General features: G+C 30.7%; 9 protein-coding genes and 1 long non-coding RNA gene across 11 annotated transcripts; 5 read left to right on the top strand and 5 right to left on the bottom strand.

The window, feature by feature from the left end:
• Positions 1-8,984: 8,984 nt before the first annotated feature.
• Positions 8,985-12,367, bottom strand: LOC118064897 (synaptotagmin-1-like). The gene is made up of 9 exons (XM_035079815.1): positions 12,062-12,367; positions 11,527-11,971; positions 10,693-10,895; positions 10,360-10,497; positions 10,043-10,240; positions 9,823-9,975; positions 9,625-9,745; positions 9,368-9,540; positions 8,985-9,302 (listed from the first exon to the last, which is right to left on the bottom strand). The coding sequence occupies exons 2-9, from the start codon at positions 11,666-11,668 to the stop codon at positions 9,105-9,107; spliced, it is 1,326 nt and encodes a 441-aa protein (XP_034935706.1). The 5' UTR covers positions 11,669-11,971; positions 12,062-12,367; the 3' UTR covers positions 8,985-9,104.
• A 1,262-nt stretch (positions 12,368-13,629) lies between these two features.
• snsl (snustorr snarlik) lies at positions 13,630-15,084 on the top strand. The gene is made up of 4 exons (XM_035079769.1): positions 13,630-13,909; positions 14,082-14,162; positions 14,424-14,698; positions 14,774-15,084. Exons 1-4 carry the CDS (start codon positions 13,864-13,866, stop codon positions 14,897-14,899), a joined length of 528 nt encoding a protein of 175 aa, XP_034935660.1. The 5' UTR covers positions 13,630-13,863; the 3' UTR covers positions 14,900-15,084.
• A 70-nt stretch (positions 15,085-15,154) lies between these two features.
• Dbx lies at positions 15,155-25,887 on the bottom strand. Its single transcript, XM_035079760.1, has 4 exons — positions 25,263-25,887; positions 21,867-22,124; positions 20,640-20,923; positions 15,155-15,702 (listed from the first exon to the last, which is right to left on the bottom strand). The coding sequence occupies exons 1-4, from the start codon at positions 25,885-25,887 to the stop codon at positions 15,460-15,462; spliced, it is 1,410 nt and encodes a 469-aa protein (XP_034935651.1). The 3' UTR covers positions 15,155-15,459.
• A 2,738-nt stretch (positions 25,888-28,625) lies between these two features.
• Positions 28,626-42,927, bottom strand: LOC118064878 (uncharacterized). The gene is made up of 7 exons (XR_004690112.1): positions 42,726-42,927; positions 41,659-41,783; positions 40,448-40,527; positions 38,907-39,010; positions 33,297-34,120; positions 32,793-33,118; positions 28,626-28,889 (listed from the first exon to the last, which is right to left on the bottom strand). It is a non-coding gene; the product is annotated as an uncharacterized lncRNA (long non-coding RNA).
• Positions 42,928-44,393: 1,466 nt separating this feature from the next.
• Positions 44,394-46,651, top strand: LOC118064880 (transmembrane protein 115). The gene is made up of 4 exons (XM_035079792.1): positions 44,394-44,984; positions 45,134-45,389; positions 45,805-45,981; positions 46,105-46,651. Exons 1-4 carry the CDS (start codon positions 44,534-44,536, stop codon positions 46,307-46,309), a joined length of 1,089 nt encoding a protein of 362 aa, XP_034935683.1. The 5' UTR covers positions 44,394-44,533; the 3' UTR covers positions 46,310-46,651.
• Positions 46,652-48,172: 1,521 nt separating this feature from the next.
• On the bottom strand, positions 48,173-50,158 carry Hakai (E3 ubiquitin-protein ligase Hakai). Its single transcript, XM_035079791.1, has 4 exons — positions 49,743-50,158; positions 49,317-49,634; positions 49,042-49,230; positions 48,173-48,961 (listed from the first exon to the last, which is right to left on the bottom strand). The coding sequence occupies exons 1-4, from the start codon at positions 49,842-49,844 to the stop codon at positions 48,296-48,298; spliced, it is 1,275 nt and encodes a 424-aa protein (XP_034935682.1). The 5' UTR covers positions 49,845-50,158; the 3' UTR covers positions 48,173-48,295.
• Positions 50,159-50,502: 344 nt separating this feature from the next.
• Positions 50,503-54,204, top strand: Ctl1 (choline transporter-like protein 1). 2 transcript variants are annotated; one of them, XM_035079806.1, is made up of 10 exons: positions 50,503-50,758; positions 50,844-50,992; positions 51,072-51,460; positions 51,544-51,633; positions 51,731-52,057; positions 52,132-52,254; positions 52,329-52,461; positions 52,546-52,686; positions 52,767-52,926; positions 52,999-54,204. In XM_035079806.1, exons 1-10 carry the CDS (start codon positions 50,645-50,647, stop codon positions 53,374-53,376), a joined length of 2,004 nt encoding a protein of 667 aa, XP_034935697.1. In that variant the 5' UTR covers positions 50,503-50,644; the 3' UTR covers positions 53,377-54,204. The 2 variants fall into 2 exon arrangements, with proteins under 2 accessions (XP_034935697.1, XP_034935696.1); XM_035079805.1 differs by having other exon boundaries at positions 52,320-52,461.
• A 64-nt stretch (positions 54,205-54,268) lies between these two features.
• LOC118064888 (ribosome biogenesis protein BRX1 homolog) lies at positions 54,269-55,489 on the top strand. The gene is made up of 3 exons (XM_035079807.1): positions 54,269-54,500; positions 54,626-54,902; positions 54,968-55,489. Exons 1-3 carry the CDS (start codon positions 54,378-54,380, stop codon positions 55,390-55,392), a joined length of 825 nt encoding a protein of 274 aa, XP_034935698.1. The 5' UTR covers positions 54,269-54,377; the 3' UTR covers positions 55,393-55,489.
• Positions 55,490-56,631: 1,142 nt separating this feature from the next.
• Positions 56,632-88,605, top strand: LOC118064816 (uncharacterized). The gene is made up of 8 exons (XM_035079689.1): positions 56,632-57,168; positions 57,251-57,369; positions 57,454-57,600; positions 57,670-57,926; positions 58,020-58,361; positions 84,437-84,668; positions 87,036-87,382; positions 88,168-88,605. The coding sequence occupies exons 1-8, from the start codon at positions 56,632-56,634 to the stop codon at positions 88,581-88,583; spliced, it is 2,397 nt and encodes a 798-aa protein (XP_034935580.1). The 3' UTR covers positions 88,584-88,605.
• A 15,653-nt stretch (positions 88,606-104,258) lies between these two features.
• On the bottom strand, positions 104,259-105,750 carry LOC118064865 (uncharacterized). The gene is made up of 7 exons (XM_035079768.1): positions 105,501-105,750; positions 105,316-105,429; positions 105,116-105,130; positions 104,729-104,755; positions 104,622-104,669; positions 104,501-104,542; positions 104,259-104,411 (listed from the first exon to the last, which is right to left on the bottom strand). The coding sequence occupies exons 1-7, from the start codon at positions 105,697-105,699 to the stop codon at positions 104,362-104,364; spliced, it is 495 nt and encodes a 164-aa protein (XP_034935659.1). The 5' UTR covers positions 105,700-105,750; the 3' UTR covers positions 104,259-104,361.
• Positions 105,751-114,343: the final 8,593 nt, after the last annotated feature.

Genomic DNA, 114,343 nt, shown 5'->3' with positions numbered 1-114,343 from the left:
TCTCTCATTTAATTACAATAATTATTCATATGTTTACTGGTGTCAATAAGTATGTATTAAAAACCTGTATTTACTATAAATGAAAGTAATAATTAATATTAATTTAGGTGATATACAGTTGCTAATTCGTTAATTTTGGCACCTCGATATACCATATAAATCGTTGAAATATCTGATATGTATTCTATAAATTTATATATAAACATATCGGTAAAAATTGAAAGAAATATTATTGATTATTATTTTTATTTAACTATGATTTTTAAATTGTAATCTATACAGATTTCAGATTTGTTTGAATTATTGCTTCTTACATACATTGCAAGTGAATAATTTTTTTCTTTCATCCTCATGATTGTAGAAAAATGGTCCCATACGATCATAAAAAGGAGTCTCATTAAGCGCAAATATTTTCAACGATGCAGATTTTTTACTCACAAACAGATAATTTTCGTAAAATCCAATGCCAGAAAGGGGAACTCTTAAAGGTACATTGACGGGTCGTGGATCTATATGAGTTAATATTTTATCTGATTCAGCTATTCTAAATCCTGCGTATCCAATATTTACATATTGTTTATCTCTATCTGTGCCGTGTTTAAATTGTTGAAACCGTCTAAAGAAAAAATTTACAATTAATATTTGCTAATAGAGAACTCTTCATGAACATAATTTTGATAAAAATATAATAAATTAAATATAATAATTGTATACCGTTCTAATTCTGATTTTTCTTCATCGAATGTTTCACTAAACTTCACATTAGAAGAGTAAATTTGCCCTGTGGTATAATTAATTTCAGCATACTTCAGTCGAAGATGAATAATCGTTTTATTTAAATAATCCCCTGGATAAATATAATGAACTTCAAATTTTGCACCTGCAGATAATAAAATATATTAATCCATTGAAGTTGTATTTGCAGTTAACAATTATTTACCAATTACAACATAATTTTTAGGAGCTTTAAATGTTGAGTATTGAAGATAATCCCATAGACCAATGTGATGTATTTCAATATCATCACGTAAAGATATTTGACTATTGCTTTGATTAAATGTGCCCAAGTCATAGTCCATATCATCCACTGGAATCCATCGTTCACTTCCAGGATCTATGTGACTACCAGGCATCAACTTACCTTCTTCGATTTGAAGATGGAGTATTTTGTTCTTTACGACAAATTTTACTCCTGTAACTACCCTAATAATATCGAAAAATATTTATTTATGATTGGCAAATGATATTAAAACAACAAGTCAGTAAGAAATGCCATTTTTTTGAGTTAAAATATTTCACACTTACCAATTATTTTGATAATTACTTTCCTTTAATAATAAATTCACAGCAAAAACTTGATCTGGAGTATAATCAGAATCGTAAATTGGATAACAGTGAAAAAATTCATGAGATTCTCGTGATAATGCTTTCTGCATTTCTGTTATATAATTTTGTCTCCTTTTTAGATGTTCAGTTTTCATTTGCTCCAGATCTTCAACACAGTTTCCTGTAGGTTGAAAAAAAATTAATTTTTTAGTATTGATAATAAATTCAATTAAATTTTTTTTAATAAAGACAGTAGTGTTTATCGATTTACCATTCGTTAAAATAGATTGTAACTTATAAGCGAACGTGCTCATCACAAACATTCTCAGTTCCATTGTGACAATACTTTGATACAGTTCAACCATATAATGTCTTGGATTCATAAAGAAACAAAATGGAAAGAGATTCGTCTAATAAGTTAAGAATTTTCATGAATTTTTTTTTTATTGTAAAATTATTAAAATTAAAAATAGATCTGCTTACGTTCATATATTCAATCAGTTTGCTAAAAAATCCGTCAATATTTCTCATTTCAGGATGAATATTTTGATGGATTCTTTGCACACTCTCTCGGGGACTATTAGGATCTACATCTATAGCTTTTACCATGATAGCTTTTAATGAAATCATAGAAATATTTTGATCTAAATATTGATACAAGAATGGTCGGAATAACCGATCTACTCGTTCTATTGCCATATCAATTTCGTTTAAATTATTTTTAATATCATCAGGAGCATGGAAATTCGATGGTAAACTTATGCTTTTTTCAGTCTCTTTTATCTGAGTGATTGAATCGGCGGAGTCATAGAGTAAGTTAATTATTTCAATTGACATTCGGTTCAAAATTTGAATAACATCTAAATTATCTCGGTTTTCATAATTATATATTCTTAAGAGTTTATAGGCAAAGATAGCTGCATTTGTCATGTCAAAAGTAGGGTTTGGTGTCAAAACCGAATTTACTTCAGAATGAAGAATATTTAAAATCAAAAAACTAACGAAAATATGTGATATCATGGTCCTGAAAAAATAAATTTTAATTAATATAATATACAATCTTAAACACAATTATGAATGCTTAATTATTTGCACAATTGCTTCACTATAATTATTTTGTACATTGTAATCTTTTCTTAATAATTAGAGCTTGGAAATTAAATCTTCACGAATTTTATGTGTAGTAATTTTAATAATGTTAATAACAATTAAAACAACATAGTTAAAAAGAAATTTTCTATTAATATACCTCAAGTATTGAAATTTTAACTACAACAGAATTTTTTCAGCCTACTTTCTTATTTTTATATATTTCTTCTCTGAATATACAGTTGTATCAACATTTAAAAAAAAGTAAAAACATTTATCTACACAGTTTTTACTAATCATAATTGATAAATTACCATAAAATTGATCCTTACAACTTATTTATTGCCATAAAATTATTGTGTTTTTATTTTTAGCATTTCATAAATATACATAAAAGATTTTTTTTCCGATAGATAATCAGTAGTTAATTTCTTATGATAAAAAACTGATGAAGCTAACAATAATAAAAAATATCTGTAATATGGTTCCTTTCATAGATAACATAATGTTGATACAACTGAGCAAGTGTTTTTCTAAAATATCATAAATGAATAAGTAATATAAATAGTTATAACTCAAGTATTATGTTAGTTTTTTTCAATACGTATTGCAAAACAGGTGAGTATAAATATATTTCTTTTATCAAACTACTTATGATCACTTAGTTGACTTATACTTTATCTATACTTAATGAAAATTATTTTTCAGAGCTATGAAACAAACTGGGTTACTAATTTTGCTCATTTCAAATCTACTTTATGTTGAAGTAACATCAGATGATTCATTTCTTCGAATAGAAAATTTGGAAATTTACATGAATAATCTTCTAAATGTATATGATACTATAAGTATAAATCCTGAACTGAATACGTCGACAACAATACAAAATTTTTTTGCTAAAGTGAATAATTTCATAAATGACTTAGCGAAAAATCATGTAGATCTTCGGTTCAACTTGGAAAGCATCAGTTTTTCTTCATACTGGGAAATACCTAGACAAATCCACGATGATCTGAATGAAATTCTCATAGAAGCCAGAAATATAAATGAATTTTTCGAATCATACTTCATTGATTTTCTAGATGGTTATTTTACAAATCGTCTAATTAAACATTTTATTTCCATAACTGTTTACCCAGCTTCAGATGGTCTTTACAATAGTACTACTAAAATTAATGATATTATTTATTCTCAACAACCTTTGCAAGCAGATGAAAAGAATTTTTTTGACAGAATTACTGATAAATTGAACGTAAGTAAATATCTTTAATCAATTTGTCTGCAAATGATAAAAATCATACGAAAATATTTTAATAATAGAAGGTATTTTTTTTTATTAGAAAAATTTTGATCACCTTTGTGAAAGCCATTCTACACGACAGCAGTTTCTGATTTCATTGTATTCATTTATTATTAAAACCCAGTTCAGAGCATTTGTCATGTTTACCTCAGCTTATAAGTTAAATTCTATCTTATCAAATGTTTCTTCATCGAACATAATAAACTTGAATCAATTGAGATCGCATTATTTGTCGACATGGAATTATTATTATTTAATAAAAATGAAATCAGCTTTAGCATCAACATCTACTAAATATTATGATTGCCGACCAACTCATGAATATGGATCTAGCATAAAAAATGTATATGCTATTGACCTATCACCCACAATACACGGAGAAAAAATTCCAATAAAAATTACCGTGCTCAGCACAACAATCCACGCGCAAATGTCAATTCCCTAAAAAATTAAGACAACCTTCAAAGAAAAATTAGTAATCCTTTTAAAATTTTTATTATAGATTCAATATTTATTAAGAAGAGTAAAAGTAAAAATTCTTATGCAGCACGGTAATATTCGATAAATATTAATTTTTATTCAAACTTTAAACAAAAATTAGTAAGTGACTAGAAAAAAATGAGAATCTGTATATAATTTATTATGATCCGTGTGGTAGGAAAAATTCGGGTGCTCTCCTATAATTTTTTCTATTCTCGAGAGTTTCCGTGCTGGGTCGGGAATCTTCGAATTATCGGTCCAACACAATCTTTCTTTGTATTGTAAGACCGTTCACACAATCAAAAACATAAGCCGTAAAACGTACAATTTAAGACGTACGCGTGCATACTAACATCATAATAAGTTAAAAATTGGTTTGTACGCATGCGTACATCTTACGGCTTTTGTTTTTGATTGTGTGAACACCCTCAGTGCTATAGTTACTTTTTCCATATTGTAAACAAAGATGACATTCATATTTTTCGTTACGATTCAATATTGGCGGCAACACGTTATATCTTAACAATTTATGATAAGCTTAAACGGATTGACGCGGTGGACTCATGGGTAAGCGTCAGCTTGACACACGATGGGTCGCGGGTTCGAGTCCCGGCCGAGACAAAAGTCATTTATATGATTTTTCTCGGGCCACCGTGAGCGGGAGAGGAAGATCTCTTCGGAGAGCCGGGTGGTTGTATCGACGACACAGGTTTTCTGCGTAAGATCCCGATCGTAGGGATAGGGGGGGGGCAGTATTGTAAAACGTGTGCCGTATTTCATTCCAACGAATTAATTAGTTAAGAAAGTTAATTATCAATGAACCTAATTTATTTATTTATTTGTTTATATAACCAAAAAAATTATCACTAAACTTAAATAAAATTGTTTGTCGGTTACGTAGTTATCACAGCTAACGTTACTAAATTTTCAGGTGCTGTGGAACACTAAATTTTCTGGTGCTGCCAAAGTAATTTTCAAAAAACTGAATGATACATTTTCTTATGTAACTTATAATTTTTGTATGTTGATCATTACTTTTTACTTTTCAGTAAGTTTGAACTCACATTCTTGAGCAGCACGGTAATTTTTGTATGGATTTTTAAATAAAAATTAACGGAATTTTTTCTCCGTGTACTAGACTACCAATGGAACAAGTTACGTACATATATATCTAAACTCTCATAAATATAATATAGTCATTATAAATTATAAAAAATTGGTTTCTTTTCTAATAGTCTAATGGTTGAATCTTTTTTTGTTATATAGAGTTGTAACGGGAGCACAATTAGAATTGAGAGGTGGATTCCTCAATTTGATTCTTTATAGTGGAACACTTATGAAAAATGGAAAGATATCGACTTGGAATAGGGGTTTTGGAAAAAAATTTCCATCACAATGGCGCCCTGTTGGATATAGTTTTCCTAAAAATAGAAAATTCGATTATAAATTGTCTAATGTTGAATATGTTGAGAAAAACTTTTGGAAAAATATCAGCTTTCTATACACAGAAGTTCCTGAAAACCATCTTATAATTGGTGAGTAATTTAATTGTCTTCCATCTTCAAGACGCTAAAAGATATTGTTTATCTCAAAACATAATGCACATATTTATCTAATTAAATTTTGGTAGGTGCAAATTTCGAAGTACTGAGGTTGGATCCAAACCATCCTTATGGTAAAAAATTAATTTATTTCCGACTTCACTGTGCAAAAGTAAATATTACAACAGGTAAAATTGACACTTCTAATATAACATATACCAAAGTATGGACAAAAGATGATCCAGAACTACAACAGCATTCGGAAATCAACCAAACTTACTCATTCAAAGCTAACCGGTATTCGATTTATAATAGAATACTAGTAAACGTTAGCAATTCAAGTTCAACAGAAAGATGGCGAAGAAGACCATCGTTAAATTCTTACATTGATTCAAATATTATAAAAGTATATCCATCTTTGCCTGTAACGGGTATTGGTCTTTGGAAAAATAATTATGAAAAAAATTCTCATCATTTATCACTGCAAATTTCCACAATAAATATTTCTTCTCGTATAAAAGATGGTTCGAAAAGAAATGATTAGAAATATTAGATATAGAATACTAAATACAGGATTAGTTATTAAATATGGAAATTATGTCACTTGAAATGTAAATAATATATTTTATAACTATTAATTGTATATTATAGAAGAAGACTTTATTTCGAGTTCTTCATGTGGAAATAATTTTCTTTATCAATTCAGACTTTTTTTATTGCCGTAAACTTTTTTAATTAATTCATTATCGTAATTTATTTATCCAAAATAGAATTGTTATAATATAAAAGTTTTGTTAAAATTGATTTTAGATAAAATGTTATAAATTTATTTAAAAATGAATATTGCATTAATAATTTGACTATTAACCAAAATTATTTAATATGCACAGTTATCACTAGATTAATATTGTTAATTTGCTGTTCTGTTCACAATATCCTTGGAATTATAATTATCCAAAATATTCATAGTATTAATAACTTATGAAAATATATATACAGATGTTTTTTTATCTCTGATAAGCCTATAAGTACTGTATATAAGTTCAACATTTCTAGCTTAAACTAGATGAATTTTAATTTTTGAGCTTAATTCAAGAAAAAAAATAGGTGAGAATTTTTTCTTGTTAAATTTATTTCGAAATAATTATCACAATAAAAAATTTAAAATATTTGAAATATTATTTCTAGGATCATGAAGTGGAAATTTGGCATAATTATTTTTATACTTGGAGTACTTCATTTTAAAGCAATAAAATCAGTTGAATTCGCCCTTTTTTCATTTGAAAATTTAAGCAATTTCACTAAGGGTTTTTCAAATTTAAATGAGAATTTTCCAAATTCAAATTCTACTATTAACGTTGTGCATGAAGTATTGATTCAGATAAAAAATATTTTACGTGATGCTGCTAAAAAAAACATCATTCTCCACGATACAAATACTATTGTTCAAAGAAACTTTTTCTTACAGTCTTTAGAAATTGGCCCAGCTCTCCAATCCGTCTTCAATAATTTTCAAAGTATAAGTAAATTTTTCAATTTTGTATTTTTACCTATTTTAGATCATCGTGAGTCTTTTCCTAATGAATATCAGAGTTATAACATAAGTGAAGATCCAGACAAAAATGTTTTTCTCCAAAATCCGTTACATCATTTATTACAAATTCGTCACATTCTTTTAAAAAATAATTCAACTTTTCTTGAAAAATTAGTCAACGAACTGAATGTAAGTTTAATACAAGTTTTTTTTATTATTAATGTTGAAATTTAATATACATTGTTCAATTAGGCAGCTCATACCAACTGTTCAAGTGAGATAAATCATCAATTATTTTTGAGCCAATTTTATGAGAATATTATGAAAACTGAATTACAAGTAATGACAATAACCGTTTCGACATATGAACTATTAAGAGCTCGAACAAAAAGTAAATATTGTTTTCGATTATCACTCTACTGAATAAATATGCATTATTTAATTAATGAAATATCTATTTTTAGATGATTTTAAGAAAATTGTGTACTCAATAATAACTGATTTCATAGAGATATGGAATACGTATTTGCAGATAATGAAAAAAAATTTCAAAAACTTATCTACTAAGTTTCACAACTGCTTCCAGATAACTTCTGAAGCTTTTTTATCTGAGGTGCATATCATTGATCTATTACCAATACATGTTAATTATTCAAGTAACAAGCTGAGTATAAATTTATTTACATTTGCATGTATTTTTCTTTTTCTCAAAATATGAATATAGAATTAAATACTTTTAAACTAAAAAATGACTACCAGTATCATTTTAGTTTATTTTTAACATTTATCAAAACTATTTTTTTTTCTTACAGGGTGGTAACAAAAATAGGACTTAAGGTAACCGATACGATCCTTACCCTTTATGGTTCAGAAGCTACGATTCTTCCTTATGGCCAAATCGCAGAAGATACTGACCAAGATCGATTAATTTTTTCGAATAATATCAATTACTGGAATCCATATATTGAAGATTTGGAATCAGAATACGATGAAAATTGTAATATCGTTGAAGATGTCACAAAAGATTTTTGGAATAAAGTTAAATTTTTACCTACATCAGTTCCTAAAGATTGTGTAGTGGTTGGTAAGTTAAAATATTAATATCTACAGATCAAAATGATTATTCTTTACATTTTTCTAGGTGCTAAGATTGAAGTCTTACACTTACGTTCAAAGGAAACATTAATTTATTTACGACTGCAATATGCAAAATTCGATCGAATTGCTGGTACGATTGACCCAAACAGTGTAGCATTCACCAATTTATGGTCGTTAGATGATCCTGAATTAGCGAAGTATATTTCAATCAAATTCATTTCTTCATATATATTGATGCATAAATAACAATATTACTTTTTTCCGTCAGGATCTTAGAGAATGAATCCACTGATGGTTCATTTCAAAAAAATATAGAAATACCAGATACAGATGCACGAGGAAATGAAAAAATCAACAGATTACCTAAAGATTTTAGAATACGAATGCGTCAAGAACAATACATTAATTATCGTATAGATTGTGACCTTTTGAGCCCAACACCTCTTCGGCCTTTAACTGCTTTGAGTTTTTGGAAATCGAATCGTCAAAATAAAAATATTTACTATTTATCTTTAAAAGCATCTATGTATGATTGGTCGGAAAATATTGATATTCCATAAAAAATAAAAATAAACTTATTTCACTCATAATGTTATTATTACTGAATCTTCTTCTATTAAAGTTGTTATAAATAAAATATATTCATATTTTAATTTTACATGAGGTAATTAATATTTAATGATATTATGTAAGTACCGTACATTATATTATGTGAAAGGTCTATTACACGACCAACTCATTTAAGTGTGTGCCAAACAGTAACTAGCTTCCGGGGATTTTGAAGAACAGAAAACCAGTGAAGTCTCTCAGTGTTACCTCTAACACCTTTACCAAATGCTACCTTTCCGATAAATATATCTTTAGATTTCTTATTGGAGTTGACTGAATCTTCACTATCACTTGGATGATCATTAGCCGGTATGTCAAACACAGTCTGCCGTAAATAATAATATTAATTATACAATTATTTAGGAAAATAATATTAGTTATTTTCTTTACCTTATTACATAGTACCACGAGAAATTGCACTGTATCAAGTTGATTATAAGATAATTCGAATGTTAATGTTTCGTTAAATTCCAGATTAGTTGCTGATTTAAGAACCATTGTTTTCTTCTTTTTTATTTTTCGTCCAGTTTTGCCATTGAGCATGAAAATTCTTATATATGGATCTGTAATTATTATTTATTTAAAACAGTGATTTTTTTTTGAATTTTAATTTAAATAACAAAATGATAGACTTTGAAGCTACGTACTGAACTCAGTCGGTGAATTGATAGCTGGTGGATATTTCAAATCTCGCAGCTTCATTACGGTGATCGTCAGTCGTTGAGCAGTTGGTAGATAACTTATCCCGAGTAGAATACTTCCATACTCCTGAAACAATTAAAATTATTTACATTACACTTGTACTTAGTTAATTAATTCATAGTGAATTGATACTTATAGATTACCTTATGGGATGGTTTCATTTTATAATTAAATAAATGTATCTCTGGACTTGAAAATACTTTTCGAACATCTTTTAGATGAATTTTTAAGTGACATAATTCAGTATGATTTGCATATCTATCATGATCATGTGCGCGAATATCTAAAAGCCATTCCTACAAAAAAAAAGAAGTATTTAAATAATAAAAGTAGTCATGTTGGAATTATGAAATAGTTATTTACTTTTGTTTCGTATGAATTAACATCTGCGATTATAAAAGTTTCACGATAAATTGGGCTAGCAGTATGTCTGATGCCACGTGTTCTAAAACTATGCAGCACTTCTCGTTTTCGTTGTGTCCAAGATTGCTTAACAATTTCAACTACTACATAAGGTTCTATTGTACAATTATACTGCTTTGGTGGAAGACCCGATAAGGCCTATAACAATTAAATTGTTTAATTATGTACAAGATATTTTATGTAATTAAAACCATAATTAATGACGTCGTAAATAATTAATAACTGTTTGAAACGATAATATTAAACAAGTAAATTACTTCAATGCCAATGACAAGTTTTCCTTGAACACTTCGTGGTTCGTCAACATTCGGTAAAAATTGAAGACTTAGTGTTAATTCTGTTGGAAATTCCTTTGTTTTTTTTCCATTCTTTGGTTTCTCAATATTCACCAAATTCTGAAAATCATTATTAACATTTCAATTTATACTCAATGTAATTTTATTATAACTAACTAATAAATCAATTAGCTGGTTCATTAAGTATTCAAACAGATTTTCTATTAAACTTTATTTGAATAAAGGCAAAAAGACTGAGAATAAACATGAAATTTCAATTGAAAGTTTTCTTTGATTACTCATTTAATTACTCACCAGAGTTGATGATGTTCTTCGAGGATCAAACTCTGTATAATGAGAACCATATGGATCTCTCGGCGACTCTCCATTTTCACAAATACTACCATTATCATAAAGACTCCCTAATCGCCAGGATCGGTAGCTGACATCACCCAACTTGATATTTCCATTATGTTGGTCTGTTGAGTGTTCAGTAACTGCTTTATCTCTTCGGTTTTCTAATCAAAATTGAATAGAAATTATAGAATAAGTATATTCTAATGTTTCATATCTTATTTTATCTATAATTGAATACTTAAAATAACTTTTCATCATGATTTACAACTAATTTATGTAACTTAAATCAATAATCAATTTAACATAAAATTATTGTGAAAAAGATTTTCCTTCTATTTATACTGATTAAAATACTATTATTTTGTTTTAATTATAAAAGGAAAAAACTTCATAAGCATCCTTCTTCTTCTTGTATGTCTATTAAAAATTATTTATAGGAGAGTTGTTGTATTAAAAAAAATTAATCATCAATCCAAGCCTTTAACATCTTAAACTACGTATCTAATAATTCAAGTTTTTATTCCACAAATTTTTTTCAGTCTATAATTCCGACCTTTTTTAATAGACTCCATGAGCGATAAAAAGTGAACCGCAATCACATGACTGTTCATAATAAGTTGTATATAACTTATAAGCCAACGGAAATGTTTATAGGCAGACTGAATACGTCAGCAGGGGGACACATTCAACATACCACAGGTGGTATGTTGAATAGCATTATATTAATAGTCTAATACATCAATCAACTCTTTCAATCTGCAGGATAATGTATAATAATATCAGTCATCTTACTTTGTCGTTGTAGACACTTGTATCCTAAGCATCCTGGCACGAGGAAGCACACAGTCACAAACAGAATTAGAAGGATAATTCCGATACCAATTCCCACCAGTATGATCCGACTCCACGGTCCAAATATCTCCTCGAGAATCATTCACTAATTAATTCACTGACGCATTTATGTTATAGAAAATGAAGAATCACCAGGATGATGATGATGTACTGTGTTTACATTGTCATTCTGAAGGACTGTACACGTGTCACGAACCGTCATCGCATGTTTTATGATGATAAAAATATGCACGAGTCAAGGAAAACACTTGCGATCTCTTTTTACTATTAATATAAATATTTCAAAACCACGGTTATCACAATCTACAGCTGTCTTTCTTCATTCGTTATCATTTCCTCCTCTGACCCTTCTTTCCACGAGCAAAACTGTATGGAATTTCAATACCTGAAATCAAGAAACAGGTTGAACAAAACGAAAATATTTATTTTTCAACACAAAAAATTGGAGTAGCAGGTATTTTAAATCTCTACTTACGTGAATGCTGTTATGTCACTTAATTAAATCATTTGGAATTGGTTCAATATTGTTTCTTGATGGCCAAGGAATTCCGGTCTAATAAACTTAACGAACAATTGGCTGTCAAAGGACAATGGTTAATCGGACAAGGCTTGTGATGAAAAAGAATGAAGTACTTCAACTACTGATGCGTTGTAATGCGCAAAACGATGCAGGTAAGTAAGAAAAATCCTTGAAGAGCCTGCGATGAGTGTCTTGGAGTAACGATGTATTCACGAGACATTCAAGCTCTGCGTACGACTATTCGTGTCGCCACAGGCAATCCCGCGAACGCGTTTTGTATTACGTGTGAATGTATATATTGACGATTGCACAGTTGTGCGGGCGAGCCCACACCGTTACACCTTCTTATCATTGATAATTCACTGCCAAGCGGACACCAAGTGTGCTAGGCTTTTGTTTGCTTGAGTATTCAACTATGCTACATGAAGTCATATATCATAACAACAGAAGACAAGAATATAAAATAAAACATAAATTTTAGAAAAGGAGGATATATAAAAATCAAACAACTATGGTTATCAATTACTACTCAATGATAAAAATCAGAATTAATTATTCAGAGTATGATTAATAGTAAGGATGAATTAATGGATAGATTGGTGATTTGAACATAAATAGTCAGATCTATACTTCCAAGCTTTCAAGGAGGTTTTGACTTGATTGTTTACCAATAATTTATTAATAAAAAATCACAGAAACATTGAAATTTTTTTTTAATTTACTAGGTGTTTTGTTAATTATTAGTTTTTTTTCATTGAATTGTTTTTATAAAATGTGGTTATATTAATTATCAAGGACTTATTTGTAATTTAGAAAAGTATTTATGATTCCCCTCCAATGAAAGAAAATTGTTTTTGGAAGTAAATTAAAAGAATAATAGTAGTTTTAATGAGACATCTTTAGAAAAAAAACTGATTGTCTTGTACGTGCATGCCATGTCAAAGACATTTATTGCTGCTGTTGAAAAGCCAAAATATCTATTAATGTGACATTTTTTTCTCTTTGGCCTGTATTGAAAAATTTACCATACCAACGTGACAATTTAAATATATCACCTATTTAAAAGTAAGAATAAAAATTAGGTATTGCTAAATTTTACATAATTATTAAATAAATTATTTTTAAAATAATTATGCATAGCAATACTTTTTTAAATCTTAGTAAAAAACAAATTCAAAACTGTCATGCATGAATGTACTCATGGCTTACTTATTTCTTTTCTAACAAATAATTTTCAATTATTATCATGCATAGTTGTGTCCTTTTTTTTGAAAAATTCTTGAAGCATAGCCAGCAGTTAACATCAGAAATGCTGTAGTTGAAGTAAGTATTCAACTCACTCTGTTCTAGTAGAATTCTTCCACCTGTTCAGGTAGTCGACACTGACCAACGCATCAATACAAACATCAAATCATCAATCTATCGCGTGCGGGAAACTGGAGAGAGTCTTATAGTGATTATACTATAGCCTACTCGGACAAACTGACCTCGATCCCCGATTCATAAGTCCTTTCACTTGAAAAACTTCTTCCCGCCACGCGTATTTAGACATTGGAGACAGAATACCTGGTGGCTAACTTTAGTCGATCGGTTGTCGTGAGCGAAGTAACCCAGATTTCCATTTCTTCCATCTTCATTTAATCGTTTACTCATTTACTCTTCACTTTTTCGTTGACGAAACAACATTTGGACATTTCATAACTCCAAGAATATGCTTGAAGAAAAAAAGTTTTAAGTTAAAAATCATCAGAGCCAAGATGAGAGCATGGTTTTGTTTTTTGAGCATTTTGCTCAGTAGTTACTGTGAGTATTGTGATTTCGGCCTTCACCTGATTGTTCTATCAAGCGTATGTTCATGATGTTATTACGCCATTCAAACTGTTTAGAGTCCTTCATATATATCATATTCAGCCTAAGAACTCTATTCATTATAATGTGCATTACAAATTTCGCAATGATTTTATGATGCTTCTAGATGTGACCGGGTTAATTATTCCTGAAGAATTAACATCTATTCTCTCACTTGTCTGGGCTAACATTCCACCTATAAGAAAAGGTAAGTGGACTCAGTTCTTTGCGTAATTTTACGTCAGAGAAAACGAACAAACTTTCACTACATCGTTGTCTTGCTGTTGATCAGTGGAACGCATCGTTTTTCCTATATAATTTTAGACACGACAATTTTATACTTCTGTAGTGTTTATACACGCAGCTATTGACACGCGACGACTTCCTTGGCTAACTTAGGTCATTCAACTATGCCCGCATATACTCTTTCATGTTAATTCAAAGAATAAATCTATATCTTTTTATGCAGGAACCGACTCGAGAGTTGGTGTTGGCTTTAGACTTGGTGAGCATGCAGATTTCCAAGTAATGATGGAACTTGGACCTCAAAAAGAAACAGATCCGATCGGAACTGAAGAATCAAAGAGACGGAGAGCTATAATGTTAGAGTCTGCTATGAGGGGTGACTATGGTCCTTGGGCTAAATCTGTTGCTCAATTTAATATTGCGAAGATGAAGCAAAGGCAAAAAATTAATGAAGAACAAGTTAACAAACAAATAAAGGCTGTGGACAATCAAGATAAGGTTCATATATTAGTTACAAATAAAAATGAAATAATAATTTTAAAACTAAGTAATATTTTAATTTACCTTTTTTAGAATAACAATGACAGCAATTGGTTGTTGAAGTGGAGTAAAGACATGCCAAAAACTAATAGTGATGAAGTGCCATTAGGAAATACGATGATTCAAAGAATAAGAATGAGTGCTTCTGATCCAAAGTAATTAAATAAGAAAGCTCAAAAAATCTTAATGTGAGATAATCGCTGATGGTCGATATTCAAAACATGTAGATATTATTTTTTACAGCTTAGAAGAGGGAAACTAAAATATTATAAAACAATAAAAGATTAAATAAGAATTGTAAAATATTATTAATAATAATAAAGATTGTTATTATTTTTTGTTCATTTTTGTTGTTATTTATTGCATTATATTACATGGATTATATCACGATGAATATTTAAATTTGGTATCATTTCTCCCTCGAATAATCACATTCATCATAATAATCTTAAGAATTAGATTTAGTTGAAATTGGACATTTGCGTCAAAAGTACAAGGATTGCCCTTTTTTAAAATTTTAATTTGTTTTAAAGATAAATTAAGAGATTTTTAGAATTAAATACATTAAATACTATATAATAATTACAATATATTACACATTATTTATCGACTTCACTTTTTTCCACTGTTCAAAAATTTTATTTTATCTCGTAAATTTTATTCACGATTTATAAAAATTACTTGAAATGGTCTCCCTATAAAATAAAATTTTTTTTCTATCACGTGACGTTTATTTCTTCATTCTCTTCATTGTCAGTAAATTCTTCAGCTCGTCGTGGGCTCGATAAAGGACTGGCATTATTGAGATCAATTCGTGTTCGATCATTATTAGTATCACTTAAATCTGGATTTGGATTGTTTTTGTTTGGAAGTGTTTGTTCACGAGAACCACCTGATGCCATCAGTTCCCTCTCTTTGTTATTCCTCCATTTCATCCGACGGTTTTGGAACCAGATCTTCACCTATAAATGATAGCAAGAATTGAATAAAAATAAAAACGACTGCAATGAAAATTTCATAGTAATGCGATAATGATTATAATAGAATGATAAGCATCTTATTGGTACGATTACAAGTATGAGATAACGATTATCTGAAACCAGAGAAAAATAAAGAAAGAAATCACAAATTCAATTGAATCTAGAAAGTACACCCTTAGGGCAATTGCTTTCACCCTCTGCACCTATCTAATCTCAACCCTCTAGTTTACTTGGAGACAGCGCCCTTATTTCCGGGATTAAAGAGCATGCATTATCAAACAACCAAACGTCAAATGCACGACGTGCTTTTTTCAGTGCCCTTTCCCTTCTTGTATACAATTTCATATGCGTTTAAAATTAAATATTTTTTTAGCTCATGTATTATTCGTTTACAATGGATGAATGGAATTTGGGTGGATTATTATTTTGTATTTATGACAGATTGGATACATCTGTACTAAATAAATCGTTTTTATTCATTTAAATTTTACAATATAAAGAATGAAGATGCTAAAATATAGTCAGGTAGAACCAAATAATGATATTACTGGTGAATAATTATAATGAAACATCAATTGATAATTTAGTAAAAAATAAAATTTAATTTCTTTAGTAATAGACTCTCTCTTTTTCTTATTAGACACATAACTGAGAGTTTTGAATCCTAGAAAATGATCAGAGTTGAGTTTATAAAATATCACAGAATATTTTGTTAATAATAAGAACAATTTATTTCATAATAAAAAATTATTTATGACAATTTATTTAAAAATTTTCACTCGTCAAATAATTTAATTTTTTTTTGTTTTAAATATGATGTCATTATAATGTAATCATGTCAAATAAGTTCATTCAATTTGTATAATTTTTCATTTACATCAATTATATCAAATATAACTTATATGAATTGACAATTTTGGTAGCTTTCAGCTTGATCACCAACCCCGGGGGTTAAGCAAATTGATTTTACTAAATTACTTAACGAATTTTCATTTCGAGGGGTGAGAGTGTAGAGTGCAGATGACACCTCGATGCGCGAGCAATACATTCGTACTCTCGGACGTCCACGTCGTTCGTACGTTATATTTGTATGCTTCCAGCTAAAACTACACAAATAACATAAAATTTTTTTTAAAATAAAAATGTTTAAAAAACTTTATATAGTTAAATAATTTGAATAACAGTGAAATAATTTTATCTAAAAGAAAAAGAAAGTTATGAAAATAAACGTAATAACGATCAAAACAAGAATTAAGGTCGACCGGACGGGAGCTGAGAGAATTATCTCGAGGGTAAATTAGGTGTCGCAAATCGGTGCGAAAGCTGACATTATTTCCGGCAGCACCTCATCCTTCCTTTTCTATACTAAACGTTTGGAAGTGCCGAAGGCTGTGATTGATTGTCCCGTCAGTGGCATGCCCAAGGCAACGAGGAGTAACAAAAGTAACGAAGAGTCAGCGTGTCGGAAGATTTTTATTCAGGGGGAGAGAAATGATACTGAGTTCAGTTAGAAACTTCAAATTCACTTCTCCAGACAATTAAATTCTTTCATAATAGGATCATTCTTTCCAAGAAAAAAATTAAATACTCATTTAAATAGAGTAATTTATGTTTCACAATTGCTTCTTGAAATATTAATTATTATGAACTAATGAAAAAATTATTTTTAAATGATTCTTTGTGAAATATAGAAGAGAAAGAGTATGAAATATTAAGATAAAAATAAAAGACGACCGAATAAAATCGATATTAGTTTTTTTTCGTGATATTAAAAAGTTGTTGAATATGATAATGACCTTTTCATATCAATTTCATGGTACAAAATAACTGTATAATGAATTTATTTTGAAGATAAAATTTGGATTAATTTTTTTATCATCTAGCCCAGTAAAAAAATCGTGTTTTTATGATATCCATTAATTATTGGACTTGCAAAATTTTGCAAATACGGTTAATCATATGCTGACCTTGATGCAATGTGTTATTATTAATTAGCTAACTTCTGATGATTGATTGAAGAACTCATTTAGCTACATAAAATTTTAAACTTTGAAATTAATCGAAAAAAACTAAATAAAACTTTATAATTATACATTTCTAAATTTTCTTTTCAACTAGGTTTCATTTTGGTATCACTAGTCACGAGAGTACGGATTCAATCTAAATTACGAGTATTTATCCAGTGATTATCCTATCATAATTGAATTAATTAGATGCCAAATATCATGATTCTATGAATAGCAATGCATGAATTGAAACAATGGATGAATATAAACTCAAGCGAAATACACTTTAGGATAGTTAATCATGAGAGGAGCTTTCGTGGATTAGGCATAATGATATCTGAAACGCGTTATGAAGTAAGCGAGTGGGTAATCGTTAAACGATTGGCTGTAACCCCAGCACCCTTGGCCCATCCAGACCCCACTGTTACCGTCGCCTACAGAACCTCGCGCTCGTTCATCGTTTAATCCCTCCCAACAACCTGGAGAAACCAGAAGCTAAATTCTCTTCCTCTTACACCCCCGCTTTTCCAGAGAGGAGAATGGGATAACGTGTTCTGTGACGCCGCTCTCGGGCCGTGGCCCGTGGCGGCAACGCGCCATCTGGCGCTGTTTAATAAAAGACGATCGATTATGACGTCGGCCTCAGAACTACCCTCGATGGGTTGAGGGAAATGGAGAAACTGAGGAGGAAAAAGGCATCCGACCCACAGAGTGTTGAGAATAAGAGGAATTACGAGAGGATCAAACATAAAAATTCCCTATCGTTGCTCTAACCCTTCACCAGCTTTGATGTATTCTGAAAAAGAGGGACTTGTGGGATTCCCATGTTAATATGCCAACTGGTAGATTCCATATTTATTGTGCTTATACCAAACGAGTGTGCCAACTTGAAGAGTTTACTTTCAATGTATGAGGGATTTTAACGTGACATTTCTTTGGCAAATGTTGAGTTTAAACGTGACATTTCCTTGACTCTAAGCAAATATCGATATAGAGATTGGTTTTTTTCAAGATATATTTTCAACAATGGCTCAAGCTGAAGAGTAATATATACTCATGCATGTCAAAATTTTGTAGTTGGTAAAAATTAATTTCTTATGATTATTGATTTAATTTTTTTGAGGTTGATTATTCTTAATATTGTATTTTTTTAAACAGAGAGAATAAATAGAAGCAATATTGTCAAGATGCATTAAAGTTTATCTACTTCAATGAAAATGTTTTATATATGCATTTAGATCGGAGTATTGTATATTCATGGTTTCTTAGCTACCACCTTTGAAAGCATGCGGCGTCTCAAAGTTAAATCCATAATGCATGAGAGAAGGCCCACGGCTATGCGCGAACGGTGCTTTGGAAGCTGCAAGATATTGCGGCGACGCTAAATTCATATTATGCTCGTCGACAAGGAATACTGCTTTGTTTTTATTTAATAATATTAGACTCCAACAAAACACTTTGCCTTTCAAGTAATTCGAGCTTTGGGTTTATAAAATTTATAGAACTTTTTATGTGTTTTATATGCTGTTTAAATAATCTTCATATTGACTGTATGTATCATTGAAAAGTAGTGAGAAAAAATAAGGAGATATTTGAGAGATGTGGAAAATGAAGAGTTCTTTGCTAAAGTGATCTTTTTGAAAGAAGATAGGGGAACTGTGAAAGGAAATATCAGGAAGACTAATGGCTGCAAATTGATTTGACCTATGGAATTCAGGAAACTCTATACTATTCCAACCCCAACAAAACACAAACCCTAATGGTCGATCTGTCTAACGTGTGTCAGCATCAGCCTCTCGTGGGAACATGCAAGCGGCTGCATTTAACTCGAAATTGACCGAATGAGCAGTACATTTAGCTTTATGTACCAACCGCAAGAGTATTCCTAGCTAATTGAGATTTTGACCCAGAATATAACATTAATTTCCTTTTGTTGATGTAATTATTGTTATCAAGTATTCATTAATCGTTTATTTTATATATATGTTCATGAACTGCTGATACTTATCATTAATGACAAAAAATAGCACTGTAAGCATTTATGTATTTAATAATTTTTTAATTTACTTCTTGAATTGAGGCTGCCAAGTGACGCTGACAAGTTGGCATCCGGGCTCTCGACAAAATCAGGAAGGAAGGAAGGAAGGAAAAAGCTGGCATAAAGTCTGTTCTGATTATTAAAAAGATAACGAACCACCCCATGGTTTTGTTCATTCTTCTTTCATTTTTCCCGTTCTTTTCCAACATTTTTACTTTATGACTGGTAACTATTTATGATTTTTAATCTGTAGCTTTCTCAAAAGAGCAGCTTTAACTAGTTGCAACAGATAGAATTTATGTTTCCTCATGAACATTTTTATAGAGAATAAATTTTGAGTTTTATGAAAAAGTATTTGTAAAAGTTGAATATGAGTATTCTTTTTTGCATTGACATTCATATAAATAGTGATAAATAAGATGGAAATGTTGATGCGGTAATTCGTAGGCCAAGTTTGGTTTGAACATTCGCCATAGACGCGATATGTGCGACAGCTTAGTATCTCGTAAAACAGTGATGAGAAAAGGACAAGGGGAAAAACAGAAGGAGTACGAAGAAATAGCGAGGATGAGGCAAAGTAAAGCTCGACCAATGGTAGTCGAGTCATGGCGCTCGAGGTGTAAATTATACATGAGGGAATTCTCTCTCTTTGTCTTCATTCTCTCCTGGATATCTTCTCTTACTAACCCATTATACCCCAACTGTAATCCCTGCTATATGATTTATTTGATCTCTTTCACTAGATAACACAACTCAACCCTTAGCTCTAGTGGTATTCTATATTTACATCTAAGTGTAAAAGTTGACAAGAAGATTTAAGAAAAGTATGAAATAAATACTGATGATACATCTAAAAAATTTTTAAGCAAACAAACCTGGGAGTCTTTGAGTCCTAGTCTTTCTGCTAGCTTTTTTCGGTCAGGTTTGCTGATGTACTTTTGAAGCTGGAATCGTTTTTCTAGACCTTGTCTCTGGGTGTCGGAGAAAACAGCTCTCCTCATCATACCTTTTCGAGGTCTTCCACGAGCACTTGTAGCCCATGGAAAACACATTGCACTCATTCCGGCGAGATCACCGATTCCTGGTTGCATTCCACTTGCAAATGATCCTCCAACTACTGTAGTTGTTCCTGATAAATGACCACTAGCTGGGTTGTTTGCTAAAAATAACAAACACAAAAGTTATGTAATAAATGAATGAAAAAATATTTCATTTCTTATTCTATTAAATTATAAAATTTGATTTGATATAAAAATATTTTTTGTTCGAAATGAACTTCAAAGTTGTTTCTTCAAAAATTTCAATTCATTCTTGACAAATTTTTTAATATGAAATAGCAGGAATGTTTAATCCAATTAATCATAATTTTCAAAAATTTTTATTGGATTATTGCAAAATTATTCTAAATAAATCCAACTGTATTTTCCTTTTGGATTTTATTATAAAAATAAATATATAGATTTAACTTTATGATAGAAATGAAAATAAAAGTTGACGTATGTTCAACTCATTTTTTCCAAATCTAATTAAAAAACCGCATAAAAAAAATTAACGATCTATCGTTATGGAGAAAGAAATATACACCTCTAACGGTGAATAATATTTCTACATGATCTAGTCTCCTTTACGAAATTAATAAGCTCATATTGCAGCACAACAGATGAAAATTGAGCAATGGAATTCCTGTTCATGTTCTCGCGGTTATATTGCCAAGTTGAGCATGAGAACATTATTTCGACCAATGATATTTGCACGCATGCACTTGTTGCATGCGTATACACATCGGCTCGTGCAGCCACATATCCAGTGAGCCAGCAGCTACGGCCAGTAGCTATGGCCTGTGCAGCACACGCCTATACATAATGTACGCACAACGCAAAACGGGTGCTTTCACTGCACTTGATATGCACTCCATGTCCCGGGCCGTGAGTCTACACCTCTATTCTACACGCCATTCAACAAGATTGCTGATAACCAAGTGGTATGTACATTATACACACATGCATCTGCGTATAAACAACCCTATTATCTACATAACATCACTTTTATCAACATCAAACATGATTATCTGATGAATATTCTTTGTTTTAGCAGGTACTTACTGGTTAAATAAGGTCCTCGACAAGCTAGTAGCTGAAGAGTATGATGTGCATGGGCTGTGAAGTGGTGCTGTGTTGGTCCTGATGGATGGCTGGGGTGTGGTGGGTGATGAGGATGATATGCCGTTGGTCGTGCAATAGGTTTAGCTATTCCAGCTGCATAAGCTGCTTGAATTGGTGGCGAACTTTGGAGACTGTGTGAAAATCCTGGTGTGCTCGCTGTTGGCAAACCACTTGCTTGTTGCAATGCTTGTAAATTATCTGAAAAAGTGAAATACAATTAATTAATACTGATGTTGAAAATTATTCACTTAAAATAAAATTAAAATCTTTAATTTTGGTTTATAAAAAAAAACGTCATTAAACTTTTAATTCCAATAAAACCGATAATATTGTATAATATTAATTACTGAGCCAATTTTACCGTCGAATGAATGCCACAAATGTTTCTGTAATGTCAAAAAAATGAAACTATATTAGGAATTTTTATGAAATGTTTAATGTTATTTGATTGACTTATATTAAGGTAAAATAAAATTTTTTTTATTCTGACGAAAGTTTTAATTAAATCAATTAAAACGTAGACATTTTCGATATAAATAAAAAATTATTATATCCAAGTTATAAAAAATATTTTTAAGTCTGGTTTTGTCAATGCTTTAATTTCAAGTAATGTCATGCTATCGAATGACATATTTCGAAATATTAGGAAAAAGTTTTAAAATCAACTCTTCTACTAATAAATGTTGTTTTTGATTAATTATACTTTAAAAGTACCTCAAAAACTGTCCATTGAACAAAACAGTAAAAACATTATTCTTTAAAACTGAAAACATAAATCAATCTAGTGTTTTTTTTTTCAATTAAAATTATTCTCTATTTGTATCATGTAGTACAGAATTTTTTTTAGATTTTATAATAGGAGAGAAATAAATTTAGTGCGAAGTGCAATAGATCACAGGACATAACAGCAGTAATCTCAAGATAAAATGACGAATAAAAGAGCATTTATTTGTGACACTTTGCTGTTCACGCCCATTTGCCTGTGCATAAAAGACTGAAGCATAAAAAAATCCAAGGAAAACATTGCCCGCGTTTGAAAATAATGAAATAATGGTGGTGAACAGGCGTGCCTAGAGTTTATCCCAAAGATCCAGGGCGGTAACAATGGCATCCCATTGTATTCGTGAACCCTATAAAATACTCATCGGGTTTTATCGTTGTTTTGCCAACCGACCAATGAGCAAACTTAGAACCTCGGGCTCAAGCCTTAACGGAAACATTGAATAGAAAATATAAAATACTTTTTTACTCATCACCCAAATGCTCTTCATGCAATATGTTGTTACAGTTGTTACCCATGTTAAGTTTAATTCTCTTCTATCAAGAGCTCGCTCGGTATTTCATTGTTTTCAGCATGCATGGGCCTTTTTTAACTCATAGTCTGACCATATCATACAGTTATTGCAAGGGATTTTGAGCTTTAAGACATCATCAAAATTGAAGACTACTTTAATACATGATGCTTATTATCGAACTAAGATTACGCGGATATTTTTTTAGAGGATCATCTTGGGTGGATTTATTTTTTAGACGAAAGAAGCTTGATCTCTCGAGAGGAAAGAAAATATAAATTAATCTTCTGGAAATACAGTTTGTAAGGGGAAACAATTTAATTGATTGCCAAGTTCAGTGTTATTTTTTTAGCATGAATGAGTGATTATAACATCTATATTTTTCCCAGTTGCAATCATGTTTTTTTTTAAAATATTCTTCAACTTAATCATAATATTTTCAAAGGAAAGATAGATGAAATTTTCTTTATTAAATAAAGAATAAATTTTTGAAAAATTTTTGTAAGTAGAAAAATTCATTTTTGATCTGACATTTGAAAAATGTAATAAAATGAAATTAATTCAAGTAATAATAAATATTATTAGTTAATAGTAATTGGACTCAATTATAATCACTTTTTGATATTTTTATGTAAATGGTCCAAAAAAAAAATGTATTCTCATAATATTTTGAATTATCTATTTATAATTAACCCTCCAAGATATCTTTCCGTTCATTAAAGACTATAATTCATGTTCAACTTTAAATAAAATTTTCCAAGAAAAGAAAAGTTCTTAAAACTGATCATAAAAGAGAAATTTTTCAACAATTTAGATATAAAATGTTTCAAGATATTTATTTTTCCCGGATCTTTTCTGCAGCAAAATAACCATTAGAGTTAGTTGCCAATCAGTTTTTTCGCACGCAATTATTTCGGAGCGGTTTTTCGACATGACGGCTTCAGAGTAAGCGAGAAGCCAGTAAAAAAAGAAATAAAATAACATGAGGATTGTTTGCTGAATGTATGAGCTGGAAGGGTAGTTATACATGTATCGCAATAGCATATTGAAATGGTGGTTGTATACTCGCTGACGAGAGGAAGTAGATGTTGAGGAGGTGGAGGCATCGGACGAATCGCGGGAGGGACATGTAACACATGCACGTGGCACGGTCAATGCATCCGCTAGCCGACAAATGCATGAGAAGTTAGCATCTATGTATACACATACACGCCCTCCAGAATTGCAGCAGTGCATAGAGCTCTCCTCCCATCATACTCCCCACTCATCCTCCCCCTTTCGTCAGTATATTGCTACCACTGTACGCAAGCAATTCCGTCAATGTTAAATGCAACATTTGCACGATCCGCGTGCACCAAACATTTCATCGCACGCGTTTATCGTCCAACTGTATAGAATCTATCGACTGATGTCAATCAACAAGCGAAGAGAAATGGCAAGGAGAGTAGGAGGGATTGAAAACAAGGAAAACAAAACAATGGATTTTCATTGGAGGGCAAAAAAAAAATGGAAATAAACTGTTGAAATAAAATTGGAAATAAAAATAACCGATATGGTAACATTGATGAATAAAATAAATTGTCTTGGTTAAATTGTTATTCAACAGAAATAATTGGCGGCAAGAGAGAAATATATGGTTGTCGAGTGGGGTTTTGATACGTCATTGGATTCTGACGCTTGTCTAATATTATAGGCACCAATCGTAAGAGTTTAATATTAGGGTGAAGCTAAGTGGCGGAACAGCTGACGCCACGGACTCCACCCCAGGATGGTAAAATCCTACAGGGATGAGTGCGAGGCGAGAGACTGAATGAGTAAGTGAGAGAGTTGTCTAACCCGCACGCACGCTGTGACTCGTCTTGAGGGTGTGCGGATGAGATTTAGGGAGCGTCGGCTGCAAGTCTGCCCTCGACACTGATTTGTAGCGAGCTTTGTTTCCAGCGTGAAAGCAGCCGCCGGCTCGAGCAAAGGGCTCTAAAGACTTTTATAATGTAATATTACCTACCACTAGTTTACCTAAAACATATTACTGTATTTTACCAACCCGTGTTTCTACGCGGCATGTAATTATCCGCTAGAATCGCCTTCACACCGAACTTGAGCTCCAGCCTCTCTTTCGCTTGGATACCTCGTGATTCTGTGCTTGAAGATGTAAAAGGATGCACTGGACTTGGTCGACTACACTGATCATCATTGTTGCAATTCTCTTCAGCACCTATCCTATCATCTGTTCTTGTTGTCATTCTGTTTGAATCATTCAAGTGATCGAAACCTATCCAGTCTCTGTCAACTTCCATATCTCTAGTCCTCTCATCTTCATGAAAACGATCTTCTTCAATTTTAATCCTCCTCAAGTTATCTCGAATCGGTGTCACTCTGTCTTCACCATCAGTCTCTGGTTCTGTTTCAGTTCCTAAATCAACATCTATTCTGACAGAATTATCTTCCTCCACATCATCAATATCTCTTCCCAATTTTTTATTCAGCCCAAGGTTACTTGTGGCTTCTTTCTCTCTCTGTCTGGCCATCAAACTTGCAGCCCAGTTCAAGGTCAGGCTAAATTCAGGACTAGGTGTACCTTTGCTCTGAAGAAGATTTTCCATAAGAAAATTAGAAGCTGTTCTTTGCTCCAGATTCTTTAACATCGCTGCTGCAGAAGAAGGTATCATAACTATGTATAATACTCACTTCACTCACTAATTTCTAAAGATTATTATGACTATTAATCCTCTATGTCAGACTATAACAACAGTTAAATGATAAATTTAGAAACAGTTATGGTAGTTAATCAGCAGGAGACTATTACATGTCTCCTGGAGCAAACACTTATCCACAATTTCATCACCTAACATACAATAATAATATAATAAATATAGTACACTTATGATGAGATAGTAAGTCGACAGAAAGCACAAACTGTGAACACCACTGATCGGTATATGAATCGGTATGACAGGAGTAGTGTGACGTGAATGTGCAGGCTGCAAATGAATAGGGTGGTCAGGACGTTTCTCTCTGTCACTCCAGTGATATCCCTACCCTAGATTCAGCTCGCGAGCCGGTAGAAATGAAGGGATGATGGAGAAGGGGGAAATGTTGGAAGCTTTATACCAAAGCTCGACTTCTTACTCTTTTCGTCTCTCTCTAGACCTTCCCCCTCTTGAGAAGTAGAGATAATGCAGACTATAAGCCGAGCAATTCGAGGTTTGGCTCACTCGGTAATGCCGTAATAAAATCATACTCCCATCAAACGATACTGCACACCCCTTAAAACGGAGAAACGGCGAGCGCGCGCACGCCAGGGTGGCTGTGAGAGCAAAGGGATGCACGTGGAGGGGCTACTCAACGATAGCTACGAGGGAAAAGAGAACGTAAACGAGTGAGATATTAAGTGAGAAAGAGATAACGAAAAAAGCCCAGAATTCGCATTCCTTTAGTCAACGATTGGATTTTATTTGACGATACCTCGCGCTCTACCGACCAATCCTCGAGCTACGGGGGTGAAGTCGACCACGCCCAACTCTACCACCCTCCTGCAACTTAGAGGGTAGGGTTTGTAGCACAGCTTCTACACCCTTATCAACTTTATTATCTTTGCCACCTATAGTCATCTCTATGTAATGCTTAGCCGTTTAGCGCGACGTCATTTTCTCCCTGAATGAAAAAGCTATCTATGTATATGCTTTCAAACACCCCATACTTATACCCCATTCCTGTACAATTTATATCTTCATACATTTTTTATTCGAAAAGATATTCATTTTGCGGGACTTTAGATCGTTTATATACACAATATTCCAACGCATTTACACATCACTAAGCAATTATATTAAAGTCAATGAGCTATTAACGCGTCATAGGATATTGTTTACTCGCACATGATTAAACTCCGCAACTCTATATATCCCATATTTGTGATAATTAGGATGATTCAAGTAATTAATGAGTTAATCATTTAATAAGTTATCCAAATGATTGTGAAAAATTTTCTATTCAGTCCTTTGCATTGTCATTGAAGGCCCACAAAATTGACAATCAGTGGTAGAGACGTCGTACGTCGCCTCCAGACAAATCGACTTCTCTTCTTCTTAATTCTTATTCTTCTGGATTTTTTTTTCCACGCTTTTTCTACTTTTTTAGTATATAGATATACTTATATCTCTTAAGTTTTTCTTTGACTCTTCGTAGGTGGTGGTCCACGAATAAGGCCGTGGCAAACACGGAACCAACGAGAACCAACAGCGTTATCGTAGAGGGAGAGGGACCACGCCCCCGCGTTGGAATCGCTTTGGTGAACAAGAAGAGAGTGAGAGGGTTGCTGGCCGGCTGGTGCTACGGCGTCGCTACTTATCACCCTCTCGCCCGATATGCGGATGTTGGGACTCGAGAAATTTAATGTGAGTGTGAGGGAGATAAATAGAAAGGAAAAAAGACAGTGAGTGTATGGTTGAAAGCGGCGTATAAAGGGAAAAAAACCGATGAAAGCAAGGAAAAATAATGAAATGAACATCGGGAGTCGAGCGAGTAGTCGAGAATTATTATAAGAGCCGGCAGCGGGTTATCGCTTATATAAATTGAAAGCGAGCGAATATATACTCAAGCGCCCTTTCTCTTTTCATCTCTCTGACTCTCTTCTTCTCTTTTACTCGTTTGCCTCTCGCTTCTGAAATTGGCCTTTGTCATCTGCAATCTTTATTATCAGTTCTACTCATCCGCACCAATTCTGATCTGCAAATCCTTCTTTAATGAAGAGATTTCTGGTGAAAATTATATGCAACTACCGGGATGACTTTATTGGTGAAAATGCATCTTCTCTTGAAATTGATAGTTTTTTTTTTAAGTGGATTAACTTTTTGCTATTATTTATTGGAGAAAAATTGAGTTTTAATTGGAAATATGCTTTCTTTGGCTCACAGCCAACTGAGAGTTTTTTTCATTTTTAAATCAAGAATTCTAATAATTTATCGTACAGTTTTTGTGATAGTACATTTTGTAAAAATATTGACAAATTTATTGGTTAAAAGCTAAACAGAAAATTCGATAAATAATTTTTTTTGCTAAATAAATTTCTTAATTATTTTGGATTTTTTCAAAAAAAATAATCTGTTAACTTTCAATCATATTTTAAATTATTCTCAATGAATTTTTATTATAAAATAATAAATTCATAATTTTTTTATCGCCCAATGAAGAGTTAATAATTATTTCAGTGCAGATGAGCAGATTTATCTTTAATGGAGAGGATTGAAATAAAAAATGTTCGATCGAGAATTGGAAATATTCATAAAAAATGATAGCAAAAAATTCGCGGAGATATAGATGCAATGATGTGGCAGAGGGTGAAGACGAGAGTAGTGAGATGGCCAATAATATTATTATATCAATAGGGAGCAGTTATGAACACGTGACGCTCGTCTTATATCGTTTCTCTTATATCATATGATACAGCTCAGTTACCATATATGTAACCGTGTCAAATAGGCTACACAACAGATCTGAATTTTTTCCGGCAAATCAATTGTTAGGATGCTTTGTGATAGTCGTCAAATCCATCTCATTGCCACGTGTTCCCATCTAATTTATTAAATCCTCTTTAGTTTCCTAGCTCAACTAGACTTTTGGAAATTCCATGCTTAATGTATTAAATAATTCATTAGAAGTGATGATCAATCTGAAAAATAAAATTTGTCTAATTAGTATTATTATAGGAATAAAATAGTAATTATGTTTAATTACTATAAAGTTAATCTCTAGGTTCTTTGTTTAGATTTCAATAGAAAAAAGTTGAAGCTTTAATGAATTTTTTTATCAATTAGAATTTAAAATGATCATAGAATCATAGAACTAAATAATTGATCTATTAACATAATAATAGATAATTAATTCTAGCTATTATCTGTTTTAGAGAGTTTCTGTTCATGATTACCTTACTATAAATTTATTATAAGTTGATATAAAAAATAACTAATAATTTATTAAATAATTAAACAGTATCAATATAACATATTTTTCCTCAGTTTGATTTTATTTCAATTAAATGTTATTTTTCTTTAATTGGAATGATGATTATTTATATTGTTGAAGAGTATACTTCATTACCTCATTACAATTTCATTTTTTGTATAAAAGTGCTTCTCATGTCAATAAAATGTTAAATAATAATTGAAAAATTATTCAAATAATAAAAATAAATTATAAAATAAAATCACTTTATAATTTATCATTTAATCGTGTCTATTATTTATTGTACGTCCAAAATAAATTGCAACCATCAAAATGACATGAAATAATTTTCAATTAAATTAAAAATAACGAAGTCTACAAATTTCCAATCGCAATGATCAAACACTATGATAATAAAAATGTCATAATAGCACGTCTACAAAATAGCAAAGGATTGAAAAATCACAGTAATTGAATCAACAATCTTTTCACCCTAGGAAATTGAAAAGCTTGTAAAAATAAGTTATATTTTTTGCTCGTTGATAGGTCCAATAACAAGGTTCAGTGTGTAGATTATATGTAATTAGTATCAGATACAGGAAAAAGTGAGAAAAATATAGAAAGAGACAAAGAGAGGTAGATAGAAGATATTAAAGGCTGTTATCGCAGCGTATTGCTCCTAATCGTTTGCCACGGAAGGGAGCCGCAAGTGCCGGGGCAAAGGGAGATGAGGACTGTATATATGAAGCGAGACAGAGGAACGAGAAAACGAGGGTGGAATATAGCGCGAAGCTTCTGCTGGTTTGCTCGTGCGGGGGAGAAAAAGGGCGAAGAAGAGAGAAAGGGATAGCGGAAAATAAAGGAGGGAGAGAAGAGAACGAACAGCGAGGAAAGCCGGCGTGCACTGGTGTTTTTGACAGGCCGATGAATTGAATAATCGCAAGTCGAGTCGAGCTTGGGGCGGGGGAGCCAAATCTCGGCGGCCGATATATGTGCGTGTGTAACCCTCACGTTGATCCAGTCGACGATAGATTTACTACTTCTTCGTGATACTACTCATGCTGTCACGAGTACTTACGTACTTAAGGGTGTATTCGGCTTCACATATTAAAAAAGGGTTTGTTTAGGATTGAAATAAAACGGTAAAATGGCAACTGAAAAATGGTCTGAATTATTTCTGCGAGCAAGAAGTGAAAGAAATATGCAATATGTTACTTTATCAATTTATTAAATACTTGGATATGATATTAAATACTAGAAAACCAATAAACAGATACATTTTTCATTTAACTTGTTAATTAAGATTATTAAATAAATCCAGTTTAATTTTCATTCTAATTTTTAATCATGAGAGAATGATGCATAAACAAATATTGTTGAAAAAAAATTAATTTTTAATTATTTTTTATAAAATGACATTTTAATTTATAGTTTGTATATTATTTATTTATTTTTGTTTTTGATAGAAGAAATATTGATTAAAAATATCCATAATATTTTTAAAATTAATATAAAATAAAAAATAAATTTTACTTTTATGTTTCTATAGCAGAAATCAATTTTACAAGGATAATGAAGAACATTTTATAATGCCTGTAACAGAGCTTGAGATAAATCGACCACCTTTTGATATTATCCTTGATAATACTACGTAATAAAGGGCTCGTTTTAACATCAAATACAACACAAAGGGATTTTAATACTAAAAATTAAACTATTAATTAAAATAATTTTTTTAATACCTCAAAGTTTTTAAATTAAAATTCATATTTCAGTAGAAGATACTGAACAAAAAATTCTACAAAAATAAGATTTTATTCCATTAAATTCAACTGAATCTCATCAAATAAATGATAATCATGAAAAATATATCTCAAGTACATTGTTGACAGATAATTATACCAGGAATGTCAACAGAATAAATTTCTTTAGATTTGAATTTAAAATGCTAATCTAAAAGAAAACTCATCAATACAGAGATCATGAAATAGGAGCTGGGATCAATTAATTTGCCTGAGCGCATGTTTGCTAACGAAATTACGCGCTCCAACAGTTGATAATCCTCGAGGGATATTTGGTCACGTGCCAAGAATCTCAATTCCCCTGAACTCGATGGCCCCGGGAATTCTCGAGCCAATATCAGTGAGATCTACCGAATGACATGAAATAGTAAAAGCATAAAAAGCTCTTGAAGGCATATTTGAAGGGGTGTATGTTCTATCGACTTGTATACGATTGCTCAGGGTATTTATATAGACTTGAACACATGTATATGCTATTGTATAAAACAGTATATACACGTATACATGATCTAGATATATCTGCACTCTAGAAGTACTTAAGTCAGATACACTACGAGCTTTGGATACCTAATACATGTTGCAACGTACGGCGAGATGGTTAGATCCGCGGTTGGCTTCTGGCTTCTCTGGGTTGGCTGCGCTTCAGGGATGAGAATGGGTGGTAACCCGAGAGTCGGAGAGCAAGCGATACGAACGTTGGCGGTGGTAGCAGCGGCTGGTGCGTTTGACGTTGATACCACGATAAGATGAAAGAGCCTCGAAGCTCTTATATCCAAGCTATAGACCTGCTTTGGTATTGTTGGATACGTCCGAGCACAACGTAATGCGATAATAACGATCTTGAATAAGGGTGGAGAACTTTCTGAGCCGCGTATCATCATTTCAATTGTGTTCTTTAACGTTAAATACTCCTACAACTTGCTTGAGAAATTATGAATAATTACTAATATCATATTTATAATGGTTCAACTATTATTTTATGACGGTATTACATAAAAATCATCATTTGTCATTCTACTTTTTGTTAGTCGAAAAAAAATAATATTAAAAAATATTTCTACACTGCAAATTCAAGCTGTAGATACTTTTAACACGCTAAACTTCTTCGATGTTAAATGCCGTAAAGAAACTATCTACTTTTCACACACTACGAAACGTGTAAAAAGTGTCTACAAATCATGCATAGTTTGGTTATGGGAATTTTACATTGAACACACTTAACGCGTGTTATTTTAACATGTTTGTGGAATCTTGGGATTTGCAGTGTAGAGAACATAGCTATAGGACTAATTGTTAAATGATTTGATTTTTTTAAATAAGAAATACAGCTTTTTTTTGTTTAGTACATTTGGTTTCGATTAATAAAAATATTTTAGGACTGGAGAATTCTTTTTATTGTTAATTGACAAGCAGTCTGAATGTTTTGATAAATGAATAAAACTTTAGTTATGCTTTTAGCCTATGCTAAATCATTGATGTGTGTTATTGATTACGATTTTCTACTTATCATAATTCACCACTTACAGAATACATGCACAAATCAATCTATAAGTTTATCTATTTTTCCAATGACTTAAATAAAAAATTATTTCAAACCTTGACAGCAAGACTCTTTAAGTTTTAAAGTGTGCTTTATAAGTTTATAGCATAAACACATTCCCGCGTGGATAACAAATGTTTCTTAGTAATTGTTGATTGAATTAATGATCCTTTGTACGGAATTTGACTTGCGATATTAATGAAGACATGTTAAGGAATTTATGCAAGCAGATATCAACAAGAGAATTGATTAAAACCACAGAGAATATAATTTGTTACAACGGATATACCTCAATCTATCTTGCATCCTGCCAGCTCTCAGTTTTATATGGCGCCGTGAATACCGAGATTGAGTGTGAGGGTGAGCAAAGTCAGCGTTTAGTATACAGAAACTCAGCGTATCTGTCTTTGAGTATGGCACGTCGCACGACAATCAGAAACACTCGTCTCACGTGTCACTACCATACGATTTGTATCGCCCATGTAGGTTGTATCCTGAAGGGAATCGTTCGTTTGTCGCGTGCCATGGAACAACCATTGGTTGCTAAGAATCCCATCGTTTGTCTTGTACTTTCAATGGATTACACATCATAAATCGTAAGAATAAATAGTGCATCTGAAAACAATCATAATAATTTGTCAATATTCATTAAAGATTTACAAATAAAAATTACTTATCATAAAATAATCAAGCTAAAATAGCAGAGTTCTTTGAATGTTTTACATTTATCGTCAAATAAATTAATTTCAACTATCAACTATTAATATCATTGGAATAAAATTAAAAAACTTACCTTATTGAAGCTAATGAATTTATTTAAAAGATGAATCTAATTTCCTTTTCAGATACAGCCATTCTATGTGTCCTAGGAGAATTAGTCGACCTATTAGGGGCATTGAAGTTGGCGATGGTAATTCAGACTCGACCAATATTTCAACTGGTTGTTTCAAGACGGCTTTTTGAACAGGAATTATGGTGATGAAATGAAATTATTCCAGAGTAGGGAGGAGTGTACGAGTTACATATGAATTGAATTGATATAAATTCATACTAAAGCACACATTATATTCAGCCATTTAAGACTTAATTGTTCAATCGAGTGAATCCGACGGAAGGATTATTCCATGGCAAATACAAAGGTCTGACTTTTCTCACTGGATAATTAATGTTGAGTACCCAAGTATAATTGCTCATTAATACTCGTTAGAGGAATGAGGGGAGTTCACATCTGGTGCTGAAGACGAGTTCAATTTGTGTGGCGTTCCATGGGAGAGAGTAGCTCCGCGAATTGATTTCAAGGGTTAAGAGCAAGAGACACATTCTATATGGCTGTGTGCCAATAACATAATCATCTTAAATGATCTCACTAAGCCATGAGCATGTACTTATACTAGTTACATTACGTATAACTAACAATGTATAAAGCTATATAATCTATACGTCACCACGATCTCTACACCAGTCCTTTCATTTGAGTCAGAGTATCGAGGTGTCAATAGCAGCTGCTGCACAACAAAAGCCCTCCATTCCTTGTTCCTCGCCCTTTCTACGTCCTTATCTCATTCCCAGTTTCGAGTTCTGCCCTTTTCTTTTTCTTTCTTCTCCATCAAGATGATCCTGCAATTCCAAACAAATTCTTAAATATAAATCATTGTAGATTGCTTCGAATGATGGAAAACAATAGAAAACATCTTTAACTCTTAATTGATGAGCGATTGTATTATATGTAATTTGAAATAAATTTTAGTCTAGAAAAGTATAGCAAACAAGTATAACTACAAAGTAAATCAAGATAATTGTAGTAAAAAATTTTTTAGAAGTAAAATAGATTGTTGTTATGTCATTTATGCTAAAAAGAAAATAGTATGAATTCTATAGAAGCGAAAAAATAATTTAAATTCGTTTCAATTTATCTTCAAACTATTATTGTTGTGTAATGGAGTGTAAAAATGAATTCATTTCTACCAAGAAAAAATTATTACCTATAAATACTTGAAGTATACTAGAGTCATTATAATAATTCTTACAAATATTATTGAGTATCACCATTTATCTCAACGAATGAACAAAATTTCTTATGATAAAAAAATTCTGTCATTATAGAAAAACTTGGATCAAGATTCTACATGGTGCTATGCCTTTTATTAATTCTTAATAGGTTAAATTAATAAAAAAAAGTCTAATAAATCTCTGATAAAAATAAAAAATTAAGCAATAAGTATCTCAGAGTGTTCACGCATGTTATAAAGAAGAAAATAAACGATGAAATGATAGTAGTATGAGGCCGGGCGGGCAAGCGAGCACCCTGCTGTTTTTAAGCGTCGCTGACTAATTGGTCATGTCGTGGCCAGGCGTTGAGACACACCTCTCGACCTCGCGGGGGTTGGTAAGAGAGAACGGGTGCTTGCAAACTCTCCTCTTTCGTAATAGCGGCTGTAGAAATAACGTGCTAGCAGTACGACACGCGCGATCCTACTTTTACCCTTAAGCTCTTCCTTCTCTTCGTCCTCTTCCATTTCTCTCATCTCTGCTTCGCTAAGCTCACACAGTAACTTTACTCAACACTGTTACATATAGCGTCTGGGATATAGGATCCATACTAAGAGAACTACCCACTTGTCACTCTCTCACTTAACCAACGCGTCCGAGTGCAACAGAATCAAGAGAGAGAAACTACAGAATTTCCCTCCTTTGCTTCGTTAAAGGCGTCGGTTAACACTAGGCTATAATAACGCAATACCACACAGATAGAAAGTGACAAAGTGAGAAAAGGACGGCCTTCAGGATATTCATAATTATTTGGTTTTTTTTTTTTTTGATAATTTAAAGTGTCAGTTTAATTTATTATATGTTCACATTTTAAAACAACTTTGTTAGCTGATTTGAATGCAATTTATTTAGAATTTTTTTTTTTAATGAAAAAATTGAACTCATTATGATAAATAAGTAATTTAATATTTTTCGTGATTTATTCGAGATAATGGTGAAATGTTAAAATAAAATTTGAGGTTTTTCATGAAAACAATTATTCGTAAATTGACTCCAAGTACTTTTAAGATGAAATAACAATTTTGAACGTTAACTGTATTGATACCTGTTTTTTTCCCTATTAAAATAAATCCTACGCGTGTCTCGCGTTTACTCGATCAATAAATCATTAATCGAACTGTTATAATGGGCGTGATTGACTCCATCTAACAATAAAAATGAGCGAAACGATAGGTAATTTTTTGGTAAAAAAGTGTATAAAAAAGAAATAAAATAGGGTATGAAAGTTAGACTTATTTTTGGCTCCCTAAATTTCAGCAACTCATGGGACTTTTCGATTTTCTGTAAACGGCTGTATTATTCCGCCCACTTGGCACGATTCTTTAGAAATAGTTTTCATCGACGCAATGTGCGTCATTGCCAGGTCGAATCGTTCAAGTCATCAGTCATTTCTCAATAGAATAACAGTAGTTTTTGTATTAAACTGGCAATTTTCGACATCAGTATATACAATTTGTACACAATAATGATGGAAAAATAGATGTCTTCCCATACTTGTGACGTTTTATTCAATTTAACGTCGACAAAATGACAAGGTAGTATTGAATTTACATGATATGCATATGTCATGTTAAATATAATCTCATTCAAACGATGTATAACAGTGGTATCACTAAATTTTTCACCCGAGGCGTCGTGTGCTGCAGCTTGGAGCCCGCAAAAGGCACACTCCAATATTTGACCAAGCTGTGCAAATATGAACTGAGCATGTTGTATCGATATACACACAGTGATGGGATGAGATGCATTACGAGATCTAATACGCTCCAGCACTACATATACATATACTAGAGTCCCATAGCGAGGCAGCCGGGCAGGCACCCTGTTGGCAAACATTTTAACGGGATTAAAAGACACTTACGGGAACTAATCTGACCAAACATTGTGGCCACGGGAAAAGTTTAATGTACACTCTTGAAGAGCTGTCATAGACTTGTTTCTTTACTGAGATTTATATAGCTTTGTCTATTTTTCAGCTTCACAATATTTTTTTACTCTTTTGTACTTTTCATATTTCATAATCCACTTTATTGGATTAAAATGATATTTTAAATGTTCTCTATTCAATCTGTCCGTCTGTTTAGTGAAAAATAAGCACCAGAAAATTGATGATTTTGTATATTTATTAATGTTAAAGGTGAAACGGTTTATAGAAACATTTATTGCAGATATAATTTTATGCTGAAAAAGAAAATGAATTTTTATTCATTATTATTAAAAAAGGCCACTTGTTTAATGATTGCTAAGTTAGATATCTATATCATAAATAGTTAGAAATATCAATAAGAATGAAAAGCTTTAATAATGAACTAATTTTACATGTACACCAAAAAATTATCTAAAAACGTATAGAACTTTTTTGCTGGTATAATATTTTCTGTCAAGAGAAAGCTATCTCGCTATCTAAACCTCAAGCACGAGATTTTCAAAGTTAAATTTACCTAGATCAGGCACTATTTTCACACACCTATATCCAGATAAATATATGTTACAAAGCATTTCATCAAGTGCGATTGCCTCAGCCTACTGAAAACCATTAATCACTAGCATGTAAGCAGGCGACTAATTGTCGGGTTTGAGAGCGAAAGTAGCTCGTATGTATCTGCTGGAGGGACGTGTACCCTTATATTGTCACACTTGAAAGCAAAAGGGAATCAAGTCAACCTGGCCGGACGTGACTAGTCGATTCAATCAATTCATATACGTAACGATTGCGCCTTTCGATCGTCAATCAGTCTTCACGGTAAATAATAAATGCCTATCATTTATTCTCCGATAATCTATTTTACTATTTTACAACAGCATTATTTCTACGATGAAAAAATATAGATATATTTCTCGAAGTCATCAATGATATTGGCTAACGATCCGCAGACGATTCCCGTAAAATTGGCGAATTATTCCATCGTAGGGATGACAATACGAGGACAATGGAGCCGTTTCTCTTCTAGTGCAATACGACATATAAAGGTGGCGGTGGCGGCCCAACCGTTTGCACGAAATTCAGAATCAACACATGGACCGTACTCTATAATCCATCATCACACGCTTACTTCCGTTTTCGAAGTGTCTCGTATAACGGTACGATCTGTCATCGAATTTCGTTGCGAGCGTTTAAATTGGACCTTTTCTTCATAGACATCACGAAAATCATATCTTACGTATTGTTATGCGGAACTCAAAAATCATTAATGTCGATGAATAGCTTTTCTATGTTGATTACATTTATATATTCATTTATAAATAGATTAAATGATTATTTGTTTTACTTGATTGATAGTAACAACAATAGAGAATTAAATATAACATTTGAAACAAAAAAAAAGCTATAAATGTTGAAAAAGCTTTTATATCAATTGCTTTGTGTCAAATGTAAAAAAAGCAACGAAATTTTAACGTGTACGATGTAAAAAAAGTGGATTCAATTAACTAGCAAACAAATGGAGACTTTGTACAGAGCATAAATTGAATGCCATTTTTATAAAAAAAAATGAAAAAAATATTCGATCAAACTTGATCGAATTTACAGAGAAAAGTTATACATCAAGGAAAAAGGAGTAGGCTGGTTTTAACTACGAAAAAATTTACCCATTACAAACTACTCTTCGTGAAAATATAATGACAAATATATTTTAGCCGTTGTGTGATAGGTTGGAGTAGTAACCCCTGAATTACGTCAATCCAGTTTTTTCTGTCTCTCTTGACTTAAACGATCTATACACCACCCCCCTACCCCCCGCCACAAAAGTTCTCGCTTAATATTATTAAATTAAAGGACAATAGTAAGCTGTGGCACGCGGCATTTAGCCGATTTTCATTTCATTTCACGGAGATTTTTCAATAATATGATAATAGAGCGCAAAGCCTCGAGGGATTATGATTCGGTCACGCAGACTGACTTTTGCATATAACCATTCCCTCATTTCAGCTTCATTTCCTCTTTTCCCTTCATTTCTTTTTATTCTCTCACCCGTTTAATCACTTCGATTTTTAATTTCATTTTAAACTTATTATTATAAAAAACTATCTAGTGATCCTTTAATATAATGTATTACCTTTATTGTTATGATTATTATGAATATTATTAATGTTACATAAGACTTAATGAGCACTCCCAAATACGAGCTCATATCTCATACTTAAAAAGAAGAGGTGTCACTTTCCGTCCGGGCGTTTCACGGCCTGTTAAAGAATAGAAGTGTTTCACGCTTCGCAAAGCATGCTAGCTTAGCACAATGACAATAGCCATAGGCGCAGAAAAGTGTACATGCAGACAAATATAACAGCCAGACAAACTAATATAATATAAAGAGCGTCAACCAGTTCTTTCTGTCTTTTTTTTCTTCTTACTCACCCCTTTTGCTCCACATTATTATTTTTCTCTGCATTTTATAATTTATTTCCTCAACGAGGCGTTACATTGTCGTCCTTCTGATTATTTTTATTGACTCTTTGTACCTGGAATAAATTTCAAATTACATTCAAATACAAGTTGTAGTAATAATGAATAAAATATAACAATATTCTTTAGAATATTGTAAGATATTTTCTTAATAAAAGTCTTAATAAAATAACTTATTAGTAAATTTATTTTTGTGTAGTAAAAACAATTGGAAAAAAACTTCGAAAAATTCAATTTCAATATTTCCTGTATTTTATTGCAAAAATATTTTGAAAAGTGATAGAATACAAATTCAAATTGATATTTGGATTTTTCGAGAAGATATTTTTAATCATTGTAAAATAGAAAATATTTATTCAATTCACTGATTGGAACTTTTTAAATTGGACTTCTGATGATAATAAACATTAATTCAACTATGAAACTGGAACGAATAATATGCATCAATAACTTGCAGTAGTTGAGAAGCTAAGTATATTTTATTCATGCTGTCACTACCCTAGTGTTTTATGTTTCATGATGCTTTATATTTTAAGATGATTATCCCATGCCAAACAGATATACTGTTGTTCTATTTCACGCTTCATTTTTCGAGCTTAATAATAAATTATTGGAATGATTTTTATTGAATAAAGGGGTTTTTAATTACATTTATATTGTCAGTAAATATTTGAAAATAAAGTGTATACTATGAAGTACCCATAGAGTATTTACTGAATAAAGAATAAAGCTTAATGATAGAGTTTATTGTGAAGATGCAACCCAACGGGCAGAAAAAACGATTAGTGTCATCAACGCCTCTTTGTAAAAAAAGTTGCTCGCGCTTCGATATTGCATGAAGCTATGAACGAAATCAAAAAAGAAGAGACGAAAGTAAGCGGGGTCATACATCGAAAATATCAATGTCTTGTCGGGTGTTAGGGATATATATTTTTCAAAATTTTAAACCCGTCATTCTATAATGCTCCAATAGTTAATGTGGGACCATTAGTCAAACGTCCGGGCTCGTGCACACGAAAGAGAAATTTCGATTTTAAATCGCTACATTTATCATGCAAGCAGGCGCATATGACACCATTCTGATTTTATTTTACCTCGGTCGCCTCTTGCTCCTTCTCACACATATTTCTGTATACCTCACTATACATAATCCTTTCTTTCTCTGTATATACCGCGGTTATACTCGCACTTCACATTTCAACCCCTTTCTCACACTATTATATCATACCTGTGTACATAGGTTTACGCTACATGTCACATATTTACAAAATACATATTGAAATCATTTATTTCTGTTTTTATACTGAAACTATTCACACATGAGAATTATTGTGCGCATTCATTTCTAGCAATTTATCAATCCTTTTTTTCTTTTAGATAAATCATTATTCATTGACCTTTTATCAAATATGATGAATTTACATTTTTTATTAATTTAATTTATCAGGCATTTTTTCTTATAAATTAAAAAAATTTTTATAGAAAATTTTTACCAAGTTGTTGAGGTATTTTATGGTATCATCCATGTTCATGTTTCTGAATGTTTCTATTCCATAAACTGCTGCAACTGCATCTATAAAAACATTCAGTTAGTATCACAATTCCAAAAATCAAATCAATAATTATTTTGTTCGATAAAATAAGTCAATTGTACATAATAAATTAATGAGTTAATAATAATTTAAGCATCAAATCATTATAATAACCCACTTGGTAACTTAATTACCAATTTATACGTCATTGCAGGTATCAAGAGCCATCAATCTTCATAATTAATATCATGCTTATTATAAACCTACGCATGAGTAAATTAGTTATACTAAATGTACGTACATATACAAATATTCTTGATATGAATTCTCTTGGCTCAATGCTCGTATTATGACAATAACTCTTGCGTTTAGAATAGAATGCAAACTGTATTATACAGATAGGTAGAAATGTTTATATATCGAATCATAAATTAGTAAAGCGACGAGAGTGGTCGAGCATAGCAGGCGTTTACCGAGCCGCGAGAAGCATGGAGGGATTGCCAAAACGTACACGTGTTTGTCTTGCGTGCTCAACCGGAAATACAAGTTATACGATGCAAATTAAATGTGTACGAACCGCTCTGTGGCAAGCTTCTGTTAAATATTCACATTTCTTTCTTTTTCATCTGGTCATTTACTTCTCGACTTTGGAGTTAGAACTCAGTTAATTGTCCAGTTTAGTACCGCTTATTACTACTTTCTATAAGACTTCTTGCTCATGAAAATGAGTAATAAAAAAGCTATCAAAATTGTAGTCCTTTTTTCAATTATTACTATGACAAAATTTTTTTCTTTTATTCGTATTTATAAATTAAAGTGATTAATATTAAATGATTCTTATTAAATTGTTCATTCTTGTATAACTGTGAATTATATAAGACCCTACTGTCAAGACCTACAAAAGCATATTTATCACTACAAGGTAATTTTTCACTATTTAAAAAATATCGAACGACATTGAACTTCCTAAATAGGGCTAATAGGATACAATATTGGCATAATTGTCAACGGAATGCTTCTGGCAAGAAGGATGGCCTACCTGTCGTGTTACAAATCACTAATCCATAAACATGCTATTAATATAGGTCGTCAATGAATCTCCCCTGTTACATCTGGGCGTGTTGTGACAGTATTCAGGGGTGTTTGGGGTCTGGATTTGTATTCTGACTTACCACGTGTTGTCTCTGTTGAATCCCTTGCCAATTTAGTTCTCTCATTCTTGAGTTACTAAGGCTTTTGATGGGAAACATATCGGGCAACATCGGATATGGATACTCTTAACATCATCGACTTTTATCTGTTGAAAAATACAATAACATCAGTCTTACATTTCCTAAATAAATTTTGAAATTTTTTCAGAGATTTATTAATAAAGTTCACCTTTCAATATGAAGATAAATTGTTTTTTGAAAGAATAAAAGTTAATTAATAAAAAATTAGTTTTTAAAGTACACGGATGTTTTTGATATATAAAATGTATTAATGTATTTGAATAAATTTGATGTTCAAGTAGTTTAGGGGAACTTTTAGTAGGAAACGATTTCTTATAGGTCGATAAATGACAGCAAATGTATATAACAATTTTATTTATGTACTTTTTGATGGATAAAAGTTAGCTACGTCATGTCAAAAGCTGTCCAGAAAGCTTTAAGAGAAAGAACGAATAAAAGAGACGGGGAGAATGGCAGAGGATTTATACGGAATTAGATTAAGCTTCTGTACTTGAAGGCTGTATAAATGACCCGCCGCTGTTGTGAGATTTCTATGTACGTACACTATACGCTCTGTGATTCTGTCGTAAAATTTATTTGTACGCTTGGTTGAATTATTCCATAAATTCTATTAAATAAATTCGATGAAAATTACATCGATATTGAGAAGCACTGGAATAATCAAAACTTGAGGCTTTCAAACTTCAATTTGTGTAATATCCTTACAATAACTAATTAATAGCCATATGTATACTACTTAATTTATTATGTATTTAACCATTTTTTATCCAATATTGTAGCAAATTACAATTCAAATAACTTTTTTAATGAACAAAAAAAATATCTATCTTCATTTTGATAAAATCAATTTAGTTTACAAAAGTTTCTGTCATATTGATTGAATGCTATGATTGATTAAAAGTTAATTAAAAACAGTACTGAATAAAAAATCAATTATAGCTGCGAACAATATTATACACAAATTTTGTTAATATTAATATTATATTAAATAATAAAATTATACTCACAGTTCAAAAAATGATTAATTCCGACGGATCACGTTGAAGTATCAACGGCTATCAACTAACATCTTGTGGCAACATTCATACCAAGACTTCTAGTTAGAACGAATTTTGATGTTCTAGCAAAAGATGAAGTTGGTTAAGTTGAACAAAGTTTGGCAAGTTAATTATTGTGATTCGGTTGCGGACCTTCCTCGACATCAGCCACTTTTACAATACACTCTGTGCATAACTAATATCTGAAATACATATCCAAACATTGATTTTCTGTCTAATGATGATTTTATCAATTATCATTTTATGTGTATTTGGCTATTTCCAATTCTCATGATTGATTGAAAAAATATTGTTTCTAGTTTTGTTTCATTTAATCCAAATTATTATTTTATATTTTCATCCAAATATCTTTGTCAAGAATTCTGATAAACTTTATTATAAAAAGATGAGTTGATTAACTAATTAAGTAAATAATTGATAGTTTGATTTAAAGTAAAGAACGAAAGTAATGAAATAAATAATAATGACAATCAAATATTAAAAGTAATGTTGATTGAACATATTTTAAACGAAAAACAAGGTAAATGAATGATATATGCATCAATGTAACTGGATTTAAAGTTAAATTAAATTGAAATTTGTAAAGTTTAACCTCGAGGGCAAAGTTTGCAGTTGGTGTTATGCTTTATTTTACCTTCATTATATAATTTCTCGTTGAATTTTTACCATGTATTCTCATCACTTGCCTGTCTGGCCTCAGTTAGTAATATAATTATAATAGGAATACTGCTAAATTGTAGGAAACAGTAAATACTTGAACAAATTCCATTTTAATTGTTGATCGTAGAATAGCAGAAAAGCAAAAAGCTTTAGTAAGAGTAAATTATAAAAATATAAATTAGAGACAAAAACACTGTTATGATTTTCATATTTTTGTAAATAACAATACTATTTATTGTAATTTATGACAATAAAGTTTTTCCGAATCATAATTATACTTATAACTTGATGAACTTCTTTTTTACTTTTTTTAGCTATTGGTTGTTGTCCATTAAAAATACTACATACATTTCAAGACTTGGTTCTTATTTTTTCTTTACAAAAATTAATGTTAAATATATTTTAATTTCATTCTTTATTTTTTTGCAAATCTAGTACAGGGAACACGACGAATTCATTTACTCATCATTTAGATGTTTTGTAAAGCAACTAAATACATTATATGTATATTGAATACTTCTTCATTTAATTTATATAAAATATATAATAAATATATTTTGAATAATTAAATTTTTCGTTATTACCTAAATTATTGTGATAATATTTTTTTTTTTTAAATAAATAACTGATGTTAAAGAAAAAATACAACAAAAATTTAATATACCTTCTTTCTGTCCATTCCTTCATCCATTGTATCTCAAAAAAAGAATGCACAATAAAAAAAGCTTCTCAAAACATCAGCTCGACTTTCTGTTATCGACTAATGATATGTAAACAAAGTTTTTTTATGATTGATTGGTTGACGGTAAAAAAAAATCAAAAAATTTCTGTATTATCAAATGTAAGATAATGATACCGACAAATTATTATGATGCCGTTATTTTAGTGCTATTATCAAACTTCCAGGTCGTTTGGCGCTCCTCCACTTACATTTATCCCCCAAGACATAGGTTCTCTCTCAGTTTTTTCTCTGATTTGGTGAAATTAGAGTGAGAACACGTATTCAGCGACAGAGGGTAGCTTCAGTTTAATCAAACGAGGTTAGGATACGAAATTGTGCATCTGCAGCAGTTGCAGAGTGTGTCGAAGGTGTTGAAATGGCAGCAATGAAGGGTCTGGGAAAAGACATCCCTTACCTGCAACAACAATTTGCCGCCTTACTTGGCAACACAAGTACCAGTGTCAAGTTCATATGCATTGTTGTGTTATTAACGTATTGCCTCTCTTTTATGGAGCAGGCAATTATTACACTAAGTGTCACTCCAGGTTATCTGTTATCACCATCTTTCTGGATTTGGACAGCATTTACATTTTGTTTTCTTGAAATTCACTTCTGGGAAGTGTATGTTGATATAATAACAGTGGGGTTGTGTGGTAAACTTATTGAACCACTATGGGGTGCTATGGAAATGATGACTTTTTTTGCAATTGTTAATATTGGTGTTGCAGTTTTTTCTGCATTATTTTATCTATTTCTTTACATGTGCACTGGTGATACAGATCTCTTGTTTCATGTTCATATTCATGGATTAACGGGCTATATTGCTGGTAACTATCATGTATCTATATTCAATAGTTTTTTGCACTAAGATGAAACTTTATTTATATAAGTTTTATTACTATTCACAGAGCAACAAAACATAGGGTTCTGTGGGGTATTTTAAAAGCTAAAAATAATAACATGTAAATTCTTGCAGGTGTCAGTGTTGCTGTTAAACAAATAATGCCAGATCATATTTTATTAAAAACCCCAATTGGAAAAATTACTAACAGAAATATTCCACTGATGGTGTGGATAGTCAGTTTATTGTTATGGGTTGTTGGACTGGTAGAAGGAACTCATCCTACGATGTTTTTAAACGGTCTACTTGTATCTTGGGTTTATTTAAGATTTTACCAAAGACACACAAATGGAACCAGGGGAGATATGGCTGATAATTTCACATTTGCTAGGTAATATTGAATTGATTTGCACCTAGTCATTTTCTCGTTATTTTGTTTTTAATCTTTTATTATCACACATTGGTTTATAAGTTGACATTAAAGTAGATCATTAGTTTTCATAGTCCATTAACACTCAATTAATTTAGATGAAAAATGATCAATGTAAAGGTTTGTGTGATTATTTTTAACTACGTTTATTTTTTTAAATTTATCGCGCTATTTTCATTGAATTATATATTTATAGATAATCAGTGCTTTTAATGAACTTTTTATCTTTATTCATCAAACCCATCTCATTTGCATTCATTCATTACAATAACTCCAGTCACGACTCTCATAATTAGTTCCAATATTCATCATACCCTTTATATGGCAATAATGATAATGAATAATTAATAAATCATAAAAAAATATTTTTTTGAAGCTTCTTCCCAAATGTTTTACAACCACCAATTGCAGTAGTGAGTAACACAATACATGGATTCTTCGTTCGTATTGGGCTTTGTAAAAAAGTGGTTCGGCGATTTGATATGTCAAATGCTCCACCTGGTCTAGTCATCAATTTACCCGGAATTGATCCTCAAGACAGTGAAAGGAGAAGGTTTGCATTTTTTATATTACTAGAACATTTAAAAAGATATTTTTATGCTTTTAAATTATTAAGTTTTTAAATTTCTTCTTATTCAATAAATCCTATTAATTAATTGAATTAATTTATTTATAGACAAATTGCATTGAAAGCCCTGACCGAACGCTTAAATAAAGATCATGCAAGACCATGGCAACAAGACAGAAGCAAAAAACATTCTCCTACTCCAGCGGCAGTGTCAATATCAATACCCGAGTCAGCAACACCTAAGCCACTAGTATCTCCTCTTATTCCTCAAATTAATGCAAATATTCATAATCAACCGTCAACAAGTACGTGATCGAAGGATGTATCATAGAATTACCATTAATAACTTAAAAATACGTTATGGTAATTCATTAATAATAAGAAAAGGGAAGTGATTTCATACGGAATCGAATTTATATCGAAAATGAAACGTTCGATGCAACAACTTGATATCAAGACTGTCTGCTTTCATATTAAATGATTTAAGTGCGTAATCTCCTTTTATTATGAGCATGAATGTTACTATAAAAGTTATCGTAATAGTGATTATGTGATTAAAGCAGTTTATTCTTAATGAGAAATAAAAATTTATCAATGAAATTTAAAAAACAATAAAAAAAAAACCATTCGAACTTTGACAAAATTTTTTTATTCATATATTTTCATTAAAATATTATCTATTATTAATTAAAAGCATTTTAAAGTATATATAATTTAGAAAATGCATTTTTTACGAAATTCGACCATTATTTTAATAATAAGCAAATTTATTGATGTATACTTGTTACAAATCATATTTTGAAAGCTTTCTCAATGTAAAAAAAATTACTCAATACTTTTGTTTTCTATGGATAGCTTTTTGACATATTTGTATTACTTAGAAGTTATCTTATGGAAGCATATAATATTTTATTTAGAAAATTACGAACAATTGTATGCATTATTCTATATTTTGATAAATGCTAAATACTTAAAATATTTAATTATTAAAAAAAAAATAATAAAAAACTGAAAAATAAAGAAAAATTATCATCAATGAAATATGATTGTGTATGGATATTAAGAATGAAATGTAAATAGTAATTTACATAAGTGATTTTATCATGTAAGATAAGAATAAATGTCTAAATATGTAGGGATTTATCTCATATATGTATAAAATCTTAAATGAATGACTCTTTGTCTTCCGACATCTGACATATTTTCACTCATGTGAGATAATGATCGTAGTTTATAGTCTATGAAAAAGTTAATAAATTGGAAAGTTACAGTAGACTGATGGGAGAATAATAAATGATTTAAAAAAAGAGCGATGGGGAACAATAATTTAAGTATATTTAAAAAAAGAAACTATTCTATTATCAATTACAGAAGTGGAGAGAAAGATAAATATTTTTATGTTATAAAATAAAGAAATCTATATATAAATAAAAATTAAGATGTTAAATAAATTTTTGATTTCGATGCCTAAGAATTAAAAATTTCAATAAGAATAAAAACTCGATTTCAAAAATTTATTTTCATATACAATACGAGTTAATGAATCTATGTAATCGATTAATTGTATATACGTTATTAGTTGTCACTTCCATCATTTATTTGCACGTTGTGGTGAACTCGAAAAGTTAAATAAAGAGACTTGGTAACATGTTTAAAAAAGATATTTATTGTTATACAATAATAAAAAGTCACATTTAATATTTTAGTCCATCAATTTATCAATCAAACTGGTCGATTAAATCCTAGCGTAAATGATTGTCCATTCAGTGAACACAATTTTGAAAATGCTCTATTAATTATATTCAATAAAAATGTTAAATAAAAATATTTGAAATAAAAAAGTAATAGAAATTAAAGTATATTATTATTTATTATTATCATATTCTATCAACTCAATTTACTTTCACTTCTCGAAATTTTTATTATTTTTACATCAAAATATATACAATAAAATTACAAATTTTTTGTGTTTATTATCTTTTATGGTTTATAAATAAGTATGTTTAGCAATAATCCAATATCCGTATATGTATCATAAAAAAACTATTGGCAATTAACAGGGCATTACTATTCATCGTTAATTTATAGGAGTGGTGTAGGAAATCGATTAAATTTAATAGAGAAATAAAAGTTATTGGTATCAAGAGGAATTTTTAATTAGATTCTTATCAAATAATTAATGTTTGTGTGATTTTATTACCTGTTATCACAAATAATTTATATAAAAATGAATATATATTTTCTAATTTTGTTTACAACTTAATTATCAAATAATAATAATTGTATTGATTGGAAGAATTCATCTATAAAACTGTTGGTGTGACCATTGTGACTGCGGTGCAGGAACTTGTTGTTGAGGATATTGCGTGTCCTGAATGTAGCCATTCGGTGATGGACGTATGGACGGTGGACCTGAGGCTACGTATTGTTGTTGTTGAGGTGCTGTTGCGGGATAGGACACTTGAGTAGAATGCTGAGGAGTGGCATAATAATTTTGAGTTTGAGATACTGGGGGTGGAACATTATAACCTCCATAATTGACTTGTGTTGGAGGTGGAGGATAATAATGGTGACTTTGCTGAGGATGTATTTCATGAGAAGCCATTGTGGTATCTTGAATAGGTACGGTGATAAGGTTTGTCCTCATCTGAGGGTTAGTTGGAGGAGGAGGAGCTGCGCTTTGAGAATAATTTTGTATAGATATTAGTTGTTGAGATCTATGCTGCTGACGGTGTTCCACAGGTGACTGGTTCACCATCGAGTTGACTCGAGGATCATTTCCTATGATGGGTTGTACTAAGTGAGAAGACATTTGCTTCATACGAACACCTGACATTGATGTGGAAGAGGTTTTACTAATTTGAGGATCAATTTCTGTCTTAGCGTGGATATATTGAGGAGGATCTACTTGCATTCCTTGCACCGGTTGAGGGGGGCCAGAGATATGTCGATGATTAATGTGTGCCTGAAAAGTAAAGTTATAGTTACAGAATGTAATTATTAATTAAATGAAAATGTATAAGATTATTAATATCATTTAGTTACTTGTAAATCTCGTTGGCTTAGATATGTTCTTCGACATCCTGCATTGCCATACCTAGTACCACCATGGGTACACATAAAAACAGTACCAAGACCAGTTTGTTCAACCCTTGATACTTTTTCCATACATCGAGGACAGACTTTGTCTTCTCGTTTTCCACAAGATAAACAAAATACATGTTTACATGGTATCTAGAATAAAATTATTATAAATATATTGAAAAATGATTTTTTTCTAAATCAGACGATATCATAGTAAAAGTAATTTAGTTAATTACCATTCGACCGTAAATAAGAATAGGTTTAAGACATTTATCACAACAGTGAATCATTGGGTTGAGAACTTTTTCTCCTATAAGATTGACCCGATGATCCCACCTTAGTCGTAGCATAGGTTCTGGTGGCCCACGATTTATAGTAGTAAATGTGGGAGCTTCTAATTGTGATATATCAGCCTCTAAATCGAATTGATGTTCTGTAGTCGGTTGTTGTTGCTGAAGTTCCTCAGTTACGGGTTGCTCAGTACTTGTCTCTGTTGGCTCTTTTGAAATTTCTTCTGGAGGTTGGGGAGTATCTTCCTCATCACTTTCGATAATCTTAAACAAAATAACAATCATTGATAATATATCTTAATAAGTAATATAATTTATCAATTAAAATTTCAAAAACATTATTTATCTTTCAATCAAACTTAAAGATAATACCTTCACAGCCTTCTTTGTACGACCTCTGACTCGTCCACGAGCTCTACCTCGAGCTCTTCCACGTGTTCTACCTCTCATTCTTTTTCCACTTTCTTCATCCATAGTATTCTTAAATAATTTGTGTATAAAGTACGCTTTTCACTTGGTGAAAAACGTATTGTTACAATTAAACTTCGTTGAACTATTGATACTTTGAGGTTACATCATTAAACTTAAGTAGTAATGTAGAATGTAGAAATAAAGTTATTCAGATGAAGCGTGTATGTTTTAATCAACCTAACATTGATTAGTATATAAATCTATTGCCTTAAGTTATTATTTACAATTGTATTTACACAAATATTCAGCATTTACTCAAAATGCATTGTCAACAATCATAATTATTGAACACACTCACTACATACCATCCACCAAGCTTTTAGTAATCTATACTTTGTTTCGCGGAGAAATAGTTTCATTTTTTCTGCAATTTAAATGTGGAATGTTTTGTCTTAAATTATAAATAATACTTATTTTTATTATATAATAAATAGTGCAAAAAATTAAAATTTTTATTAAATTAGTAAAAATCTTTTTAAAAGTTAAAATAAGCAATTTAAAAAAAATTAATTAACAATTGGGTAATTTGAAAATTTGAATTTCCCGCAAATTTTTGGAGGCGCACTATGTTTGTTTTAAGATGTAAGAGACATCTACCTATTTAATGATTTCTGTAACTAATAATAATAATGAAAATAATAATAATAATTTGGCGTTAAAAAGCCGCTGTCAGTTTCATACTCAACATACAGTAACTCTGTTTGTTTAACGTTAATAATTGAACTAAAAAATTGATCCTATTAGTAATCGTTACTGAGTTAGCAACTATTTAAATTTTCTAGAAGTAGAAAAACGGTTTAAAAATGTCTTGCTGCGATGGTGAAGATGAAGAAGAACAACAACCAGAACCTACCAGAGTTCGAGGATGCACAGATATTTTTTGGTTGTGTCTTTTCATAGGATTCTGGTTTTTATTGGTAAAAAAATATCATTTCACATTGATATGAATAATCAGTATTAATACCTCACTATGTTATTGATTTTCTTTTTCTGATAACACAGATTATGATTGCTGCCTTCGCTTTAGTTTATGGTAGTCCTATGAGACTCATTTATGGCTATGACAGCTTTGGAAATACTTGTGGGATGAAAACTAATCATCCTGAGATTCATGAAGTGGATTTATATGGTTTAGACAATACTGATAAACCGTAAGAATTATTTTATATTTTTAACAAGACCCTAGAATTCGTTAATCATTTAAAGTGGATTTCTTTTGTCTTTGTACAGATTTTTATTTTTCTTCGATCTCAAAGATATTAAACGAACGTTGAAAATATGTGTGAAGAAATGTCCTGATCGCACTATGAATACAATAAGTGAGTTATGTAAGTTTTATAAAGACACTGGCTCGCAATTATGCTATGAAGATCCAAAGCTTGGATTCAGTGCGTGCAGTGAAAATAAGAAAAATACTACTGGGCACTGTCCTCAGCTTCCTGTTTATGACAGTATACCGATTTTGAATCGATGTGTGCCACGAGCCGTTAAAGATGTTACGTCTGGTTTAATTTATAATTTGTATGGAATTCTTAACTCATGGGACGTTCTTGAACAAATCCTTGGAGACTTATATAACACTTGGAAGGAAATATTGGCATTATCATTTCTTGCCTTTGGTATATTATTATATACGTTATTCATTTAATATTTTCTAAACAATTAAAGTACATTTTAATTATTATATCCCTTTATTTTACAGTGTTATCATTGTTCATGATTGCAATTTTCCATTTACTCGCAAGTCTGGTCACATGGATTGTCATGATTCTTGTCAGTGTTGCATGTATTAGTACGTATTACTAATATTAATTTAATTAATTTTATTTATCGTCATTTAGAGAGTTATATTGAGAGCATAATAATTCTAATTCATTTATAAATTACAGCTGGCAGTGGTTTATTGTGGTGGACATATATAGACATTAAAAAAACCCTAGATGCCACCGATTCTAGTGAACTTTTAGAAAAATCTGTGAGAAATGAAAGAGCTTTTTTTGTATTTGCAATAATTGCTACAATTATTACCATAATTTTACTCTTCTTGGTGTGCTTCTTGCGACGAAGAATAAGTTTTATGACTGAACTCTTTAGAGAAAGTGCTAAATGCCTGGCTCAGTTACCAGGATTATTTTTCCAACCATTATTAACCTTCATTGCCTTATTATTCTTTTACTCTTTTTGGGTCATCGTTATTTTAAGTCTTGTCACAACAAGTAAGTATTAATAAGTTTCATTTATAATTAATGAAATGAAAATATTTTATGCTAATAAAAATAACAAATTGCAGATCATCCAAACAACAATTCAATGTTTATGTTTAATTCCACTGGAAATATTCATTTTCCTAATTCTACTGCAGTAACTTCAGTAAATCAAGCAAAAAAGAACTTAACCAATAGTGAACTTCCTCGTAAGTATTCCCAATCTGAGTTTTTAATTAATTTAAAATTTGTGACAGACTTAATATACTTTCAGGATTTTTAGTAGAGTATATTGATCCAGTTTTAATCAAATATATGTGGTGGGTTTACGTAATTGCGTTAATCTGGGTCTCAGAATTCATCACTGCTTGTCAATGTCTCGTTATTGCTGGTTCTGTAGCTCATTGGTACTTCAGGTAGTTATTCATTAATATTTGTTATGATATTTAGTAGTGAAATTTATTCAAGGTATCATTATTAGTGTCTTTGATTATTTACAGAGGCAAAGATGCGAGTGTTTCACCAGTATGTTCATCAATGGGAAAGTTGGTTGCTTATCATTTAGGTTCGGTAGCATGTGGCTCGTTCTTGATTACGCTATTCAAACTGCCTCGTCTAATTCTAACTTATTTACATCAAAAGTAAGTATTCCATTAAAAATTAAATTCAATTATATAAAAATATGGATCAAATTATACTTCTTTCATAAATTTTATTTAAGATTCGAAAGGACTAAAGAAACATCACCATGTTCTCAATGTGGTTTGAAAAGCTGCATTTGTTGCTTCTGGTGCCTTGAAAGATTTATTCGATTCATGAATCATAATGCTTATACAGTTGTTGCTATTGAAGGCACCAACTTTTGCCGCGCTGCTAGAATTGTAAGTTTTAGTGTTGACTGTTGATGACTAACTATCAAAGATAATAATCATTGAATAATTGATTTATTGTAGGCGTTTACAACGATTGTCAGCAATGCTGTACAATTAGCAGTTATTAATGGAATAGGAGACTTCATTCTATTTTTAGGAAAAGTCTTTGTCACTGCAGCTACAGGAAGTATTGCTTTATTGTTTATGAAGCAAGATCCTCGACTACATTTTTACGCAGCTCCAATCTTTGTGATATGCGTATTCGCTTTCTTTATCGCTCATTGTGTAATATCTCTTTATGAGACAGTGATCGACACATTATTTTTATGTATTTGTGAAGATAAAAATCTCAATGGTGAAAATGGTAAATGGAAACAATCAGGTCTCGCTCATATAGGATCGAATAATTCGAACAGTAATGGGCAACATGAATTGTCTCCCATGAATCAATCTGGTTAGTTTTATACATTAAAAATACAAAATATTTTTAAAATATTCACAGTTATCGATCAAAAGTGTCTTCAAGTTTTAAAAGGCCTAACAAATTTTATTGTATTTTATATACCAAGTTCTAGCGATTATTTTTATGAACTTGGCCAAATAATTAATATTAATGAATTTAATGCATGAATTATATATTTGTAAATTTTTCGGAATCATGCAAACTAATATTCATGAAAAAAATCACTTAGGTTAATTTAATAGCGTGCAATAATTCATGCCTATATTTTAATCAATTTTACATTATGTATACTCTACTTATACTTATTAATTATGTTAATATTAATATTAATTTTTGTATTTAAACAACGCACAATTTTAAGTACAACGCCTACTATTGTATTTAATTAATTGAATGATCATGTTAATTTTTCATTCCATTTAATCATCTAAGGTACAAAATAGTGTGCAATTTTTAAAATCGTGAATACGAAAAAGCTTAAATCTGTGCCTTGCAGTATTTTATATATTGGGTTGATACAAATAGTTTTGCATTTTATGTAAAATATCTGTGCCTGAACTTGTGACACAAGAAAATTTTTCTAACCACATTCGTGGTTGAAAGTTTTTTTTTAGCAGAGATATTTGTATCAATCTGATTTTCAATTTTTCGAAAAAGTATTTTTTACCAAGCCATGTAAATTAAAGACTATGATTAATTTACTTTTTTGTATATGATAGCAGTTAAATTACGGTTATAAGTGAAAACAGGCCTTATATAATTCAATCAAATTATAAACAAGTACATTGTTTCTTTAATAAAAATTTGATATTTTAAATTTTAAATCTCCCAGTGTTTGTAATATTTTAATTGAAAAGAGAAAAAATTGCTCACTTCAACAGAAGATGGCGTTACTATTGTCAATACAAACGTGTGAGTGGGGGAACCGAGTGTTGTGTATTGTGGTATGTTAGCACGTGTTTATTGAAACGATTATTATACTGAAAAACTACTGAAAATGCCAAAAAAAGATTTAAAAAGAAAAAAAGAGAATGAAACAGCAAATGGGACTATGGAAGATCAAGAAAAACAAGTAATCTTACCTGCTAAAAGGACATCAAGCGAGCCTCCAGCTAAGAAGGTAACCTAAAAAATGACAATCAATAGATAAATATTATAGAATATTTATTTTCTTAACTTTTACAATAATCAAAACAAACAAATTTCCATACTCCGTAGTTATTAATTATTTTTCTTTATAACCAGGTAAAATGGATCAACCGCCAACGAGTTTTAGTATTCGCTTCAAGAGGAATCAATCATCGAGATCGTCATCTCATGGAAGATTTAAAAAAATTAATGCCTCACCATCGATCTGAAGCTAAAATGGAACGACAAAAGAATCTCCAAATAGTTAATGAAATTTGTGAATCAAAAAATTGTAACAAAGCAATTCTTTTTGAAGGAAGACGCAAAAGAGATCTCTATATGTGGTTTGCTAATGTGCCTTCAGGTCCCTCTGCAAAATTTCTTGTCGAAAATAGTAAGTATTATAATATTTCTATATCAATCGATGAATGTAATTAACAATTAATTGTTTGTTTTTAGTTCATACCATGGGTGAACTGAAATTAACTGGAAATTGTTTGAGAGGTTCACGACCTTTACTTTCTTTTGACGAAAACTTTTCCACAAATCCACATTATAGTCTTCTGAAAGAATTATTCACCCAAATTTTTGGAGTTCCAAATCATCATCCTAAAAGTCAACCTTTTTTTGATCACATTTATACATTTAATGTGTTAGACAATAGAATCTGGTTCAGGAATTACCAAATCTTAACAGAAGATGGTGGATTAGCTGAGATTGGGCCACGATTTGTTCTTAATCCTGTCAATATTTTTGCTGGTAGCTTTAGCGGTCAAATTATTTGGAAAAATCCATTCTATATGTCTCCTGCAAAATATAGACAATCAATACGTAAAAAAGCTAGTGGAAAATATCTAAATCGAATCACACAGAAATTAGGATAAAACGTCCAGTGAATGACCATTGATTGGTTCATTAAAATATTTGAATTAATTGTTATCTTTTCTTTTGACTGAAAAAATAAATATTTGTATACATAAAGAGAACACATATTTTATTATATAAATAACATTTCACTTTTTTCATATTGTATATTCGCCTCATCACAGTGTTAATTAATAAAATTAAGTATCATAATTACTTCGGATTTATAAAAAAATTCTTGAGCCAAATGAGATAAATGAATTACTTTAAACATAAATTTTTTTGATTATTAGTGTTTTACTAAAGAAAAAAGATGGAAGAATCTATCTTCTGTCGGCCGTTAGTCATTATTAATGAGTAATTGATAATTTTAATGAGTGATTAATCATTTTTGTTGCTAACAATGACTATCCACTATTTAGTTTTCTGCAAATAAATAACTTTTCATTTTGTTATACAAATTTTGAAAACTATTGCATTTGTATTGATTCACAATCTCATGATCCTGGAGACATTGAATGTAATTAATACATATTAAAATTATATTGATAATTCAAAAATACATACCAGACTCTTCATGCAATAACATGACTAACAACTTTTTTCTGTTTCAAGTTTTTTAAAATTAATCATTAGAATTAGAGAATATAATTTTATTGTAGAAGTATCAATAACGTTTTAACTAATTTATGTCAAGTAAAATTTTAATAACATACGTCAAGTGTTATCATCTTATTTTTGTAACAAAAATAAAGTTTCATGTAACACCGTAATAATTTTTATGAAATTAATTTCTTATGACTGTATGTTTTTCTCATAATATACAATTGTATCAATATATAAAGATATTATATCATTATAAATCCTATCTGTATATGTTCTGAATACTGATTTTATTGATTAAATTCATAAATTATTATGAAAGTTTTACTTTTTTTAAAAAAATTTTATAAACTCATAGAAAAGGTCATATCATTAGACAAATTTTGAACAGATGTTTTTTTTGTATTAAAACTATCATTATTAAAATAATATCGGTCGTGTGGTTCTTTTAAAAGTAAATTCAATGTTAGTACAACTGAGTAAGTACTTTGTATAACATATTATAAATAGTAATGAATTCAATGTATTATTTTAGTTGTGTTCAATACGTATTAGAAAACTGGTGAGTTTAGAAATGTTTTTTTAATCAAACTACTTATTTTAACGTAATTGACTTATACTTGATCTATGCTAAATAAAAATTATTTTTTAGAACAATGAAACAAATGACGTTGCTAATTTTACTAATTTCAAGTCTACTTTATTCTGAAGTAGCGTCAATAGACTCATTTCTTCAAATGGAAGATTTAGAAATGTATACAGTTAAGTTCATGAAGATATATGATACTGGAAATCCAAATCCTAGACTCAATACGTCAGTATTAATAGAGAATTTGTTTGCTGAAATAAATAATTTGACAAATGATTTAGCAAAAAACAATATAGATCTTAAGTTTAGCTCGCAAAGTATCAGTTTTTCTCCATACTGGGAAATACCTAAACAAATCTATGATGATCTGGATGAGATTCTCATAGCAACTCGTAATATAAATGAATTCTTTAAATCATATTACACAGATTTTCTGGATGGTTTTTATACAAACAGTACAATTAAAACTTTTATTACTCAAGCTATTTACCCAGGTTCAGATGGTCTTTACAAAATGACTGCTCTAATTAAAGATAATATTTTTTCTCATCCTCTGCACAAAGATAAGAATAATTTTTTCGACAGAATCAGCGATAAATTAAACGTAAGTAAATATCAATAATCAATGTGCCTGTACATAGAATTATAGAAAAATGTTTTAATGATAAAAAAAATTTTTTTAACAGAGAAATTTTGATCAACTTTGTAAAAGTCATTCTACACGACAACAATTTCTGATTTCATTTTATTCTTTTATTATGAAAACTCAGTTTAGAGCATTTCTTATGTTATCTTCAGCTTACAAGTTGAATTCTATTTTATCAAATGATACATCACATTACTTATTGGCTGTAAAACAATTAAAAATTTATTTTTTATCAAAATGTAGCTCTTATTTAGAAAAAATGCAACCATCTATTGCAAAAACTTCTACTGAATACTTTAATTGCCAGCCAACTTATGAACATGACTATGACATACAATATGTTCAAGCTATTGACTTATCACCAGTAATAGTAGACTACCGATGGAACAAGTTGAGTATCATAAATAATTGATAATTCTTACTTAATAATTTGATGGATACATTCTTTTTGCTATACAGAGTTGTGACAAAAGTTCAATTACAATTGAAAAACGGAATTTTAAGCTTAATTCTTTACGATGGAACGCTTTTAGAGAATAGAAAAATATCGACTGAAGATTGGGATTCTAGAAAACATTCTTCAGAAAATCGAAATTCAGACGGATATATTATACTGAAAAATGGTACATTTTCCAATATTAAGAATATTGATGAATTTTTTTGGAAAAATATTAGCTTTTTACACACAAAAGTTCCTCATAATCATGTTATTATTGGTGAGTATTTCAATTGTCTTTTATTTTCGAAACAACTAAAAATATTGTTTATTCAAAGAAATTGAATGTACATATTGATCTAAATTTTTCTAGGAGCAAATCTTGAAACACTGATATTTGATCCACAACAGCCATTATCTAAAAAATTACTTTATTTTCGCCTTCACTGTGCAAAAGTAAATACAACAACAGGCAAAATTGACGCTTCCAATATTACATACACCAAAGTATGGACAAAAGATGATCCAGAGCTACAACAATATCCGGAATTCAAAGAAAGTTACTCATTCAGAAACAGTAGTCGAGCGATTTATGATAGAATACTAGTAAATACTAACAATTCAAGTTCAACAATCAGATGGCGAAGAAGACCATCATTAATTACTTACATCGATTCAAATATTATCAACGTAGATCCACTGTTGCCTATAACTGGTATTAGCTTTTGGAATAATAAGTATCAAACAGATTTCAATGCTTTGTCATTGAAAGTTTCTACGATGGATATTTCTTCTTATATAAATTTGCGTGGAAAAATGTATGTATCAAAAACTTACATTAAAAATTTTTAAAAATATATTTTTACGCATATTTAATAGATTCAGATTTTATTGTTGAATTGTTGTTATTATTTGTTGAAGAAATAAATAATTTATAATTTTTATTTTGTCGATTGGTTGTTTCTACTACCTTTTTTGTATCTCCAACATTTTTGTTTTCTATCAAAGAATATTTTTCGTCGATTACTGTCTGATTTGATACATTTTAACTATTGTCGATAATAAAGCTTTGGCGAGTATGCATTTCTGCAATCGGTAACATTACAGATGGTATTTTACCATAAAAATTCAATTGGGAATTTTCTGTTTTACCCTCTAAGTATTACTTGAATTGCGGCAATTTTTAAACGTCAATCAATGTTTTATTATTCTCTAAAGTTTACTAGAAACATTTCTTAATTTATTATATAAACGACGTGTTTGGGTTTTGATTAATATCTATTATAATTCATATTATTTTTTTTATTACAAAACATCTCGAAATAAATTTAATATCGATCGTCTTCTTCTTTTATATGGTGTCGATTGAATAACTGTAATATTTTTTTTTATAATTAAATTTTGTTTTTAGATTATTATTTGATTGAGATAACTTTTAAAGACCAAGGACCATTCCTTTGATATTCTTCCATTTCTAAAACAAAATAAAAATTATCTAAACGTTTTATTTATTACATTATCCAATTCTTTATCGATTTCAATCTATACTTATTACTTTAATAAAACTTCTAATCGAAGGGAATTTAATTTTCAATGCGCAAGACGGTACAGTTTTAAGTATTCAGCAAGAAGAAAGTTGACGTTTCAAGTGAAATTGAAACAATTTTAATCCAAAGAAGGCTCAGGGGAATAGAAAATGGGAAAGTTCATGAGGGTTCCTGTTTCGTAACCAGGAGAGACCGGAACACGGAAAATTGGTGTGATATTGGTGTCTCTGTTTCGTTGGCTTAGTTTTACAGTTTCTCTTTACGACCACTCACGGATGTCATGCGTTCTATTTTACATTCGTGCTTTACGTGCTCCTGAAATCTTTCGTAGACCTTTTACTATTATTCTTTCATTCCTTTAAATGGAAAATGTCCCCTTGTCAATCGTGAGATTCTCTCTTTTTTTTTTTTGAATGACTTGTTTTCTATAGAATCATGTTATTATATACTTCCTCTATAAACGAGAGTTGCAACACACAATCTTGAGATTTACTTTAGACATTTTTTATATATCCAATCGTCATAATATAACTCGTTCTCATGCAGGCTTGACAGAACACCAACGACGATACAAGAGATTGAATCCAGTATCTCAATTTATTCCTATACACAGACAAAAAATTGTTGACGAGTTCGAAGCACTCGGATGACAGGACACTCGAAGAATATATGAATTGTATTGACTATCCAATCGATAAAATTTCCATAGATATCCGCTATAGACCAGTGTATTTTACGAATATGATTTATTACACTGGACGAGACACGATTTTTATTGATCAGTATGACACGATGTTGTGATGACGGGTGTCTGAATCACTGTGTAGATATGGTGCGATTTGAAAAAAAAGACAATAAAATAATTATGATGTTTTAATGTGCCTAATAAAGTGGCAACTTAGTCAAAATGAAATCTATTCTTTTTATTTATTTTTTTATTTTAAATTATGATTGATTTTATGAAAGAATTTTTTTTTGTAAAAAAACCGACCTTTATTTCATCAAAAAATAACTCATTAAATATTTTATTCAATACCACAATTCTAAATTTAATCTTTGAAAGATGAGTTGTATTTGAAATGAACAGTAATAAATGAAATAAATTAGTTATTGATCATTTTTTTATCAGTGAATTATCTATTGTAAAACAAAATACCTCTATTTGATTAATTTTAGACACTTTCAAATTGCTTATAAAATTAATATCATCGAATCTAACATTACCAGTCTTAGTTTCATATTTGAATCTAATTTACATTAATGAATATTATGTCAACGAATGAAACAAAAAATACTTTAGAAATTATTATTATAATTTTGTAGAATGTTTTTATTAAAAACATGCTACTCATTTATGTTCTTTCACTGATCAGCTTTTATAAAAAAATTTTCCATCAATATTGGGATCATTATATAAAAGTTTAAAATTATTTACATGTATTTAAATTTTTTCTTATTGAATATTAAATTAAATTTATTATAGTCACTAATTCCAACAAAATAATTCACACCTGAAATATTTCACCAAATTACATGTAATTTAGAGTATTTTTGAGCAGTTGAAAAAAAAATAAATAGTGAGTGTAAAATAAGTCAGGGCTTATTACATGCTTTTGAAGATGTCCGAAAGACCATTGACCACGGTTATATATTATACATAGCCTTTTATTAAGTGTGTACATATTCAAAAACAGCTCGAAGGCATGCAGGAAGAGATTAGCTTATTGTGGTCGCTAGGTTTTGCGAAAATAGTAATTTCCGTTGAAAGGTCAGCCACGGTATGGAGTAAAAGGTCTTGTGTAGGCTACAAGTCATGAGTATTTTGGCTATTTTCTAAGAAGATGCCGTGTAAATCACATTTTTATTACGGATAATTTTACGAGGCCAAGGCGCGGCTTCGAATCGCTGATGGCGGCTACCTTAAACTTGTAATCGCTTGCTGTGTAAAGCTACTTCCACTACTTATTCAGTTTAAGATTTTTACTTTCTTTCTCTCTCTCTCCTCTGTGGTTTGTCTTGTTCATATTCTTAGTATATAGACTACGATGTATCCAGTTATATAGTCTTCGGTCGTTAGTATATTAGCGAAACATCGGCAAACATCGAAAAGGAAATGCTCAAGGTAAATTGAACCAAGTGATTCAAAAACGAAGAGGTCAGACAAGCGACACAGAGTGAAATCATGTTAGGTCAAGTTTATGATGCAAATTCTTCCGGAATCTTGATGTACTTTGTAATTATATTTAATTAGAGAATCCCCATCGTCATTTTTCTTTTTATTGGCTTTTATAATTAACTAATTACATCAAAAATTAACTAAACAAACATAATGAGATTTTCATACATATATTTGAGTAGAAGTATGATTCAAATAAAAATCAAAGAGTATAAATTCGAGATAGATAAAATGTGCAACTTTTTTTGATGGGATATATATCATATAAATATTTATAATTTTTTGGAGTAACTAGGGTGGGTTTTGAAAGCATGGTTTTAAAGTAGATCTAAATTTTTATTTTGTGAATAATTTTACATATCGACCTTTTTTAAAATATGCTATTAAAGTAATTCATATAATATCCTAAAATGTGAAGAATCTTGAATTGGAGATATTTCCTGATTTTATGAAGCAAAAAGAAATTTCTGAAATTTTTAGTTTTATTTTGGTTGAGAATTTTTATAATGATTGTTAATCGGAAATATGATAAATAGATTGAGTAAAATAAAAAGGTTATAAAGTATGGACAGAAAGATAAACAATAATATCAATAAAAAGTAGCGCAGAAGAAATAAATAGGAAGGATGATTTTATGAAGTTGTAAAAATATTTAAAATACGTGATTTATAGTAGATCTTTGAAACTAGGATAGTTTGAGTGATGCTCGCATGTGAGAATCAGTATGAGATCATCATACTGTATGGAAAAAATATTCACGAGGTCGTCGACCACTCCCGCACACGAAATTTCAAGGGTCTAAAAGAAACCGACGACTTTGAAGCTCTCATCCGCGAGTCAATTAAGTTTCACTGCCTCAAGTTCGTAGAAGAATCATTATAAAAACGCAAAGAGTCTGTTGGCGTGTTGATTTTCGTTCATCCAATGGCACGTCTTCTAAACCTATCCTTTCACGAACAAGATACTATGCACGAGCAAGTGTCGATGTTCTGACTTTTACGATCGCAATGTCCAACTTGTCATTATGAAAAGTCAGTGGAATCTTTTTAGATTAAAAATCATAAAAATCGAAATGCTTAGTTTGGAATGAAAACACAGGAAATAAAGTAAAATTACGTAGAAGTTAATGAAGAAGAGGAGAAGATGAAGAGGATGAGGGAACCAACATCTAGTTGATACTTTGTAACACCTGCGGTTCTTTTTACCAAGAACGTAACTCGCGAAGCGTAAATGCAATATTTTTTTATTCTTTTCATCCATTATTGATAAAGAATTTTTCCTTTCTTTTTATTCTCGATGAATAATTGAATATTCAAGATAATTAAAACTTCAAAATTAACTACTTCTTTTTAGTTGTGAAATTTATGTTTTTTTTTTTCAAACAATAAGTAAAATCGTTTTGCATAACTAAAAAGAGATAATTGTTATAAAAAATACATAATATTATAATAATAAGTTTATGATTTAATTAAATAGTTTTATTATTTTTTCTGAAAGATGAATATTATTGAAGAAACTTTTTTAAATTAATTCAAGTACTAAAAAACTTTTATTAAAAAAAATTCGTTTTATTTCAGAATAAAAACTCGGGTGACACACGACTTTAATTAAATATTTATTTTCACTAGAAATTTTTCCGTTTTTTCAAAATTATTTTTCCTGAGAGAATATCAACAATATCTTTAATTAAAAAGTTTGCGTTCATAAGGAAATAAAAATTGTGTCCACAAAAATAATATGGTTGATTTCAATAATTTATAATTAGAAAACAAGTTCTTTTTCCAGATACAAATTTTAGTGTATATAAAAAAACAATTATTATATAATTTTTTCGGTGAATAATCAGTAGATATTTATTTACAAGAATTTGTCAACTGAATCAGTTTATCAGCACTAAAGAAATCTTGTTCTTGGTATAGATATTGCAATACATATATTACTTGTAAGTAGGATTTAATAAGCTGATTTATGAATAATAATAATCTGCATATATCAGCTTAACATGTTTATATCCATCAAACCGTCTCTTGATCAAGGCCTAAAGGATTGAATTCCACTCAAAACTCTCTTGGGAACAGGTCTACACTAATTTCACGCAGCAGGAGATAATTTGCTCATGGGATTCAATATAAAACAAACACTTTTCCTACCCGGCGCCTCTTGATACCATTTCTTTTTTAAGATATTATTATTTTTCTCTCTCTTCATCATTATCATCATTTTTTATAGATCTTTTCTATCTATACTACACGAATTTCATTTGTCTTTGTCCCAAACATCTACCATTACAATCTTTTACTTTGATGATGTGCTTTTATCTCTCGCGTGGAACAATTAAGTCCTCACTTTTTCTGGTCTCCTAGTATTCTTTTTGACCACAGAAATGTCATTCAATGTGTAAGCTCCTTTTGATCTGCTATGTTATGTCATAGAGTGCAGCTGAACTTTGACATTAATTAATCTCTGGCGATTGTTCTTGTTTCTGTTGTTGAAATTTATCCGTGGTTGCACTTGAACTTCATTTAAATCGTAAGTCTTTACATTTGTAAACACGAAAAGTTTATTATTTATTTATTTATTAAAGCATTTTTTAAAATTTAAATTAATCAAGTAGATTTTTAGAAGAAAAAATGCTTATTGAAAAGAAATAATTAATTTAATATTATTAATATAAATAATTAATTAAAATTGTTTTGATCATCGTTTTTAGAGTTACTGAATTTTTATTCGTAGGAATAAATTAATGAAATAACTTTTAAGCATATAATTCATTAGATGATTATGAATAATACAATAGCAATTTAATTGGTAAGAATAAACGACTCAATTTACTGAAAATATTTCCAAAATAACATTTTTCTTAGAATGAATTAACATTTATTTTTTTCAATTTTGTATGTTTTTTAATAACAAGGAAATGTTTCCTTTGTTGGTAATTTATTGCCATGATCATGAGAATTTGTGGTGTTGAGAAAATACTTATGGCGATAAATTAAATTTTTTCTTCTCTGGAATAAATGTAATGACAGCAAATTATAAATTTATTTAAAAAATAATCAGTATCAATAATCTAATAGGGAAAAAAAGAAATTTTAAGACATATAATGATTTAAAAATGTTCTCACATGTAAGAGAAGACCGGAAATTCCATCAATTATTTTCCGATAATCTCTTCTCAGCTTCTAAAATCCAGCTCTACTTCTGACAGGCGTGAAAATTAGAGCTGGAACGGGTGTCTAAAAAATATCGGGGTTATTAAGGCAAAGTGTATAAACTCTAGGACTGAGAATAAAGACGATTAGATTCAAGTGGCGCCTCCTGTCCTCCGGAAATTTCTCTCAATCTTAAAATTTCCAGGCGATGATTCGTGAATAGATATAAATTTTATTTATATAAAGTATCCTCGAGTCTCCAGCCACGGCGGTGACTATAAATTTAAGAACGAAAGAAGTATGAATTTAATAAGTCTTTTTAAAAATTGAAGAGGAGGAGATCCTTTACGTATAGTTCTCACGCTGCAAGCGGCTTACTTTGTTGTTTCTCGACAGGCTTATGCTAATTTAATTTATGCGGCTTACGCGCGACCAATCATCGATATCCAAACCACACGCGAATCAGTCCCAACACACTCATGAATTTTCTCGGTAGAGAGACAAACCTTATGGCCAAACCGACTCACAGTAGAATCACCTCTTGCATAATTGGGAAAGTATCTCTCTGTATTGGTATAAATGCTTGTTTAGTCGTTGTGTTAGTCTCCAAATGCCAAACTAATTAGGCGATTTTCGCAGGACCACCCAACGACCTTCGTGGTTTTGAGGGTGAGAAGGACCATCACGCACTCCTATTTTATTTCCTAGGGAGCAAAGGGATATAGAGAATTCGGTCGAGTGTAACACGAGGTTGTTATAGAGACATTTAGGGTAAATACGTAACTTTGACTTTTGTCTTTAATTATTACGATTAAGTTGGAAAAGTTTGTGTGAAAAATTAGAACTAAATCCTTTAGACAAAAGTCTGCTTTTAATTTAAATTTCATTTATTTCTTTCTGCTCCAAAACTCTTAATTGTCAATTTTTAATCATTCAAAAATTTTAATGTAATTGTGGTTTTTTTTATTTTCAATTGATCATCATTAAATGTGCAATTTTCACGTAATTTATTTTTTATGAGATCATCTATTATTTATTGTCAGTTACGTCGGTTATTTCTTCTTCCACTCATTGAAGTCCAATATCATAATAATCATCAGCATCATCCATATTTTTCTTCATATGCAGGGAAATAAACATTGGAGAGCATATTTACCCCGAACGAGTCTATATATTTCTTTCGGAATTGGTTAGTTGTAGAGAGTGAAAGCGGAAGTGGGTGAAGGAAAGAGAGAAATGGAAAAGAGGGTGGTGATTCTCAGGGTCGACGACTACATCTCTCGGTCCTTTTCCATTCTCCTTAGAAAGTAAACCCTGTGGCCTTGGAAAGGGAAAATACGCGACTTCAGCTTCATCCTCCCACTTCACCTCCTCGTCCTCCTCCTTCTGTTAAGGCGGAACGTCTTAAAGCGGATGTATAGGATTAAGATAATAGTCTCGAGAGGGCTGCGAAGGAACGTGGATGAAGGTAAAGCAAAAACGAGCGATATGATGTGGGTCAAAGTCTCGGGGACTGGGGCGCCGCGCTGGCTCCTTCCTTGTCGCTGATCCACTCGTGAGTATATCCCGTTTTGGTCTACCTTTTGCTCTCTAAAGGGTCTAAACACGTACTTTTCATCATTGAAGCCGTTTATCTCAGTTTATTGACTCTTGAACTAGTTTATTTCTCTACTTATTTTAACTCTAGAAACTTTTTCATTTTTCTGCAGGTTTTTTTTTCTTCTCTTCTGTCGAAGATGAAACGTTCATTGATATTTGGGATACTTAATTTTATTCACCTTATTTGTTTTCATAAAAAATTTTGTTTACTGATTTATAATGAAAAATATCTTTTAGCTTGAATGGTTGTTTCTCTTGTCATAAGAACGTTTAAATATTTATTTGCATGTTTAATAGATTTATTATGAAATAATTTCAAAGGGAAAATATTTTTATTGATTAAGGGAGAGATTTTATTTGGCTTGGAATAAATCCGAATTATTTCGACATGTTTCCATAAATTTCTTCAATCAACATGGGAATATTAGTTGACTCTATATGACGATATAGTGTGTTAGTCATGTGTGTAGGGTGGATGTTTAACGTTCATTTTTTTTTTCACCCCTTGAACAATAGCTTCAGTGACACCCCTAATAAGATAACGTTATATAGGCGATAAAAAGTGTCACCAGAATTTTATCTCTATTCCTTGATCTTAATCTACACTTTGTTCATAGTCTTTCTAGTAGAAAATCCGACTGGCTAGGGTTACAACCACGGCTACACTTTGGCAAACTTTTGGTCTTCCGTAAAATTGGAAAGTCAACTTTCTGTTTTATCAACTTTTTTTTGATTATTATACTGTCTGACAGTAGACTAACGGCTGTTAAAAAAGTTTAAAATTTTAAATTGAGTAATCAGCATCAAATTAAATTTTTTCCCGTATTCTCTGTATATTTTGCTCAAGTTTTCAGTAGTTAAGAGACAACAAACTCAATCAAGTTTCCCTGCAGTTCAGTTGGATGATTATTCAAACTTGAACAATGTTGTTGTTACTTTATTTAAATAAAGCAAGTTATTTTAAATAAATGTTAATTAGTTTTAGAATAAATTCTAAAGAAAATTTGGAGAATAATTGGTGCCGAAAATTGACAACCACTGGTGAGTATCTAAGAGACGCTGGTGGAGATGTAGAAGAGAGGGTCGAGCGAGAGTGAACGTGCGTAGCTCTAGGGCAACTCAGAGAAAGCCGGACTTTGGTCACCCCTCTTTCACTCCTTGCCGTCGAGGCTCACCCTCGGCCATATTCCGCGAAAACGTGTAGGGGTTGTTTCACGACGTGGCAGTGGAGAAGCTGAGGCAAAGAAGGTCGTTCTGGAGAGGGAAACTCTCCAGATCAATACTCGTATCTCCGACGACCGGACCAAGCTGGACATTACGTTCCTAAACTCACCTTCTCACTGATCACAACCCTCCCTGACCAAGTTAAGCCCCTCACATCGTCTCCGCAACCCTATTCACCTCCTCGCCTTCGTATATCCACCCTTCTATGCAATTTACATACCACCGGAAAATCCTTTTAATTATCTCTCCCTTATACTATCGTAAAAATTTATCGAGACTCCTCGACGTTGTTGGTCAAACTCTCAGCTCTTTTTTTATTGCCCTTTTCGCGTTGATCTCTAAGGTAGGCGTGTCTCGATAATATATTCTCTTGTATATGTTAAACAGTTTATATTAGTGGAAAATTATTTAAAACGTGTTTGTTAAATATATCTTTTTTTTATTATGAATGAGAAAGTGTAAGAGAAAAAAAATTCTCTTGGATGATTTTTTATTAAAATCAGATAATAGCTTTTATTATGAAAATGAAAAATAATAGTCTTATCCATGGTAGATAAATTTATTTATATTGAAAATTTATTTATGAAGAACTATTTAATTAATTAATTTTTATAAATTCTAGATCTAGAATAAATCTTAGATTTACTTGTAGAAAGAATCTTGATGAAATATTTTTTGACAATTGTCGTATAATGAATATCGTAATAATAACTTATATAAATGATAGTTGTTAAAATCACTTCAACAGTAATAATACTGATAATAAAAGAATGGAAATGACTTGAAATACAAAGAAAGAGAAGAGGTAAAAGAGAAAAATATGACCATTTTTACTCAGCTATAGCCACAAATGGTACATTTTCTTCCTTTATTCTATTCTATTACCTCTCAATAATTTTAAGAGTACTTTAAAATTATTTTTTAATTAATTAAATTTAGCATTACAATAAAAAAATACGCAGATTATTGTCCTTTGAATATTTTTTCTTTGATTTTTATACCATGTTGCCATCATTACCTTTGTTATTTCACCCTACATCACTAAAAGTAATTAAAAGCGTGTTACCGAAATAACTTTTTTTCCATAATAATATTTAGAATTGATTGCTACAGTTATCCCCCCTTAAAACACAATCATTTTCATAAATTCCTGTGATATTTCATTTTAATATATTCACGCTCTTATTCTTAGTTTTAAAGTATAATTATAAGCCAAGTTTAAATTAGTTATTTAACTGAAGAAAAAATTTTAATTTTCTGACAGGAAAAGATTAAAGGGGTAGACTTCACCGACGCGTGATCGTGGACAAAATATCCGCGCGGAAAAGAGTAATGATTATGACTTCCGTGTAGAGAGGACCGAGTAAACGGTACGAAAACAATTCAATCCGTTATCTTTCTCTCTGTGTAGTATAGCACACAAAGACTTGAAACACAACCCCTTTCTCTTCACACTACATAACATTTTCATGTTTTCTTTCATATCTTATCGCTGTATTCTCTTTCAGAAATATTTTTTTCGAATAATAGTCATTTAAATTAGAAAACGAGAATAATACAAAACGTTTTATTGGATCTTTTCTCATGAAAAATGGACTCAATCTAGCAATAAAAACTTTTCTTAATTAGCATTGATGACAAATTTATTTTACAAACAAAAGAACAGAATTAGGACAATAAGTTTAAATAATGTCAGTTTCTTTAGGAGTGATGAATACAATGATTGCCATTTTAAAGAAATTATTCAAAATTGTTAAAATTTATGTGGAGAATGATTTCATGTTGGAAGAGATTTTATGATCTAGAGTTCATGCTAAAGAGATTGGTTGAAATATGGTGTTATAAAAAATACAAGAAATTTAGACCAAGCGCGATTCTCTTAATAAATTTACATGGACATATGAAGAAATTTAATGATCGAAATAGATATATTTTAGTATTTCCACATTTTTTTTAATTGAATGCAATCTTTTTTGGTAAGTAAATTAATTAAGAATTATTTAAAAGTGAAGTTCAGAAATTTCTTTAAAATATATTTGTTATAATAATGCAATAAAATAATTTGGTGATTTTTAGATTTGAGTCCAAATAAAAAATTAGGATGATATTTATTATCACCTACAAATTGATACACACTGAAATTAGGGTCGAGGTCTTTGGGATATAACAACAAATTTATTCTATATTTTTGTTAATAAAAAAATTTGTAATGATGCAAAAGTGAAAAGGAAGAATTTAATTAATTTTACTAGATTCTTTATAAGCTGAGTACTTTGCTGACTCACATGCAATAAAATTTTTTACTGGAGTAGATAGTAAATTTAACAGCAACACTAGTAATAGTGTCTCTCAAAGTAGTAAAAAAAATTTATTTCTATTTAAAAACGTGAAAACTGTTACTACAAAGTTTTTCTATCGATTAGAAAGGTAGTCATGTTGGTATATTTATCTCTTTTAAAATTTTAACTCCCATACCAACCCCTTCTCATTAGTCGAATACAAATATTGAAGTTCAGTAGAATAATAAATCAAAAATAAGATCGATTTCATATGCTTGCAGAATTGGCAACTAACTCTAGTATAACTGATGATTTATCAAGTTTAATTTAACAACATAAATTGGCACACTTATTGAGATGTATCTGTAGAGAGAAGTGAAGGAATATTCGAGAACCTTTGTTCACTGGTCAATTTCCCCTTGGCTTTACTTCTCGCGAGGGTGGCAGAGGGAGTGTAGAAGCAGAGAAGTAAGAGGTGAAACGGGTGTAAGGGTGGACGCCTCTTTCTCTCTTTGCCGAATACACTTCTCTCTGCGTCCATATAACCAGTAAGCGAACGACCGAGCTACGTGCCTACACAAATATACTCAACACATATGTAAGACTACCACTGTCGTTCTAACATCTACATGGACACACTTTCCAGAAGCTCGTACATAAATTTATGTGTACATGGACCATGTACATGCGCGAAAATACGCGCTCGGCGTGACGTTTACACGCAACGAACCTAGCATACTAAAGGAACTTGATAACTCCAAGCCAAGAGAGTACCACAAGAGGCTTCACCATTTTCATTTCCGCGCCTCATGCATGCTTTTGTTTTTTATTCTCAAGAATTCGTTATTTTATTTCTTTTTCTTCGAGTTATCTGTGCTCTCACGTGAAATCGAGGGTTTTTCTTGAATTTCAAGGTAACATGAAATCGATTAACTTCTCGGAAAACTCGAGAAAATGTACAACTGAGCATGAGATACTCTTCAAGATCTCAAGGAGATCTCTCGCCGGGTGGCCGGGCTGTGTTTTCTTAAAGAGGATCCTCTGAACTTTTCGTTCTTGATTCATACCGTGTTAAGACGCGAGGGTTTTTTGTTCTTCATTTAATAGGGTCGTACTCTCTATCTCAACCCTGTAATATTTCTTCCTTGTTTTTTTTCCTCCTAAACATGGAGAGATGTAGGACAGTGGTGAAGATGGAACACAATGTTTTGGAAGAAACTAATCGTGTTAAAAAATATTTTGAGTGAAATTGACTCACGCCTATTAAGAGTAGTTTCTCGGAAAAACTTTAGAAAGTTTGGCTTAGAAATTCAATTGATTATTCAATAATTTTTGATTTATTTCTGAGGAGTTGATAAATAGAAAGATATTGAGAAAAGAAAATTATTAAATATTGAAAGACTTGAGATAATTATTCATAATTTTAATTCAAGACTGTACATACATTTTGTTAAATAAATTACAAGTTCTAAAAGTTTAAAAGAAGAGAAAGAAAAATAAATGATATCAAGATACATATATTTTGTCGAAAATTTAAACTCATGAATAAATTGTTATTTTGCGTGATCACGTACAGGAAAAAGTATCTCAGTTTTTACCAGTTAATTAGTGCGAAAATTACGAGCGCGCGTGTCAGAAAAGTTATGACAGCAGCGCAATTGCCTTACTGATATTTGCATGTCTGTCATAAGCAAGATAATTTCACGTCAGCCGGCCATTGCACGTGCATATACTCCACGAGGTTACCACCACTCAGTATTATTGTATATATGTATCTGTGTATATATAGGCTAAAAGTCGCTATCTTTCTTCTTACAATCAATTTTCTAATCTTCCCTCCGATCTCGCTATACTTTCAATCACGAAAAAAATCCCCTTTTACTTAATTAAAATCACTATATTTAATTTAATTCTTATCTATTATCTAGAAACTTATAATACAACTTGAATAAAAATTAAAAGACTATTATTAAAAAAATGGAAAAAAAAACTTTTAAATTATAGTTATAACTTTTTAAAGGTTATTAATTGACTTTTAGAAAAATATTTTCTTAAATACTATTGCGGTTTAAAATTATTCTAAAACATAAAAATCAACTTTTGTTGAGAAATAAATTTTATTTTATTAATATTTAACTGTAATATTTTTTTTTAAAGAAGTAAATAATTGATAATAAAATAATTTGCAATGAAATTAAAATCAATGAAGTTCATTACAGAGTAATTGAAAGTATTTTAATGATGGGGTATGTAAATAAATAAATTCTTGTAAAGAAGGAACAAAAACTGAAAGAAATTTAGGTGACTTTTTTCTTTAAAAAAAAGTTAAGAAAGAGTTGATCACCACTGTTCACTTTCTCTTAGAGAAGAGAACCCTTTGGCATATCACCCCTAGGTGCTCCCAGAAGTATCTCACTCTCACTCTCGTTTCGCTCTCACTCTTTTATCCCTCCTTTGGCTTGGAAATCTACCCCTTAGTGGTCTCACTCAGCTTCGTGTACTTCTTACTCTTAGTCGTATCTCGATCTCTCTTTGGTGTTTTACCCTGGCTAGCCCTTCCCCGTGTCTCTTTCTCTCCCTTCTCGACGATAGCAAAGTGAGAGTGGACCTTGGGTCCAGCGTTGCTGCATCGACCACCTCACCCCTTGCTTCGACACCCCTTCCGCGTGTTTGCTCCCTCTGCTTAGCTTAGCTACTGCCCTCGCGTCCTCTTCACGACGACCCACACCGGTCTACGTCACCGCACCCTAATCCTCCATCTCGAAAATACATCCACCCCTTCAGAACCATTTTCTCCCTTTTCCTCTTCCACCCTCACACGTCGTATCGATTGGCCAACGGCTCGTCAGAGAGCGCCACCATTTTACTGGACCAAACGAGTTCAGTGTCTTGATATTATATTATGTATATCGGCTTTATTGAGTTATTCGATGTATGCATATATTATTTCCTCAGAATATTCCACCGGATCATCTAAAGAATTTCCTATAGGCTGAATAGTTTACAAAACGAAAATGAAATCGTTTTGTAATTAAAATATTTATCATTTCACTATGATATTTTTTTTACATACATATGAATTGATTAGTAAAAAAATTTATCCAACTCTCTTTGTATCTAGTTAATTAAGAGAAATATATATTAAAAATGTTCTATGTATAAATGATCGTGTAATAAAAAAGTGATTAATGAACCGTGTGGACATTATTTGAATAACAAGAATGAATTTCGTAGTCTAGTCTACTGAACATCGACGACCTTGAATAAAAAAAAAGTTCCGGGATAAGTGGGCGGTAAAACTGACAAAAAACGCATGTCACTTCCAAGTAGTAGCGTATGCTATGAGTGGGAATCCTTACAGACACTTTAAACATTTAACTTCGAGATGGGAGGTAAAGAAACAAGAAAATAACTTCTCAGCAAGTGTAGAAAGAAGATAGACAAAGAAGCAGATAAATGTGAACGTTTACAGCTCGTTTTTGGATGCTTTTGAATGAAATCCCACACACCGATTAAAGGGCGCTCGCTAACACGCTTCGCATGACTCTCTCCAATTCACAGCAATTGCCGGAAATACCACATGTAATGAGCGCTCATATACTTTGTATACCCTTCGTGGTATATGTACTCTATAGCTTCTAATTGTGAGTGTGTCAAAACCGCGCAATCTCGAAACCTCAATTCCATTAACCGATCACTCCCATTATCCGCTGATTTTATGCAAGATAAATTGATCGATTTAAAAACATTACTTATAATTCGAGGTATTAATTTCATTATTTATGTTTGCTGGGGGAATTTTTTTTATTTAATTTGTATACTTTCTATTAATTGTTCTTAATAGATGGACGGATTAAATATTATGAAGTTGGTCGTTGTTGGGATAATAATGATTGGATTTTTAATTTTATGATGTGGTATTGAATTTTTTTAATTAAATGAAGAGTATTTAATTTTTAAAAGGCTTTTAAAGAGCAAAGGTGTTCAGTAATATTTTTTAAATTTAATTATTTACTTGATAGTTGAGATTTAAAAGAAACAAGATGTATTATAGAAGAAAAATGACTCAATTAATAATATCCATCGGAGTAAATGTCTTTAAGAATAAGTTTTTTAAATTTTTCATGAGGTCTTATTAATAATTTATGATTGCTAGATTTGAAAAATGTAAGATTTTTTTTCAAATTAATATGAAAATAGTTTAATCTTTTTATTTATCAACAAATATTCATGAGTTTACGAGAAACATGTTGAAAAAAATGAAGTATTAAATTTCCAAAACATGATTGTCAAATGTCAGAGAGAGAGAGAGAGAGAGAGAGAGAGAGAGAGAGAGAGAGAGAGTAGAATAAAAATTAAAACAAAATTCTGGTTCATTAAAATTTTATAGATTTTTTGCAAACGTTAATTATTTGAAATGATCTACTTCAAAATTTTTTACTCAACTCTTAATATTTTTTGCTAACTAATAATAATTAGATAAATTCGTTCATTTTAACGAAATCTTTCTTGTGATGTATCAAAAATAACTGTACAAGTAATATTTTCAATTAAAAACCGTTCTCCCAATTTCGTTCGGATGTATAATATGTATTACTTTTCATTGCAAAACAAGTTTAAAACGGCTTGTAAAGTAAAAAGTGAATGGGCTTTTAATTTTTCAATTACAGAACATCGACCACTTGTAGCTGCAGAATCAGGTAATTGAACACTTGTATAGAATAAGAATAGCCTATACAGTTTGGATATCTTATCCTGTTTCGATGGGAATTCTTTAACTGAATGAATAAAGTTTCAGATAGTGAAAAACAAAAATAAGACAAAAAAAAAACATAATAAAAAGGCAATTAGTGTTGGAGATACTTAATTGCATCATAAAATTCAATGTTATCCTTTTATACATTAACTCGTTCTCGCCTTTACCACTTGCCTGTCAACTCTAGCCAATGATCAATCCTAACACCATACTAATTTAGCAGGCAATAAAACTTGACCCCTCATACAAATGACAGCAGATAAGAAGCAGGGTGTGCATGATGTTGAATGGGGAAAAAAGAAGACTGGTCAGGATTTGGACGCCAAGAAATGATATTGGTATGAGACAAAAACGATGTTATGACGAATTAAGACCACCCTCACTTCTATTCGTCAGACCAACAACTTATGGGTGAAACCTACCCCAACAATAAATATGTTTAGGGGTCGTTAACCTATATCCGAATAGCAACCCTTCGAGCTTAACTCACTGTATCGTTCGATACACTTCCCTCCGCACTTTCTCTCTTTTGTATGAACCTTCATCTTTTCCCATGACTCCCATAGTAAGGAATTTTCAGAGCGGAAATCTTTCCACAAGGAATGCAAAAGGGATTAGAGCTGGGGATCAATCAGATCAGACGGTAGAAATTATTTGTTCTGGAAGAATGATTGATTGAGAGATAAAATAAATATTGAGATTAATAAGTTGATTTCTGTCTTTATACTTATGGGTGTCTTAATTGCCTGATTGGCACTTTTTTCATCATTTTTGGCGCCTGGTTTCAGGAGTAAAAGATTATTTTTTTCTAAAGATGTGAATCGCTACTTTAGAAACGTTTATAGTGAATTTTGATAAGATCAGTGAGCTAGTGGAGCTATGAAATTTAGATCACGCGATCAAGGAGATGAGATCGTTTTGACCAAAGAGGATGAGTGAGGTCGTGGGATTATTCGGGTTGTGTTGCTATAAAGATATTTCGCCGCTTTGCATATATGTGGACAGTGTCATGGTTGATGTATTCTTTAAGTAAATAGGACTGAATAATCTAGAATCTTTCGATTTTCTTGGGAAAAAAATTTTTGACTATTTATTAATGTTATTTATGAGTGAAGGAATTTTTTATCCAGAAAAAAAATCATTCATTTCTGTAGAACTTTTTTATTTTTGTCGGACATTTAATAAATATAATCAAAATAAATCGTGTATGCATTCTCACATTTTCTTAAAGTTTACTTCTAAGTGAGCTATAAATGCAGTTGACTGAAAAAAGTAAAAACTTTTAAAATTTTTAGTAAAAAAAAAAAACAATCGTAACAAAAAAGTACTCTTAAGAAAAAAAATGATATATTTATTACACGATTATTATTATGTTGGCATTATTGTGATAGATAATTATTTTTATTTTTTTTCGGTAATTTTCTAAGACATATTGTCTCATCTCGTCATGAATATTTTTTGATTGGTAAATGCTTCGAATCATTAATTAATTGAGCACATAATTCAAGTGAGCATTCTACCTAATGTTCAATCATCATGATCAACCCTCAATCTTGTGGGTCGTACGATAAACATGTCCAACCCTCAGTACAGCATAATATAAACAAATCAATATCTGTTCGTGTTATGACATTCTGCTTAATTACGATATTCTTGTATTCCACTTCACATAATTATTCCTTACAATTTATCCGCAATTAGTTCTAACAATCTATGGTATAGAGAAAGTATTGGTCAAATAAGATATTTAAAAGTACGATTTCGTTCTGATGTATTTGTAAAAAGAATGAAGAGTATGAGTATACCGGAAAAAAGGGAGTGCGTGAGCTGAAGAAGAATTTTTGAGGGTTTGATTCTGAACGATAACAAGGCCACTCACTTTCACGTGATTCCAATACTGACATGCGAGAAAAATCAAGAAGAGTAAAAAGCATATAGAAAAAGTCTTAAGCGAGGGATGAATTAAATTGCGTTGATACGTACAGCATCAACTTTTCAATTATTGATAAAATACTTGATGAGAATTTCAATTGGTTTTTTTCTTTTTTATTTTCAATAAATTACAGTTAAATATTTTAAAATCATTTTCCAAATATATTTATTTTATTTAAACTCAACTTATAAAGTGAAAAAATCATTAATCTCAAACGAACACGATATTCGTGTCAATTTTATTTTTTTTGCTAAGGAGATAATAAAACGCTATAACTTGGAGATAAAATGTGATCTATTGTGTTCTTTCAATGGTTTTCATATGGAAATACTTGAATCGCACGCGAAAATAAATTTATGAAATTTATCTTCTGGAAAAAAATTTTTAATTCTTTTTTCAAATACAAGGAAATGAATAATGATGGAAAACTCTTTTTTCATCAATAAATAATGAAAACTCATTTTATTCAAATAAATTTTTGGTTTAAATTAACGATTTCTTTTAAGGCTGTTGTGAGATAATACGACTTCAAATTTTCCTCTACAGAATATCATTTATTTATTAGTATTTTCATGGAAAAATGTTTATAAAAAATTCAAAACATGGTATACGGGGATGTATACAAAGTTTTGAGACAAAAACGAAGTGATAAATTTATAATAATGACTTTATGAAAATCGAATGATGACAACTAAGTCTGCCAACATACTTAGTGAAAAATGACTTTTTCATGTTTTTTTATAGATTTTAATTATTACAAATGGAATTAAAAATATAAAGACGAGTATACACCCTTACAAAAGCGTTTTATCTTTTGATTCAAACATAGCATTGAAAACCCAAGTGTTTAGAAATTACACTGTAAATCTTAGAGCAATTTTCTTATACGTTTAAACGTGCTGAATATAACGTCACTCATTGTAGTCACTTTGTATACACTGAGAAACGCATTAAAAGTGACTACAATGTTAATCAAATGGATGATGTCATATTTAACACGCTTAAATGTGCAAAAAGAATGTACTTTGATTTGCAGCATAATCGCTTAAAGTGTTTACAATGTTGAACACCGTAAATAAACTATAGCAGTTTCGTAACCGAGATTTAAACGTTTCTTGCCGTTTACCAAAATGCTATAGTTTATTTACGATGTTCAACATTGTGAACTCATAAGTGTTGTATTGTTAAACACTTTAAACGTTTTATCATGAGGAACTAGAATTTTCACGGATCTGCTGTGAGATCGTCGGAAAATTGTTCCTTTTTCTCGGTCAAAATTTAAGTGCAGCTCAATTGAATTGAAATATTTAGAAATTACTTAGTGTCTTCAACAAAAATACTTTTATTCCTCAAAGCTCACGTAATTTACAAATTTTTTTATTTCATTTTTTACCACAATAATTCAATTTTTCCATCATGAATAAAAGGTAACGTTCAGTTAAGAAACTTGGAGCATAATTATTATCAACAAGTTTTTTTATCATCAAAAATACACTTATAATAATAAATTACTAAATGTGAGCTGGTTTATCTTGAATCATTGATACAGAAACATGTCGTAATTATAAGAGTTGATAAAGTTTAATTTAATGTTACTCGAAGAAGTGAGTGTCCGGTAATGCAAAAAAAAATCGATTACATATTATATTTAAATGCTGAGTAATCATATCGTTAAGTTTTTGAGGTCATTTTATATTCACCTCTCGTTATCTCAGGAACGCGTCGTGTAAGGACGTGCTGGCTCCGAAACCTTTTCGTGCCAGGCTCCGCGCCTGATTCGTCAGAGAATGAACAGCCGTCGCGAATGAAAGAGCATGAGTGATGGACGAGAAAGCAAGTTATAACTTGCGCACGTGGGCAATTATCGCGCGAAACCCACTACTTTGCCTGCCAACTCGTTACTAATCTCCGTTGCATATCGATTCTCTGCATGTTCTCTTCGTGAGTAGGTTAAACATCAAATAAATATACTTGTAAATTAGATATAATTATAATGAATTACTTTACTCATAAGTTGTTAATATTATTTTTCTTCGGGAAACAGAAAAAAAAAATTCTGATGTTTATGAAATATTAAAGAAATTATCTTTCGTTGTGTAAATATTACAAATTATTTTAAACTGTCATCATCAGCCATCATGAACATTATTTCTTCTTTACGTTAAAAGCTTATCGTAAATTATGGCTCTAAGTTACAGTGGTGTTTCGTGACGTACATTTTCTCTCAGTCCACTGTCATCAGCGACAAGGATAATTATGATCATTTTAACATTTCTGGAGGGGGTATAAAGAAGTTATATGTCTTGTCTGACTTGAATTACTGTCTTTGACTTTTTTTTAAAAAATTCTAATTATTAGTAAATAGTTGAATTCGAAGAATTTATATTATTATTCGCTTTAATGATATATGTGATGTATTCTAATGAATGGAATTGACGTTGATTACAATTAACGTTGGAGGTATTAAATTGAGTAGGGGTTTTGGTCATTATGAAGCTTCATTTTTTTTCTTTAAATTATTAAAATTTGGAAATAATTTAATATTTTTGTAGATGAAATTAATTTTATAATTTTTTAAAGGATCCCAGAAAAATAGTTTACTCATAGCAAAAATTTTAATGACATTTTTTAATGGTAGTAAATAATTGTAAAATAAATAATGATGTATAATGTTAATAAATAATAAAAGAGAAATTTAAAAATCGATAAAAATTAATGATTTCAAAATTTTTTCTATATGCTATAAAAAAATGCACGGAGTAAGAATCTTAAATCATACTAACTTTAAAATTAGAATTTTAAAATTGGAATTTGCATTGTAATCTTTCGAAATTGGTTGCAAAACTACTTTTCTTTCAAGGAAATTTGCGTTATAATTTTTTTCCTGTCGTAATTTTTTTCATCTCTATTCTATTTGACTCTAATTACTTCAAATGTACTTTCAACATAGTATAACATTGCTCCATTTCCTGAAGAATAAATGGAAATCATAAATAATACAGTATAGAAAAGTATTTAATAGTTACATACAAAAGTAGAAGGAAGTTATTTTTAAGATTTACGATGTTGTAGGTGCAATATTCATATTGGGTCGTAAAGCTAACATACCAAAGTTGGTATACAAGATTCGATAATGCGGTAGACTCGCGAGGGTGGTTAGAAACTATGATATGAAAGGCCTGAGGGTGCCTCGCACGCCAGTCCATGTTTCGACGTGACTCGTGCCACAACTCGTTGTTGATTCTAAAAAATTCATATTTACTACACAGTACTGTCTATTTGATATACATCCCAAAAATGTGATCGACATAAATATTTATTTTAATCAACAAAACTTTGTTTATTCAACGTAAGAAGATGGATTAATTATTTATTTAATCGACGTTAATGAAAAATAAAGCCGTAAACAGTAATTACTAATTAATTAGGATGAAAAATGAAATTTTAATGACGGAATTAAACACATGATAAAAGTTGTTGTCGGTCGAACACAGTTGGAGATGAGATTAAATAAATTAAAGTCGATTAAGTCTCTTGCGTGGAACGAAACAAAAGTTTCAGGAATCAAGATTCGAGACAAATCGATTGCGTAAGCGGATTTTCAGAAGAACTAGCGCAGTGGATAGAGAATTACGTGAAAAGAAAAAGAGGGAAAAAAAGTGCGAAAAAAGCGACTGAAGAGAAGAAAAAAAAAATGAACAAATAGGTGAACATAAGGATCAAGAACGACCCTGCGTGTCTAACTCGGTCCTCTTCTCTTACTTTATTTTTTATTTCCCGGAAATCATTTCGTTAATTTATTCTACCATCGTCGTTGTCTATATATTCTTCTCTATTTTTTCGAAAACACACCGCGTATATTCGGTATGTGATGACGGGAAAAAATGACAAAAATGTGGCTTTTATTTAAGCAATAAGACTTGTTGTTTCATTGTGATTTGGGTTAATATTAAAAAGTCCTTGGTTTTTAACGATTGATTGGCAGGATTGCCAATTTGGCCAATTATCGTTAGCTATAGGGTTCACGGAATACTGAATCAAATTATAGGTACCACCTAGAAGACTTGAAGAGGACGTAACGAATCGGTTGTTTTTGGTTCTAGCCGACGGCGAGTCGACGATCGAATTCTGATTTACGAATTTTCGGCGAAACTCGAGGTCGAAACTCTCGCGCGTACCTTTTTTAGTTCTTTTATCCTCCGGCAATTTCAGTACAAAGGAACTATTTTCAGAAGATCTATCTCGAAGATTATTAGCTAGATAAGAACTAGGCTTCTTTCGAAAACCAATGTATTTACATTTTCCTTATCTCTTACATATCGTCCATTGACGTCTTTCACGTTGGCACATGTATTCGATTTTCGATTTATTTCCAACAAAATCAGAGAAAAATTTTGTCTTTTTTTCCTAAACATTTTGGAGCAAAAGTAATTCTTCTTTGATTGTTGTCGTAATGTGTCAGACACTCAACACTTATTTTCATCATCAGGTGATATTGGATTATCAATAAAAATCGACAATAAATTTCTAGAGGGTTATATTTGTATCGAAAACATTTATAAATTTATTTTTACACATTTTTCTATTTTTCCTTATTTCTTAAAATTGTTTTGTTTCATAGTCTACACCTTCATGTCGTCAGTCACGCAGAGAGATCGATGCGTCATCAGGCGCAAGGTAACACAAGGTCTGAGCATTTTTATTCCCTTGTTGAAACATCAAATAATATATTTTTTCTCAACTTATTTTCCTCTAAAAACCTCATTCAATTTTCTCAGCTTGATCGTAAAACAAGAAATCTCATTTCATTCTTTCATTTTATTTATTTACTTATTTTAGTATTATGATTTTTTTTAATAATTCAAGACGTGGAATTTTGACAAGTGAATTAAATAAAAGAAAGATGAGTATACGAAGAAGAAACCACTGTGACGCCTACTGGTAATGGCAGACGACTCACGAAAACTAACTCTCGTGGTTGGTAATCTAGACAGATGGGACTCGTTAATGGTACACGCTCGAGTAATTTGCGAGAAATTCAATAATCAACGACGGGGTAGTGCATCCCTCAACGTGACTTTCTTCCTGTGGCGAATAACATCGTCGTGGAATGCTTAAAGTCGCGCACGAAAGCTAGAGAAATTAAAAACTTGTCGGTGAAGGATAAATGATCGTAAGACATGCGGATTATTCGACGTTTATGATCTCGAGAGTTCATGAATCCGTCGAGGGTACATTATCGTTATCGTCGTCTTGTTGAGACCTATGAACCCGCAGGCATGAACTGCAGCTCGGTCACGCATAGAAAAAAAAATCAACAAATCGTCTGAGAACTCGTTAAGCAGATTGCGGTCTTCTCATACCTTTTTTACCGCCCCGTTAATGTAAACATATTCCGCGAAGAAATTCTTCCACCTCCGCAACTCTTTATTTTCTCTCTCACTTACTCTTGTTTAATTTCTGTATTCGACAAGGTTCGTTCACTATAAACCTCACAATGCAGTCATTTCTCCCGCGAATAACGTCTAATCAAAGTCGAAAAAATTATTCTTTTATTCATTCGAGATAGGAATGTACAATTTTTCTTCACTTTCAATTCAATTTTGTTTTTTATGTACACCTAAACAAGATTTCCGAACATAAATAAGAGAATTTTATTCTGAAATATTTACTTTGAATTGTTTTATATTAAAAATAAAATTATCTCAAGTTAGAGAACTGTTTATTTTTATAGAGGAATACATTTTTTGTTCTTATTTTGTAGGAAAGAAGAGTATTGAGTAAGATTAATCGATTTTGAAGTGAAATAGTAAAAATAATTAAAAACCACAGCAACATTAATAAATATTTATTGATTCTGAAGTTATAATAATAGAATTATTTCCAACAATTATATATTTTTTTTTTATTGAAAATAATTATATTATGCTCACTATTTTTAATTACTTTCTCTGTTTTGTTTTCGGAAAAATGAGTCATAATGTCATTAGAAAAAATATTGTTCAATGTACACGGCCATTTTTAGATTTATTCACAAACATGTTAAGATTTTTTTGTTGTAATTAGAAAAGATCTAAATGGGTAAATAAATATAAAAGATGAAATGCAAAATAAATTTCTGTTGACAGATGTTATTTGCTCTTTCAAAGCAAAATGTAAACATGTCTGCATAATGCAAATCCGCATAGAGTCATTTATTTTACTCTATTTTATATAAAAGAAAAAGTTTTTGAATTATGTCTGTTTTAATATTACATCCGAGTATTTAAAATATGTTTTTATTAACAAAAAATAATTAACTTAAACATAAATTATCATATGAGCATATTTAATATTTATGAAGATAAAAAAAAATTAGTAAAAACTCTTTAGGGGAGGGGAGAATAAAGTGGAACGCGGGTGCAAAATGAAACGCTCGAGAAAATCTACTAATTTATTAAAATAAGTTCAACAACTATTATTATCATTATTATAAATAATATTATTAATGTTTCAATTTATTAATGATTGACAATTATTAACATTTGTTAATCTATTACATTAATTAATTTGTAGATTTACATTTTTTCTTGGTGTTCCACTTTACCCTACCTTCTCCTATTTAAAATAAATACATTAATAAACGATTTTTCTGTTTCACATTACAATTAGCGGAATGAAAATTAATGTAAATAACTTGTATACATAAAATCAAATTTATAAGGAAGAGAATCGAGTTGAGTTAAACATAAAAGTGCTATAAAATTTTTTTCATAAATAAATGATAAACTATAGAGCTAATTATAAAAATGGATAATTTTTATTTTCGAATATCCGTGAAAATATATTCTAGTCACGTACAGTGTTTTATTACTCTTTAATTGAATGTCTTAGGTAGAGTGTAATGATTCAATAAATTAATATTCAACATTGCACACTAATTACCACCACGACAAGACGTTAAAGCACCTTCTTGGCGTCGCGGCTCGCCGCGGTGGGTCCTCGTAATCCGCGTCATATAATACGCAGACGTAAGAGTGTGAGAGTGGCGTGTGAGGACGGGAATAGTGTAGGAGAATCAGCCCTCGCGGCAAGTAGCTGACAGGCATATGAGCGAAAACTAATCTATGCCACACCTTGACGCCGACTCCAACAAGGGAATAAAAATTCAAAGCAGACCATTAAACAACATTTTAACTTACTCTCAAAATTTGAATCGAGATTTCATGACCCTTTCTCCACATCATTACTGGTCATTTTATATGGTCACTTCTATCGTTAATTAATTCAAAACAAAATGAATTTTTATTTTTCTAAATAAAAATTTATTGTTTAATTTATTGATATAATTTAAAATTTGATAATTGCTTGCAAATTATAATTCATCTGGAAGTCTTTAAAAATCTTGGGTTATTTTTTGTCATCTAAGTTGTAACAATATAATTATAAAAAACTTTTATAAAAGTTTAAAATTCGATTTATACAGAAATAATAAAAGATGATATTTAATTTCTAAAAAAGGAATAAGTGAATATTCATTTTTTGGAATGAGAATGAAAGCACTAATTCAAACAGTGATGATTTTATGGCTGCCAATAAGTTAACATGGACTATTTCGTAGTAATTCATTTTTAGAAAGGATGTGTTTAGAAGATGAAAATTAATATGTAGATTGAATTGAAAAATTTTGTCCACTTGAAATGAAAATACTCATTGTGGAAAAAGCAGACAACCCTGCAAATCCAAGATTTAAAAATGTTATAAGTATTTACGAGAATAACACGCTTAGATTCGCAGTCGTATCAGAGTTGTGACAAACATTTTTTAACTCATGCTTAAAACAATTCTAGATTAATTGAATTCTATTTTTTTAACAATACTTTTCAATCAAGTTGTAATAGCTATTATTCTTTTAGAAGCTATTTTTATTCTAAGTTAAGCAATTTTTTATTACAATAAAGACTTATCTCAGTTTGACCATAATATTAAGGTAATTTTCAAATCATGGAAAATTTTTATATTTCCCGACAATGTGTAATGAGAATTTATTTTTCATTCGATAGTTTTCTTTATTTAGTTGCTCTTATTAGCAATAAAAATCGAAACACTAAAAATTGATTAATAGGATGGTGGAGTTGGAGTAAGAACTTGAAGAAGTACAATCGAAAAGAGGAAACGACTCCACCACTGTGGCTGGTTACACGAGGAGACATCTCCTGGTGGAGGAGGTGCCAGGCCTCTACATTAGGCGCCTGACGCTCGAGGATCCAAAAATCGCACGAGAGAAAGACCGCCTGGACTCAAGGTCACCGTCCCCAGTACGTCATATCTGTCATCGGCGCAGTGGCCAAGTTCGCCCTGGGCGAGGATCATCGAGGTAACCTGTCCAACACCAAAATGAAATTTAAAAATTTTAAAAGAAAATAAAGAAACAAAAAGAAACTAAAATATCCTACTAATATACAATTATTCAAGTAACGCCCACGACGCGGATTGCAAATCATAAATTACGACGCACGAATCTAGGTTCAAACGAATGCCGTTTCCCACGCCAAATGGATGTACCGTGAAATCCAATTTACTTTTTGATACTGATTATTACTAAGTTGTATATTATTCCTCAAATTCAAACTCAGTGACACCTTCTTATTGTCGGTCGTAAAAGAATTTCTCACTTTCCAAAAACATTACGAAAGTTATTTAAATTACGATTTTATATATTTTATTTTATTATACATTAAATTAGGTTTTATTTTAATGTGATTGTTTTTTTATCACACTGCCTACTTATATACTACTTCTGTATCTGATAAATCCGTTAACAAGTTAGACACATTTCCAATTACATGATGAAGGTTTTATGATTATAGAAATGGAGGATTTTAGATATGCAAAACTTTATTCAATATCTTTATTAGATTGTTTTCAATTTTAAATTAATAATCAATAATCGTTTTATGATGAGAATAAAGCTGGATGGGTTCCAAAGCAGATACAGAACTGGGTTTTTTTTTTACATATTTTCAGACATCTCTGGAGTGTTCTCCTTGAACTTGGGCTCGGTCTACAATTTGAAACTTCTTCTAATTAATTGATTGTAATTATTGAATTTTAATGATTTTTGTAAGAGTTGTTTTGTGTTCGAATGATGTAGTGGGTGGGTTCTGTTTTTATTCTAACGATATTACCATTTTTTTGAACGATCATAACTTTAGATACATGGATACTATTAGTTATCTGTTTTACTATAATGCTTACTCCATTAAGATTGTAGATTATCGTTTGTTAGGATGACCTATCGTTTATTTTACTACTCATCATTTTTATTTTTGTATTGTTGTGGGATACGTTAAAGTAAAATAGTTTCGCTTGCTAAATACTAAAGAAAAAGACACGAATAATTTTTTAAATATAAACGATAAAAAATTATTTAATTAAATTTTCTTTTTTTTTATTAATTAAATATTTATTTTTATTCGAAATAGGCTTGTTCTTCATGTGCGGCCCGTTAAAAATTTCAAAGAATTTTAAAACATAAAAATTTATATTTGCAATATTTTTATATAATCAGGTTCATCAATGAAATATTTTTTTTTACCTTATTGTATTGGTATGTTGATCACACCTTTTAGCTTTTAACAAGCGTCAGAACAATGGTGAAGTATATTTCCGAGACAAAGAACTTTGTACACAAATCAGAAGCCTCACTCCAGAAAAATACAGTAAATAAAGAGAGAAAAAAAGAAAACATAATAAGAAATTCAATAAATAATTCAACTTTAAAGGCTGCAATTAAATGTACTAAAGCTTGAGTGTCCGACAGGACAAATGATTGCTGCACGACTTAATAAAGACTCAGCATTGATCTATCACTTGCGCGGCAAATATTATCACGTTTATTAAAGCCTTGCATTAAAATATGAGCTTATTTATACGATAACTCGTGCATTGCACAGTATTATCTTAAACATTCCATCTCCATTGCTTATAAATACTTACCCTTATTTTATTCTCATTTTTTTCTTCCTCAAGTCTTCTTATGTTCCTTTGTTTTTTCTTAAAATACTTTGGCTTCACTATCATCCTTTTACCCCCAACTGGTATTGTATTTCAAAGCTGACCCTATCGAGAAAACGTGCAAGGTTACCAACTTTATTGCAATTCCACGACAACACGCGAAGATCGCTCTGGTTTCCCAAGAAACAAATCGATCGATATTACTTTTCCTTTACCATTTGTCTAAGCTTCTTTTTGTTTCTACTTACAACTCGTTTACTCTTTACATTGTCTGTGTATGTCGAGCAATAGCAGACAGATGTTTTTGAAATAATAGAAATCATTTTTATACAGTTGTTTTCTATTGATTACGATCAAGAATCCATCATAGACAAACTATTACGTAGGATTTCAATCTTCGATCTGGAATATTAAATAAGATTTTTTTTATTAAAAACATTGATCTATTTATTTATTTCAAATATTAAAAAAGTATAAATAGAATATTAATACCAATGTGCATTAAAAAATAGTGAATGAATTTTTTTTAATTTAAAAATTTCTTAAATTAAAAATATCGTTTTTTTTATACATTCTTTTTAATTATTTAGTTAATTGTTAAAAAACTATGAGAGATAAAGAAAAATAAAAATGAAAGCGATAATTAAGACATTGATCTTATCATTTTTCTCAATCTAATTTAAAAGAAAAAGTTGATTTTAAAACATGCTTGAGACATAAAAAATAGTTACAGATACTGGTTGGATCGTACGAACAAAGAAAAACCAGCCTACTTAACAATAACATCTTTGGAACTTCCCGAATCGCCAATTCCCCTCATTAATTCTCAAGCAAGTGCGAGGTTTCGTGCGACCGAGCCATCAAACATCAGCTTTGAGAAGAATGAAATATTGGACGAGTTGATCGAGAATATAGCTAATGTAGGAACAAATGTAGGAAGAAGAAAAGGTATCCGCAGTGCAGGTGCTAATGTCACGAAAACAATCGATCGATCAAGAAAGCAAAACACAGATAGAAAAGAATGCAATAGGGTATTCACATCTCTTCCAAATCAGTCAAGAACCACTGCTGAAGGTATCAATAATTTATTTTAATCTTGAATCTAATCATAATTAACTTCTATTATGAGATTAAATGAACATCACGAATTGCAAATTACACGTAGTCAAGTGCAGCTGCATGTCGTGTCGTACACAGAAATCTAACGTGCACGATGGATGTTTGATGCAGATGGTTTGAAACACAATTATCCAATCCTTCCCCCTATATCTGATTATCTTGTTTTCAAACAATAATTATTAGTAATCAAGTTAGAAATTCTAAACTAGTGTTTACCATGTTGTTTCATCAGTGGTTAATTTTTTAATATTTCTTCAGTGAAATAAATAATTGTATATTTGTGAAACTAAACTCTTCCCACGTTTTGAAATTCCAATTTTATGCTCAGAATTCCATTGCTTACAATTACAATAAATACAAAAACACTAAACAATCATTATTCTTAATATTTAAAAGTCTGAATTGTCGTTAATAAATTTTATTCAACAAATGTTAGAAAAAAACGAGCATGTAATTTTAGCTACAATTAAATTTAATATTGTATTTTTTTCTCTACTACCTCTGCTTTATTACAAACATCTCGAAACAGTTTTAATTATTTTTTTCTCAAACATACTTCACAAATTCATAGCTTGTATTAAATACGTACTCTCCTCTTGAACGAAAATTCATTGTTGAACAATTCCTTTCACCATAAATCTTTTTTTTCTGCTTTTCCCTAGCTGATATTTTTTGTAAATTTAAATATCATTCCACTGAAAAAGTAGTGGACTTTTTCAAGGCTGTGTATCGAATTACAGGATCTCCTCAGAGAATATTCACAAACCAAAGAAATGTAAAGGATTGTATCTGCTCGGAAATAGCAGAGAACTTACGCATCAACATTCAGGAGCAGACTGAGGTAAACCGATCGTCTCGAAGCCCTAGTCCGGAAGTGACTCATACGATAAGGATTGCAATGAAGTACTTGGGTCAGCCAGTAAATCGTAATAATGATGTCGAGAGTGCAAATAATAATGTTGATTTAGATAAAATGCAATCGAATATTCTAGAGAATAGACAGTTGACAGAGAAGGACCACGAATTCAAGGAGACTGGTTGCTGTTCTGGTGTTAATGTTGCCTTGGACTTTACTCTCAACTGCAACAGTTCTCAATTAACCTCTCGAGATATCAGTCTAAAACCAGTTACAAAAAATAGCGAAAGCATAGATTAATTCTGGTTGATTTAGTTTAAGGTTTAATGTTATGATGGTTATATTCATGTTGGATTGAACAATCTCTAGATGTTAAAATTGTTTTAAATATGTTGATCTTAAGTGTTATATGTAAATCAGAATTTTAATAATTTTTTTTTTAAATTAATCCTTATTCAAAATGCAGAATTAAATTAAATAAAAATCAATTCGTTCTGCTGCTAGCTCGTTCAAATTAAACTGTCATTACAATGTTTCAAAAGAAAATTAATTAGATAGACTGAATAGTAATATTTATTGATTAAATAATATTTAATGTTTAGTTTTATGAAAAGAATTTGTTGACAAGTAGATTTGTTATAATTAATGTTATTAATTTAAATTTCAAAAAATACTTGTTAAATGATAATGAGAAAAAAAAGTAAGTTTGATTGTTTTTAATGATAAAAAAATTTTTTTTACAAAAAACTTTCTTTAATTAAAATATGCAAAGTATTAAGATTATTCAAAAATAAAACTTTAGTGACAGGGAATAGTCTACGGCCACGTTAAACTCGAAAAGAAGCAGGCAGTAATTTCGTTATACTCAGCGGTCTATTAATTAGCTCAACTAATAAATCGCAAGAGAGTAGGATAGCTGAAGAAGAAATAAAATAAAATAGCCGTTTGGCTTTCGGAATAAAGAGAAATATTGGTCTACTTTTGTCATGGCAATAAAGTAGGATAGTCAGGCGTAGACTCATCGAGTCTCTACTTGACGAAAAAGATTTTTAGCCGGTTCTTCAACTATATTCAGCTCTCTTCTAGATCTTCTTCACTCCCTCACTCTCTGGTAGTGCTCTCCCGTTTGTTCAGCTCGTCCGAATTTTATTTTATTTCTTTTAGTCTGGTGTACACTGCTCTTGTGTCTTGTTGCTCGTTCCTCTAAGGGCGAAAATGGTTCATGGCCATTCCAACTGGCTATATTTTGATGTAGCTGCATCGCGAAATTTTTTCTGTTATCTATTCTTCGCTTCCCTTTTCTATTTTATTGTCAAGAAAAAAAAATTACTAAATTATTAGCTTCTAACTCTCTACGAATGAATTCAAAAACTTTATTTAAGTAACCTTTACATAAATATTTTTAAAATATTATTCAACAATCAAATTAAGTTAGTGCAGTCTGTATGAGTGAAACTTCACCTCAACATCTAGACAATGACATAAAAACCTTTCACTTTGTTTATTTACATGATATTGAACTTTTGAAATGTATATTAAACCTTATCCCCGACCTTGCTCACCAGACTACCATATATTTTTCAATTTTTTTTAATCTCACTTATCGTTTTTTCATGTCTCGATCGATTAACGCGTTTATACGATGACGGTGTGAAAAATGCGATAATGAAGTGTCCCGCGGACTGTTGAGATAATACCCAGGAACAAAGGAAGACTTGTATCAAAACGAAAGAGAGCGGTGCCGCCTAGCTTTGTAGGTATAAGATATGAGAGCTGGTCTACTCTCTTAGTCGTTTCAAAAATCGCGGCAAGACAAAAAATAAATGAGAAAAATCATGAGACTGATAAATCATTTCTGAAGGACACTCGACAGTTTTTTTTTCCTCCTCTTGATCGATTAAACGAAGCTGAAATGATTGATTATTGCACTCTTTATTCTCTCAAGATGATGAGAATGTTTTATGTATACACATAACTACATCATGAAGAAAGGAGACTTGTCGGCGACTGTACTTGAGGGTGGATGACATCATCTGATTCTCGCGCACATGTTTCTTTTAGTGGCGACGTGAATTTCTGGGAATAATTTGATTATGCGGTGGGAGCCACGCGCGGAATTTACAGGACTCGCTTGTTAGACGCTCCCTGATTCTTCTCTCTACAGCAAGGCCAAGACTATGCTCTCGTAGTGTTTAGTATTCTTTTTTCGACCACTCGAACCAGATATATCGGACCGGATTTAACCACTGAAAATAGATATTGAACAAATGAATGGGTCCCAACGCGAATATTTGCCCAATAAAGATGGAATAAAACAATGGAGCCAAAGACTCCCAGAGAACTTGAAGAATTTCAGGGGCGTAGTTGATAAAAAACTAGACGAGATTAAAGAAGCTGAACCAATTAGCTATTTTGACGTTTCGCCAAGACTGCAATTGAATGCCAATGATGATTGGACTTTTTTAATTTCAATCTTTTTCATAAAATATGTATAATTCATAACCTTATATCCACGATATTAAATCTCGCTGAACTTTTTTTTTAATTAATCATAATAAATTAACCAGTTAAATTAATTGGAATTGCATTCGAAAATTTGCCTGGCAAAAAAAGTAAACAAATTTCATATAGAGAACGTGCCAAATCCCTTATAGTATCCTTGACTCGTCGAGGTATAATTTCTTGGCGATTAATTTCTCCAGGATATCGTCCACTTGATGAGAATATAATCTTGCTTGTGCGTGGTCTCACTCATTCAACCTAACTAATGCCTTGCTGAGCACCTTTTGCTCGTTCATTTCTCATCATCCCCCATAACTTTGTTTCCCCCCCTAGGATGTTCTCCCTTCCAATTACACTCGTCCTGACATTATAAGATTATTAGAAATCGATTTAGATATAGAAGTGTTCACATTCATTGAGTCCTAGCCAGTTATAATAACTTATCTCCTTTTTTCTTGTCTACTCTACTAGACCATCTTGTTGACTTGAAAGAACTTCATTTTGCTTTTCATTCATGACAGATGTTAAAAATGAGTCTTTCTTTCATCAGAAACCGCATTCCCATTCCGGAAGCCTTTTGCCATTCTTCAAATTTAAATGAACACTTGCCGATCATTTTTTTTATATTCATAATTAATTATCTATTTTGCCAATTGAAAGGATGAATGTTCATTTTTTTAAATATTTTTCGATTTATTTGCATATGAAGGCGGTGTATCCTTTTCATTGATAATATAAATTACATCAATTGACATACAATTATAATCGACGACGATGATCAAACTGACAATAGGACGGGCCACACAGGAAGGCTTCTATCACAGTTGATTTAGCCTCATTAGAATTGTTATTAATAATTTGACTAATTGCCGTTTGGGGAATTATAATTGTGTGCGTCTGGGAATGATGAATGTCTGGGGCACTCATAATCTTCTTACATTAATAATTACGTTCTTTGTAATATTTTTTTTTACATTTCCGGGTATTTAAAGGTCAAAGTGAAGGTCTTAGTATCTTTGACGACCTTCATAATAATTTAAGTATGAAAATCACTGTCATTTCTTTGATAAAAAACTTTAATTGATAATTTTAATCAAACATATTAGGGTAACATAACATAATCAAGAAATTTTTTTTTATTTTTGAAAAATAATTTTGATTTCTATAAATGTTACTTAATTTTTTATCAATAATGATTTTATAAAAAAAAAAAACAAAATATTTTTAAGGATTAACGAGTTTTTTGACATTGTTTTTAATTATTTATTAAAAATAATCTCTTTAATTATAGAATGATTTTTATTGCGTTCTATGAGTTGTATTCTTCCTAATTCTCCAGCCTTTATTTTTCAAAACTCACCGAGAAGAAAAGTCTACAAGCACATCTTGCTCATTTATGCATTAAAAGCATCCAGCAAAGTGGCAATAAATTAACGAAAAATAATAGTGAAACATGGTCAATAAAAAAGTGCTTCGATAACTCGTTTGTAGTTAGTTAACACGAGACTTAACTGACGCCTACGATTGACCATCACTAGACGATCCGTTGGAATGCAGTTTTCGGTGTTGCATTGGATGGGAACGTGTGGCGAGAGCCGGATGGGCTGGACTCGCTTGCGATTCTACACTGATAAGCTTCGAACGTTGTTTCTTCTGTTCCAGCTCAACACTTTTAACTCCCTAGAATTAAATCCAAACTTGAGAATCGACCAAGTTCTTGTAAACAAAGAAAAAAAGGTCAAAGAGTAAATTAATGTTGAATAAAATTCTCACTAAGAAGGCATTAAATAGCAATTTTACGTACAAAAGAATTTTATTCTTGCTATTTACAGATAAGAGGAAAGAAAATGGAGAAAAAAAGAAGTCGAATTGATGATAAAATTAAATTCGTCCCCCAGTTAACTATTTAAAGATTGCAATCACATTATTGTAATGAGTTTTCGCGTGTGTGAAATTGACTGTAAGTTAAGTTGATGATTATTACGACATATGTGGTTGTATATAGCGGCTGATTATATCTACATCGGAAACAAGTAAGGACAATTTTGTGATGCTCATTAAATTACTTACTGTTAATGAGTGAATCATACGTTCTTTACTTCTCATTTAAGTCGGAAAGCTCATTCTATTTCATCAGTATTTACTAGTTTACTTACTCTAGTTAAATAACAATAACACAAATTAATTATCTTTTCTCCTTATCACGTATTTGCCTTAGAAACACCAAAAAAGAGATATTTATCTCAAATTTAAATATCAATTTAATGAATACTTGTGTGGAATACAAATGAACTATTGGCATTTTGAAGATAAATCATTTTAATTCAAATAATATTTTACCAGAAGAAATAATCATTTCATTTTTGGAATTCAAAGTAAAGTTTATTTTTTAATCTCCAATGTTTCCTAATGTAATAAAATAAGCTGGTATACTCGAGTTATGAAAATAGTTCTCTTCTTTGCTCTCTAATAGAACAACAGAATTTAGAATGCATATTCAACAGATATTAATATTCTATACACACTAATAAAAAAATGTAATGAACAAAGCTAATGAAATTTAAAGTGCATTTAATTTTACTCTTTATAGTGGATAAAAGTTAAATTAAAATCTATTCAGTTTTTAATTAACTTTTTCTGCATATGATACAAATTAAAAGAGTAAGTTGGTTTTTTTCTTGCCAATTAAAGTTTTAATGTAAAAGCTGATTGTTTTAGTGAAAAAAAAGTGTAATAATAATTTGTCATTCTTGTGAATGAATTATGATTAGAAAATTTGGTAAAACAATATTTACCCGATCAAATTTGACCTGATCACCCAAACAGTAGCTGATCAGTGTCAGGCAAGAGTGGATAAATTCGGAAGGGTTTTACGGAAGCGCCGGAACAAAATATAACAAGGCAAGGTTGGAGGCAAAAGGGTCTTATAGTGTTCTTGCTTTTTTCCCAAGAAGGTGGAGGAACGAGAAACTTGGAGAAGTAGTATGGTTATACCCTCTCAAAACATGAATGAATTACGGTGAGCTGTGTTCATTCATTCACTCTTTAACGGTCTACAAACCCACAAAAAGTGTATCTTTTTCTGACACTTCTGGTAGGGAAGGGTTCAATATAGTAAAATGTGAGAAACTTACAGACAGTATGTAATTAAAATGATCGTAAAAAAATGATAAGGCTTAATAGTGCTAATAAGACTTTGTCGAACAGATAAAGTTTCTTAGTATTACGTTAGAAAAAAATGTAAAAAATAATTTATTTGCTATTTTTACTAAGTACACTAGGCTGTTTTCTTCTTCTTCCCATTGGTCTCTCTTGGTCTATTTTTTTCAATCTCTATTGGATATTGTAAAGAAAGATTATTATTCTCACACATAGTCAATTATGAGTTAAAAAATTTATGAATAAAGATTATGCCAATGACAAATGCTAGCATGTGCACAATAAATTTAATGATAATTTATTTTATTAAAAGATGGAGGATAATTAATATGAGCAATACAAAAAAATTATTATTACTGCATAGTAAATAAGTAGAGAAAGTTGGGGTAAAGTGGAACACCAAGAAAAAACGTAAATCAACTAATTAACCATTATATTAACAAATGTTGATAATTTTTAATATACTAAATTTATGTCAACTTTTAATAAAGCATGGAATGAACAAACAATATATGCGAAAATTTCTTGCAAGAAAATTATTTCAGAATTTTTATTAATTTCCTCAAAGACTACAAATTCTGGAACAAATTGAAAACAAGAAATCACTATACATAATTATTTCAAAAAAGCATAAAAATTCCTTTAGCTTTGAGCAATGATGCATATCGATTTCTTCTGATTAAATAAAATCTCACCCTGTTCCAATGATTACCAAAAAGTTTAATTAAAATTAAATTGGTATTTTTTGTTGATAAAATATTGCAACGTCAATAGGATGAAACATAAATTGCAGTTGATCGAAAATTGTCAACTTCACGGTTTTTGAAGGTTAAATAAATCAAGGTCTTGATCAAAATCAAGGTTTCTTGCTAGTCGATATAATCTTCAAAGTATTTTTTGTTTAGATTGATTTTTATTTTAATATTTAGAACGAGACAAGGTAACACAGTGACGATGCATCAGACGAATTGCATCGCTTGATTTAGATAGATACAACTGACATCTGAGAAAGATGATGAATAATGGTATTTCGGAGTTGTGTCATTGACCCAGGTCGGTTTTCATCTCAAAAGATCTCTATGTTCTCAAATTGACATTGAGGTTCTCTGTCTTCTTTTCATACATTTTTGCTCTCTCTTATCTTTCACGTTGGCAAACCCTCGACATCCTTCGATTCGATTAGGTGCGGATTTGTCAGTGGAGAACGAAAAAATGAATTGGTATTAAGTGCTTTCGCTTGTATTCGATCTCCCCTTTAAGAAAAATCCCAACGCGATGACACCAGAAATCAAGCAGCAACATCACTTCATCCAGAGTAAATTTACTTGTGTGGAAGTTTCTTTCAAAATTGGATTATTACTGGAAAAAAAAAATATTTTCAATATTTTATCATCTGCCAAAGTACTTAATTTCTTTTGCAATAATTTAAATTTATATCTCATATACCTTTTCGAATGTAAATATTGATATTTATATCTTTGAAAGTATAATTTGTTGTTGGAAATTTCAAATGATATCACAAAAATATGGTAATATTTACATAAATAAAAGGCTGGAATTTTTTGCTAGTGCACTTTTTTTGAATTTTTAAGGATGAAAGGAAAAGACATTAAGAGGTTCTCATGTACAAGATTTAAGGAAAAAGCAAGTCTAGATAAAAAGTAATTTTCACGTGAGTTATTTTAATATAATTTTTTTTTATAATCTAATTTAAAAAATTGATGAAGAAAATAGTTTCTAAATTGCAAGCTATTCTCAAGATATGATTATAACTCAACTAATGACACAAAAAAAAAATAAATATAAAATAAATGACAAGATCGTAGCTGAGATGATGATAATTAGTGTCGTATAGTGCACGCAGATCGAGCGGGTAATCGTTCGATTATTATTTCTTAGTGATTTTCTGAATTGCGCACCGGCACCACTTTCAACCACGATGTCTTCGTGACGTAAACAAGATAATAGGCTTCCCTCGTGTATTCTCGATGTAGACATAATGACGACGACTATCGGATTATAGTGCGACCAGTGGCTCTTTCTCTTCATTCCAGCTGAATCTTCATTATTTTCATTGGGTCGTTAAATAGATTGTACATTCCATAGTGCCATATATATTTTATATATATATCTCGTTAAAAAATAATGTGAACTACTCATTTTTCTTATACTGCTAATTTTTGTAAAATCAAAGGAATTGCAGTAAAAAAATAGTCGTAAATTTTTTTTCTTTCAAAATATTATGAAGAAGTATTGCTATGATTTTATGAAATACTTTTTTTTTGAAATAATGTTTTAAAGTAATCAAATTATTTCTTCAAGTTATTTTTTTTTATAAATGGCTGTTCATGAAGTACAGTTACTACTATACACACTGATCACATTGGCTTTGGAATTTTTGCAATGTTTTTAGACTTCCATTGCTTTATCTGCAACATACTAATTTTTGGTTTATTTTTCGATTTTGCCTCAGGTCTTTTCCATTCAATAGCTGTAGAGTAATTCATCATTTTTCATATTTAAAGGATAATTATTTTAAGTGGAAATAGTACATAGCTCTCCCGTCTCTATACATTAGGATAATTATTATAATTATTTAAACATTGCATACCTTTTAGATGTTCAACTCTAGAATGCAACAATATGTGTTGAAGAAATAATCCTCTTAGAATATCGATAGAAAATTATTTTTCTCTTTAAAGTATTTATCAAATTTAATAGCAAAGTTTTCTAAATATCACACAAATAATAGTATATAAAGAAAAAAAATGTTGTTTATTGAAAGAACTTTTTTTAAATGGAAATAAAGGAGATTTAATAATTAAAGTGTAATAAAAAATGAGGATAAATAAAAGTGCTAAATTGAGGATGGTAAAGTAATGATGACTTAGAGAAGTGATGTGATAATTAAAATTTCACTGACTTATAGCTTGAAGCAGTGTAAATTATAAATTCGTTCCGAAAACTTTTCAAGCTTTCTTGTAGAAAGTTCTTCACGTTTTGGCGACACTTTAAAACTCTAGCAATCATTCAAATACTCCCTGTTCATTTTCAATTTCTCGGTGAATTATTACTCTGACAGTGGACCAATCACAAAAGTTGTTCTTGCTCCAGTACAATTAGCGGTCTCGAGGGTTGAGTCGAAAAATCATTTGTTCAATGAATAAACTGAACTGCAGCAAAGGAAAAGATAAGTACCTGTCGGACGTCTCGGCTTTCCACTTTTGGCGGCCATTAGAGCAATTTTAACGTCTTCTCAAGCGGCAAAAAATGTGAGAGTCGTTGCGCTAGACTGAAGAATGATCGCAGAGGCGCCGACATATTTCTTTCTCACTTTAATACACCTGTAATGTTACATATTCCCTCTTTCTCTCATCCCTCTTGAAAATAGACTTCCTTACCTGCCACTTCTACTATTTCTCCTTTCATCCATTCACCTCTTCGACTCCCGCGCCCTCCAGAGGGCTCTTGACTCACTCTGAGATTGCGTTTCATGCCATTATATAGCTTCTCAAACTATATACACCTTTTTAGTCTTCGTCTTCATCTTCGTCTTTATTCTTCTTGCCAAGCCATCTAAACTCAAACGTCGATCGATAAAATCACTGGACGTCTCTAGCGACATAATGATCGATTGATTCTAAGCTATATCCAATCATGAAAAACTGCATTCGATACAAACAAAAAGAAATTTTGATTTAAACAAAATAATTTACCTTCTGCATCTTTGGTGGAGGAATAAAAATTTCTTTTGGAGAAAAAAAAATAAATAAAGACAAGGAATGTTTTTTAATGCCCTAGCAAATTTGATGTCATGATAATATCGATTCCAAAAAATTATTTTTCTTTAATTATGAACTAATTAGTTGGTGTTATTTATTTGGTACATTTTTTTTTTATTTCTACAGATAAAATTGTAAAATAAACATGAATTATTAGATTTAGGCTTGTAATTTTAGAGTTTCTTCTAATTTCCGGTTGTTAAAGTCCACCATACATAGAAAATGAATTTTTTACAGTTCACTGGTCCATAATCTCACCGAAAAAAAAATTAGACAAAATAATTTAGTTACTGGTTTGCAGAATAAAAAAATCAGAAGAATAAATAATACCGAGAAAAAAAGTAAGAGAAGAACTACTGAGTATTATCATTATTTTTTTTTTCTTCAAATAATCTCTGGTCATGGTAGATAGATACAAATGACGGCGCTACAGGGGTTTGTCGGAACCATGGCGTTTCGGAATCGATTAGTGCAAGCATTTTTGGCTCGATGAAAAATCTACAGCAATCCTCCCTGTGCTGCAGGGCGTGTACTAAGCTATTTCATTATTGTTATTTTTATTATTTGTTTTTTTCTGTCTTTTTTCACCGTGACAAAATATGAACCTGCGGCCAGGAGAGAAGAAAAGAATTAAAGAAAGACGATTGAAAAGAAAAAAAAACTGATGGAAAAAAAGAAAAAATCAGGAACCAACTCGTGTATTGTCTCGCCTCTACATCGCGAAATCTTGCAGAAATAAATTATGATAGCAAGAAGACGAGGGGTAGAAACACTTGTTTGATTCAATTCTGAGAATGAAACCCAACCGATTGGTTCACTCAATTTTTCTCCCTTCTATTTCGCCAGTCGCGCCGCCGCGTCGACCTTTACCTATATATTTGTATGACGCGGGTGGGTTTAGAAATCGCGCCTTCGTTCTTTTATGATACCAATCGCAAGTCATTACCAGATCGTGACTGGCAACAGTAAAAATATTTCTCTGAGCGCCTCTTCATCTTCCAGCTCAATGTAAGACAGACATTCTAACATTTATATATTTTAAATAAATCATTAGCCAAATCAATTTTTTTATCTTGATTAAAAATAACGTTCTATCGCTGATAGACAATAAAAAACTATTAATATTCTGATTTATTGAATATTGTAGATGAAAATTTAAATTTTGCCACTATCCATTTGGCAATTATTGTGATGTTGATGTACGTTAAATCTTTAATTTATTTGCATAATCCTCGAATGTAACCTATATGCCTCATTTATGTGCCATAAATTTCGAACTATTCTATAGATTTTATTTTAAAATAACTGTTTGAGGAGGTGTTGTGACCTTTTGCTTTTGTATTTATTTAGAAAAGACATAAACATATCGATAAAAATGTTATAACTTTTTTATTAGTAGTAAAAAATCAGTTTAAATTATATATCCTGTTGGAGTTATTCTTAAAAGGATTCCGTGGTTTTAAAAAATTTAGCAGCTGCAAATATTTAATTTTTTTTCACGCTTAATTAGGTGAAAAAAATGCTTATTGTTCAATTTTACCTTCAGAAGATTACGTTCTCAATAAGTTGGAGCGATGTTATAGAAATCAACTTAAAATTTTATGGGTTATTTTGAAATATTTTATATTAGAGAAAAAGGAGATGCTGCTGTGAGAAGGTTGATGACTTAGATAATTTAAGAAAAGAAAAAAAAAACATTTTTAATTTGATTAAAAAAACTTTAATAGATTAAAAAAGGTATATTTTTTATCAAGGCTATTAATAAAATGGTCAAAACAAATTATTGTAGTAAAAATAAATTTAAAAAAAAACATCATCGATAAAATATCTGTCGATTTATTTAAATGATTATCACCTAAAGTAGGTGTGATTTTAATTTATAACAGCAGATCATTGAGATGAAAACATTATTGAAAGGTTTTGTGGTAACTGACCTGCTCAAGGTAGTAGCCTGTCATCGGTTGGATTCACCACCTCGAGGGTGGTATACCAACAGGTCGTTGACAGGTGTCTTTTTGACAGTGTAGAGAAAGGCAAAGGTCGATACACTATGGCATAGTGACTGTGGAGATGCAACCTGTCGCAATAAAAATTCTTTAAGCTACCTGGATCCAGGTTCTTCCATCTTCGCGTATAGTAGTATAATCGTAGCCGAAAGAACTGAGTAGAGTGGTGAAGAGGACAACTGTTATATACCTGAAGGAGAATGGATCAAACGGGATAGGGTCTCTCTACTCACTACTGTAAGAACGCGAGAAGGTGTCGCGAAGAGTCGACCTGCCACAAGTCTACTCTTCTCTGCTCCAAGCACGCGTCCACACTCGATTGTGTCCCAAGACCAGATACGCCACCGTGAAAGAGGAGAAGAAAGAAGAAAAAGAAAGAAAAACGCCTGCTCAGGCCACCTTTAATTCCTACTATTATTGAAATACGCGAGCCACGTGCCAAGATACCTTGGACCTTCTGTAAGGATACTTCTTGGTATATTTAAGTTGCTTCAATGAAAATAAAATTGGTCATTTTATGCTTGGAATAAAGAATACAGGGTTTGAAATATTATTTTTGCTCTGAGCTCGCTATAAAAATAAATTTTACAGTTATGCGTTGAGTAATAAAACATACTGGAATAGAAGTAATACCGAGAAGTATTTATAAATCACTAATTAATGTTTAAGGTGAAGAATGAATGGAGATTGAAATTGGTAGGAATGGTCATGCTTCAATGAGCAAGAGGAATTAAACGATTATTACTACAGCAAGACATCAATTTGTTTTTATGGAAATCATTATTTTTCGATTAGTATTTTACTGAACACTGTCACTAAAATAAAAATATTGTATTATTTAAAAACTAACTGTAAGATGCAGTTGACGTGAAAATGGTTTTTTTTAAAAAGAGATAATGTGAGCTAAAGTTCAAAATGAATAATTGTGGAAATTAAAGGTTCATGGAGATCATAGATTCATTAAATTTACATCTATATATTTTTTTGTGAGATGAACGAGCGAATGGATTATTTTAGATCAGTAGGTTAAGTAGAAATTCAAGTTAAAATTATCAGCACCAAGTTTATGTACTTACATCATTGACTCTTGGCTTCTGATCGCACTTGGAGATACCTTAATGCCTATAATTTCGTCCTCTTGCAAATGTTGAGCACCAGTTAAAGGTGAGAAATTAACGATAAAGTACCTAATGACGCGATAAGTACTCAGGCCATTATGGGAGGTATATTCTACAGGTAATTTAACTTATTTCAAATACACTTGGCGCTTTTTATTCACAAATTATCCAGGTAAATGTAATTGAAAGAATATTTCTTCAACATGCAGCACATCTTGAGATGAGATACTCCTACACGTAATGGTAGAAATAACATTCAATAAAAGATGAAGATAAATATGAATGAGTATGAACAGCAAATTTTTTGCTCCATCTGATAATTCATATCCACAGCTTTTATTATTGTTAATCATGTTACTGTGGGTATTTTCGTACGATTGCCACCGTGCGCTTCTTGCGGCTCGTCATTATAGACGGTGACTCAGACGTGGAACCAGTTTGGCGGTCGTGCACTTTTTGCAGCACACTGTATATACGATGTTATACAGCAAGCGGCAGTGAATGAGAAATAAAAAAACCGATGGACCTAGAATGAAAAAGAAAAAAGACTTCCGATCGCTGTTGCCGCAGTCGAGTATGGACCCCGTCGTCGTGGAATTCGGCGTATCCCCGGTCTGGGTGTGAGAACCATGGCGCGAACGATGCATGACCAGAAATTTCAGTGTCTTTAAGCAGCACCAGAGACAATACACATGATGACGTTGATAGAGATGATGCTAAAAATGTTTCTTATATTCAGTAGTTAAGTTCGGTTGCAAACTGGTCACTCTTGGTTGATAGTAGATCAAGTTTCAAAGTCTCTTCCTTAGATTACTTATTGTTATCTTTCTTTTTTTAACAAACAGAAGATTGGTAAAAAGCTCATTATTATCCAACTATTATCTTTAACACGAACTTTGCAAAATTAACCTTTATAATATCTTCAATCTTGCCTTATTTTCATCATAAAATTTTTTTTAATATTTTATGTTTTATATCGAAATTTGAATTAATATTTGAAGTTACTAAACAAGTACATTTAAAATTAATAAGAACCCTAAAAGATCTTATAAAGCTTTAAGCCCGAATAAATGATTTAACATACAAGAAATAATTAAGTGATACAACTCAATAATTACCGTGCTTAGCTTGTGTAAAATAAAACAAATTATTAGAATTTTTTTTAAGCACAACTGGTAAATGTTGATGAATAAATTGGATCAATGTTTACCGAAAATTAAAACTTAAAAATTCAGATAAATTTAAAGTGACAATTAATTAATTTCAATCGATTGAATACATACCGATCAAGGTTCATTTGATAGATTTTTTCATTTCATTCCTACATTTAATAAAAGTCAGTTGCAGTGGCTATAAAATTTCAAGATTTTTTGTACGTCAACGTGTTCATTTGTCGTACAAAAGGTTGCAACGCAGGTGGTCACACATATTATACGATTGCCACTTGTAGCACGACTTGGAGCTGCTCGTGAGCAATTTTAGAATCCACATGTGTGACAGAGTTAGATTTAATGTTAAAACACTCATCTCGCGGCGTAAGTGCGTATTGGACCGCCCACTGGTCAGGAACAACGCGTAACTCGATATAGTACCTCGTGATATTCACATCATAGTGTGCGGCATATCGATGTCTTTATTAATGGACTGGACCTTGTTGGACCTTGCACACTTAGAGGAAAAGCACGTTCTAAAAGTATGAGAGAATTAAAGAGAAAGAAAGAAGCTGTGGTGAACCAGTCTGGAAATTTGAATCGACGCTGATTGGAGAATTCGCGGTGTTTGCTTTGGAGAAAGAATTTTAAGGTGATGAATAGGTGTTCGTGGAACGCCATCATGCTTCATTACCTCTCCTTTTCTTTCTTTCTGTACATCCCTCCTCTTCCTCCTTATGACGGATCATCAAACTTCTGTGCTTGGGCGTTGAAATGCTGAAAATAAATATAACGTAAGAAATGAGAAAAAAGTAAATCAAACGTATCAAACGTATGATGGTTGAATAGTAAATCTGTTCGGTGACATTTTGATATTATTCTTGGTTGCTATGGATTCCAGTAAGCTTTGATGAATAGAGGAATTACAGTCTTGGAGGTGAAATAGCTTTGTTATATGTTGCACTTTCTTTCTGAAGCCTTCACGTCACATTTTCTATCATTTTTCAAGGTATAACACCGCTTTTGTCATTTTATATATGCATATGTAGAAAAGATTTTATTGCTGAATTTCTATAAATATAGGCTTTGGTAACAATTCGATTTGGTCGGATACATTAATTTGATGGATCCATCCTTGGATCCTTGGACATTGTAATGCATGTGAAAATTTGTATTTAATAATATAAATCTGAATCTATCAGAAAATAAGGAGAATTTTTGAAAATAGATGTAGAAAAACATTTTTCAACCTTTAGATTATTAACTCTAGAATGATGGGATAAATTGGTTGATAAATTTTTTAAAAACTATGTAATATTCTTTACTAATTTGTAAATTTATTCTAATATAATTTAGATGCTAAAACAAGAATAAACAGTGACCAATGGATAAGTTAAAAAATTATCTCCAAATCTTAGTGCACATCAAGTTCCACGTAGCCTAAGGTGGTGCGTGTACACGCTTCTTTACGTTTTAAGAATAGAAGTCGATGCAAGGATGCAATTTGATCCTCTTGGTAACCTGGTCCCAATGAAGTTGGTAGTCGTTTCGAACCGCTTGACGTGAATGAGGTGACAGCTATTGTCCTACTATGTTCACGTGCGTTATGCCGCTAGCTCTCTCACAACGTTTTTAGCCGCATACATAATACAAGCATATCGAGATTTAGACATGTATGCATGAACGTGCGCCACCATTTTCGGAATCTTTCATCTTGAAGTTTGCTTATGATGTTAGGTTGTGTTTGATTCTAAGATGAAATTGCATCAACTCACTTGGGGGCAGATGATGAGCAGTAGAGATTTTACTGGTTAAACATGAGTTTAAACTTGGTGAATCAGATCTCAGATGTTCGATTGGTATCTCTCGCGAGTTTATTTCAAACAGAATCTAGTCAACATAAAAAAAGTGATTCACTGCTGCAAGATATTGGAGGTCTGCTTCTGGAATGGTCTCCATTTCTTAAGCTGATTGAAAACTTTAAACAATTTTCATGTTGCAGTCACGACTTGTTTTTTTTTTGAACAAACTTCTAATCTGTTGCATCAACTGAGCCTTTTTTCAAAGTGATTAATAAACAGCACTAAAATGATTAACTGTCTTGAATGAGTAAATTGATAAAATTATTTTCTTAACAATGGTAAACAAATTGTCTTTATATTCTTTTCATTGTCAATAATTCGTAATTCGTGGATTTTTTGGTGCTTTAAAAATTATGTTGATAACATTGATTAATCATATTTCTATTTATTGTTTTGAATCAATTGTTACATTATTATTACTTAATATCTTTCTTTAATTAATTAATGTATGTGTTGAGTAATTATACGCCAATATATTAAAATGTTCTCTATAATCATTTAAATAATACTCCAAAACGAACCACCCAAACTTCTTCCAGATTCTGAACCTATTAAATACAACAAAGATAAATTAATATAATTTTTAATTTTTTCTGAGGAAACATTTCAATCATAGATGAAGTAATTGTGTTATTACCATATCCACTAGAGAAAAGGTTTGAAACGTAACCGCTGAGCTCTGAAATGAATAATATCAAGACAGTCATCATATAATATAACATTCCTAATATCGATAATAATTTATAATCCATAATTACTAGAAAATCCTCGGCCCAACATATCGAACACTACTGGTGCTTCAGTAACTAGAAAAAAATATGATTGTTAAAAAAATTTTTACAATTGATTTTATTTTATTACATACCTGACTCAGTTGTGCTTGATATATAACCTAAAAAAGTGAAATAAATTATAATTATAATTCATAAATATATAAATACATTGTAAAAAAATGATGTGAATTAATAATTAAATTTGCTTTATAAACAATACTCAATAAAGTCTCAGAGTTATTGATGAATATTCTGTGTGTCAGATTGCAATAAGTTTTCAGAAACATTTTGTTATTACTTTTATTATTTTTTGATTACAAGCAACAATCAAAATTAATTATCATCACAATAAAAGTTTTTTTTCGATAATGTGATATGTGATCGTATGTCGATTTCTTCAATAATTATTTAAATGATAGTATGGAAGAGACTTCTTCCTCCTCTCAATTTTTTCTTTCGTGTAATAATTGTGCTTTTACCTTGTTCAGTGGTGGCTGGAAATATACAATAAATAATTATTAAGACGTGAACAAAATTAGTTTAAAAATTATATGAATATATAAGTTAAAAATAAGTTGCATGGAAAAGAATGATTCTTTGAATAACAATTAAGAAAAAAACTCAAATATAATTACATATTTAATGGAATACTGAAAAAAAATATTGATAAATTAGTTACTTGTATTGAGACTAGCTTCTGTTACGTTCAATGGAATAGACACATTAAAACCTTGAGTTAAATTTGAAGATTTTAAGATATCCATAATTGTGCTGTTACCTCCATTAGTTTCGTCTGGAAATGTGCAATAAATTATGATTAAAACGCTACAAAAATTAGTTCAAAAATTATGTAAAATGAATTACTTGTATTGAGACTAGCTTTGGTTACGTTCAATGGAACAGACACATTAAAACCTTGAGTTGAATTTGAAGATTTTGAGTTTTCCAGGTTCTGAACAAACATATTAACGTCATTTGTTGAGGGTGACAATATTGCAGCTTTCGCCACAAGAACTAGAACACTTAGAATAAAAACAGTAAAATGTTGCAGCTTGATCATCATTATTTTTTAGCTCTATTATTTTTTTAACTAAATATTTCAAATTTACTAGGAAATTTTTATTGAATATCCATAAATTGAACCACTCGTAAAATATATATGTCTGCATTCCAGCCATAAAATTGATAATTATTTATTACTCATCACTATCATTTGCATGAAAAACCATTTCTTTTTTTTTATGTTATTTACAATCATCAATAGAATATTTTTATTATTAAATGACTCACCTGTCTCTCAAAGGCCAACTGACTAAAATATTTCTCAAACTTCTTCGAATTCATTTTTCACACTAAACCTGATCTCAATTGATCATCAAACAATGTTAAGTCATTCATGCAAAAGTTAAAGGCTTAACATGATTTGATTTGCTATACATTCCTTAATCTGGGAAACATATCTTTATCTATAACAGAATATATCATGAGATCCTGAAGTTGATCGTTAGGAGGATGAACGTTGTTCCGCGAAATTGAGGAGTGTAGTTTTAATCATGTTTCAACTATCGGCCGAATTAATTAACGATAGACGGACCAGTAATTAAATCACCTTTAAATCGACGATGTACTAATGAATATTCCGGGATAGAATCTATCTTCTTAGTTACCTTTGGATGTCTATACGCTGTGTTAGGGAATATTCTTGGACGTGTGGTGTGTTTGTTAGAGAGAAGAGTATCAAATACCGTCATCTACTGAACATTTTCCTAGAAGACGAAACACCAAGTTCGGGAATTAGAGATCTTCATGCATGTCTAGTCTTCTTACCATCATTTTCTTCAGTTGAGTTGTTTAATATTCTTTCTATTCTCATTCCTGTATTATTATAATTCAGAAAGAATTTCTTGGACTTATTTAGAATTTTTTCTCATTTTTTTTCATCTCTTTTATGTGCATTATTTTTATCTCTTCTTTATTTCATCCTGAGAAGAGGAGGAATTATATTTTATTTAACTAACGATAGAGGAGATCTTTTATGGAATGAGCAGAAATTAAATAAAATCAACTTAAATGAATGATTAAGTTATTTTTGGTTGATAAAAGAAAAATCATTTGTGAGTGTGAAAGAAATTGGAGAATTAAATGTCATATTTTTTATTCGATTATTTTTTTGGAGTAAATAACTATCATTGCGTTTTCTCAATAATATTTTTTTCTTCATCTCCTGCTGTTGAACAACACGGACCAGCCGTTGTCGACGTTGATGCAGATACTCTGTGCTCTCTCCTCTTCCATTGTTGTCTTCACAAGGCGTTACAAGAGAAGAAAAAAATCAGAGGAGCAGAAAGAATAAGATAGACGAGTATTACTGCGACATACGAACTTCAAATTTGCGCCTTTGAGAGATTGAAAAATCTACATCTCATGTTCAGAAAATTTCATGTTTCACGTCTGAAGCATTAGTAAATGTATCTCGTTGAAAAAAAAAGAAAAAAACTTATCATTCTGCTTTACAGAGAAGAATTTTGCTTTTTTGTTTAAAAAATCATTCAATTGAATGAAAATTAATATTTATGTTTCCAAGAAGATACAAAGTGTTTATAAAAATTTTTATGATTCCACAAAATATTGTTATCGACATTTTATTTAATATTTTTCTTTATAGCAGAAGGTCATATAAAGCGAATAAAAGAAAAGTCTTTGATATATTTTTTATTATGACTTCAATATTTATTGAATTTTATGAATTTTATTACAGTTGCCAAGGTTTCCGAATATTTATTGATACTTGAATAGCGGGTATTCGCTTAATACACTCACTAAATACTTTACAGAATTGAAAGAAAAATGACATAATAATATTTTGGTTTCTTAATAATTGTCGATATTTATTCAGATTTTTTGGAGAAAAAATCATCACTAAATAATTACATTTTTTTCAACTCATTTCTAGTTAACTACCACTTTACATTCTGTTCATTCTACATTATTTTTAAAAAATTATATCAAAAAACTTTCTGCCATAATTATTCATTATTCTACACAGAAGAAAATAATCACAGTTAAAAATAATATTTTAATCAAAATCATTATCCAATTGTCTCCTAATAGAAATGTATTTTTAAATAAAAATAAATTATTCTATCGAAACTTAATTCAATTAATGAATTTTTTTCGATAAAATTAGTAATAAATTAGAAGAAAAGCTACCTAGCTCTTATTAACCCATAAACCTTTACTCTATAAATATTTGACATCTCAATAATATTTTTATCAAAGCATCCCTCCAGTCACGTGATACACTCAAGAGCACCTGAAAAATTAAAACTCCATATTTGGATTTTGAAAACCTTTTCACGGACTAATTTTTCATGCTCTGCATTGATAATTGTTGGAAAAAGGGTAAACAAAGATCTTCATTCTTTAGTAAAAGCTCATTACTTTCTAGGTAATGTATGAATGCGACGTTCATTCAGTGTTGTGAATTCTTGCATCACAACAAAATATTTGCTTTCTCGAGACGAGGTTGTTTGTATAGGTGCACAGGGTTCCAAGGTCTCTTACTTCTTTTCTTCTCATCTCCACGCGTTCTTCTTTCTCCCGGCGTGGATCTTTCATCTCTGGTCGGCGTCCTAGTCCTACTGGCGTTCCTAAAAACGTTCGCCCACAACAACACGTGGTCTTTTCACTCTACACAAGATCTACGCTGTTGCCAGCTAAACCATCTTATGCGTTTTTTTTTATTTTTCCTATTCTCTAATCGTTTTTTTTTTATATCTCTAATTCTCTTTCTTCTTCATTTCTCCTTACTCCAGCATCAATTCGTAGATCCAATTCCGGCCAATCGTCGAGGCAATTATTCTTGGAATTATTATTTATATTTGCATTCATAATTTGAATAATTCTGCTTGAAACGGTTGACAATAATGCTGACAGAAAAGGCTTTGGAAATAATTGTTTGGTGAAATCTACGGGACGGAACATGTGCTCCCACGTGGCGAGGGTAAAAGTGCAACAGTTGCAGCTCAGTGTATAGCTCGACACACGTGGAAAAGCACTATCGTCAATTCAAGCTCAAGGAAAGGGGGACCTCGCGTTCAAGAGAATTCACCTCAAATCATATTAAAAGAGACATGTAATTTTTTTTCGTTACATTCGCGACCACGGGGCGGTAACCTGTAATTTTTTTTACTCAGTCGTCATGAAAGGGTGTGTCGATGGTGAGGTTGATGAAAGAAAAAAAGAGTTGGTTGAAAGGAATTACGAGAACCCTCGAGATATTGGAAACTCTCCTAAAAAGATATATTAAACACATGCTATATTTTGATTTGTTTGTATTGTCATTGTTATCGTAGATTGTATTGGAGTAGTTTGGATTTTGCCAAAGTTTTATTATATTAGAAGCAGAGAAAATATATTTCGTATGACCGGAAATATGGTTTGCTACCGGAAGTAAATATTACTTCTTACATATGTCATGCGTAAAACTTTCTCAAGCAGAATATTACAAAGCCATCGATTGTGCGTATTCGAGCAAGAGGAACAAAAAAATTTGCTTCCCAAGTATCAACGATTCTTTTTTTCTTCTCTAATAAAAATCTTGCTTTGTTTCGTGTAATTTGTAGAAAAAATAGTTTGATTCACAGAAATAACTTTTTAGTTCACAGAAAAAGTTTCTCAATTCATGAGAATATTTTTTTAGTGATACTATAAGTGTTTTAATTTGTACAAATAATTGTGTACTTTAAATAGAAATTATTACAATGATTTTTTATTACTATTATTATTATAAAAAAGATTTCTCATCTATTAAAAAAAATTAAATGCCATTTACTACTGTCACTACTTCAAGTCCATCTTTTCAAAAAAGCACTTTAGAAATTTTTCTCATCGTTTAACAATACCTGATATATTTCTTTGCAATTTCACTGACTACAGAAGGATTCTATTATATAAATCTATATCAATTTCGAGCTTGAAAAATAAATGACCACGAGAGAAGAGAAATTTTAGGAAAATTTCAAAAAAAAACATTAAAAACGTTCGACTGACAGTCCTCAACCAATACAATTTTCGAGACTAAAGAAAAGAGGAAGAATAGAAGATGTATGGATGAAAGAATAAAAGTGTAGGAGTATAAGAGTCAGAATAAAGAGAGAGAGAAGGCGATATTCAAGCAAACCAACCCCTATTGGTCCAGTCACAATCGAGTAAATTTTACATTGGGATGCAAGATATAGCTTTAGTACTTGTTCAACTTGTTTTCAAGAAGAAAGGAGAAGAATAAAGTATAATAGTAAATTCTGAGAATATCGAGAGATTTATTTTTTTGAAGAGACTCTAATGTGGTGCACCTCACAAGTGAATTTCTTCTTGTGTGTCTTCTAAACCACTGAATTATGACCTTGTAAGGTTACACATTTACATGATCTAAGGGTCGATATATTGAGGATTTTCCTCTACAAGTACTTGTTTCCTTAACTAATTGTTTTCTTTATGGACGATCGGATAAATAGATTTCTAAGAAGGAAAACCATTTTTCAAGCTAGCGATGTATAAACAACTAATCCTTTGCTTAGATGTGCTGTTGGTAAAAGTGGATTAGAAATTAAATTAATTGTTGTCAATACATTTATTACTGCATGTACAATGCAGTAGTATCTTGGTGGTCCCAAAAAAAAGAAATAAAATGAATGAATAAAAAACATTCAGACTCGATGAAAATTTATAAAAAGTCATTTGATTAATTAAAATTAATAGGATAGGATTTTTTGCTTAGAAGAAATTATAAATAATTAATAAAAATATTTGAATAAAAAATATAATAGAGAATAATATTAGTTCATCACGAATAAAAGATTATCATTCATGTTTTCATTTTATCTTCCGTAAATTCAGTCTTCGTTTGTCCATTTAAATACAGTAAAGTTTACATATGAAGTCATCCATTCAATATATAATACAAATATTAGAAAAAAAAATTAGAAATTCAATAGGATGAACTGTGGTACCTCTAAAATTTTATAATACATTTTTTTTATGTTCAATTAATTCAGATTAAATTCAAATAAATGAATGTTATGATTCAAAGAAGCATAAAATCCCCGTAGGGTTAATAAAAGATTCGTGATATTTTTTGACAATGAATTACTCAGTCGATAATAAAATAAACAAATATATAATGGAAGGGGAAAGAACTTGTCTATTTTCACAGAATAATTTCATCGGTGAAGTTAAACTGCATTGGCATAAAATAATGTTATCGTTGTATCGCGATATGGAATAGAAGTATGACGCAGAGTTGAGCGTGGGAAGGAAACGTGAAACTGCTTTGTAATTTTGAGGGGAAAGGAAGAAAACCGGTTTCCCGCAAAACATTCGGCGTTGACGCTCTTTACCGAACATTTCTTAGAGATTGTAGTGGGGAAAAAGATTCAAGGTATGTCGTAGTCTAGTAAAGAAAAACGAATGTTTTCGGAAAAGTCCATATAAACTTCAGTGATTCGGGTGGCTGTTGAGGGGGGTGGAAACCTGTTGCCAAAGCTTTCTATTCCTCTTGCCCCGTCAGCGTTGCTCTCAGTCGTTTATTCTCTCTATATTTTTGACTCATTCTTACTTTAACGACTCGACAACGTGGAAAACTTTTATCTTATTCGTTCGAATTTTTGAAAAGAAAATCAAAGCCTCGAGAATGGAATGTAAATTACGTGAGATATAATTACTGGGTTGTTACAGATATATACGGACTTCAAGTACATTTTATGAGCAATGATTACATGTCTTGAGATATCGGAGTTATTTTTAATAACTGAAATCGAAATGAATCAACTTTTGAATCGAATAAATTCTTTTCACTGAACACGCGATATCTTTTTCGATTACAGTGAGGAGATTTGTACTGTCTTCATGTAATATCCTGTGTACCTCTGAAGGTCATTCTGGAATTGTAATTATATATTATCCATTTTCTTTCTCAGAAACGTTTAAAGCTGCAAATTACTTCGTAAATGACAGTTTAAATATTTTTTCACACCTCACGTTTACATGGAAACTATCAATTGAAAGTATTTGTATTTTTTTATCAGCAACCCCATTGCCACTTTATATGTAACAAGTAATAATAAAATTAATTGTAGAGTTAATGATTATTTTTTCATGTTGAGAGATAGTAAATTATAGTTATTGAGATATAAAAAATAATATTGACTATTTATAACATCATTTGCGTGATTTGTAAACGAGATAAAAATAATTTGCGATAACAGGGTGGTTTTGGAGAAACTACTTTTGTTTTTATTTGATACATTATACTCAACAGAAACTTGCTTTAGGAGAAAAAAATCTATCATTATTTAATAAAATCGTTATTAGAGAATTTCCTTTTTTTTCAAAAAACTATTCTCAAAATGACTGTAGCAGTTGTTATCATGGAAAAAGAATGTGACAATAAAATGGGCATGAATGAAAAATAGGGAAATTTAATAGAACCCATTTATAGACTATTCACGTATTTATATATATAATAAAGAAGTTTGTTATCTATTCAATATTTTAAATGCGATATTTATCCCGAGGGAAACATTCACGATAAACTATTTTTATTTCACCTCTTTGACATTAAAAACAGAAAATAAATATTGCAAATGTCAAGAGGAAAAAAAAGAATTTCCCTCTTTAACAAACAAGGTAAGCAGGAATGGATGGTAAAACACATTTTTTCTCAACTAATGTTAACAGAAAACATAGAATCGCGTACACGCAACGTATTATCGAATTCAAGGAAAGCAATTAAGCTTTCACTTGATTTATTTCAGGCATAAATAATTTGGTGAAGTAGTAATTATCGCTCTGAGGCTCAAGAGAATCTATATATTTACGTCTCTCTTTTCTACTCTCTATCTCTGCTATGAGATGAAAGCATCCGCTCTCTTTGGAGCAACCAAACTTTCCGTGAAGCGATAAATTTTAGAAACAATAGGAAACTCTACTGGTAGACAATAGAAGACGTATACTCTAGTACCGGTGCTAGACGGAAGCGGCTTTCGTGGTTATTACGAAAATAGTAAATAATATTCAACACTTTTTATTTTTTGAACATTTACAATTAACTCAGTCGTCGGCAAGCTTTTGGCTTAAATCAAGATTAATAGGTTTGGAGATTCAATCGACTGGTTTTAATATACCGAAGAATTGATGAAATTATTACAGGACCCTGCAGTTCGTTAATTGGGAAAGTAAGTTGTAAATCGTTTCTCTATAGGGGGTAGAATATTGCATTATTTTTTTAATGTTTTTGACTTTAGTCCTAAATAAAACTAAAAATATTCACAAAGAGGCTTTGTTAGGATTCAATATTACTTTGAGAACACATTTTTCAAATACTTATTTAGAGAAGAGTTTTAAAAATTTACCAAAAATATTTTAATTGATTTAATTAGATTCGTTTTGAATTATCCTTTTTAAACTCGATTCAAAATCATAATAAGTATTGAAAAATATAAATAAACTATAGCATTATTATAAACGCCTAGAAAATTAGTGTAAAAAATTACTACATTTTATTTATAATATGTTTATCATTGAAAACACTTCAAGTGTTTAGTTTTTAAATACATGGATTTATAGTGTTAATATTAATAAATAAATATTAATTTGAATAATCTCTTATTGAGGAAAGATAATTTAATATACAGTATGTATGGTATTTTGTTCTACTCAAAAAAATTAAATTCTTAAAGCATTAGTTATTTTAAAAAGATATTGAATTTTTTTTAACTGTCAAAAATAATTCCCTTTATCAACATTAAACTTTTAATCATTCAATTTAAAATTTTTGAAGTGACTGGAATTCGAATAAATATTATTACATGAGAAAAGAAAGATTAAAAAAATTTTTTTCAACTTACAATACAGATAAAATATTCAAATATTTCTCTCAAAACTGATTATATAATAAAAACGAATGACATAATAAATACACGTCATACAGAACATAAAGTTAAACATGGCTAAATGATCATAAAAAATAGATAGTAAGATGTACGATAATCTATCAAATTTTTTTTTCAAAATCCAATATTCTCACACTAAAAAAAATCCATCCAGCAGTAATAAAGACATCTGACAAAGTGAAAAACTTAATACAATTAAGAGATAATAATCAAAGATGTGAATTATTTTAGTAGGTAAATTATAAATGGATTAATATAAATCACAATGAAACGTATGACCTTCTGATCAATATGAAAGAAAAACTGAAGGTTTCATACTTTGAATTTAAAGTTATTCGTATTTATAATATAATTGGAAACGTCTGTCGGACGTCAATCAACGTCAGTTATGCCGATGTCCGGTTCTCGTTCTATCTCTTTACTATAAGGATCAAGCAGAGAAAAACGACATCCAAGTTGTCTATCCCTGTGCTTGTAATACCTGGACCGACAATAGTCGCGTGAAACCAGTCTACGAGACTTAATTACCCGAGAGACCCTGGCGCTTGTTCAAGAGTCTTTAGGTTGTTCTCTCTGCAGAGCAAGGGGCGTGTCGGTATCTTGCATTTAGAGATGAGGAGACGCGTTATGGTAACGCTAGACTCACGTTAAATTATTTTTCTATAAATGGCAAGCTTTTGTCCCGAGAGAAATGTTAGACAGGTAGGTGGAGCGTGAATTTACTCCAGATGCTGTGACATTTGGTTGAGTAAGTAT

This window comes from Chelonus insularis, unplaced genomic scaffold, assembly GCF_013357705.1.
Source record: "Chelonus insularis isolate UGA/USDA-ARS -01 unplaced genomic scaffold, ASM1335770v1 contig_25_pilon, whole genome shotgun sequence".
NCBI lineage: Eukaryota > Metazoa > Arthropoda > Insecta > Hymenoptera > Braconidae > Chelonus > Chelonus insularis.
The sequence above is the reverse complement of the archived record's forward strand: the minus strand, read 5'-3'. Positions and strand labels throughout refer to the sequence as shown.

Coding starts and splice junctions, on each gene's coding strand:
- Hakai (XM_035079791.1), bottom strand. CDS start 49,844: ATGGATGAAGAAAGTGGAAAAAGAATGAGAGGTAGAACACGTGGAAGA. Junction 49,231..49,316: donor TTCTTATTTACGGTCGAATG/GTAATTAACTAA, acceptor ATTTTATTCTAG/ATACCATGTAAACATGTATT. Junction 48,962..49,041: donor TAAGCCAACGAGATTTACAA/GTAACTAAATGA, acceptor TTTACTTTTCAG/GCACACATTAATCATCGACA.
- snsl (XM_035079769.1), top strand. CDS start 13,864: ATGAGAGCATGGTTTTGTTTTTTGAGCATTTTGCTCAGTAGTTACT. Junction 13,910..14,081: donor CATTTTGCTCAGTAGTTACT/GTGAGTATTGTG, acceptor TGATGCTTCTAG/ATGTGACCGGGTTAATTATT. Junction 14,163..14,423: donor CATTCCACCTATAAGAAAAG/GTAAGTGGACTC, acceptor CTTTTTATGCAG/GAACCGACTCGAGAGTTGGT.
- LOC118064865 (XM_035079768.1), bottom strand. CDS start 105,699: ATGATGATCAAGCTGCAACATTTTACTGTTTTTATTCTAAGTGTTCTA. Junction 105,430..105,500: donor CAAAGCTAGTCTCAATACAA/GTAATTCATTTT, acceptor GCACATTTCCAG/ACGAAACTAATGGAGGTAAC. Junction 104,670..104,728: donor ATCAAGCACAACTGAGTCAG/GTATGTAATAAA, acceptor ATTTTTTTCTAG/TTACTGAAGCACCAGTAGTG.
- LOC118064880 (XM_035079792.1), top strand. CDS start 44,534: ATGGCAGCAATGAAGGGTCTGGGAAAAGACATCCCTTACCTGCAACAA. Junction 44,985..45,133: donor ATTAACGGGCTATATTGCTG/GTAACTATCATG, acceptor AAATTCTTGCAG/GTGTCAGTGTTGCTGTTAAA. Junction 45,390..45,804: donor GATAATTTCACATTTGCTAG/GTAATATTGAAT, acceptor ATTTTTTTGAAG/CTTCTTCCCAAATGTTTTAC.
- LOC118064816 (XM_035079689.1), top strand. CDS start 56,632: ATGAAACAAATGACGTTGCTAATTTTACTAATTTCAAGTCTACTTTAT. Junction 57,169..57,250: donor GAATCAGCGATAAATTAAAC/GTAAGTAAATAT, acceptor TTTTTTTAACAG/AGAAATTTTGATCAACTTTG. Junction 57,370..57,453: donor ATGTTATCTTCAGCTTACAA/GTTGAATTCTAT, acceptor ATCAAAATGTAG/CTCTTATTTAGAAAAAATGC.
- LOC118064897 (XM_035079815.1), bottom strand. CDS start 11,668: ATGATTCTCGAGGAGATATTTGGACCGTGGAGTCGGATCATACTGGTG. Junction 9,746..9,822: donor AAATGAAACCATCCCATAAG/GTAATCTATAAG, acceptor TAATTGTTTCAG/GAGTATGGAAGTATTCTACT. Junction 9,541..9,624: donor CAATTCACCGACTGAGTTCA/GTACGTAGCTTC, acceptor TAATAATTACAG/ATCCATATATAAGAATTTTC.
- Dbx (XM_035079760.1), bottom strand. CDS start 25,887: ATGATACCTTCTTCTGCAGCAGCGATGTTAAAGAATCTGGAGCAAAGA. Junction 22,125..25,262: donor CATGCCGCGTAGAAACACGG/GTTGGTAAAATA, acceptor TCACTTTTTCAG/ATAATTTACAAGCATTGCAA. Junction 20,924..21,866: donor TCGAGGACCTTATTTAACCA/GTAAGTACCTGC, acceptor TGTTATTTTTAG/CAAACAACCCAGCTAGTGGT.
- LOC118064888 (XM_035079807.1), top strand. CDS start 54,378: ATGCCAAAAAAAGATTTAAAAAGAAAAAAAGAGAATGAAACAGCAAAT. Junction 54,501..54,625: donor GCGAGCCTCCAGCTAAGAAG/GTAACCTAAAAA, acceptor CTTTATAACCAG/GTAAAATGGATCAACCGCCA. Junction 54,903..54,967: donor AAAATTTCTTGTCGAAAATA/GTAAGTATTATA, acceptor GTTTGTTTTTAG/TTCATACCATGGGTGAACTG.
- Ctl1 (XM_035079805.1), top strand. CDS start 50,645: ATGTCTTGCTGCGATGGTGAAGATGAAGAAGAACAACAACCAGAACCT. Junction 50,993..51,071: donor TTAGACAATACTGATAAACC/GTAAGAATTATT, acceptor GTCTTTGTACAG/ATTTTTATTTTTCTTCGATC. Junction 52,927..52,998: donor TTTGCCGCGCTGCTAGAATT/GTAAGTTTTAGT, acceptor GATTTATTGTAG/GCGTTTACAACGATTGTCAG.